This window comes from Engystomops pustulosus, chromosome 2 (assembly GCF_040894005.1).
Source record: "Engystomops pustulosus chromosome 2, aEngPut4.maternal, whole genome shotgun sequence".
In the NCBI taxonomy this organism is placed as follows: Eukaryota; Metazoa; Chordata; class Amphibia; order Anura; family Leptodactylidae; genus Engystomops; species Engystomops pustulosus.
In genome coordinates, this window is record NC_092412.1 from 21,600,877 (window position 1) to 21,717,997 (window position 117,121).

The 117,121-nt window shown below is 44.9% G+C and overlaps 6 protein-coding genes and 3 non-coding genes across 15 annotated transcripts; 3 read left to right on the forward strand and 6 right to left on the reverse strand.

Moving 5' to 3' along the window:
- Positions 1–20,891: 20,891 nt before the first annotated feature.
- Positions 20,892–21,108, forward strand: LOC140120141 (small nucleolar RNA U3). The gene has a single exon (XR_011853546.1). It is a non-coding gene; the product is annotated as a small nucleolar RNA U3 (small nucleolar RNA).
- A 2,337-nt stretch (positions 21,109–23,445) lies between these two features.
- LOC140120142 (small nucleolar RNA U3) lies at positions 23,446–23,662 on the reverse strand. The gene has a single exon (XR_011853547.1). It is a non-coding gene; the product is annotated as a small nucleolar RNA U3 (small nucleolar RNA).
- A 4,356-nt stretch (positions 23,663–28,018) lies between these two features.
- On the reverse strand, positions 28,019–28,235 carry LOC140120140 (small nucleolar RNA U3). Its single transcript, XR_011853545.1, has one exon. It is a non-coding gene; the product is annotated as a small nucleolar RNA U3 (small nucleolar RNA).
- A 933-nt stretch (positions 28,236–29,168) lies between these two features.
- On the forward strand, positions 29,169–46,118 carry AQP11 (aquaporin 11). The gene is made up of 3 exons (XM_072133956.1): positions 29,169–31,336; positions 32,480–32,596; positions 42,062–46,118. The coding sequence occupies exons 1-3, from the start codon at positions 30,745–30,747 to the stop codon at positions 42,148–42,150; spliced, it is 798 nt and encodes a 265-aa protein (XP_071990057.1). The 5' UTR covers positions 29,169–30,744; the 3' UTR covers positions 42,151–46,118.
- Positions 46,119–50,433: 4,315 nt separating this feature from the next.
- CLNS1A (chloride nucleotide-sensitive channel 1A) lies at positions 50,434–55,152 on the reverse strand. The gene is made up of 7 exons (XM_072133961.1): positions 54,939–55,152; positions 54,258–54,394; positions 53,172–53,303; positions 52,981–53,091; positions 52,273–52,446; positions 51,485–51,561; positions 50,434–50,867 (listed from the first exon to the last, which is right to left on the reverse strand). Exons 1-6 carry the CDS (start codon positions 55,058–55,060, stop codon positions 51,494–51,496), a joined length of 744 nt encoding a protein of 247 aa, XP_071990062.1. The 5' UTR covers positions 55,061–55,152; the 3' UTR covers positions 50,434–50,867; positions 51,485–51,493.
- A 15-nt stretch (positions 55,153–55,167) lies between these two features.
- Positions 55,168–83,084, forward strand: AAMDC (adipogenesis associated Mth938 domain containing). Of its 4 annotated transcripts, none has more exons than XM_072133963.1 (4): positions 55,218–55,239; positions 78,962–79,099; positions 80,678–80,773; positions 82,053–83,054. In XM_072133963.1, exons 2-4 carry the CDS (start codon positions 78,974–78,976, stop codon positions 82,191–82,193), a joined length of 363 nt encoding a protein of 120 aa, XP_071990064.1. In that variant the 5' UTR covers positions 55,218–55,239; positions 78,962–78,973; the 3' UTR covers positions 82,194–83,054. The 4 variants fall into 4 exon arrangements, with proteins under 4 accessions (XP_071990067.1, XP_071990064.1, XP_071990065.1 ...); XM_072133964.1 differs by lacking the exon at positions 55,218–55,239 and adding an exon at positions 76,927–77,026 and having other exon boundaries at positions 82,053–83,053; XM_072133965.1 differs by lacking the exon at positions 55,218–55,239 and adding an exon at positions 77,061–77,082.
- Positions 62,106–76,596, reverse strand: RSF1 (remodeling and spacing factor 1). Its single transcript, XM_072133957.1, has 16 exons — positions 76,168–76,596; positions 73,044–73,135; positions 72,620–72,712; positions 72,311–72,516; positions 71,017–71,144; positions 69,155–70,917; positions 67,863–68,066; positions 67,572–67,676; positions 67,179–67,258; positions 66,287–66,341; positions 66,106–66,212; positions 65,921–65,997; positions 65,580–65,784; positions 65,282–65,496; positions 64,796–64,990; positions 62,106–63,360 (listed from the first exon to the last, which is right to left on the reverse strand). Exons 1-16 carry the CDS (start codon positions 76,367–76,369, stop codon positions 62,741–62,743), a joined length of 4,347 nt encoding a protein of 1,448 aa, XP_071990058.1. The 5' UTR covers positions 76,370–76,596; the 3' UTR covers positions 62,106–62,740.
- A 59-nt stretch (positions 83,085–83,143) lies between the features above and the next one.
- On the reverse strand, positions 83,144–96,892 carry INTS4 (integrator complex subunit 4). 2 transcript variants are annotated; one of them, XM_072133960.1, is made up of 23 exons: positions 96,715–96,892; positions 94,546–94,740; positions 94,187–94,304; positions 93,765–93,871; positions 93,484–93,669; positions 92,711–92,761; positions 92,098–92,186; positions 91,853–91,973; positions 91,671–91,742; positions 90,711–90,885; positions 90,270–90,475; positions 89,758–89,900; positions 89,182–89,297; positions 88,556–88,689; positions 88,289–88,446; positions 88,114–88,207; positions 87,117–87,197; positions 86,890–87,020; positions 86,430–86,489; positions 86,011–86,170; positions 85,765–85,908; positions 85,129–85,249; positions 83,144–84,725 (listed from the first exon to the last, which is right to left on the reverse strand). In XM_072133960.1, exons 1-23 carry the CDS (start codon positions 96,766–96,768, stop codon positions 84,538–84,540), a joined length of 2,904 nt encoding a protein of 967 aa, XP_071990061.1. In that variant the 5' UTR covers positions 96,769–96,892; the 3' UTR covers positions 83,144–84,537. The 2 variants fall into 2 exon arrangements, with proteins under 2 accessions (XP_071990061.1, XP_071990060.1); XM_072133959.1 differs by having other exon boundaries at positions 94,546–94,743.
- Positions 96,893–102,168: 5,276 nt separating this feature from the next.
- KCTD14 (potassium channel tetramerization domain containing 14) lies at positions 102,169–112,542 on the reverse strand. 3 transcript variants are annotated; one of them, XM_072133969.1, is made up of 2 exons: positions 112,459–112,542; positions 102,169–104,402 (listed from the first exon to the last, which is right to left on the reverse strand). In XM_072133969.1, exons 1-2 carry the CDS (start codon positions 112,507–112,509, stop codon positions 103,731–103,733), a joined length of 723 nt encoding a protein of 240 aa, XP_071990070.1. In that variant the 5' UTR covers positions 112,510–112,542; the 3' UTR covers positions 102,169–103,730. The 3 variants fall into 3 exon arrangements, with proteins under 3 accessions (XP_071990070.1, XP_071990068.1, XP_071990071.1); XM_072133967.1 differs by lacking the exon at positions 112,459–112,542 and adding an exon at positions 106,553–106,776; XM_072133970.1 differs by lacking the exon at positions 112,459–112,542 and adding an exon at positions 106,121–106,417.
- Positions 112,543–117,121: the final 4,579 nt, after the last annotated feature.

The following is a 117,121-nucleotide window of genomic DNA, read 5'->3' on the forward strand; positions in this document are numbered from 1 at the left end:
AAGGATGTAGCGGGGGCACAGACAGTTGCGCATTAAGTGGCCCATCGGCCCTAGGCTGTTCACAAGGCTGTTCTCCTCTGACGTCAAGCAACCGCGACCCCGCACTGTCATAGTGTATGCGCGGTGGCCGGAAGAGCAGAAGAGGGAGCTGCGGGGCCGGGGGGAAGAAGCCAAAAGGGGAATAAAGAGGTTTTTTTTTTACCTAGAGATCTTCATATAGGGCCCTGGGCCACAGGCACCCGTCCATACCGCCTATACAAAGATCTGCCATTGGGCACAACACCAGACCCCTGTGTCCTAAGCCCTATCCTTACTGATAGGACAGAGTGTTCACGAATAGTTTTGATCATAAAGAGAGCTGTGTAGCTGCAAAGTTCTCTCTTTACACACTTTCCTTCTACACCTTTGCTCTCATATAGAAGGCAGAATACAGGTAATGCTAGAGCGTAGGGAGGGAACACCAGACCCCTGTGTCCTGAGCCCTATCCTTACTGATAGGACAGAGTGGTCATGAATAGTTCTGATCATAAAGAGAGCTGTGTAGCTGCAAAGTTCTCTCTCTACACACCTCTGCTCTCACATAGAAGGCAGAATACAGGTAATGCTAGAGCATAGGGAGGAACACCAGACCCTTGTGTCCTGAGCCCTATCCTTACTGATAGGACAGAGTGGTCATGAATAGTTCTGATCATAAAGAGAGCTGTGTAGCTGCACAGTTCTCTCTCTACACACCTCTGCTCTCATATAGAAAGCAGAATACAGGTAATGCTAGAGCGTAGGGAAGGAACACCAGACCCTTGTGTCCTGAGCTCTATCCTTACTGATAGGACAGATTGTTCACGAATAGTTATGATCATAAAGAGAGCTGTGTAGCTGCACAGTTCTCTCTCTACACACCTCTGCACTCACATAGAAGGCAGAATACAGGTAATGCTAGAGCATAGGGAGGGAGCACCAGACCCCTGTGTCCTGAACCCTATCCTTAGTTATAGGACAGAGTGGTCATGGATAGTTCTGATCATAAAGAGAGCTGTGTAGCTGCACAGTTCTCTCTCTATCCACCTCTGCTCTCATATAGAAAGCAGAATACATGTAATGCTGGAGCGTAGGGAAGGAACACCAGACCCCTGTGTCCTGAGCTCTATCCTTACTGATAGGACAGATTGTTCACGAATAGTTCTAACCATAAAGAGAGCTGTGTAGCTGCACAGTTCTCTCTCTACACACCTCTGCTCTCATATAGAAAGCAGAATACAGGTAATGCTAGAGAGTAGGGAGAGAACACCAGACCCCTGTGTACTGAGCTCTATCCTTACTGATAGGACAGAGTGTTCACGAATAGTTCTGATCATAAAGAGAGCTATGTAGCTGAACAATTCTCTCTATACACACCTCTGCTCTCATATAGAAAGCAGAATACAGGTAATGCTAGAGTATAGGGAGGGAACACCAGACCCCTGTGTCCTGAGCCCCATCCTTACTGATAGGACAGAGTGTTCACGAATAGTTCTTATCATAAAGAGAGCTGTGTAGCTGCACAGTTCTCTCTCTACCTACCTCTGCTCTTACATAGAAGACAGAATACAGGTAATGCTAAAGCATAGGGAGGGAACACCAGACCCCTGTGTCCTGAGCCCTATCCTCAGTTATTGGACAGAGTGGTCATGGATAGTTCTGATCATAAAGAGAGCTGTGTTGCTGCACAGTTCTCTCTCTACCCACCTCGTAGGGCAGTGACCCTCGAAATCCCAGAAATGGAGAATGAGACCACATAGGGTTTCCCTTGTTACCTTAGATCACAGAGATTGTATTAGATTTGGATAACTACCAATTGTCTGCCCTAGACCACCAAGGATAATGACATTCCGTGAATGGTATAATGTTACTGCAGTAATGATGTTGATAATGACTCTTTTCTCCTGGTCCTGGACCACCAGTGATCATTTTTGTTACACCTTCTCTGCTATAGAGTGCCATAAAAGTCATTTTTGGGGTGGTGGAACTTTAAAATAAATAAATCTCTGTTGACAAAGTAGCAGCAACCTAAAAGGACATCTGTGCGGAGGATGTCCCCACACTAATGTATGGAAATATACCGCAGTCTGTTCATTACATCTATATTTACCTCCAGTTTTATCAACATTCTCCTCTCAGACTGTTTACATGCAGAAGGAAATCACAAGGAGAGAAACAAATCCACAACTCAAAGTAATTAACATGTACAAAAGCGCAGTACTAAAGTAATAGAATAATAGTAATCTTTATTTATATAGCAGCTTCAAATTGCACAGCAATTTACAAATCATAGAGGATAATCATATGGAACAATAGAAGTGAAGGTCCTACTCACAAGAGCTTACAATCTATGAGGACGAAGGGGTGACACAAGAGGTTTAAGAGCTTGTATAATGGTCCAGACATTCTTTGTAAGGGAATGGAATCAAAATAATTTTATAAATAAATAAATAGTAGTTATATTCTTGTACATAGGGGGCAGTATTATAGTAGTTATATTCTTGTACATAGGGGGCAGTATTATAGTAGTTATATTCTTGTACATAGAGGGCAGTATTATAGTAGTTATATTCTTGTACATAGGATGCAGTATTATAGTAGTTATATTCTTGTACATAGGGGGCAGTATTATAGCAGCTATATTCTTGTACATAGGAGCAGTATTATAGTAGTTATATTCTTGTACATAGGGGGCAGTATTATAGTAGTTATATTCTTGTACATAGGAGCAGTATTATAGTAGGTATATTCTTGTACATAGGGTACAGTATTATAGTAGTTATATTCTTGTACATAGGGGGCAGTATTATAGTAGTTATATTCTTGTACATAGGGGGCAGTATTATAGTAGTTATATTCTTGTACATAGGGGGCAGTATTATAGTAGTTATATTCTCGTACATAGGGGCAGTATTATAGTAGATATATTCTTGTGCATAGGGGGCAGTATTATAGTAGTTATATTCTCGTACATAGGGGGCAGTATTATAGTAGTTATATTCTCGTACATAGGGGCAGTATTATAGTAGATATATTCTTGTACATAGAGGGCAGTATTATAGTAGTTATATTCTTGTACATAGGGGGCAGTATTATAGCAGTTATATTCTTGTACATAGGAGCAGTATTATAGTAGTTATATTCTTGTACATAGGGGGCAGTATTATAGTAGTTATATTCTTGTACATAGGAGCAGTATTATAGTAGGTATATTCTTGTACATAGGGTACAGTATTATAGTAGTTATATTCTTGTACATAGGGGGCAGTATTATAGTAGTTATATTCTTGTACATAGGGGGCAGTATTATAGTAGTTATATTCTCGAACATAGGGGCAGTATTATAGTAGATATATTCTTGTACATAGGAGGCAGTATTATAGTAGTTATAGTCTTGTGCATAGGGGGCAGTATTATAGTAGTTATATTCTTGTACATAGGGGGCAGTACTATAGTAGTTATATTCTTGTACATAGGGGGCAGTATTATAGTAGTTATATTCTTGTACACAGGGGCAGTATTATAGTAGTTATATTCTTGTACATAGGGGCTGTATTATAGTAGTTATATTCTTGTACATAGGGGGCAGTATTATAGTAGTTATATTCTTGTACATAGGGCGCAGTATTATAGTAGTTATACTCTTGTACATAGGGCGCAGTATTATAGTAGTTATATTCATGTACATAGGGGGCAGTATTATAGTAGTTATATTCTTGTACATAGGGGCAGTATTATAGTAGTTATATTCTTGTACATAGGGGGCAGTATTATAGTAGTTATATTCCTGTACATAGGGGCAGTATTATAGTAGATATATTCTTGGACATAGGGGGCAGTATTATAGTAGTTATACTCTTGTACATAGGGGGCAGTATTATAGTAGTTATATTCTTGTACATAGGGGGCAGTATTATAGTAGTTATATTCTTGTACATAGGAGGCAGTATTATAGTAGTTATATTCTTGTACATAGGGGGCAGTATTATAGTAGTTATATTCTTGTACGTAGGGGGCAGTATTATAGTAGTTATATTCTTGTACATAGGGGGCAGTATTATAGTAGTTATATTCTTGTACATAGGGGGCAGTATTATAGTAGTTATATTCTTGTACATAGGGGGCAGTATTATAGTAGTTATATTCTTGTACATAGGGGGCAGTGTATATATATAAGTCAGTATTAAGTTGTGCTCTTTTAAAAAATAAGAGTTATTCCTGTATAAGGGAGGCAGTGTGAGTCTCTTTCTCTGCGGTGTACATGTTGATTTAGACCATCTATCAACAGTTTGTGTGGAGTTTAGTAACTCCACCCACATCACGTGACCACGCCCACTTGTTTTGAGTCCGCCCATATAATGGAGCTTCTTTTAAAGTTTTTTTCCAGGGCCACTTTAAATTCCCAGTTCTCCCCTGGATATGGCTATGGAAAATTTACAAGAAGCATTGAAGCTGGATCACTGTCCATAATTTTAGGGATGAAAAAGTTAAAGTCCTCTTTACTCGAACACTAACCACAGATAAGGGGCATTACTAGGAGAGCCAGGGTCCCATAGCAGACTTCTGAATGGGGCCCCTTAGCCCCTCTGAATAAATACACATATTTGTATACATTTATACAGTCATGCGCACACATTTATGCATTGATATATACATGTATACACTTACACAGATCTGTCTCTGTAGCTGCTGACCACATTTATCCTGTGTACTTTGGAAGATATGCACTGCTATATACATGTTATGCTGTACAAAGTGCAGGATAACATGTATATAACAGTGCACATTCTCCATTCTATAGTCTCAGGTTAGATACCAGGGCCCCCTGACACTGCAGGCCCCATAGCAGCTGCACTATGTCTGCTACTGCGTCTGCTACTGCTGTAGTTACATCCCTGCCACAGATCATTGTTTCCATCCATTGACATCAAGCAGAGATTGTGGAGGATTGAAACATGGGATAATAACATCTTTATATCTATAGCACCATCATATTCTTCAGCTTTTACAGTTCATGGGGGGAAATACGTAACAGTATAAGACATTACAGAGCAATAATGTGAGACAATAGGAATGAGGGCTCTTCTCCCAAGAGCTCACAATCTATGAGGACGATTGATTTGTCTTGCACAGATTACAGGGGGCAGTGATATAGGGTTCTTCCTTGAATGGGGCTATAACTCGGCGTAGAATACTGAGATATTTGGGGCAGTTCATGTTGCGGTCAGTGTGTACAGTACTGTATTATATATGACAGGGCAGTCACTTCCCACCCCCTGGCACTGCCAGGTTCTCACAGCCTGTGGCGCGCTGTGTTTGTTGCCACCTAGGCGTTGAGGTTGTGGCTTGTGGTGAGAACATGAAGCTTCTCATGGAGCCGGGGATTATTTATACAGCGGTGATTTAGGACGACACAGAGCTGAGAAAATGAGATGTGACAAGCTGTGAAGACGATGAGAAGTCAGGGCATCGGGGGGGGGGGCACACGGTCTCATAAAGACCGCCACAGATGCCTAGATAATGTCTCCGCTGTGTCTTATCACATCCATCTCTGGCAGTGGCCTGTGCAGAACTACTACTCCCAGCAAGGTGGAAAAGAGGGATACTGCTAATTGACCCCCACACTCTATGTTCCCCCCTAGTGATACCCCACAATGAATACCTCCACACTACTTAATTAAACTTTATTGTCCCCCCCCACACTGCCCCAGTTATGGTCCCCACAGTGTATAATGCCCCCACACTATAAAATGTTCCACTTTTGCACCCCCTTCACACTGTATAATGCCCCTTTGATTGTCTCCATAATGTATTTTGCCCCCGTTTGTGGCTCCCAATCTATATACTCACTCTTCATTGTATAATTATCTCTCGTTTCGCCCCCACATTGTATAATGTCCATTTTTTAGCAGCCCCCACACAAAGATGCTTCCCTTGTTACCGCAAGCTGTATTTATTTCCCCCTTACGTAGCCCCCAATTCCCCACATACTATAATGTCCTCTAACTAACCTTGCGACACCCCCTTTTATTCTAGTAAAATGTAATAAATAATGGACACCATGATGATTTTGGATACTTTTTATTCCCTGACAGCAAACAGATATCTTAACAATGGAGAGGGATTAAATGAGGGCTTATTCAAACAAGCGTTTTTCATGTCCGTACGCTCTCCGTGAAGTTTACCAATAATATATTGACCCATTATTTCCCATGTGGCTAGTCACATGTCTGTACGCTCTCCATGATGGTTGCCAATAACATACTGACCCATTGTTTCACACGTCCGTTTTTTGTAAACACAGTTTTATGAACCCTGAGGAAAAAAAATCACAGCATGAACTATTTTTTTCTCAGATTTCTATAGGTCATTTGATTCACAGAAATTACGAATGTCTCCTGTCGATTCTTTCCTCAGACGATTTTTTGGGCCTTCCAAATGCAGCCAATCATCTGTTAGTTTTGTGCGCACGCAATAAAAACAGACTTGAATACTACAACGATTGAAAACGGAGGCTTTTTTTTTTTTTTTTGGCAGATGCGAAACAGACCCATCTAAACGAGCCCAAAGTCTATAGGAAAGTTCATTATACAGTGATCTTTGTTTACATTGAGCTGGAAACCCCCTTTAAGTTGCATGACATCACCCCTGCTGCTACGCTCCAGTGAGTCACTGAATGCTGCGCCTTCTGCACAGACATGAGGATCTTGTAGTTGTCAGGAAACGACTGAAACAGCCTCTGATTATCAAGGCTGTGACCCCAGACATAACAGGTTACGTGACCCTACATGGTGGCGGCTGAGTCACGACTGCGCTCCTAACCGTGTGCGCGATCGCAGTGACTCATACTGTTTATACATCAGAAGACAGATGGAGCAGCACTTGTTTTCTCACTCATACATCATAGCTTAACACCAATACAATCTGTCTTCCTATTGTAGTGAGGAGCAAATTTATTAAATTGTACCGATGCATCCAAAAAAATTGTTAAAATGTCAAGTGTTTCCATAGCAACAGACGACACATAAAACTCTTTGTAGTCTGATTCAAAAATAAAATGTTATGTCTAAAGTCATAAAGTAAATACTGGGGCTCCGGAATACATCAGTACGTGCGTCCGGCCATGATTTCGTAGGTTCAGTAGCCTATTAGCTGCTTGTTCCCAAACGGGGGTTTAGTGTGAAGGGTGTATATTAGTAGTGGTATGTGGGGTATATATGATCAGTGTGATCAGTTGTGGTAAAAAGGAGTGTATATGGGGAGCACAGTGTGGTTAGATGTGGTGTATGCAGTACATATGATATATGTGGGGGTACAATGTGGTCAGTAGTGTGAGGGGTATATATGATATATGTGGGGGTACAGTGTGGTCAGTTGTGGTGTGAGGGGTATATATGATATATGTGGGGGTACAGTGTGGTCAGTTGTGGTGTGAGGGGTATATATGATATATGTGGGGGTACAGTGTGGTCAGTTGTGGTGTGAGGGGTATATATGATATATGTGAGGGTACAGTGTGGTCAGTTGTGGTGTGAGGGGTATATATGATATATGTGGGGGTACAGTGTGGTCAGTTGTGGTGTGAGGGGTATATATGATATATGTAGGGTACAGTGTGGTCGGTTGTGGTGTGAGGAGTATATATGATATATGTGGGGAGCACTGTGGTCAGTTGTGGTGTGAGGGGTATATATGATATATGTGGGGGTACAGTGTGGTCAGTTGTGGTGTGAGGGGTATATATGATATATGTGGGGAGCACAGTGTGGTCAGTAGTGATGTGAGGGGTATATATGATATATGTGGGGGTACAGTGTGGTCAGTTGTGGTGTGAGGGGTATATACGATATATGTGGGGAACACAGTGTGGTCAGTAGTAGTGTGAGGGGGATATATGATTTATGTGGGGCACAGTGTGGTCAGTTGTGATGTGATGTAAGTTGTGGGTATATATGATATATATGGGAGGTACAGTGTGGTCAGTTGTGGTGTGAGGGGGATATATGATTTATGTGGGGCACAATGTGGTCAGTTGTGGTGTGAGGGGTATATATGATATATCTGGGGGTACAGTGTGGTCAGTTGTGGTGTGATGGGTATATATGATATATGTGGGGTATAGTGTGGTCAGTTGTGGTGTGAGGGGTATATATGATATATGTGGGGGCGCAGTGTGGTCAGTTGTGGTGTGAGGGGTATATATGATATATGTGAGGAGCACAGTGTGGTCAGTACTGGTGTGAGGGGGATATATGATTTATGTGGGGCACAATGTGGTCAGTTGTATACTGAGGGGTATATATGATATATGTGGGGGCACAGTGTGGTCAGTTGTGGTGTGATGGGTATATATGATATATGTGGGGGCACAGTGTAGTCAGTTGTAGTGTGATGGGTATACATGATATATCTGGGGGCACAGTGTGGTCAGTTGTGTTGTGAGGGGTATATATGATATATGTGGGGTACAGTGTGGTCAGTTGTGGTGTGATGGGTATACATGATATATGTGGGGGCACAGTGTGGTCAGTTGTGGTGTGAGGAATATATATATATATATATATGTGGGGGCACAGTGTGGTCAGTAGTGTTGTGAGGGGTATATATGATATATGTGGGGGCACAATGTGGTCAGTTGTGGTGTGATGGGTATACATGATATATGTGGGGGTACAGTGTGGTCAGTTGTGGTGTGAGGGGTATATACGATATATGTGGGGAACACAGTGTGGTCAGTAGTAGTGTGAGGGGGATATATGATTTATGTGGGGCACAGTGTGGTCAGTTGTGATGTGATGTAAGTTGTGGGTATATATGATATATATGGGAGGTACAGTGTGGTCAGTTGTGGTGTGAGGGGGATATATGATTTATGTGGGGCACAATGTGGTCAGTTGTGGTGTGAGGGGTATATATGATATATGTGAGGAGCACAGTGTGGTCAGTAGTGGTGTGAGGGGGATATATGATTTATGTGGGGCACAATGTGGTCAGTTGTTTACTGAGGGGTATATATGATATATGTGGGGGCGCAGTGTGGTCAGTTGTGGTGTGATGGGTATATATGATATATGTGAGGAGCACAGTGTGGTCAGTACTGGTGTGAGGGGGATATATGATTTATGTGGGGCACAATGTGGTCAGTTGTATACTGAGGGGTATATATGATATATGTGGGGGCACAGTGTGGTCAGTTGTGGTGTGATGGGTATATATGATATATGTGGGGGCACAGTGTGGTCAGTTGTAGTGTGATGGGTATACATGATATATCTGGGGGCACAGTGTGGTCAGTTGTGTTGTGAGGGGTATATATGATATATGTGGGGTACAGTGTGGTCAGTTGTGGTGTGATGGTATACATGATATATGTGGGGGCACAGTGTGGTCAGTTGTGGTGTGAGGAATATATATATATATATATATATATATATATATGTGGGGGCACAGTGTGGTCAGTAGTGTTGTGAGGGGTATATATGATATATGTGGGGGCACAATGTGGTCAGTTGTGGTGTGATGGGTATACATGATATATGTGGGGGCACAGTGTGGTCAGTTGTGGTGTGAGGAATATATATGATATATGTGGGGGCACAGTGTGGTCAGTTGTGGTGTGAGGGGTATATATGATATATGTGGGGGCACAATGTGGTCAGTTGTATACTGAGGGATATATATTATTTAGGAGCACAGTGTTATTCAGGGGACACTATACTGTACGTGACTGTGGTAATTTAAGGTGCACAATTTGCAGTTATAATTTATGGCCAGGAAAGGTAACCATGAAGTTCTGAACCTGATGGATGTCCCTTATGAGATGTCACTTATCAGTCGTGTAGTCACAGACTAACTTTCTGGATTGTAAGACATGTGTCAGCCTCTGTAGTGTCAATCACAGAGTGTCAGTGAGCCAAGTCTGCCTTCAGCATCCAGGATGGTGGCGCCTGGTGGGTGTGGGGTATCATCAGTTATTAATGATGTTGATCTTTTTTGATCAGGGTCAGATGCTTTTTTATTTTTTATTTTTTGATCCGCCTGGGATTGGGATTATGCAGACAGGGCCATTCAGTCTCATTGTAACATCAAAGGCTCGGTATAACCCCCATGTAGATAACTGAGGGCGACATATTAAACGGGGGGGGGGGGGGGGGGTGTTTCTTTAATCCGCTGAATGAGTCCTCTTACCCCCAGCCAGGTCTATGTCGCCCTGAGCGAAGGCAGGATCATCAGCCTATAAATCTCCTGTGATAGCACAATGGTGACTATGATGGGGGGGGGCATGATTTACATTATGAGATGAGAAACAGATGGGGAGGGAGCGGAGGGGGACATCATCCGGGAAATCACATCTCAAAAGCTTCAGGTTCCTCCAGCCTTAGCCAAGATCAGAGTCCATGAAAAGCTGAGCAACCACAGGGTTATATGAACTATATGAACACTATAGGGTGGTATTATGTAGACTTTTTATGACCCTATTAACTTGGCACCATATGGTGGTGTGTTATGGGGGTTGTATATGACCATATTATCTTGGCACTATATGATTGTAACATTTTTCGCTATACATGACCCTATTTTTGGCAGTATATGGTGGTATTATGTGTGGGTTTGTCACTAATATGTTGGCACTACATGGGGTATTATGTGGGCTTCACGCTACCCTATCATGTTGGCACTATACGGTATTATTCACTATTATGTTGGCACTATATGGTGGTATTATGTGGGCTTCACATAACCCTATTATGTTGGCACTATATGATGGTATTATATGGGCAGTAAAATACCCTATTATTTTTTCACTATATGGGGCTATTATGTGAGCTGTATATAAGCCTATTATCTTGGCACCATATGGTGGTATTGTGTGGTCCTTATGACAATATTAGCATGGCACTATATGGTGGTAGTATGTGGGCAGCATATAGCCTCATTATCTTAGCACTACTCGGGGGTATTATGGTGGACTGTATATGGCCATGTTATTTTGCACTATATGGGTGTATTATGTGAGCTATATATATAAGCCTATTATCTTGGCACTATATGGTGGTATTGTGTGGGCAGTATATAAACTCATTATCTTTGCACTGCTTGGGGGTATTATGTGGACTGTATATGACCCTATTATATACAGCTCACATAATAGCCCCATATAGTGAAAAAATAATAGGGTCATATACAGTCCACATAATACCCCCAAGCAGTGCAAAGATAATGAGTTTATATACTGCCCACACAATACCACCATATAGTGCCAAGATAGTAGACTTCTATACAGCTCACATAATAGCCCCATATAGTGAAAAAATAAGTCTACTATCTTGGCATCATATGGTGGTATTGTGTGGCCCTTATGACAATATTAACATGGCACTATATGGTGGTATTATGTGGGCAGTATATAGCCTCATTATCTTAGCACTACTCGGGGGTATTATGGTGGACTGTATATGGCCATGTTATTTTGCACTATATGGGTGTATTATGTGAGCTATATATATAAGCCTATAAGCCTATTATCTTGGAACTATATGGTGGTATTATGTGGGCAGTATATAACCTCATTATCTTTGCACTACTTGGGGGTATTATGTGGACTGTATATGACCCTATTATTTTTTCACTATATGGGGCTATTATGTATCTTGGTACTATATGGTGGTATTCTGTGGTCTATCTGACAATATTATCATGGCACTATATGGCTGTATTATGTGGGCTGTATATGACAATATCTTCTTGGCACTATAGGACTATCTTGACAATATTCGGGTATTTATTGGCTCTGTATTTTATTTTATTTTTTCGGGTTTTTTTCCACTTTTTATTGCTCAATTTGGGCACACCTCTTCAGTCCCTGTTCTTCTTACAGTGTGCCAAATACATAAAGGCCATGTGCAGGGCCGCCGATAGGGCAGTACAACTGGTACTGCCCTATGGGGCCCGGACTCTAAGACACTAGGGGGGGGGGGGCCCGGCCGGTGGGGTAATGTGCGGTAATAGTACGTCAAACTTCTGGCCCCGGCTCCTGAATGGAGCCGGGGCCAGAAGCTGCGGGTGTCGGCTATATATTATAGCCGACACCCTCCTCTAACACCCGCGATCGGAGATTTCTCCGATCGCGGGTGTTAACCCCTAACACGCCGCGGTCGCGCTGACCGCGGCGTGCTAGGGGCATTTAACAGGATTCGGCCCCCCCCGCGGCGCTTACCGGGGGGGTCCCGCTGCTCTGATCGCAGCCCCGGGACTGCCGGTGCCCGGGGCTGCGCGATCTTCTTCCGGGTGCCGGGTCCGTGCCTCCTGGCAGGAACCGGCTGTGACACACTGAGCATGCGCAGCATGCTCAGTGTTTCACATAATACAGTGTAATACATCTGTATTACACTGTATTAGGTGAAGAATAGCTTGAACAAGTGATCAGTGGATCACTTGTTCAAGCTAACCTGTAAAAGTAAAGAAAAAAAAGTTAAAAACACTGAATAAACACAATTTTTAATAAAAATAATTAATTAAATAGAGTTAAAGTCCCCTAAACACAAACATTCCCTATACACATCTAATAAAGTAAAAATACCTGAAAATCACCAAAACCCCCCACATATTTGGTATCACCGCGTCCGTAACAATCTGTACAATAAGTCAGAAACATTATTGGACCCGTACGGTGAACGCCGTAAAAACAAAACCCGAAAAACTCGCCAAAAATATAAATTTTCATAAAATCCCTTTACAAAAATGTTCTAAAAAGTGATCAAAAAAAGTTATGTGCCCCAAAATGGTACCAATTGAAAGAACAACTCAACACGTAAAAAATAAGCCCTAAACTAGCTCTGTCAACCAAAAAATATTAAGGTTAAGTTCCCGAAAAGATGGCGATGCAGAAACAAATAAGATTTCCTCTGTATTAGTTTTTCTCCAGTAAAATTGTAAAAATAAATGAAAAACTATATAAATGAGGTATCACCGTAATCGTAGTGATCTATAGAATGAAAATATTATAGTATTTTTAGTGTATGGTGTACGACCCCCAAAATATACAAAAAAAAGAAACCCCAAATTGACAATTTTCTTTTCCTCCATACATTAAAGAGTTAATAAAATCTCATCGAAAAGCTATAGACCCACTTAAATGAAGTATTTGTAAAGTGCATCTCATGTCGCAAAAAATAAGCCCTTAAATGTCCAAATTGCCAAAAAAATAAAGATTGTATAGCCAATAAAAAGTGACAATGCATAATCTGCTCTGAATGGCGCAGCTCCCCCTCAATGCCCTGGCGTGTGCCCATACAGCAGGTTACCACCACATATGGGGTATTATTATACGCGGGAGAGATGGGGGATCAAATTTTGAGGAGCGTTTTGGAATTTTATCCACTGAGAATTTGTACATTTTATGAAAAACACATTAATTTAGCCAAATAAAATGTAATTTCGAAATTGCATCCGATTTTGTTTTAACCCCTGTAAACCAATTAAAGGGTTAACAAACTTCATAAAAGTTGTTTTACGTACGTTGAGGGGTGTAGTTTCTATAATGGAGTAATTTATGGGGTTTTACTTTATTTAGGCCTCTCAAAGTGACTTGAAACCTGAGCAGGTCCCTCAATAGCAGGATTTAGCTTTTTTTATGAAAATGTGAAAAATTGCACGTGACGTTCAATAGTATGACTCCTATTGGCAATCTACCAGAAGAGTGTGCCTTGTCGTAGCAACAGGCCTCAAACCCTGTTTGTGAAAGGTCACTGCGGGGGGCAGGAGGCTTGTTCGGTTTTGGGGTGTGTTAGGGCCCAGACACTTTTGCTGTATGGGGCCCCGAATTTCCTGATGGCTGCCCTGGCCATGTGCCACAATATAACATCACAGTGCAAATCACCGTTATATATGTTATTTTGGTTACAAATGCTAAATACTGCATTGAATTGGTGAATGATGGAACAGATCTGTGAGGAAGTAGCTCCCTCTGGTGTTATCTATGCATCACTGCAGTCCCACTACCAATCTGATTTTTGTACTTTTGTGTGAGTAAACTATGAAGAATACCCCTCCTATACATTACAGGGTTTCTGTAAAGACGCCCCTACAATAAGCAGCCTAATCCAATTGTCAGGAGTTGTCCCCTAATTTTATATTCATTGTCCATTCTAATGGATACACCATTAAATTGGAGCTCCAAGCTTAAAATATTCATAAAATGTCAGTATTAGATGGTGAGAGGTCCAACAACCAAACCCACACAAATCCGATGTTCTCATCAACTGATCCACAGAGAATGAGAGTGTATGCAGACAGCGCCATTCTCTTGTAGTGGTCAGAACCGGTACTACAGATCACTTCCTATTAATTTAAATAGCAGCTGCAATAACTCAGTTTAGCCACTAAACAGAGAACAGTGCTGGCTGCTTTATGTTCGGTTCTGTGTATTTTAAGGACAGGTCAATAATTTTAGCCTTTTAATAGCACTGTTGTCAATAAAACAAAAATAAGAAGATTTTCACTTTTGATAATAACATTAGATCTTTTAACCTCTTGACACTACAACTCCTAGCATGCAATTAGGACAAAAGTGTAGAGCATATCCCAACCCTATGAGCCACCTGTTGCCTGTGTTGTATGTATGGAATGCACGCAGTCAGTGAGCAGAGCTTTCTATAGATAGCATAGGCTTCAGGGGTCTACAGCCTCCTATATACATATAATCACTACATTATATACAGATTATAGCTCGCCGCTGCATGATATACGGCAGGAGACATGGGTAACCCTCTACTCGTGGTCAAATCTGATCAAGGTCATCCCGATTTGGATGCTCTCAGGTATGAATGTAATGAGTCTAAGCTTATCCGTCAGCGAAACAGACCCCCCTGGTGGAAATGTGAGAGGAGCAACGGGGATAGAGGAGACGGGAGAGAGCTCTGGTGTCTAATATATGTATCCAGATGGGGGACGTCTGCTCTAACTCCAGCTCAGAGGACCTTATGTTTAAGGGGGAACTGCAGTATAAGGGAAACATATTGGGGTACAATTACTAAGAACAGTGTAATCTGTGCTATGTGCAGTTACCTGTGTCGTGTGCAGGGGGCGCCAGATTCGGGATTTCTGGCTCACGTTCTTCATGAATCTGGCGCTGCCTCCACTGCTCCGACAGACCGCACCAACTCTTTTTTGGTGCGCCTTTATCATGGGATGTGCGACACAATTCCGTTGGATTTTGCACGTGGTCCGACGTATATGTGGTGCAGACACTTCTTAATAATAATTTGTTTATTTATATAGCGCTACACAGAGTTTGCCAAATCGGTCCCTGTCCCCAATGGGGCTCACAATCTAATCAACCTACCAGTATGTTTTGGAGTGTGGGAGGAAACCGGAGGACCCGGAGGAAACCCACACAAACACGGAGAGAACATACAAACTCTTTGCAGATGTTGACTCTGGGACTTGAACCCAGGACCCCAGCGCTGCAAGGCTGTAATGCTAACCACTGAGCCAACGTGCTGCCCACAACTTCTCAAATACCTGTGCAAGCAGATTGCACATAAAAGAACGTGCAAAGTCCGACAGAAAACTGGCGCAAGATCCATAGTAAATGTGCGCCATTTGGTGCTAAAAATGATTTGAGTAGTTGCCACCACTTTGAATCTCTAGGATACTCTTGACCTCTCAGTAGTGGATGTTTGGACTGTGACACCCCAAAAACTGCTTCCCTCCCTCCTCCAGTAGTGCCATTAACCTTCTCTTATATATTATATATGATCTGCCTTGGTGCTGCACAGGAGGGGTATATTGCCTAGAACGCTGCACCCCAAAGGAAGTGCAGTGCCAATGCCCACATACCCAATACCACAGGAGTAGTAACTGTGATATAGGGGGCTGTTTGTTGGGACCCTTACACTAGGGAGCAGTATAGCTTTCCTTATGAGATGGCAGTAACGCTATGATGTTTTAACCCCTTAACAACCAGGCCCTTTTTAATTTGTGAGTTTTAATTTTTCACTCCCGACCTTCAAAAATCCATAACATGTGTGAGGGCTTGTTTTCTGCGTAACATATTGCACTTCATAGTGATTTAATATCCCATACAGTGTACTGGGGAGTGGGAAAAAAATTCCAAATGCAGTGGAAGAACGCATTGGGGCACATTTACTAAGGAATCCGAATCGCGTTTTTCCGCCGGGTTTTCCGAATTTTAACGTTTTGCGACGAATTGTGTCTCTTGACACACACTTACTTGCACCAGGAAAAGGATGGTGAACTCCGGCGGACCTCGGCGCAAAAGCGACACCTGGTGGACATCGGGCGCACGACCTTAGTGAATCGCCGAAAGACCCAAATCCTCGTCGGAGAACGCTCCGCTGGATTGCGACAGGACCGGGTAAGTAAATGTGCCCCATAGTGACATTTTCTTGTGGGCTTGGATTTTTGTCATTTTCATTGTGCGCCCCAAATGACATGTCTACTTTATTCTTTGTATGGGCACGATCACGGTGATACCAAATGTGTATGGGTTTTATAATGTTTTAAAACATTTACAAAAATTAAAACCTCCTGTACAAAAAAAATTCTTCATTTTGCCATTTTCTGGCGCTAATAACTTTTTTGTACTTCAGTATATGGAGCTGTGGGTGGTGTCATTTTTTGCGACTTTCGATTACGTTTTCAACGCTACCATTTTAAGGACTGTACGGCCTTATGGGGAGCACGGTGACTCAGTCGTTAGCACTACAGCCTTGCTGCGCTGCGGGTCCTGGGTAAGGCCCCTTCCACACTTGCGAGTGTGATGCGATCACATGGATCACATGGCCCGAGCGCTGCAAACAGGAACTGAAGTCAGCATGTCAGTTAATTTCCGGTTTGCAGTGTTCGGGCCGGGAGATCCGAGCAACACACGTTGCAAGCGCGATGCGTGTTCATCGCATCACATTCGCGAGTATGGAACAGGCCTTAAAGTCACATCCAGGTCAACATCCGCAAAGAGTTTGTATGTTCTCTCCGGGTTTCTTCCGGGTCCTCCGGTTTCCTCCCACACTCCAAAACATACTGGTAGGTTGATTAGATTGTGAGCCCCATTGGGGACAGGGACTGTTTTGGCAAATTCTGTGCAGCGCTGCGTAATCTGTCTGCGCTATAAAAATAAAGGAATTATTATTAATTATTTTGATCACTTTTTATTTACTTTTTTTTTTTAATTTTTCAAAATGGGAAAAATGTGGAATTTTCGAATTTGGGCACTATTTTCCGTTAGATGGCGGGAAAAAACGTTATTAAGTTTTGGTTGATCGGACATTTTGGGATGCGGCAATACCTAACATGTTTATTATTTTTACTGTTTATTTATATTTATATCGGTTCCAGGGGAAGGGGGAGTGATTTTCCTAAGTACCCTAAGTACCCCCTTAGGGTACTTTAACCCTAGGTTGTCTAATTGATCCTACCATTTACTGCCGTACTACAGTACGGAGTAAAAGAAACACCCGAGTCAAAGCCTTAAAGCAGGAGCATACGATAACTCATTTTCATTGTATTCCTAGAACCTTTTTGTATGTGCAATAAAGTTTTAAAAATAAAATCAGGCTTTCTTTGTGAAACTAGGCCGGATTTCTGTTACTTTGGTTAAATGAGGCCTAAACTATTTAAATTAGTAAGGAAGGTAATTAAAACTGCTCTTAGCAACCAATCACATTTCTGCTTTTATTTTTGAATCCGCAGTGAAAACAGAAAATCGGGAACTTCCTTGGTTGCTATGGGCAAGGTGGGCAACACCAACATTTTTAGCACCTACGCTACTTGTCATACATGAGTAAAATAAAAATACACCCTCCAGCTTACAACTCCCATGCTGGCGCCGCCATTTCCCCACCCTCCCCCTATAAACCACACCATAAATAATTGGTATAGAGTGCATTAGTTGGACCAGCGGGTATCTTCCTCACTAAGTGCAGGGAGCGCTGGTGGTTTTGAGCAAATTAATCTAACATCCAGGGCCACAACAAGGCATTTTGGTGTCCTAGGCAGACAAGCAATATCGAGCCCCCCCATCTCTAATATTTTATCAAAATCGAAGCAAAAGAAGGGTGAAGCCTAAGGGGGGGGGGGAATAAGTGACCCTATTAAAAAATCATTATGAAATATAAGAGCCCAACTGCTATGGGATCATGTACAATAAGGCTTACCAGTGGTAAATATATAGTCCCAGCACATACCCCCAGTATATAGGTAACCCACATGCCCCCAGTATATTGATAATCCAGGCACATGCCCACGGTATATAGGTAGCACACCAAATGCCACCAGTATATAGGTAGTCCAACGCTTTTCCCCAGTATAGAGCTAGCCCAGCACATGCCTTCAGCATTTAGGTAGCCCAACACATGCCAACCAGTATATAGGTAGCCCAGAACAAGGCCCAGGCCAGCACATTCCTCCAATATATAGGCATCCCAGGCACCTACCCCCAGTATATAGGTAGTTTCAGCACATGCCTCCAGTATATAGGTAGCCCAGCACATGCTACAAGTATATAGGTAGCTCAGGTACATGCTCAAAGAAGATGCCAGCTCACCTCCCCATGAATGCCTCTTGTGTCAGGTCCTGGCATGGGCCACCCTTCTGCTAGGGCATGTAGCAATCCAAAATATATTTACGGTCCAGCCGGGCTCTTGACAGCAAATGTTTCATTGAGAGGTTATGATGTAACCAAATAAAAATCATTTGCTGTCAAGAGCCCGGCTGGACCGTAAATATATTTTGGAGCTCAGGTACATGCCCTGTTATATAGATAGCCCAGACACATGCCTCCTGTATAGAGGTAGCTCAGCACATGCCTCCAGTATACAGGTAGCCCAGCACATGTCCCCAGTATATAGCTAGCCCAGGCACATACCCCCCAGTATATAGGTATCCCAGCACGTGCTCCAAGTATATAGGTAGCTCAGCTACCTATATACTGGAGACATGCACCTGAGCTAACTAGATACTGGGAGCATGCGCTGGACTACCTATATACTGGGGGTATGTGCCTGGGCTACCTATGAAACATACTTGTTTCATGGAGAGGTTATGATGTAACCAAATAAAAATCATTTGCTGTCAAGAGCCCGGCTGGACCGTAAATATATTTTGGAGCTCAGGTACATGCCCTGTTATATAGATAGCCCATACACATGCCTCCTGTATACAGGTAGCCCAGCACATGCCTCCAGTATACAGGTAGCCCAGGCACATACCCCCCAGTATATAGGTAGTCCAGCACGTGCTCCAAGTATATAGGTAGCTCAGGTACATGTCCTAGTATATAGATAGCCCAGGAACATGCCTCCTGTATAGAGGTAGCCCAGCACATACCTCCAGTATGTAGGCAGCCCAGTTCATGCCTCCAGTATACAGGTATCCCAGACATATGCCCCAATATAAAGGTAGTCTCAGTACATGCTTCCAGTATATAGGTAGCTCAGGTACATGCCTTCATTATATAGATAGCTCCAGAACATGCCTTCAGTATATAGGTAGCCCAGGCACATGCCCCCTGTATATAGGTAGCCCAGAACATGCTCCAAGTATCTAAATAGCTCAGGTATATGTCTCCAGTATATTGGTAACTCTAGAACATGCCTCAATGTTTAGGTAGCCTAGCACAAGCCTCCAGTATATAGGTATCCCAAGCACATATTCCCTGCATATAGATAGCCCAGGCACATGCCTCCTCACAGAGGTAGACCAGCACGTACCTCCAGTATATGGGTAGCCCAGCACATGCCCCAGTATATAGATAGCCTAGGCACATACCCCCAGTATATAGGTAGTCCAGACATATGCCGCCTGTATATAGCTAGTGGAGGCACATGCACCCAGTACATAGGTAGCCCAGGCACATACCCCCAGTATATAGGTAGTCCAGCGCATGCTCCCAGTATCTAGTTAGCTCAGGTGTATGTCTCCAGTATATAGGTAGCTCCAGAACATGCCCCCAGTATATAGGTATCAATAGGGTCTCCACATAATGCAACCGCTTAAAGTGGTTTTCACATGAGAATTTTGAATAAAGCTCTTTTCAATAAAAAAAAAAAGTGGTTTTCACACCAAACAAGGGTCCCACCCCTGTAACTCAGACCCCCCACTTTTCTGGCCCATAAATAACAGTCAGACAACAGATGTAAATTTTAAGTGTGTAGTCTAACTCTGCTTGCTGTCCTTCTATAGAAAGCTCCTATGTTTACTTCCAGTGCATAGAAATCTGTCCATAGAAGGACAGCAAGCAGAGATCTAGAAAACTGTGAGGAATTGATACAGAAAGTATATTGGAAAAAAGTATAACTTATTCTTACACAAACCATATCAATTATTTGCTGAGAGTGGACAACCCTTTTAACCCCTCCATTTGAGGAGTGGGGGCTGCCTAACCCATCAGGACATCCCCCAGTCACATAGAGATCCCCCAGTCACATAGCCCATGCTCGCCCTATGACCAGAACCTGAAAACCCAGGTGAGGAGAAGAAAAATGAGAGGGCGGGACACAACTGCCCGGCTTATTACCCCTACCTGCAGGAAGTCATTAGGGGGAGGGTGCAGCATGTGTGGGGGTCAGGGATCTTACTCTCCATGTGCAAGGGAATAGGCGGAGCTACACAGCTCATTCATATGCTAATGATATGCTAACTATGGAAGGGAACCATTGTTTTCTGGGTAGGAAAGGTTTTACACACTTGTACAAAAAAAACTCTAAAAAAGTCTTTCACCCTCCAGACACGGCTGTAACCATTCAGTGTATCAGAGTCTCCAGGTTTCTCTCTGTATATTGTGTTGAATGCAGGTCGCCCTAATGTTAAGGACAAGCTCTTATCACCCGGGGCGTCTCTACGGCATGGAAAGAGTTAAGACTATACTTTCAGGGATCATTTCTATAGTTTTTAACTGCGGAAATGTGCTCTAAAGTGATCAGACCCAGCAACCATGATGAGGAGCTGTAGTGATCTCTCCTGAGCGGGAAGTGAGCCCCACATCTGCTTCACTGCAGGGACTGGAGGCTGATGATGAACGTTCTCCTTCTCTATTACTGAGAGGGTGGAGGGAGAGATCACAAGCTGAGTGGTGCTATCATATAGTACAAAGACAGATCTAAAGTATATCTCTTATTACTCAAACTATAGAAAATAAATGTTGATGTTCCTGATCAGGGCCCAGCCTTGTTTTGGAGGCAGCGGAGGTTCAGAATATTGGAGTGGTTAGCGGACGCGGCCTGGGCACGCTAGTGTCACGGTGCTTGGTATGGGGATTGGAGGGCTGTCCTACAGCCTGGCAGGTCTCCAGCAGGAGGTGTGTGCAAGAAAGATGGAGGGAGAGGCTGAAGTACTGGTTCTCCCCGGGGCAACCCCTGTGCGCCCCAAATGACATGTCTGCTTTATTCTTTGGGTCGGTACGATTATGGGGATAACAAATTTGTATAGGTTTTATAATGTTTTCATACATTTAAAAAAATTAAAACCTCCTGTACAAAAATTTTGGGGGGGATTTTGCCATCTTCTGGCGCTAATAACTTTTTTATACTTTGGTGTACGGAGCTGTGGTGGTGCCGTTTTTTTGCGGATTTTGATGACGTTTACAATGTTATCATTTTTAGGACTGTATGACCTTTTGATCACTTTTTATAGAATTTTTTTTTTTTAAATGGCAAAAATGTGCCATTTTCGACTTTGGGCATGATTTTCGTTACGGGGTTAAACGGAGGGAAAAACCGCTATCATATTTTGATAGATCGGGCATTTTCAGATGCGGCGATACCTGATGTGTAATTTTTACTATTTATTTATATCAGTTCTAGGGAAAGGGGGGTGATTAAAATTTTTAGGTTTTTTTTATTATATATTCTTTTTTTTTAACTTTTGTTTTTACTATTTTTCAGACTCCCTAGGGTACTTTAGCCCTAGGGTGCCTGTACGATCCCATCATATACTGCCATACTACAGCTGATAGCACATTGTAATGCATGGGTTAACCCAAAGTTAACCCATGCGCCACCATCTTTTTGAAGCCGCCGGCAGCGATCAGCAGGAAGACACCCGCGACCGGTGTTACTGGTAGGACTTAACAGCTATGGAGAGGACATCTCCATGCACCAGGACCTGGCATGTGACATACTATCATGTCACATGCTAGTCAGGGGTTAAGGATAAGAAAGATATTGTGTAAATCTATTAGTACACTGTATTAATAAAGCACCACTCAGCTTGTGATCTCTCCCTCCACCCCCTCAGTAATAGAGAAGGAGCACGCTCATCATCAGCCTCCAGTCCCTGCAGTGAAGCAGATCTGGGGGCTCACTGGGGGCTCCCCATACGGCTTTTCTTGCATCGGCTACTACAAGACAACGCTGAACAGGGAGGTGAGCAGAAACAAATCTTTTTTCTCCTTGAAATATTAGTTATCTGAGGGCCCAGAGTCCAATCTATTAATTTATCTTGGTCTAGTTTTCTTACCAAGACTTTGTGGCTGCTCTGTCTTTCCCTAAGCAAACATCCATTCATATACGTGAATATGCAACACCCCTGCCAATACATGGACAGAGGAGTAGTTGCGAACTCCAGGTTAGGCGCTGTAGATTCTGTCTGAACAGGTAAGAGTTAAGTGGATGTGATTGTGTCAACCAATTGTATTGCACCATGTACACCGGAGTGTGATTGGAGAGTGAGCCACCACCTGACCAGGATAATTTAAAAAAAACCCTGGACAGGGAGGGGATAGGTCAGTTCCAGAGAGTTCTTAGCTCTCTTAGGCCCCAGGTCTTACCAGAGAGAAAGATCTTAGAGCACATGCCACAGGCCCCTCCTAGGCCCCAGCTCTCACTATAGAGCACATCCTGTCACAGAGGAGAGGAACAGTGTCTGTGCACCATCAGCACTAACACTCAGCTACACCCAGGATAAAAGCTCCATCCTGCATTTGCTTCCAGGCTGGTGACCCAATTCCTGAGGACCACTCTCCATGACCACTCCAGTAATCCGGAATCTGTGCCGAAATTGTTCAGGCCGTAGTTCAACAAAGAACCGTAAGTTATTTTGCACAACATTGCCTCTGTCTGATCCCTGGATAAGGCTTTACCATCAAGGGCTCCCCATCCATCACCCAGGTACATATATTAAGGACACTCAGGGGTTGCCCCGGGGAGAACCAGTACTTCAGCCTCTCCCTCCATCTTTCTTGCACACACCTCCTGCTGGAGACCTGCCAGGCTGTAGGACAGCCCTCCAATCCCCATACCAAGCACCGTGACACTAGCGTGCCCAGGCCGCGTCCGCTAACCACTCCAATATTCTGAACCTCCGCTGCCTCCAAAACAAGGCTGGGCCCTGATCAGGAACATCAACATTTATTTTCTATAGTTTGAGTAATAAGAGATATACTTTAGATCTGTCTTTGTACTATATGAAAGCACCACTCAGCTTGTGATCTCTCCCTCCACCCTCTCAGTAATAGAGAAGGAGAACGTTCATCATCAGCCTCCAGTCCCTGCAGTGAAGCAGATGTGGGGCTCACTTCCCGCTCAGGAGAGATCACTACAGCTCCTCATCATGGTTGCTGGGTCTGATCACTTTAGAGCACATTTCCGCAGTTAAAAACTATAGAAATGATCCCTGAAAGTATAGTCTTAACTCTTTCCATGCCGTAGAGACACCCCGGGTGATAAGAGCTTGTCCTTAACATTAGGGCGACCTGCACCCAACACACTATACAGGGAGAAACCTGGAGACTCTGATACACTGAATGGTTACAGCCGTGTCTGGAGGGTGAAAGACTTTTTTAGAGTTTTATTGTACAAGTGTGTAAAACCTTTACTACCCAGAAAACAACTGTTCTCATACATAGTTCATTAGCATATGAATGAGCTGTGTAGCTCAGCCCATTTCCCTGAACGTGCTGCAGCCTCCCCACAGTAAGTAGATTTCTTAGGCAGTGTGAAAGTTTTATTGTCTCCAGGGTAATGACTCCAGAACAGTGGTAGATATGATAAAGGCTGTTTGAGCCACCCAAACCACCCACCAAATGTTATACTCTGAAGGACCTTCACCCATGAAATCCTCGTACATCTGTTCCTGCTCTCAATGCAAATTTAAACAATAACCATCGCAGGAACTTTGAGGTCCTGAAACCACAGATTGAAAGCAGCAGAAGGGACACATCCTCCATTCCCCATGAAGCTGATTCTACTGCCATATGTGGGAAGTGAATAGGGGAGACTATAAAATTCATGCAGTCTTAAAGTGGGACAAATTGTACTTTGGTGACACTTTTTAATATTCTATGCCATATACTGGAAAAAATGCATTGGCAACATTTTCTTTTGGGCTCTGTTTTTATGTGTTATAAAGCTGACACCCACCATGTACGGAGAGAATCCAGCCCAAGAGCTCTCTCCATACATCCCCTACAAGGCCACAAAATTATAGTATGTTCTGGTGCTGAAGGGATTAAATTAAGGATACCATCCTATGCTAATTTATTATCCAATCAGCAGAGCCACCAGGATACTCAGGAGACATTCACTCCAACACCTCCAGGATACCCAGGAGCCATCTTCTCCGGCACCACCAGGATACCCAGGAGCCATTTTTTCCAGCACTTCCAGGATACCCAGGAGCCATCTTCCCTCGGCACCACTGGGATACCCAGGAGCCATCTTCTCCGGCACCACCAGGATACCCAGGAGCCATCTTCTCCAACACCTCCAGGATACCCAGGAGCCATCTTCTCCAGCACCACCAGGATACCCAGGAGCCATCTTCTCCGGCACCACCAGGATACCCAGGAGCCATCTTCTCCGGCACCACCAGGATACCCAGGAGCCATCATCTCCAGCACCAACAGGATACCAAGGAGTCATCTTCTCCAGCACCACCAGGATACCCAGGAGCCATCTTCTCCAGCACCACCAGGATACCCAGGAGCCATCTTCCCCAGCACCACCAGGATACCCAGGAGTCATCTTCTCCAGCACCACCAGGATACCCAGGAGCCATCTTCCCCAGCACCACCAGGATACCCAGGAGTCATCTTCTCCAGCACCACCAGGATACCCAGGAGTCATCTTCTCCAGCATTACCAGGATACCCAGGAGCCATCTTCTCCAGCACCACCAGGATACCCAGGAGTCATCTTCTCCAGCACCAACAGGATTGGTGCATAACATCCCGGTCACATTTTCATGTTCCTCAGAGAATGTTTTCTACCTGATTTTGTGCACAAAGTGGAAAATTCATTAATAGTGTCGCAGAGTCCGTGTTTTTGGTGCACAAATTGTGCATTAATTAACAATGGGATGTTACATTGTGGCACAGGGTCATAATGAATTGGTGCATGAGCGATAATGGTCTGAACTAAATCCACATTCAATAAGGTGAAATAGAACTTTATAATTAATAGAACAAACTCCTTCTTTCTGTGCTTAGGAACCCCACGTCGTGCCACACTGCTCTTTATGGTCTGTTCCAGGTCACCCACATGGTGGGGGCCATCCAGGACGCCTGGCATCTTATGAATTGCTTCAAAGACGTCTTGTGGTACTCAAGGAGGCGCCTCACTATGCACAGGGAAACTTTGTCCATCCAGGACTGTCATCGGCTAGTCTTGAGCCAGCTCAGAGACTACGCCTCATTTGACAGCAGGATGAACTCAGAAGAAGAGGACTGACAAGCCAATTCTTCATTTTTGTTTCTCTTGTGGACTTCATTTTAGGGAGTTATGGTACTCTGCCTTTATCTTCACAGATTGAGGCATCCAGGAAGTAGAAGACTCACCATCTTCTCCCTCCCTCTTGTGTCTGTTATTTTTCAATAAAACTTCGGGCCTGTGACAATTTACCCGTTTTACTTCCCCCTCAACCCCCCATCTGTTTTTCGAGTTAAAGGTTGTTGCTTTAATTGAAAATGTGTGTTTTTTGTTTGCCTGATCTAGAGTAGCACTAATTTATTGTGTGCTTTGTACAAAGCCCATGCTGCGTCATGGCACACACTGTCTGTAAGTTTGACTGTGCATCTGTGAATAAAGGCACAGGCAGCACCTCGTTACGCAGGACAAGTGCTTTCCCCATGAGGGAAAGCTGTCTGAGGCACTTGAATACAAAAGAAGAATTTAAAATATAAATCTTTGATTTATATGTTTAATTCTTCCTTTCTAATAAAGTACCGGATTTTATATTTACATATTTTGCCTGGATGCTGAATTCTTTCTTCGGATTTATGCACAGATATCGTGCCGTCCCCATAAGGCTTTTCTTGCATCGGCTACTACAAGACAACGCTGAACAGGGAGGTGAGCAGAAACAAATCTTTTTTCTCCTTGAAATATTAGTTATCTGAGGGCCCAGAGTCCAATCCATTAATTTATCTTGGTCTAGTTTTCTTACCAAGACTTTGTGGCTGCTCTGTCTTTCCCTAAGCAAACATCCATTCATATACGTGAATATGCAACACCCCTGCCAATACATGGACAGAGGAGTAGTTGCGAACTCCAGGTTAGGCGCTGTAGATTCTGTCTGAACAGGTAAGAGTTAAGTGGATGTGATTGTGTCAACCAATTGTATTGCACCATGTACACCGGAGTGTGATTGGAGAGTGAGCCACCACCTGACCAGGATAATTAAAAAAAAACCCTGGACAGGGAGGGGATAGGTCAGTTCCAGAGAGTTCTTAGCTCTCTTAGGCCCCAGGTCTTACCAGAGAGAAAGATCTTAGAGCACATGCCACAGGCCCCTCCTAGGCCCCAGCTCTCACTACAGAGCACATCCAGTCACAGAGGAGAGGAACAGTGTCTGTGCACCATCAGCACTAACACTCAACTACACCCAGAATAAAAGCTGCAGCTTCCACAACTGGACACAGCTCCATCCCAGCCTGCATCTGCTTCCAGGCTGGTGACCCAATTCCTGAGGACCACTCTCCATGACCACTCCAGTAATCCGGAATCTGTGCCGAAATTGTTCAGGCCATTGTTCAATAAAGAACCGTAAGTTATTTTGCACAACATTGCCTCTGTTCCCTGGATAAGGCTGTACCATCAAGGGCTCCCCATCTATTACTCAGGTGTTGCCCCAGGGAGAACCAGTACATCCGCCTCTCCCTCCATATTTCTTGCACGCATCACCTGCTGGAGAGCTGCCAGGCTATAGGACAGCCCTCCGGTCCCCATACCAAGCACCGTGACATCTCCAGCCAGGCTATCTCCAGGCCCTAAGAAAAGGCTAGGCTCTAGTCAGGAAAACTGCAATCCAACATTAATTCTCTAATGTTTAAAGAGAACCCGTCATGCAAAATAACCCCCTAAACTAAACATATTTTCATAAACTGCCATTAGAGAGCATTGCCTCTAGTCCCTTCATTGTCCCTCTACATGCCTGTAAACCTAAGCAATGAGGTCCTAAAGCTGTATGCAAATAACCTGTGAAATGTCCACTCTATTCATAAGTGGGAGGCACAGCCACACCCCCAGTGCATGACTGACAGCCTGTATAATGGAGTGAGGCTGTATAATGATGTGATTCCTGGTGCTGGTGGCCACGCCCCCTGCAGCCTGTGTGTGCCTGTGTGTGTGTATAGGAGAGATACAGCAGTTCCAGGCAGCCATGTTACAGCAGAACATGTCAGATTCATGTGTAGCTGATGTCTGTGTCTCTCACCTGTATATTAGGAGGATGCAGCATGTCAGCAGATGCAGCACACACACTAGCAATGCTTTACTATACATAACACACAGACATGAGCAGGGAGAGGGGAGGGGTAACAGGGGTGACATCACTGCCTCTGACCATGTGACCAGCCTCATTTACATAATAAAGAATAGATGATTTTACAATGAATAATGTATGAAATAACTAGATAAAGGCTGGGATGGGATCCTTGTGAGCTGCTCCAACAGGTAGGGGTGACAGGACAAGTGACAGAGACCTGTTGACAGGTGTCTTTTAAGTAAGAAGAGATAAATTTTAGATCTGTCTTTGTACTATATGATAGCACCACTCAGCTTGTGATTTCTCCCTCCACCCTCTCAGTAATAGAGAAGGAGAACGTTCATCATCAGCCTCCAGTCCCTGCAGTGAAGCAGATCTGGGGCTCACTTCCCGCTCAGGAGAGATCACTACAGCTCCTCATCATGGTTGCTGGGTCTGATCACTTTAGAGCACATTTCCGCAGTTAAAAACTATAGAAATGATCCCTGAAAGTATAGTCTTAACTCTTTCCATGCCGTAGAGACGCCCCGGGTGATAAGAGCTTGTCCTTAACATTAGGGCGACCTGCACCCAATACACTATACAGGGAGAAACCTGGAGACTCTGATACACTGAATGGTTACAGCCGTCTCTGGAGGGTGAAAGACTTTTTTTTAGACTTTTTTTTGTACAAGTGTGTAAAACCTTTCCTACCCAGAAGACAACAGTTCCCTTACAAAATTAGCATGTCATTAGCATGTCATTAGCATATGAATGTGCTGTGTAGCTCCGCCTATTCCCTTGCACATGCTGCACCCTCCCAAACCCGCATGTCCTGTTATTACAAGTGAGCGTGAACACTTCAGCGTGTGTGGACGTGGCTGTAGTTACTAACTACGGGAGACATAGCACCTACTGCAGGCTCCAAGGTGTCTGATGAGATAAAAACATGCAGTATTTAATCCGTATAACAAAGATTTTGGACTAGAAATCCATTGGGGTTTCCCTGCACAGGTTAGATTCCTGCCGATTACATTTACTGCTCCTTTGGAGCCCTGAAAAATTAGTTTCAAAAGAAAAACAATGATCTTTCAGCTTTCAAAGTGCCTCGGAAAAAAAACATTTTATTCACCGATCACACAAGAAAATAATATTGAAAGCAATAAAGCTTGTGGAAAATACAGATGTTTATGCAAAAATCAAGCCCCCTAACGTTCCGGCTCTTGGAGGGTCACAATGAAAAAGTTTTTTTCCCCTCCCAACTGCGCCCATACAATGTCGTTCATTTCTCAGTGATATTTGGCAGATCTATAGGTAATGACCCCCAGGGCTCAGCACGCTGCAGATCTGTGAGGATAGAGCATTGCTGTAATCTGAGCTCTACACAAGTTACCGGGAGGGGGCAGTCCTGACACCGGATAGTGATGTCAGCGCCCGCCTTCTATGTGATGTCACACTCTGCTGAGCTGTGGATGGCACGCCGGCTGCAGGCAGCATCAGCACTAGTCCAGCTGGAGGCACATGCGGCGCCTGCAACAGAACAACACTGCCAACACAGCAAGCGCAAGAGGAGCCTCGCCAACTAAACACCCAGCACAGGAGGAAAAGAGACTGTGCCCCTGCACCCAGCACAGGAGAAGTAGAGACTGTGCCCCTGCACCCAGCACAGGAGGAGTAGAGACTATGCCCCTGCACCCAGCACAGGAGGAGAAGTAGTGACTGTGCCCCTGCACCCAGCACAGGAGGAGTAGAGACTGTGCCCCTGCACCCAGCACAGGAGAAGTAGAGACTGTGACCCTGCACCCAGCACAGGAGGAGTAGAGACTATGCCCCTGCACCCAGCACAGGAGGAGAAGTAGTGACTGTGCCCCTGCACCCAGCACAGGAGGAGAAGTGACTATGCCCCTGCACCCAGCACAGGAAAAGTAGTGACTGTGCCCCTGCACCCAGCACAGGAGGAGAAGTGACTGTGCCCCTGCACCCAGCACAGGAGGAGTAGAGACTGTGCCCCTGCACCCAGCACAGGAGGAGTAGAGACGGTGCCCCTGCACCCAGCACAGGAGGAGTAGTGACTGTGCCCCTGCACCCAGCACAGGAGGAGTAAAGACTGTGCCCCTGCACCCAGCACAGGAGGAGTAGAGACTGTGCCCCTGCACCCAGCAGAGGAGGAGCCTCACCAACTAATCACCTAGCACAGGAGTATAGACTGTGCCCCCAAACCAAGCACAAGAGGAGCAGTGACTGTAACCTTGCACCCTGCAAAGTTGGAAAAGTGACTGTATACCTGCAGCGGGCTCAGGATTAGTAGTGACTGTGCCCGTGCAACCAACAAAGGCAGAATAGTAATTGTGATTTGCAGCGGGCGCAGGAGTAGTAGTGACTGTGCCCCTGCATCGCACACAGGAAGAGAAGTGACTGTGCCTCTAAATCTGGCACAGGAGAATTATTAACTGTACCCTGCACCAAGCACAGGAGGAGTAGTGGCTGTACCCTACACCTGGCACAGGAGGAGCAGTGACTGTACCCTGCACCAAGCACAGGAGGAGTAGTGGCTGTACCCTACACCTAGCACAGGAGGAGTAGTGGCTGTACCCTACACCTAGCACAGGAGGAGCTGTGACTGTACCCTACACCTAGCACAGGAGGAGCAGTGACTGTACCCTGCACCTGGCACAGGAGGAGCAGTGACTGTACCCTACACCTGGCACAGGAGGAGCAGTGACTGTACCCTGCACCTAGCACAGGAGGAGCAGTGACTGTACCCTACACCAAGCAGAGGAGGAGCAGTGACTGTACCCTACACCTGGCACAGGAGGAGCAGTGACTGTACCCTGCACCTGGCACAGGAGGAGCAGTGACTGTACCCTGCACCAAGCACAGGAGGAGTAGTGACTGTACCCTACACCAAGCACAGGAGGAGCAGTGACTGTACCCTACACCTGGCACAGGAGGAGCAGGGACTGTACCTTACACCAACACAGGAGGAGTATTGACTTTGCCCCTGCACCAAGCAGAGGAAGAGTGGGAGAAGATGGCCATATTGCATCTGCTTCTAGGCTCTGTGGCCCTCATTGGCTGCATGGTGGCACTATGCCAGCTACTGCGCTCATTGATTCGCCGGACAGTGCCTTCAGGACTGGCACAGGACCTGCTCATAGAGATTGTTTCCACCCTTCAGTTATGCTGCTGCACAAGGGAGATGATCTTGCTTGGCACTTTGGGTGGCATCCAACCTTGGCTGGCACTGACACTCACCTACCTTCTGACCGTGCTGCATTGCCTGACCTTCCAAGGTGCCACCTGTAACCCATGTGGCAGCTTGGAGCAGTGGCTACGGGCACAAGCCCCTGGTCCATACATCATCCTAAAGTTGGCAGCACAGTTTGTGGGTGCTCTGCTGTCCCAGGTACTGATGCCCAATATCTGGCTGCTGCGATTGTCCCCTCTTCATGCGTGGGATAAAGGTTGTGGGAGCCCCCTGAATATGGCACCTTGGCAGGGGGCGCTAGTGGAGATGACTTGTGCCCTGAGTCTATTCCTGGCAATGCACTTTCTCCCTCGAGTGAAACCTCAGTACAGACCCCATGTGGTGGCGCTGACCATCACTGCCATCGTATACGCAGGTAAGGAAAGCCATATCACCCGCTCAGATATCAGTGCCAGTTTAGGTGCCCTTGGGCACAATGATTTTTCATGCTATATGACTATATGCAAATAGTGACTGAGTTTTCAGTTGTGTTTCCATTCACTGTAAGCAAGCAGAGGTCATGAAAGTTTGTAAAAAGTTATAGGTCACACCTGTTGACACCTTCCATGTAAATTGTAGCTGTAATCCAGTCAATAGCCCCTTACACTATTAAGGGTCTGACCTCAATAACCTCCAGGTCTGGATAAACTGGTATATGACCTATGCCCTAGGACAGCCACGTGACCCTGCATAACACCCAGTTTAGTGCATAGTCATTCCTTGCTTTCTGGCTAGTGTCTATTCCTGGGGTATTGATTGTGCTAATGCAGCAACCAAAAAAGTAGTAGGTACTGTGCCCCGTGGCTGTGATTGACCACGTGGTGGTGCCAAGTGACCCACCCCACATTGCATTCAGGACTGGCAGGGGATCTGTTCATAGATACTGTGTGCACCCTTCATTTTTGGGAGATAAACCTACTTGGCATTCTGCCCTAGTTGGAATTAAAACTTGCCTCCTGCTGCATTGACATCCTAGGTGCCACCCTGGCTGCGGGCACAGGTGCTGAGCTGTTTTGGGTGCTGATACCCAACATGGCACCTTGGAAGGGCAACCTGATGCTACATGACTGCAAATAATTAGGATCAGGACATATCTCTGGATGTCACAATATTGTGTCCCTTTTCACTGACAGCAAGCCGAGATATTAAAAATTGGAAAGGACCTTGCAGGACTCTCTATTGATAGGACAAGTCATAGAACAGTGATGGGTGGGGGTCAGACATTTAAACTTGACCCTCAGCCAAGAGATTTATTGAAAGAGGCTGAAATCTGAGGCGTCACCTTCTACCTGGTAAAGTTTTGGAGGACTTTGCACTTTAATCCTGAGCTGCAGGTTGCTGGGGGTTATAGGAGGGAATGGTTTAGTCACATGACTGATCTAGTATGCAGGTTGTTATTGTTGGCACGGTGTCACCACATCCTTTTAACCCCTGAATGACCGCTCTGTCTTTATCTGGCATATCACATATGGTAGATGATATGATGTCCTCTAAACCTCGCTCTGCTGTGTTACTGTAGGGGCCCCGCTGACTGGAGCCGTGTTTAACCCTGCGTTGGCGTTTGCAGTTGTCTTCTTGTGCCAAGGAAACAGCCTCCTGCAGTACATCGTTGTGTACTGGATCGGCCCAATCATTGGTGAGTAACAGTGTCAAACAGACACAACCACACAGTGTCCCCATAACAAAACCACAAAGTGCCCCCATAGCAGACATAACCACACAGTGTCCTCACAACACAACCACAAAGTACCCCCATAGCAGACATAACCACACAGTGTCCCCACAACACAACCACACGGTGCCTCCATAGCAGACACAACCGCAACCACATAGTGCCCCCATAACACAACCACAAAGTACCCCCATAGCAGACATAACCACACAATGCCCCCATAACACAACCACAAAGTACCCCCATAGCAGACATAACCACACAGTGTCCCCACAACACAACCACACGGTGCCTCCATAGCAGACACAACCGCAACCACATAGTGCCCCCATAACACAACCACAAAGTACCCCCATAGCAGACATAACCACACAGTGTCCCCACAACACAACCACACGGTGCCTCCATAGCAGACACAACCGCAACCACATAGTGCCCCCATAACACAACCACAAAGTACCCCCATAGCAGACACAACCACATAGTGCCCCCATAACACAACCACAAAGTGCCCCCATAGCAGACACAACCACACAATGCCCCCATAACACATCCACAAAGTACCCCATAGCAGACACAACCGCAACCACACAGTGTCCCCATAACACAACCACACAGTGCCTCCATGACATCCACATCCACATAGTACCCCCATAACACAACCACAAAGTACCCCCATAGCAGACATAACCACACAGTGTCCCCACAACACAACCACACGGTGCCTCCATGACATCCACAACCACATAGTACCCCCATAGCAGAAACAACCACACAGTGCCCCCATAACACAACCACAAAGTACCCCCATAGCAGACACAACCACACAGTGTCCCCATAACACAACCACAAAGTACCCCCATAGCAGACACAACCACACAGTGCCCCCATAACACAACCACAAAGTACCCCCATAGCAGACACAACCACACAGTGCCTCCACAATGGACCCAACTATACAGCGTCCCCATAACATCCACAACCACACAGTGCCCCATAACACACACAGACAAACAGTGCCCCCATAACTGATATAACCACGCAATGCCACCATAACACAACCACACAGTGCCTCCTTGACATCCACAACCACAAAGTACCCCCATAACAACCACACAGTGCCCCATAACAGACACAAACAGACAGTAACCCCATAACTGATGTAAGCATGCAGTGCCCCTATAACATTCACAAACACACGGTGCCTCTATGACATCCACAACCATATAGTGCCCCCATAACACAACCACACAGTACCCCTATAGCATACACAACCACACAGTACCCCTATGGTGGTGGCGAACCTATGGCACTGGTGCCAGAGGTGGCACTCGGAGCCCTTTCTGTGGGCACTCAGGCCATCGCCCCAATTTCACCAAACAGGACCAAATCTACCAAATCTTCCTGCAGTCCCAAGCAACTTAACAACAGTGCTGAAGAACTGCATTGTCTTTGAAGGTCTTCCTGCTGGACCCACCATTTTTCCTGGACAATGATGGTCTGAATTTGCCCACCTTCTTTAAACTGTATTGGTGGCCTCAGGCGGCCAATACAATTGAATGATGTTGAAGAACAGGTAGCAATAAGTTACTGCGTGAAATGCCATGTTGGCACTTTATGGTAAATAAGTGGATTTTGGTTGTAGTTTGGGCACTCGGTCTCTAAAAGGTTCACCATCACTGCCCTATAGCATACACAACCACACAGTACCCCCACAGATGTTAGGGTAGGATTCAAGACATCCTCTTTTAGTGTGCGTTGGCTGCGTGTTTCTAATCAATAAGCATGCGTGCACATCGTAAGAAATTAATTCAGACACATTTGCTGATTTAAATCTCACTCATGCGATCATGGCCATGGCAAATCTGCACTGCTAGAACTTTATTTGGTTTCACAAAACTATATAGAAATTATGGAAGAAGCAGAAGGGGCGGAGAATTCCCAGCTCGTGTCGTCTCTTGATTGGAGAACTTCCTTGCTGTTGCTTATTGACGTCAGGATTGAGGTCTTGTTGACATTCTTTAGCCTTAATTGTTTTCATTATGATCACGATGCCGGCGCCATCTTATAATGAAGTCTCTGTTACAATGATTTTAGGAATATAGAACAAGTAGAAATGACAGGATTTGATCTATCAGCAGGTTTACCTTAACAGTCCCCCCTAAATCCTGGAATTTCTCTCAGCTACTCTTAGTCTAGAAGGACCTACAGATCTGCCCATATGTGCTTCGCTCTCCTCTTCACCAGTTGGATGACAGCAGACCCCTGTTGGGTGCGCCCCCATTTAGTGGACTTTCACATATGGGAATCAAATCTCTACTCCAGGGGCTGTTTGATATGTTTCAGGGGTGGTTGATCTTAGAGGGATATCTTCATTATACAAATTTAGGTAACTTGAGTAAGGGGTCTTTGGCTTGTCTAACTACTGATACCCATGATACTAGGCGGACTTGATGGGGGGACCACATAACACACAATAAGTGACAAGAGCAAAATCACAATCCCCAATATCACCCCCACTTACAGGAAACCCTTCCAATCCCCCAACTACAAAGTGAAGGATATAGCGTCCACTTCCGAGTTTCTCTTGGGTTCCCTGGACAGTCCTTCAATCTTTTCAAGAGCATGGGTAATCGATCCATAGGGGGCGATGTCATCCGGGATGTACATGCAACAAGTCACTCCCATCATCTTACAGACTCCTCCCTTCTCAGCAAGGGTCATGTCCAAAATCATGCGGTTCTCGGAAAGCATCTCGGATATAATTCACAAATCTCTGTTGATTACAATAAAAACAGTTAACCCAACAAACCTCTTTGCTCATAGCTATCTGGGGAATAATGATCTGTCATGGGGAATACCTGTCCATATCTGATTGTGGGCCTTGTACTCATCTGGGACCCCCCTTGGTGCTCCCACCGTATCTGTATAAACGTTGTCATCTAGGTGCTTCTCTCAGACCTCCAGAATCCTTTGGGATTCTCTACCTTTTCTTATGTGTCTGATCAACCTTATCCCTGGGGATCACGAGGAAGGAATGCACAAGTCTTATCACCGTACACTCACCTTCCCAGCCTCTAGGCCTAACCTAACTCTCCTATCCCCCCAAATCCTGTACACATCAGACACTGCTATACAGGGTTACCTGTGCTGTCAGTGTTATAGAAGGTCATTGTCTTGTTGCACCAACCGTAGGTAAAGTCTCCTACCCTGGGGGCATCCTGGTCACCCCTATAGATACAGTGATAGTCATGGTTGGGGTGTCCCTGAGCATACAGTCAGTCAGAAGAAACCAGCTAGCAAGAAGAATAGGTTAATCTGCAATAGAAAGCGTGGAAGCGTGCTGACTTCCCTCTAGCTTCACAGACGTGGCACTGGTCAGCAGGACTTGGAAAGGACCATCATAGCGAGGCTAAAGACTCTCTCTCTGGTGTCTCTTCACCACCACGTAGTCTCCAGGCTTCAGGTTATGCATCCTGAGCTCTCTGTCTGCATTTGAAAAAGGAATCAGAAACACTTTTGCCAACCTTTTTCAAGGCCTGGCTCAACTGTGGCATGTTCCACCTGGTTCCCTGCCATCATCTCTAGGGTCTGTGGGAAGTAGGGGCCTAGTCTGGGTGCACAGCCAAAAAGTACTTCAAAGGGGGACAATCCCATATTTCTGTTGGGTGTGGTCCTAACTGAATGGTGGGCAGCAGGAAAGCACTCGCACCATGGTTTCCCTGTTTCTTCCATGGCCTCCCGGATCTCTAACTTAAGAGTGCTGTTTAAAGTATCTCAAACGCACCACCAACTTGGGAAGGGTATGGGGTGTGCAGGGCCTGTTCTACACCCAGGAGGGACAAGGTTTCAGGTCTTTACCTGTCCAGTGAAGTGGGTTCTGCGACCGGACTCTATGGTCTCTGGAAGTCCAAACCTGCAGAAAAATCTCACTCACCACCTTCTTTACCTCAGCTCTGGCAGTAGCCTTGGTCATGGGAGAAGCTTCTGGCCACCCTGGAAAGAGATCAATGCACACAGGCACGTACTCCTATGTACCACTTTTTGATAGCTGGATAAAATCCATCTGCAGTCTCTGGAAGGGATACAGCAGCTTAGGTGTCACCTTCTGTGGGGTCTTTTCCACCTTACCCGGGCTGTGGTGGGCACAGACTATACAGGCTTTCACTAGTCTAGTGACAGGGGTAGTAATGCCGGGGCAAACCACTGGTAGTTTATGAGCACTAGCATGGCCATTTTGGATATGTGTGTGTGTCCGTGGGCTACTTGACTTACTGTCGGGTGCAGGGCTCCGGCCAGGCACACCCTCTCTCCCAGCATCCAGGTCCCATCGGCATCTGGGCTCCAGCTTTCCTCCACACTCCCTTCACTTCTGATGACACTCGGGCCACCAGGGACTGGAACACCTGTGGATCAAACTTTTAGCTCAGAACTCACAGCTGAGACTTCAGGACAGTCTCTGGGCTCCATCTGTGCATCTGCCATTGCCATCCCGTCAGCCACATACCTGCCCTTGGCTTGTGGAGTTACCAAATTGTGTGTGCTTTTACTTTTATTATCCCCACCTCTTGTGGAAGTAAGAGAGCATCCATGAGCTCTTTAACCAGCGTGCCATGCTTAAAGGGGGTCCCTGCAGAGGTGAGGAAATCTCTAGCCTTCCATATGGGTTCATAGTCGTGTTTAGACCCCAGAACTATACCTTGAGTATAGATATTTGCCCTTTTACCAGCTGTAGCACTTCCCTGAGTGCCGTCACTTCACCTCCTGCGCTGACCTGTGTGGAGGGAGTGGTTCTGCTTGTACTACCTCATGTGCGCCACGGACCACTGTATATCCAGTGTAGAACCGTCTGTCTTCTCCTGCAGACCTGGAGCCATCTATGAGAAATAAAACTCAACATCTGGGTTAATCACCCTTCTCTCCCCCCTCTCTGAATCCTGGACGACTGGTGATACGCCAAATGAAGGATTCAGAGCTGTGCACCTTATGAGTGTATCCTGGGGCATCAGGAGTGCACACTGGAGTCTGAGCTGTCTAGCCTTTGCTCAGATGCTTGGGCTGGACTTGGGTGAGGACACTGTGCAAGGTATGTGGGGTTTGCACTGTAACTGAGTGGTCTAGGGTCTAGGATCAACTCACTGGCCTTGCTGAGCAGATTGCTGGCTGCAGCTACTAACAAATGAGGGGCTCCCCTCACGACTGAGTCTAACCGGGCCTAATAATGGGCCATTGGGGAGGCCACCACGTTCCTGGGCCAAGAAACCTGTGGCTTATATACTCAGTGCAAAATAAAATAAATGGTTCAGTGACATGTGCCTAGGGCCGGGGCAGACAGGATTTGCCAGCTTAAGGCTATGGAATGCATCAATTGCCTCCTGACTAAGGGCAAATGGGGAAGAGGCAATGCAGTCAGAAAGGGGCAACATCGGGCTGGAGGCAGCAGACCTTATCCCAGGCCTGCAGGAGCTGGCCAGTCCTAGAATCATGTGAAGAGGCTTAGGGCCTCAGGGCAGGGGCATATTCTGGACTGCCAGCTTTCTTTCCTCTGTCAGGTGTCTGCCTGTGGCTGAGAAGCAGTGGCCTAGGAAGACCACCTTCTCCTGGCAATACCGGAGTTTGTCTCTGGAAACCTTGTAACCCTTCTGGAACAGAAAACACATAAGGTCAATAAATGCATCCTGGCAAACAAAAACAGTAGGTCCTCCGCATACTGGAAAGGAGAACATCCAGTAAGGGGCTAGTCTGCCAGTCTACTCCCTGTAGGGCCGTGGGGTATTGGCTGGGTGAGTTTTACCCCCCTTGTGGGAATCTACATCAGGTATACTGGAATACTACACTGGTAAAGGAAAATAGGTCCTGGCAATCTTCATGTAGGGGCACAGAGAGTAAAACATTTGCCAAATCAATAACAGTGAATAATATGTCACTCTCAGGGACTGCTGCCAGTTTGGGCTAGGGACCACTGGGCTTAAGTACACTCATTGGCAGCTTGGAGGTCATAGACCATCCTACATGTATCCAGCTGTTCTTTCTGGGTCTTTTCCTTGACCGGGAATGGGCTAAAATCATCATCGGACTAGCAGAGGAGAGTCACACATCAGTTTTACAATGAAAGGCACTAACTCTGTTTGGGGGGGCCGTTCAGAAGGGGGACTGTTCTCGCTGACATCCTTGTCCATAACCACCACCCCTTGTCCTGCCCTGTTGGGGGTGTCTCCGCCACTCACTATAGTAATGTCTCTTCCCCACAGTCGAAAACACGCCCACTTGGGTCGGTCGGTTGAGACTATTGGAAATGTTGTCAGTGTCACTTTGCCGTGGTCTGTGAAACTGGTCTCTGTTTCCCTCTGGCTTTCAGTCACAATCTTATCAATCCCTGTATACGCAAATCTGGTAGAGATGTCTCCAGTCCGTTAACACCTTTGGTAACAACCCACTACACTACACTGTCAGGTCATTCCCCATGTTTCCCAAAGCTGCAAACCGTTCCCATGGGAATCTTCCATTACCGTGTGCGTCTCCGCTTTATCTCATCCAGACATATAGGATTCTCTTAACTATCTATAAACTTCTAGCCAGACTCTAACATCTCAACAAAATCCAGGTACACTTATGTTGTTTTTTTTTTTGTTTTTTTTTGTTTTTTTTAGTCATAAAAGGAATAAAAGTCAGTCATAGGCTCTGTAATACAGTTGGGGGGCTTGTTCTTGCTTAGTCTGTTCATGGGGTACACAGGAGGACTTCACATCATACTGTATTCTTGTTCCACAACCAAATAAACTCCTTCAAGTCTTTTTTAGATTGTCAGGGAGAAGTCTAAATGCAGCGATCTGCCCCCTTCTGTAAACAACTTCAGCTTACTGTAGCGTCAAGGTCAGAACAGAACACAAAGTGATAACACAGCTCAGACAGAGCCCTAGATTTTTGGAGAACTTCAGCGTCAAGGCCATGTACATGTCTTCACAAAACAAAACGCAGCTCCAACAGCCCCCACCCTTCTGTTAACCCCTTAAACGCCAGAAAGCAGGTACCAGAGACATTGCAACACTTTTTATAGTAATTTTTCTCTAATTGTCGGGATCAATAAATTTTAATAATAATCAAACAACCTCTCACACTCCAAGACCCCTAGCAGACGCCCGAAGCATTGTCAGCTATTATCAACAGCTTTTATGGCTGCCAACAGCAATCAACTTTCAGGGACTTGAAGGGAATATAAAATGGCCGCCACTGAGAAATAAACTGTTTTTTAAGATGGCCGCCACTGAAGAATGGTAGGGCGTGTCATCTTCTCTAACCACCAGATACAGGGGTGGAGTCTGGATTACAGGGGCCATTTTTCACTCCAAGGAAAATATAATTGAATCTCTTTTTCTCAAATTCTTTCCACATCAAAAACTTTTAAATGTCCCTTATCACCTGTCTCTTTCTTAAACGGCACTCTGAAGGATCCCTGTCACTCTGTCCTGGTCCGTCAGTCAAAGTTAGAGGTTCTCAGAGTCTGTTTGCATGTTTACAAGTTGTACAATCATCAGATCCTCTAACACATCCCAAAACTCTCAAACCTTCATTATTACTTTTTATTTCACCGCAAACCTGTTCCATTAAATCAAATTGCAGTCCAACTTAATTCATCCTACTTGACTCAACAACCTTCTCTCTACTTACATCAAGCCAATCTTCTGTCTACCTCATTTTTCCCTTCTTTGCACTGAACTATCGCTAGCGCACCAGTGGTTCCCTCTGGGAGGACGTCCTTTCTATTCCGAAACCGCAGCATAATTTGTCTGAGACCCTTACCGTGCAGCTGCTCACGGCTTAAGGGTTGACCTTCAAGCTCCCCGATCACCAGTTATAGAGACTTAACTCACTGCGTGTCGGTTAGAGGTTTATCAGAAGGTCTGACCTTCAAGCTCCCCGATCACCAGTTATAGAGACTTAGCTCACTGCGTGTCGGTTAGAGGTTTATCAGAAGGTCCCCGCTTAACGATCTCCCTTTTTCTCCTAATTCCTGTCAAATCCCCAGACACCCGTTCTTTACCCGTTCTCCTATTCTGGCGGCCTATGTTTGGCGGGCAAACATCCGTCCTTTTTCTCCTTATTCTGGCGGCCTATGTCTGTGTGCAGACATCCGTCCTTTTTCTCCTAATTCTAACGGCCATATGTCTGATCTTCACTGCGGCTTCGCTATACTCCTCTCTATATGAACTTCGAACGTCCCCCCCCTCCCTTTCTGTTCTGGCTCAGCAAAGCGCATACACACAGCAGCCAAGGCACTTCTCATACAGAGCTATATAACAATTCAGACCCCGATGCAGGACACCAGGTGGCTATACATATTTACCCTCCAATCCCAGCTGTCTACAGCCACAGGTATCACCACTCCCCGAGTCACAGGCAAGTCACAGGTTAACATATGTTATCTGAAACTTACCGTGATCGTGGGCTGATCAGACCCAGTCGGGAAGTGGTGACCCCGAGGCTGCAAACGGTGCTGGAACGAGGGGGCGTCCTGGTCATCCTGATCGCGAAATCTCAGCAGTGCCTCCAATGTTAGGGTAGGATTCAAGACATCCTCTTTTAGTGTGCGTTGGCTGCGTGTTTCTAATCAATAAGCATGCGTGCACATCGTAAGAAATTAATTCAGACACATTTGCTGATTTAAATCTCACTCATGCGATCATGGCCATGGCAAATCTGCACTGCTAGAACTTTATTTGGTTTCACAAAACTATATAGAAATTATGGAAGAAGCAGAAGGGGCGGAGAATTCCCAGCTCGTGTCGTCTCTTGATTGGAGAACTTCCTTGCTGTTGCTTATTGACGTCAGGATTGAGGTCTTGTTGACATTCTTTAGCCTTAATTGTTTTCATTATGATCACGATGCCGGCGCCATCTTATAATGAAGTCTCTGTTACAATGATTTTAGGAATATAGAACAAGTAGAAATGACAGGATTTGATCTATCAGCAGGTTTACCTTAACACAGACACAACCACACAGTGCCCCCATAACAGACCCAACTACACAGTGCCCCCATAACATCCACAACCACACAATGCCCCATAACAGAGGCAAACACATAGTGCCCCCATAACCACTATAACCACGCAGTGCCCCATAACAGACACAAACAACAGTACCCCCATAACTAATGTAACCATGCAGTGCCCCCATAACATCCACAACCATACAGTGCCTCTATGACATCCACAACCACACAATGCCCCCATAACACAACCACACAATGCCCCCATAACACAACCACACAGTACCCCTATAGCATACACAACCACACAGTATCCCCATAACAGACACAACGACACAGTGCCCCCATAACATTGCAAGTAGGAGATGGATGCTTACTTCGGATTGGCTAGCTGTAACACTTTTAAGCCTCCATTTTGACATAATCTTCTCCATTTCCAGGAATGGTTTTCTCCATCGTCATACTGGAACGTGGCATTCCCAAAATAAAGCAGGACAAAGCTTCTCCTTATCACGTCAAGAGCGACTAGAAGATCAGCGGATCCTGGGGTCACACCACAAAATCCTGATAACAACCTCTGCGGTCGCTGGCTGATACGATGCAATCTCATCTTTTATGGAATTTATTTTAGATTGTACTTTTTTACCTCAATATTTGCTGTGAAGGCCTTGGCGGGCGCTATGGGTTCCCATATCAGTGGGTGCCACCAGTGGTGATACAAGTGCTGCTCCTGTTAACACTTTCTACTCCATGGACCAGGCAGGAACCGAGCCTTAATTCCAAGTCTGTGCGTAAGGAGTGGGAGACTTACATTCACCCCCATTGGGGTATCTTAATGTGCATGTACAGGGTCAATCTGACTGTAGACAAGGATGTGACATGTAGCCCTAAGCCAAACTGATGGCTACTCTTACTAGTGGTATGTTACCTGCAGAGATACAGGTGCCCTGGTGTCCTCGTGGTATGTTGAGTATAGTTAGACCCGGTGGGGTGCAATGTGCCCAATTCATAGCAGATTCATCCCTACCCACATATTCCAGTCTCAGGTGAGGAAATGGTATATACTATAACTTAGTCCTGGTGGTACAGTGGTAAACACCTCACCCATGGAAAGCACAATGTAGTTTGCAATTCCCAAGACTAGCCGCATACATCTCATACCAGGTTGGGACGGTAGTATCTCAAGCTGTCTCAGTTGGCCAAATGCTATACAGTGTCCCCAATACTGGGGGCCCAATGTGAATGTGTCTGGTTCTTTGAAACCTAATGAACACAAAGTGCCTATTAGTTGGTGATCCAAAGTCTGGTGACCCAGTAGTATATACTAAGAAAAGGTCTTGTAGCTTGTGATTAATTGGTATATACCTTGACTAGTACATGTACATGTAGTGGTATATACTGTTTCTAGTATTTGATGATCCAGCAGTATATACTATGCCCAATGTATGTTGATGGAGTGGTATATACTAAGATAACTTTATGTAACTTAATGGTATATACTGTGTTAAGCATCTGATAATCCAGTAGCATATACTATGCCCAATGTATGTTAAACCAGTGGTATATACCTTGCTTAGTATAGGGTGATCCAGTAGTATATACAATGCCTAGCATGGGGTGATCCAGTAGTATATACAATGCCTAGTATGAGGAGATCCAGTAGTATATACAATGCCTAGTATGGGGTGATCCAGTAGTATATACAATGTCTAGTATGAGGTAATCCAGTAGTATATACAATGACAAGTATGGGGTGATCCAGTAGTATATACAATGCCTAGTATGAGGTAATCCAGTAGTATATACAATGACAAGTATGGGGTGATCCAGTAGTATATACAATGCCTAGTATGGGGTGATCCAGTAGTATATACAATGACAGGTATAGGGTGATCCAGTAGTATATACAATGCCTAGTATGGGGTGATCCAGTAGTATATACAATGCCTAGTATGGGGTGATCCAGTAGTATATACAATGCCTAGTATGAGGAGATCCAGTAGTATATACAATGACGAGTAAGGGGTGATCCAGTAGTATATACAATGCCTAGTATGAGGTGATCCAGTAGTATATACAATGCCTAGTATGAGGTGATCCAGTAGTATATACAATGACAAGTATGGGGTGATCCAGTAGTATATACAATGCCTAGTATGGGGTGATCCAGTAGTATATACAATGACGAGTATGGGGTGATCCAGTAGTATATACAATGCCTAGTATGAGGTGATCCAGTAGTATATACAATGCCTAGTATGAGGTGATCCAGTAGTATATACAATGCCTAGTATGAGGAGATCCAGTAGTATATACAATGACAAGTATGGGGTGATCCAGTAGTATATACAATGACGAGTATGGGGTGATCCAGTAGTATATACAATGCCTAGTATGGGGTGATGCAGTAGTATATACAATGCCTAGTATGGGGTGATCCAGTAGTATATACAATGCCTAGTATCGGGTGATCCAGTAGTATATACAATGCCTAGTATGAGGAGATCCAGTAGTATATACAATGCCTAGTATGAGGTGATCCAGTAGTATATACAATGCCTAGTATGAGGTGATCCAGTAGTATATACAATGCCTAGTATGGAGTGATCCAGTAGTATATACAATGCCTAGTATGAGGTGATCCAGTAGTATATACAATGCCTAGTATAGGGTGATCCAGTAGTATATACAATGCCTAGTATGGGGTGATCCAGTAGTATATACAATGCCTAGTATAGGGTGATCCAGTAGTATATACAATGCCTAGTATGGGGTGATCCAGTAGTATATACAATGCCTAGTATAGGGTGATCCAGTACTATATACAATGACAAGTATAGGGTGATCCAGTAGTATATACAATGACAAGTATGGGGTGATCCAGTAGTATATACAATGCCTAGTATGGGGTGATCCAGTAGTATATACAATGCCTAGTATAGGGTGATCCAGTACTATATACAATGCCTAGTATGGGGTGATCCAGTAGTATATACAATGCCTAGTATAGGGTGATCCAGTAGTATATACAATGCCTAGTATGGGGTGATCCAGTAGTATATACAATGCCTAGTATAGGGTGATCCAGTACTATATACAATGACAAGTATAGGGTGATCCAGTAGTATATACAATGACAAGTATGGGGTGATCCAGTAGTATATACAATGCCTAGTATGGGGTGATCCAGTAGTATATACAATGCCTAGTATGGGGTGATCCAGTAGTATATACAATGCCTAGTATGGGGTGATCCAGTAGTATATACAATGACAAGTATGGGGTGATCCAGTAGTATATACAATGCCTAGTATGGGGTGATCCAGTAGTATATACAATGCCTAGTATGGGGTGATCCAGTAGTATATACAATGCCAAGTATAGGGTGATCCAGTAGTATATACAATGCCTAGTGTAGGGTGATCCAGTAGTATATACAATGACAAGTATGAGGTGATCCAGTAGTATATACAATGCCTAGTATAGGGTGATCCAGTAGTATATACAATGACAAGTATGAGGTGATCCAGTAGTATATACAATGCCTAGTATGGGGTGATCCAGTAGTATATACAATGCCTAGTATGGGGTGATCCAGTAGTATATACAATGCCAAGTATGGGGTGATCCAGTAGTATATACAATGCCTAGTATGGGGTGATCCAGTAGTATATACAATGCCTAGTATGGGGTGATCCAGTAGTATATACAATGCCTAGTATGGGGTGATCCAGTAGTATATACAATGCCTAGTATGGGGTGATCCAGTAGTATATACAATGCCAAGTATAGGGTGATCCAGTAGTATATACAATGCCTAGTATAGGGTGATCCAGTAGTATATACAATGACAAGTATGAGGTGATCCAGTAGTATATACAATGCCTAGTATAGGGTGATCCAGTAGTATATACAATGACAAGTATGAGGTGATCCAGTAGTATATACAATGCCTAGTATGGGGTGATGCAGTAGTATATATAATGCCTAGTATGGGGTGATCCAGTAGTATATACAATGCCTAGTATGGGGTGATCCAGTAGTATATACAATGACAAGTATGGGGTGATCCAGTAGTATATACAATGCCTAGTATGGGGTGATCCAGTAGTATATACAATGCCTAGTATGAGGTGATCCAGTAGTATATACAATGCCTAGTATGAGGTGATCCAGTAGTATATACAATGCCTAGTATGGGGTGATCCAGTAGTATATACAATGCCTAGTATGGGGTGATGCAGTAGTATATACAATGCCTAGTATGAGGTGATCCAGTAGTATATACAATGCCTAGTATGAGGTGATCCAGTAGTATATACAATGCCTAGTATGAGGTGATCCAGTAGTATATACAATGCCTAGTATAGGGTGATCCAGTAGTATATACAATGCCAAGTATAGGGTGATCCAGTAGTATATACAATGCCTAGTATAGGGTGATCCAGTAGTATATACAATGACAAGTATGAGGTGATCCAGTAGTATATACAATGCCTAGTATGGGGTGATCCAGTAGTATATACAATGCCTAGTATGAGGTGATCCAGTAGTATATACAATGACAAGTATGAGGTGATCCAGTAGTATATACAATGCCTAGTATGGGGTGATCCAGTAGTATATACAATGCCTAGTATAGGGTGATCCAGTAGTATATACAATGACAAGTATGAGGTGATCCAGTAGTATATACAATGCCTAGTATGGGGTGATCCAGTAGTATATACAATGCCTAGTATGAGGTGATCCAGTAGTATATACAATGACAAGTATGAGGTGATCCAGTAGTATATACAATGCCTAGTATGGGGTGATCCAGTAGTATATACAATGCCTAGTATAGGGTGATCCAGTAGTATATACAATGCCTAGTATGAGGTGATCCAGTAGTATATACAATGACAAGTATGAGGTGATCCAGTAGTATATACAATGCCTAGTATGGGGTGATCCAGTAGTATATACAATGCCTAGTATGGGGTGATCCAGTAGTATATACAATGCCTAGTATGGGGTGATCCAGTAGTATATACAATGCCAAGTATAGGGTGATCCAGTAGTATATACAATGCCTAGTATAGGGTGATCCAGTAGTATATACAATGACAAGTATGAGGTGATCCAGTAGTATATACAATGCCTAGTATAGGGTGATCCAGTAGTATATACAATGACAAGTATGAGGTGATCCAGTAGTATATACAATGCCTAGTATGGGGTGATGCAGTAGTATATACAATGCCTAGTATGGGGTGATCCAGTAGTATATACAATGCCTAGTATGGGGTGATCCAGTAGTATATACAATGCCTAGTATGAGGTGATCCAGTAGTATATACAATGCCTAGTATAGGGTGATCCAGTAGTATATACAATGACAAGTATGAGGTGATCCAGTAGTATATACAATGCCTAGTATGGGGTGATGCAGTAGTATATATAATGCCTAGTATGGGGTGATCCAGTAGTATATACAATGCCTAGTATGGGGTGATCCAGTAGTATATACAATGCCTAGTATGGGGTGATCCAGTAGTATATACAATGCCTAGTATGAGGTGATCCAGTAGTATATACAATGCCTAGTATGGGGTGATCCAGTAGTATATACAATGCCTAGTATGAGGTGATCCAGTAGTATATACAATGCCTAGTATGGGGTGATCCAGTAGTATATACAATGCCTAGTATGGGGTGATCCAGTAGTATATACAATGCCTAGTATGAGGTGATCCAGTAGTATATACAATGCCTAGTATGGGGTGATCCAGTAGTATATACAGTGCCTAGTATGAGGTGATCCAGTAGTATATACAATGCCTAGTATGAGGTGATCCAGTAGTATATACAATGCCTAGTATGAGGTGATCCAGTAGTATATACAATGCCTAGTATGGGGTGATCCAGTAGTATATACAATGCCTAGTATGGGGTGATCCAGTAGTTTATACAATGTCTAGTATGGGGTGATCCAGTAGTGTATACAATGACAAGTATAGGGTGATCCAGTAGTATATACAATGCCTAGTATGGGGTGATCCAGTAGTATATACAATGCCTAGTATGGGGTGATCCAGTAGTATATACAATGCCTAGTATGGGGTGATCCAGTAGTATATACAATGCCTAGTATGGGGTGATCCAGTAGTATATACAATGCCTAGTATGAGGTGATCCAGTAGTATATACAATGACATGTATAGGGTTATCCAGTAGTATATACAATGCCTAGTATGAGGTAATCCAGTAGTATATACAATGCCTAGTATGGGGTGATCCAGTAGTATATACAATGCCTAGTATGAGGTGATCCAGTAGTATATACAATGACATGTATAGGGTTATCCAGTAGTATATACAATGCCTAGTATGAGGTGATCCAGTAGTATATACAATGACAAGTATGGGGTGATCCAGTAGTATATACAATGCCTAGTATGGGGTGATCCAGTAGTATATACAATGCCTAGTATGCGGTGATCCAGTAGTATATACAATGCCTAGTATAGGGTGATCCAGAGCTATATACCATGACTAGGTCATGTGACCTAAAGGTATATACTGTGCCTAGTGTGCAATGACATTTTTAGGTTTGTTTGTCTTTTTGGATCCTCTTATGGAGAGCGGTTATCTAGGATGAGCAACACTAATTTTCTTCCAAAAACAGCACCACACCTAACCAAAGGTCGTGTGTAGTATTGCAGCTCTGTTCATCTTCGACAGGTGGGACATTATTGGAGGACACTTCTATCAAAACTGGACAACCCCTTTTAGGGTTGAATTGTGGAGTGACCTTCAGTAAAAAAAAAAAAAACATCACAAGGGCAAATAATAATTATTTCACATAAATAACCGCATCATAAAATAAGGTCAACTACTTCAACACTAATAGTATTACTGTAGCCCATAGCAACCAATCACAGAACTGCTTTCACTTTCCCAGAGCAGTTCTACAAATGCAAAATGAACTCTGATTGGTTGAGATGGCTGCTACTATTATTTTAGAAAAATTTAGCAGGCCATGATTATTCTAGGAGACAAATTTCATCTCACTTATAGCAGATATGACCTGTACTACCTCTGCACCCTGAGAGATGCAATTTTACCTCTAATTTACTATGAATAGTATGCAGTGTTTATTGATATGTCCCCTCCCCTTAACAAATTGCTGATTTTTATTTAATTTTTTTGGTACCAGACAAAATGCTGCTAGGATACTTATAGGATACTGACTGATATTAGATATGTATATGAATGTCTGACAAGGATTGTAGCAATGTTGGATTAGTCGCCTCTGTACACAGAATAGCCATAAAATGAAAACCTCCTGTAAGCGTGAAGTTTCTTCTCTTTGACATATGTTCTGTGTGTCCTGACACCTTTCTATCATAGCCAGCAGAGGTCAGGGGTCAGCATGAGTGCTCTGACCCCTCTGTGACCACACCCCCATACACAGCGAGCTGCCATGTCCTGTGTGTCCTGACTCCTTTCTATCATAGCCAGCAGTGGTCAGCATGAGTGCTCTGACCCCTCTGTGACCACACCCCCATACACAGCGAGCTGCCATGTCCTGTGTGTCCTGACACCTTTCTATCATAGCCAGCAGTGGTCAGGGGTCAGCATGGGTGCTCTGACCCCTCTGTGACTACACCCCCCATACACAGCGAGCTGCCATGTCCTGTGTGTCCTGACACCTTTCTATCATATCCAGCAGTGGTCAGGGGTCAGCATGGGCGCTCTGACCCCTCTGTGACTACACCCCCATACACAGCGAGCTGCCATGTCCTGTGTGTCCTGACACCTTTCTATCATAGCCAGCAGTGGTCAGGGGTCAGCATGGGCGCTCTGACCCCTCTGTGACTACACCCCCTATACACAGCGAGCTGCCATGTCCTGTGTGTCCTGACATCTTTCTATCGTAGCCAGCAGTAGGCACTCTCACTGCTCTGTGACGTTTGTGTGGTCAGGGGCATAACGGTGCCAATTCAGACCATGAGCCACATTATACCTCTTTATTATAGATTTGTGTCACACACTGTATGTTAAAAGTGCAAAAAAAAAGATGGTGCACACTTCACAAGCAGGGTAGGGTGCACCAGATTAATAAAGAACGTGCACCAGTATTAAATAACCTGCTGCACCCGGCACATAGTGGGCCAGTGAATTTGTATGTCCACCTGAGCATCAGAATATACTGGCTCAGTGGTCACGTGTAGTGTAAATGTGACTTTCAATCTGATGGGACTGGAAGTCTGCAATCTACATTCATTGAGTTGCCCTCCAGTGGGTGGCTAGAGGTCTATAGATGTGTTTTCATAGCAATGCAGTGTGAAGGTAGTTACCGTCTCATTCATGCAGTCACACACTGTCCATAGAGGGCACCGTTTCATTGTAAAGGATGACGTTTCTCCATAGCCCATCACCCTGACCCCACACCTCTGCTCTCATCATTTGTATACAGGGTCTATTTAATTCTGTTTCTATGAAAAAAAAGAATCCAAGGAGGGAGGAGACACCGGTCATGTTCCAAACACTGTCCGCATATTGATGAGCTGCTTTTAGCTTTGCACAGAAAACTATCACACAGGGATAATCAAAGGGAAGTGGAAATAGATATAATGAGCTCCCCTTCTGAGCAGCAAAAGGTTGAGTCATGTGTTATTAAACCACAACCCCAAGCATAAGTTTACCAACAGGTAGACGCTTCCAAGTGTCTAGGTAACAGCCTGTAAATATCTGCTAGACATCACATAGGAGGTATGGAAAACCACAGATTTTAGACATCAATCACAAGGAGACACTGCACCACTTGATACAAAAACCCTAGTTTATTAGACAATATTAAGCCCTACAAATACTGCCAAGTTCTAATAAGTGCTCACTGTCTTCAGTCCAAATTTCTATGAAATGGACAGAGGGGGGGGTGTTACAAATTTCCAAATTAGAAAGGTCCAGCGGATTATCCAAAAAACAAAAGCAGAAAATCCAGCACAAGAAGACTGGAGACGAAGGTCCTAGTGCTCTACGGTACCTAGCTGAGGGTTCTGACCCGGGACCTCTGAGAGCCCGGGGTCTGCACTTGGCAGCTGCGGTTAGTTTAATTCGAAAAATAAAATAGTTGCGTAATTGTCGGAGCGGCGCGTCCACGATGAGGACTATCCCTGGAATGACTAAAGTTAATGAAATGATGATGTGTAGGCGGCACACAGTGACTGGAGACGTCCATGGCGATAACTTTTGCACCTGTAGAAGGATACAGCAAAGGTAAGATCTCTCAGATATGGCATAGTGGACAGAAATCACAACGCATTTCTCTATAACATGATGTCAGCTGACTAGAATGCTTGAGGATGTGGTAGACGCCCTGTATGATTCAGCTCAACCCCACAACAAGGCTGGTGCCAAAGTGCAGCTCTCTCCATTCACTTTAACAGGACATCCAAGAAAATAAAGCCCCCCCCCCGCTAGGATATTCTCATAATGAAGTGAATGTACCAGAAGGTTCCCTACCATTGCCAGAACAGCTACATGTCCTAGAGGCCAGACAAACATTTCAGGGTCATATTCATTTGATTCTTGAAGTGTATTTCACATTATGCTGACTAGGATGGAGTTGAGCTCATACACATGTGGAAAAGAGCAGCACACAGAAAAAATGCACATGTGATCTCCAAAACGTGTAGGATTTGGTTAATAAGAGGAAGATAGGTGATGGCTACATGTAACAGAGGAGGGGGATCTCCCTGGTTTGTCCCATGATGCTACATTGAAAAGATTTTTTGGTAACCAAGGTTCTCGTCTTGTTGAGGATCTGAAGTAGATAACATAACTGGATGTGTCTCCGCTAGTGTCCTACTTACATAAAGCAATCAGTGGTCAACATCTGCATCTTCAAACTGTCCGGCCTCGGTGGCTGCAGCCTCCACATCCATGCCATCTAGAAAATCCAACCAGAGATTACTGTGTGCACTTCATCAAACCACAGAATAAGATGCTTTCAGACTAATACAGAATACAGCAGTCTGCTAAACCCATCATACGGTTTCAGTATGGGCAGCACACGGCCACATTCACTTGAATGGGCAATATGGCCATCTATTTGTATGGCTGTAACGCCCACTGGACCATACAGTTGGCAGAATATAGAGCATGTTCAATCTTCTGCCGTATGTACGACCAGACTGCATGGCTCCATATGGAAAGGAGCACTCACCCAAACCCTTCTCCAGCCGGCTACATTTTATGCTCAAGTCCCGGTCCAGGCATACGATACATTGGTCTGAAGGGAGCCCAAAACTGATGATACAATGCTCATCAGTTCCAGTGGAATTTGGTACAGTCATTATCTTTGTCAAGTCTTCAGTTGGTTGAAGTTTTTTTATGAGACAATACCAGAAGTGAACAAATTTTCATTATATCTTACCCAAGTAGTTGTCTCGCCCGGTTTGATCTCAAAATAACTGATGCAAACAGCTGAAGACTATAACCTTATGTCTAAGTGGTTGCTGTATGTTCTCCAATACATTGCAATCTAACAGTAACAAGACAGGTCAGTGTTCTCAGCTAACTTGCAACTGTTGACAGCCATGTTAACCCATCAATGCTCCCTAGTATGGTTCTGCCCGACTACCCATAGTCCCATCATTACCTTCATAATCCGCAGCAGAGCCTTCGGTACGGACCCCGGCCATGGTGTGCTGGTTGGCAATGGAGTTGGCCAGCATGCCTTCTAACCTCTCCAGGGTAGCCTGACCTTCAGAGGTGAGATGGGACAAGCCTTCCTCGTAGGTATAAAACGTAGGGACGTCGCCTAGTCCTTGTTCTGCAGGAAACACAAGATACCTTTCATGGCTGTATTGTATCTTATATTTGCTTACTACATGGCTGCCTCCACATCACTCCACTTTGCTCTATTAATGCATAATATTATATAGATCCCAATTAAAAGCAGATCAGCCCATCACTGCGCTAAGCCTATTTAGTAAAGTGGATAAAGTGCAAGACATCTGGAGGTGAGAGCTGGGACGTGAACAACTACAGACAGGATAATGCTGCGGACAAGACACACAGAGAATAACGTACATATATACAAAGCCTGAGAGGGTTCACATTCACATAATGTTATCACCAAGTCCATGACAACTGTATCAATCACCACTTCTGGTCATCAACACACAAGAAGAGGGAACGCAGACTCCCTACATGGCAGATGTCTGCTGTATTATAAAGTCATGTGCTTTCTCTATACTCTAAAGCGTTTAGTAAATTATTAAACGTGAATATACAGTTACCGGAATTTGAAAGCAGGGAGACATAATTTGTAAAAATAAGAAAATAGAAGACAGGGGGCGCTCACCATGTGCCTCCACGTCATATTCTTCTCCTTCAAAATCATCATCCGAATCCTCATCCTCTGGATCCGGGTGCAGGGCCTGGCAGTCACACATGGCCGAAAACATCTCCCCCACTGGAAGAGAGAGGAAACAGAGATCATGTATAAGGCAGGAACACAGCACAAGATCCAAAGTCCAACAATAAGATGCGTACAGTCAGATTTATTCTCTGGAACAAAACGGATCTCTGTGATGGGCTGATCGTCGTCATCATCGTCGTCACTCTCCTCTTCCGCTCCATTATTTTCTTCCTCATCTTTCATCGTCGCTTCTTTTGCATCACTATCTGCAAAACAAACAAAACGTCTGACCTAAATTCACAAAGCATAGAATTAAACACATTCAGAACAACATTCTGTATTATACTCCAGAGCTGCACTCACTATTCTGCTGCTGGTGCAGTCACTGTGTACATACATGACATTACTTATCCATTACTGATCCTGAGTTACATCCTGTATTATACTACAGAGCTGCACTCACTATTCTGCTGCTGGTGCAGTCACTGTGTACATACATGACATTACTTATCCTGTACTGATCCTGAGTTACATCCTGTATTATACCCCAGAGCTGCACTCACTATTCTGCTGCTGGTGCAGTCACTGTGTACATACATGACATTACTTATCCTGTACTGATCCTGAGTTACATCCTGTATTATACTCCAGAGCTGCACTCACTATTCTGCTGCTGGTGCAGTCACTGTGTACATACATGACATTACTTATCCTGTACTGATCCTGAGTTACATCCTGTATTATACCCCAGAGCTGCACTCACTATTCTGCTGCTGGTGCAGTCACTGTGTACATACATGACATTACTTATCCTGTGCTGATCCTGAGTTACATCCTGTATTATACCCCAGAGCTGCACTCACTATTCTGCTGCTGGTGCAGTCACTGTGTACATACATGACATTACTTATCCTGTACTGATCCTGAGTTACATCCTGTATTATACCCCAGAGCTGCACTCACTATTCTGCTGCTGGTGCAGTCACTGTACATACATGACATTACTTATCCTGTGCTGATCCTGAGTTACATCCTGTATTATACCCCAGAGCTGCACTCACTATTCTGCTGCTGGTGCAGTCACTGTGTACATACATGACATTACTTATCCTGTACTGATCCTGAGTTACATCCTGTATTATACTCCAGAGCTGTACTCACTATTCTGCTGCTGGTGCACAGAAGTTCTATGGACACTTCCAGTACCTTGCACCCCTCACCTGCCAGCTTGGTGTTCACCATGACATAGAGGTGCTCCTCGGGATAGGCGGCGGTGTCCCTGGAGATGGCGTGCAGGCTGATAGAGGGATACTCCAAGGAGAAGCCCTGACCAGAGCCATTCAGCCATGATAACCGACTAGAAGACAAGAATAAGATGCCATGTGATTGAGAGCATGTACCACTACACTACATTCCGGTCACTACTTATCTGTTCCTGGAAAAGCTTGGAGTCAATTACGGTTGCTTCTCATCTTTTCTATTCATCATTTGTTAATTTATTGGTTAAAAAAACAATGATGGCAAAATTTTAGATGCCACATGTCGCAGTCACTCAGCTTTCCCAGTATAGCAAATACGTTGGCAGTGCAGTCATGCTTATAATATGCTCATAACGGGACAGAGGTGGAGCACGGTGCCGCTCAGGAGCCAAGGAAAGCTGGGTGATAAGCTCTGAAGAGTCACGTGATCAGTCACCCAGCTTTCCCAGTGCCGAGTATAGCAAATATGTTGGTAGTGCAGTCATGCTTATAATATGCTCATAACGGGACAGAGGTGGAGCACGGTGCCGCTCAGGAGCCAAGGAAAGCTGGGTGATAAGCTCTGCAGAGTCACGTGAGCAGTCACTCAGCTTTCCTGGAGCGCGGGTAAGGTGTGTATTGGACAATGCAGGGGATACTCACCTCTCCGCTATGTACAGGGTGCCGCTCCCCAGCTTCTGGCCGCTCAGCACCGCCTCAGTCCCGGGCTGTAGCCGCCTCACCCCCTCAGCGGGCGGCGGGAAACTGCTCAGCACTCCCAGCATGACTGACCGAGCGGAGCCGGGCCCGACCACGTGACTGTGCCACAAAAACTTCTGCTCCCAGCAGCCACCGCGCGGGGTGACTATTGACAGCCAGTGACAGGAAGTGACGCGCTGCGTGTCCGCGTCATTTCCGGTGGACGGCGGCAACCATGGCAACGCTTTATGCCTGGAAAGAAGTGGTCAGTACTGGTTAATTACTAGTATAATATAATGCAAGACGTAACAGTGTGATTCTGATAACGTCATGTGGGGTGGTTTCATTCATTACAAGACCCCTGTCAGTGAATGAAAACAGGTTCTGTCCAAAGCTTTCTGGAAGCTGAGGGTTTGTTGCAATGTATCACTGTACTTCTAGATTCCTGAGATCTTATGTGATTGGGTAAATTGTAACAGTGGGAGCTGTGTCTGGATTTTTCATCGACAACAGAGGTAATGAAATGATTAGGGGGAGACACAATTTTACAATATTAGAAAAAAATTGAGAAAACGGTTATCCCTTTAAAGGTAAGGAAAATAGGAAAACAAAACAGCTTTTTAAAACATGAAACAGGATATTAATGATTAAGATTGTACAACTAGAACTAATGAAGATGATATTTTACAGTACAATGTTATATAAAATATGTAACTTTAAGATGATTTGTTGCGGAAACAGATTTGTTAATAATAAAAAAAAAAAAAAAAAAAAAAAAAGTAAAAAAAATACACCAGAATCAAGAATGATAAACACTTACTCATAGATCCAGGCACCGTGACTGTGGTTATCTTCTTATATTCCTTATCAACTTTTAAAATCATGCTAATGAGCCAGAAGGAAGCCCCTCTGTGCTGCCGCTTCACATGCTGTTACACTAGTACCACTTCCTCTGGCTGCTGTAATCTCCACACAGTCGGCAGGGGAAATGCTCCTTCTCATTGTAACAGCCTGTGCACTTATAACAGTTTCTCAGTTTTAACCCGCAGAGTCCTTCTGCCTCATTAGCATCATTTTAAAAGTTGATTTTAGTAGGAAGGAGACCATAACCATAACCGATTTAATGAGCCTTTTGCAGTTTCACCGTAAAGAAAAGTCAGTACTTAGACATGCATGGCTTAATCTTTAAAAAGCATATACTACTGGCAGGATCAACCGGGATAACAAATATAAGAAGATGACCACAGTCACGGTGCCTGGATCTGTGAGTAAGTGTCCCTGGTTTATCAATATGGATTCTAATGGTAGATTTCATTTTAGGATTTTTTCATACTCATAGGAAAAAATTCAACATATAGCTTATGGCAGAGCCTGAGGCATCAATCTGCACTGAATGCTTGACAAAGACGAGACATTGCTGGGATGCCATGTCACAGCAATAAAGGAACATTCTTCTTTTTTTTTTCACTAAATACTGGAGTGCTGCTACCGTCCTTTGATGTGGTCTGCAATGAACGGTCCCTCTCTGCGGTTTTATCTCCATATCCAGTGAAGAGACGCAATGCACAATGTATGTGTCACCACACACTCCTCATACTGGGAACACTGACAGACTGCCTGGCGCCACCCACTCCTCATACTGGGCACACTGCCTGGCACCACCCACTCCTCATACTGGGCACACTGGTACACACTGCCTGGCACCACACATTCCTCATACTGGGCACACTGGTACACACTGCCTGGCACCACACACTCCTCATACTGGGCACACTGCCTGGCACCACCCACTCCTCATACTGGGCACACTGCCTGGCACCACCCACTCCTCATACTGGGCACACTGGTACACACTGCCTGGCACCACCCACTCATACTGGGCACACTGGTACACACTGCCTGGCACCACCCACTCCTCATACTGGGCACACTGGTACACACTGAATGGTACATACTGCCTGGCACCACCCACTCCTCATTCTGGGCACACTGCCTGGCACCACCCACTCCTCATACTGGGCACACTGGTACACAGTGCCTGGCACCACCCACTCCTCATACTGGGCACACTGGTACACACTGCCTGGCACCACCCACTCCTCATACTGGGCACACTGGTACACACTGCCTGGCACCACACACTCCACATACTGGGCACACTGCCTGGCACCACACACTCCTCATACTGGGCACACTGGTACACACTGCCTGGCACCACCCACTCCTCATACTGGGCACACTGGTACACACTGCCTGGCACCACCCACTCCTCATACTGGGCACACTGCCTGGCACCACACACTCCTCGTACTGGGCACACTGGTACACACTGCCTGGCGCCACCCACTCCTCGTACTGGGCACACTGGTACACACTGCCTGGCGCCACCCACTCCTCGTACTGGGCACACTGGTACACACTGCCTGGCGCCACCCACTCCTCGTACTGGGCACACTGGTACACACTGCCTGGCGCCACCCACTCCTCGTACTGGGCACACTGGTACACACTGCCTGGCGCCACCCACTCCTCGTACTGGGCACACTGGTACACACTGCCTGGCGCCACCCACTCCTCGTACTGGGCACACTGGTACACACTGCCTGGCGCCACCCACTCCTCGTACTGGGCACACTGGTACACACTGCCTGGCGCCACCCACTCCTCGTACTGGGCACACTGGTACACACTGCCTGGCGCCACCCACTCCTCGTACTGGGCACACTGGTACACACTGCCTGGCACCACCCACTCCTCGTACTGGGCACACTGGTACACACTGCCTGGCACCACCCACTCCTCATACTCGGCACACTGGTACACACTGCCTGGCACCACCCACTCCTTATACTCGGCACACTGGTACACACTGCCTGGCACCACCCACTCCTCATACTGGGCACACTGCCTGGCACCACCCACTCCTCATACTGGGCACACTGGTACACACTGCGTGGCGCCATCCACTCCTCGTACTGGGCACACTGGTACACACTGCCTGGCACCACCCACTCCTCATACTGGGCATACTGGTACACACTGCCTGGCACCACCCACTCCTCATACTGGGCATACTGGTACACACTGCCTGGCACCACACACTCCTCATACTGGGCACACTGCCTGGCACCACACACTCCTCATACTGGGCACACTGCCTGGCACCACACACTCCTCATACTGAGCATCTATAGTCCAAAGGGCCGTTATTCCGCTCCTATGAAGTAATCCTGTATTGATTGAAGATGCCAGCAGTGCGGTCAGACTGCTTTGTCTTGCAGTAATCTTCAGTTGGGGATCCCGAGTTGTTATATTCTTAGCTGAACCATTAATAATGTTATCCTGGTTTCCTTTCAGATTTCTAGATTTGTGCCAAGGTCACATTCATAAGGGGAATAAATAATTAAAATTAATTTACTAGTTTTATTTAAAAAAAAAAAATTCATTATCAAAATTCATTATCTTATTATTCACTGATCACAGAGAGAGGAGCTTGTATTTAATTCTATAGCAATCACCAAAACTGAAAATACATGTCTAAAAAGCTTCCCTACCCAGGGGTGCGGGCACACGGTGCACTTCGGCAGGTTAACTATGTGCTTTTCTTCATTTCTGGAAGTGTAAGGAGCTGTACTAATGTTAACACTGCTGCTTACACTACCAGAAATTATTTCAAACCTGCTAAACACATGGTAACATGTAAAAACGCATGCATTTTCAGTGTGTTTAAAAATTAACCAAGAACGCACCATGTGACTGCACCCTAATGCTGGTTTCAGGGTGCGTTACACGTTCAATTTTTTTCACTGATCAGTCATCAGATTGGAACCTGTTCTTTTTTTGTGTTCACTGACAACTGAAGCCAGGAAGAGAAAACCAATCTGTTTGTGTCCATAAGCCAAAAAGGGTTCAGTGAAAAATCAATGTGAAAAGACCATGAGGACGTTGGTTTTGGTAAAGCTGCATTTGCACACAATTCAGTGCAATGCAACCATAGGGTAGATCAGTGATGGCGAACCTTTTGGAGACCGAGTGCCCAAACTACAACCAAAATCCACTTATTTACCGTGAAGTGCCAACGTGGCATTTTAAGCAGTAACTTACTGCTACCTGTTCTTCCACATCTTTCAATCATCGCCCCCCTGAGGCCACCAATACAGTTGAAATAAGGAGGGCAAATTCAGACATAGTTGTAGCTTCTCTCTAGGGCAGTGGTGGCGAACCTATGGCACGGGTGCCAGAGGTGGCACTCAGAGCCCTTTCTGTGGGCACTCAGGCCATCACCAGAGAGGACTCCAAGTATCTTCCTACAGTCCCAGACAGCCCAGGACTTGCTGTGCAAAGAGCTATTTTAACGCTATCTGGGACTACTGGAGGAGCGGAAAGGGGGGGGGGGGGGGGGCAGATCTGGATTATCATTGTAGCTCCTGCTCCGGCCCTGACAATTCTTCCTGTTTATGGGACCCTGGAGGGAAGTTACAATGATCATCCAAATTTCTTCTATTTTCTGCTTTATTGGTGTCCTTAGGGTGTTGGTATCAATGAAAGCTGTGACAGAGAAGGGAGTATAAATCACAAATTACATTTCTGTGTTGGCACTTCCCGGTAAATAAGTGGGTCTTGGTTGTAGTTTGGGCACTCGGTCTCTAAAAGGTTCACCATCACTGCTCTAGGGTCTCTCTGTAGAGGAAGAATGTTGGGTCCAGAATGAGGACCTCTAAAGATAATGCAGTTCTGTCCTCACCTTCTCACTTTTCCCACAGTTGCAAACAGTCAATGAAGAGTCGCTTTATAATCGCGCTGAGAGCAGCATCTCTTAAGTTGCCTGGGACTGCAGGAAGATTTGGTGAACTCTATCCTGGAGTGATGGTCTGAGTGCCCACAGAAATGGCTCTTAGTGCCACCTCTTGCACCTGTGCCATAGGTTCGCCACCACTGGGGTAGATGATATCTTGTGAGGAGTGATTGACATGTTCTTCACTGCTGGAGGCTGATGCTCTGCTGACCTGTTCACCAAATCTCATGGGATTTTGCATGTAGACGACTACACAACCAGATGAATGAAGCTGCTCCCTCTCCCTGTGGTGAATTAAGAGAAGTTTTCTTTTTCCTTTTCGGTTACAGAAAATTCAGGGAGGCGGCACTATGTGTAAGGGCATTACTTCGTGGGCACAAGCGCCATGTGTTTTGCATACAGACCACGTTGCTTGTTACCGGATGCAGTAGAAACGCTTCTGTGATTGGGTTAGCCCCTCACTTGCAGAATTTGCATAGTGTTACAAAATGCGACACAACCACTGTGTGTGAATTTGGCATAAAGGGGTTGTCTGGCGTTTTAAATTCATGGCTGCTTTCTTCCAAAGACAGCGCCACATCTGACCCAGGTTGGTGCCTGTATTGCAGCTCAGCTGTATAGAATTGAATGAAGCTTAGTTACAATACCATGCACTACCTATGGACAAGGGTAGAGCTGTTCTTAGAAAAAAGCAGCCATGTTTTTCTACCTACAAAGAACCCCTTTGAGTGTTTTCCTGCAGAACTACCACAGGGGTAAATTACGCATTACACACAGTTTCCATTAAAATCACAGATTTGCCCTCGTACCACGGAATAGGTCATCAAGGGTCAAGGCTAAAAGACACAAATGTGCATCATCTGGGAAACACAAGACTGCGTGGTGGCCAGATATCATATGAATACTCTGCCGAGGATGGGAATCCTAGCATCATTGTTAGATTTGATGCAAGGAGTTCCTGATAAACACAGCCGTACTGTAATTATGTGCTCAGTACAACACTGTTTTGCCACAGGGAAGAAGGGACTCCTTTTATCATAAAGAATTTTGACGCTATGAGTTCCATTCCCGGGACAGTGTTTGGTTTACATCCAAAATCATACAATTGTCCTTCTAGCACAGGCAGGTAGGTCGTAGAGTAAGACACTCATTGTAACCACTTTTTTTTTTTTTTTTTTAACCTGGACAATCCCTTTATCAGATCATGACCGGAATTTTTCTTTTCCTTACAACATAGGAGTAGATATTGATTACCTTTCTTTCAATCTCAGTAACGACCTAGCATCAGAATGGGTCACTCTACTATTTGGAGGCCGCAAGGTACTTGCAGTTCTACACTCAGTTCCAACCCCCATACAGACCAGTACAAGCCATGACACCAGGTTTTATACAGATTCATTCATACAGTCATCTGATCCAAACCCCCTTCACCTTGTGTAATGCACTTGCTCCTGCAGCTAAAAACCCCAAATAATCAGTGGCGATTGCTGGTGGAAAGCTCCAAGATGCTGCTCCTCGCTTTCCTGTAGCACCTACTGTAGGCGACGTGTGGTATTACACAGTCCAGAACCTTGTAGGCGCAAAATAGGGTCACCACCTCTATGTAATATTGTGCAGGTACTTTATAGGTTTTCTTATAAGAAAGATGAAGTTGTCTTGTATCTAGGACCAGCATAATGGTACTAGTTTCTTTATTGACTCCCATTGCCCCAGACTCTCCAGCTCCAAAGATGCTTTGCAACAGTTGTGCTGCTCTGTATAGCCCCCACTTTGCCATCGGACCACACAGGAGGTGTAGTATTTACCGCAGGTGCCGTACCATGGCCTACGGTAATACACTACATCTCCCACAACGCAGCACAGCCGAGTGAAGTGTAACGCATATACGAAAACATAATACATTAGACCGAGCCTGTAAAAGTCCAGAGTTTGTGCAATTCTAGATGTTTAAAACAGGAGCGATTACAACACTTAGCGCCAGAATAGAGAGTCTCTGTCACGACAACCGGAGGCAAAATGATAAACACTTTAAAAAAACAAAAAGACGACTAGAACCAGCACATATTTCTTTTCCATGTCTTAAAAAAAAAAAAATTCATTTTTTCTGTGGTTCAATTTTTTTTTTTTTTAGAAAATGACAGCAGCAAATTTGTAGTTTTTGTTTTTTAGTTGTTTTTTTTCGACATAATGTGTTGTATAAGGGCCTTCTGACACAGAAGTGGTTAAATAATATACATCTTGTGGTCACTGAGGAATCTAGACTAGAAGGTATACAAAAAAATACTGAGGGGGGGTGGGGGGAGAGTAACCAATCATATAGCTACGACTCACAAAGCAACGGTAAAGTAGTCGGTAACTTTTATTTATAACTGCCTGTATCGTAACCTAAGTACTGAGTAGTTAAATAGAATATATATCTCATATGAAAAAGCTAAAAGCATCAAGTGCTTCTTCACCCCATCCCCTCCCCCCATTCCTTCTCCCTTCTGTTTGGATTCTGCTCCCTAAACAAAAATAATTTTTTTTCTGGGGGGGGGGGGGGGTTTGGGGACACGTCTGGAATGCATATCCCCTATGAACACGTTTCCCCTCCAGGTACCACAAGTTGCCGCCACTTTTCTCTCTTTTTTTTTGTCGTTCCCATTGGTTCCAGTCACTGAAATGACCCATGACCACAACAAATGCAATGAGAGAAAATGATTTAAAAAAAAAAAAAAAGTAATAATGTACAGAATTTTTTTTTTCGAAAGTTCATAGACTGGTCACTTCACAGAAAGACTGCAGAACTGGTCAAGTGTTCGCTTCTAGAAAAGGGATAAAATCTGTAGTGAAGAGGGTTCCGGGGGGTTTGTTGTCTTTTTTTCCTCCCGCTTTAAAACCGCATTTTCGTAACTGGCCCCTCCCCCTTCCCGGGCTGGTATGAGCTACGGTGGAATAAATTAGCACAAAAATGGAAGAAGAGGTGGAAATCTTATAACTGTTCACTGTTACAGACATAATCCACAAGGTCAGTCACTCGCAATAGTTCGTCCTCGTCCTCCTCGGCCCCCGCGGCCTCCTGGCTGCCCCCCGTGCCGTTGGAAGCCTGGCTGACGGGGGCTGAAGTGTCCTTTGTGGTTTCGCTTTTTTCAGACGGTTTCCCGATTAAAGTCTCGATGGTTTTTTCCGGGCTTTGTCCATTAGCGGAAGGTAAATCCACCAAGCTGTAGTCCAACGGGCTCCCGTCTTTTGTAACGTTCTCAAAGTCATCGTCGTCGCTTTCTATCCGGTAACAAGGCTTCTTGGTGCCTTCCGGGGCAGGAGTAGGAGCAGGGGCAGGAGCAGGCTCAGGGGCGGCACTGGCAGCAGGCGGCTTGTCCTCTGCAGGAGGTTTCTCCTCAGCCGGGGGCTTGTCCTCACTGCTGACCTTTGCGTCTCCTTCCTCTTCATCCTCATCGTCCGTCTCGATGCGGTTTAACCGCTTTCTGACCGGCCTCTCCTCCTCCTCTTCATCAGAAAGTTCATCGTCTGAGCTGCGAATACGTTTCCTAAGAAGGTTCTTCCGCACATTTCGAGGCTTCTCATCCTCCGATGCTCCGGAGAAATCACTCTCTGGAAGATAAAAAAAAAAACACACACAATTAGCATTTAAATCTTCCAATTTATCTGTCAGTGTCACCATCTAGATCAGTGGTGGCGAACCTATGGCACGGGTGCTAGAAGTGGCACTCAAAGCCCTCTCTATGGGCACTCGTGCCTTCATCCCGGCACAGTTTGCCAAACAGGACTCAAGGCCTCTTGCAGTCTCAGGCAGCCCAGGACCCTGGAAGGAAGCTACAATGATAATCCCAACTTCTTTTTTTAACTAGCAAGCTCTGACCATTATATGAATAAAGCAATTATTATTAATTATTATTGTATTGGTGTCCTCAGGTGACAGAGCAGGGAGTAATAAGTTACTGCCTGAATTGTCACATTGGCACTTTGTGAAAAATATGTGGGTTTTGGTGGTAGTTTGGGCACTCGGCGTCTAAAAGGTTCTCCATCACTGATCTAGATCATTAGGATCTCTCTTACTAGCAATATTTCTGCTCTTCAAAATAACAGAACTTGGTGGCGGACACCATGAATGCTGCTGTGAACTGGGCCTTAGCTGCAGAGGCCAACACTTTTGTAATGCCACCTTTAAAAGGAACCTGTCAGCAGGTATGACCATGCAGAGGGCAGCCAGTATTGGGTATTAATCCTAGAGAGATGTGTAATCAGACCTTGGGTGTGTGTTGTTAGTAGCAGCAGGATTGTGAAATATGAATTTATGTTCCAGGGTTACAGCTTCTCCAAGTGTACTGGGGTCGTGTCCTCACACTGCTGTGCCCTTTGCAATGGAGCTTCTTAACTCTTTCCCTCCATTCTGAATAGAGCTGTAGCAGATTTTCTAGTTGAATACTGCTGCAGTCACAGAGAGAAGGGGATGAAAAACTATTCAATGCTGAGAGGCAAGAGCACAAAGGTAGGATTACACATCTCTCAATGGACAATACCTAACACTAACTGCAGAGAGAACAGAGCACAGCAGTGTGAGGCTATGCCACCAACTGCTACAATCCTAAAAACCATATATTACAGTCCTGCTGCTACTAACATACACCAAAGGTCTGATTACCCATCTCTCCAGGGACAATACCCAACAATGGTTGCAGTCTGCATGGTCACACCTACTGACAGGTTCCCTTTGAAGCTAGTTGCACACTCTATGTTGCACTGGAAATGATGACGCCTGCTTTTGCTTGATTACAGGAGCTTTTTATTCATACTAAACCAGCATTATGTGAGCTATAAAAGCCATAGTACTAGATGTAGTCAGACCCCATATTTTGATCCATTATAGAGAGACTGTTCCCCCCCCATTCAGTATTATGTATACAATGCATCCAGTGACTTTCCTGTGACCTCCTATGCTGTATACAGCTAGTTGGAGGCCACGGGTGTACACAGGGCAACAGTGATAGTATAGAGCAGTGGATATCCAAGTGTGCCACAAACCCACCATTACTTTCAGAACTGGAGAACCTTCTCTTCAGGACACGTCTCATTTCTTTCCCTCGTCCTGGGCGAGCTCCTTTCTTGGAACTATCGCTCTCCGAATCTTCTCTATAGTTCACTTGCCGCTTCTGGTTCCTCCGGGATCTCCTCCTCCGGGTGTCCAGGTAGTCATCGCTGTAATCACTGCTGTTATCTGTCACTGTAAAGACAAATAGAGGTGGTAAGGGTCTCACCTGGATCTGGAGAAGTTCTACTGACCTCTCGAGATGTTGTATTGTCCGGACTATTTCCAGTGTCAACAAGCAGAATAATGAAGACGGCTCTGGATTATATACCTGTTCATCATATTTTCATCTAATTTATCCCTCACACCAGGCCTAACCATCAATTTATGGCTCCACACTCTCCCCAATTTCAAAAGTCTGCTGCCTTTGTCCAATGTGGAATCTACTTATTAAATATGCAAATTAGTAGTAAGAGACAGTATTACCAGATCCCTGGCTATCGTCATCAGATTCATCATCATCGTCGTCATCATCATCAGAGAACCTCCTGCGGACACTGCGTCTCTTTATTCGCCGGCTTTGCCTCATTGGTCGGCTGTAGTGTCGCCGCGGTCGTCGGGCTCCAAAGTCGCTGTCGTTAGACTGTAGGTCATCGCTTTCTTCTGCGTTTTCATCCGATACAACAAACTCTTCCTGAGAGCTAATGAGACAACGTGGGCTTTAATACATGATGCTAGATTCTGTATCCCCGTCAGGCCATCATGTGTACATAGGCTGACTCACCCGTCGCTGATCCGGAACTCGTCCTCACTCTCCTCTTCGTCCAGGTTGCTGTCGCTGTCCAGGTCATTTAATCGCCGCCGCTTCTTCCGCCGTGAGACGGCCCGCTGAGGACGCTTCCCTTCTTCCCTTTCTCCTTCCAGGATGGTGGAGATGTCTTTGCCACGGTGACCGGTGATGTTTGACATGTCCTTTCCTCTACCTCCACCTATAAAAGAAAGGAAACACAAAATACTTTACTTAACTAGAGATACCAAGGCAAAATTATAGGAAATCATGAACTAGAACAAGATGGAGCATTCAGTTTTGGGATCACCATCTATAAAGACTTAATATTTCCTCACCTCCTCCTCCTCCTCCATCACCATCTCGGATGTCATCTTCTATAGCTTCATCAATGGCCTCATCAAATTCATCAAACCTATGAAAGCAAAAACGGAAGAGTTAAAGGGGTTTGCTCAGTATTTTGGAGTCCTGACTGTTTGAGGCCTCAGCTGCAGCATCATTGCTGGCACAGGTAACCCCTCACCTGTAGCTGATATACTTCCTGGCCCTTGTTGACCTCCTCTCCAGGGGCTTGGACTTTTTCTTCTTCTTTTCCTCCTTCTCTTGTACTTCTGGCACTTCCTCAGTTTCCTAAAACATAAAAGGCCATTGTGTCATCTGCTCCCACATTCTTGCAGCCTTCATGATGCAGGAAAGAAACTTACTTGGGTGGGGATAATGTTCTCAATACTGATTCCAACATAGACCAAACGCTCTTTCCTGAAAAATGGGAACACACAAAAATGAAATTGAGAAACATTGTGTTCTCAATATCGACAGCCCCATATCCTCTTAGTATCTGTTATAAGATACAGGACGCATTAACAGGACGCAGAACAGGATTAGTACAGGATAATGTCATGTATGTACACAGTGACTGCACCAGCAGAATAGTGAGTGCAACTCTGGTGTATAATACAGGATGTAACTCAGGATCAGTACAGGATAAGTAATGTCATGTATGTACACAGTGACTGCACCACCAGCAGAATAGTGAGTGAAGCTCTGGTGTATAATACAGGATGTAACACAGGATCAGTACAGGATAAGTAATGTCATGTATGTACACAGTGACTGCACCAGCAGCAGAATAGTGAGTGCAGCTCTGGGGTATAATACTGGATGTAACTCAGGATCAGTACAGGATCAGTAATGTCATGTATGTACACAGTGACTGCACCAGCAGCAGAATAGTGAGTGCAGCTCTGGTGTATAATACAGGATGTAACTCAGGATCAGTACAGGATAAGTAATGTCATGTATGTACACAGTGACTGCACCAGCAGCAGAATAGTGAGTGCAGCTCTGGAGTATAATACAGGATGTAACTCAGGATCAGTACAGAATAAGTAATGTCATGTATGTACACAGTGACTGCACCAGCAGCAGAATAGTGAGTGCAGCTCTGGTGTATAATACAGGATGTAACTCAGGATCAGTACAGGATAAGTAATGTCATGTATGTACACAATGACTGCACCAGCAGAATAGTGAGTGCCGCTATAATCAGTAATATAGAACAAATGGTAACCCAGAACAATATAAAATGCAGGCTACCTTCTCTCTGCTCGCTCCTTCTTCTTCAGGACAACATCTAGATTCTGGAGTTGTTCCTCCAGCTTCTCACAAAGCAGTTTCTAGTGCAACAATAGAGGACATTGATAGATTAGTGCAGTGCTGGGGATGAATGTGCTGACCTATAGAACAGAGAACATTTCTGGCTATAGATAGCACCTGGTTTCATGTACATAGAAGACTCCACATACAGTATCGGCAGTAGCACATGAAAGTAGCACAACCATACCTTACATAATGGACAGGTATGGTTGAATTGAATGGCTCTATAACTGTTACACAGTTTCCTTGTTATATAATGGTTTAGCAGAGAATCAGAAAGTGACAGACGATGTAACAATACACATGTGAGAAGCATAGTAGCCTGTTGCGTACATGTTGGCACGGTGGGCAAAACCATTCTCCGTCGGGAATGATCATCAGTGGCGGCCGCAGGCAGGCCGTGTGGTATCCGCTGTCGCACGAGTCACACAGCAGAATCTGGACGAGAGAAACAAGAATCACATAATGCAAGTGTAAGACATGAGAAGAAACCGCATCATCCCGAGGTGCTGGAAAATCTGCATTAGGCAATGTTCACACTACGCAGAGGAACAGCAGTAATATTGTGGTACATTAGGTTGGTCTTCCACCCCCCATGATGTGCAATGATGGCCACACACTTACCAGCTCTGGGTGGTTGGGAAGGCCACATTTCTTACACGGTTCATCGTCTTCCCCTGGGACACCTTCCTCCTTCTCTTCATCTCCAGACCCTTCTTCCGAATCCTCCTCACTATCGGAATCCTCAGTTTCCTCATCACTGGAAGATTTACGTTTGCGGCGAGATCGCGTGTTGGTCCAGCGGGCCCTGCGTCTTGGTCTGGATTTCTGTTTAGGAGAAATTTACGTAGTTGTAAGCACCAGGGCCTAAAGTTTACAGCCAAACTCTGACTTCTATTCCAAGCAGTGTTACATCTAATGGCTGCAGCGAATAGAACTCTTCAATAGCATCATCTGTGCTTAAAGGGGTCCTCTCAAGATTTAAGGGTCAGGTCAAGGAATCTATGTTAATGGATGGGGGGGGTTACCAATGGGACCCCCATTGATCATGAGAACAGGAGGATTGTGCTTGTCGCTTCATTTATACAGGAGAATAAGCACAGAATCTGTTGCTCTATTTATTTGAGGAACCAGGAACCCATCATCTCTATCCACAATCCTGCATATAGGGGTAAATTTACATCGTGGGACAATCCCTTTAAAACCAAAAATCTAATGGCTGCACCAGCACCACTAGATGATTTTGACACAAATCTACCCGGTTTTTCAGCTCAGCCACTGGAAACAACACTGCAAAAAAAAAAAAACCCTTTTAAGATGCCCTAACCTACCCCAATACGAATGAGACTTCCAGGATCAGCAGTTCAGGGGGTCCTATAATTGTCCCAATGTATTTCTTGTAGGCTTAAATTGGTTTACCAAAGGACACGTCTAATAGACCATAGGTGGGGGTCTTGCATCTGGGAATAGAGGTCCTCTGAGTGCATCGCTCATGTCGGGGCCACTATCCATTTAAGACTATACGCTCTTGGCTACCATAGAGATGAACGGAAAGTCCGGCAACACGCTCAGCAGCTTCCAAGATAGGTGCGGGTCCCTAAACCTATCACCTGTTTATGACCTGGCTTGTGAATGTCGGAAATGGATTACATGGGAAAACCCTTTTAAAAAGGGAACCTGTCATGAGATTCCACCACAAACTACCAGACCCCTCAGTTATAGTATGAAATGTAGAATCTCTTCTCTGCTCATTGTCACATGACTTGAGATTTTTTTTATGCAAAAAAATAAAAAATAAAGGGGATTCTAGAAAGGACATTTCATCCCCTACCTGAAGGGCTGGTAGTTTACTGGGGTATAATCTGGTGACAGGGTCTCTTAAGTGTACACAACCTTGTAGTTATCTCTCCACTCACCTTCTTTATCTTCTGGCCTGCTTCTTTTTCAGACTTCTTCTCCTCCTCATCTTTCCTTGGTTTTGTAGGAGCAGGCGGTAGGTCGTCCTCATCACTTTGTTTCTTCTCAGGCTTGCGGGGTTTAACTGCCGACACCTTGGGGGACGGCCGGGAGATCCGAGGAGACCTCCTCAACCTCCTCCCAATGTTTTCTTCCATGTCTGCGTCTTCTGCATCCTCCACCGCCACGTTCTCCACCGGCAGCTCTGGCCTCCTCCTCTTGTTGGAGATCCTAATGGTGAGCTTTATGCCATCCTTCTGCCTCTCCGAGGTCATCTCCTTACCCTCAGAGCCGCTGTTCTCCTCTTCTGTAATAGCTTTCAGCTTATTTTTACTTCTGGATATCAATGATGACTTCTCTGAAGATTTATCCTGATCCTCCTCAGCTTTTTCCTCATCTTCCTGATCTTTGGACTCTGAAGTTTCGCCGTCTTTCCCTCCAGGCTTACGCTTGCTTCTTAAAGGAAAGGTTTTCTTCTCCTTGGGTTTCGCCTCAGTCTCGGCTTCCCCTTTTGCGTCATTGTCTGGCTTCTCTGCATCTTCACTGGGTTTCTCCTTCTTGGCTGCAGAATTTCTGGTAGAAGATTTTTTGGATACTGCTAATTTTGCTTTTATAGTTTTACTTTTCCCATCTTTGAGTTTCGCCTCGGACTCCTCTTTGAGTTCTTCATCTTTCTCTTCTGTGACGCTTGGCTTTGCAGTCTGTGACACTTCCTTCTCATCCTTGCTCTCAGCTGCTGGGACCTCTGCCACCTCTTCAGGCTTCTTGATTGCCTCTGTATCTTCTTTATCCTCCATCACCTCCGCAGGCAGTTTCTCAGATTCAGATATCTTTTTGTCTTTATCGGATTTTGGTCCTGCAGTGCTTTTGCTTGAGTCCACTTCAGTGGGTTCTGCCGGTTTTGGAGGCGATTCTTGGACAGGGGGTGTACTCACGTCATTGCTGAGCTCCGCCGTGCTTTTCTCCAACCCATCTACAATTTTATTTTGGCCGTTCTCCTTAAGTTCTTGTAAACTCTTGATAACACTTGAATTCCTCTTCTCATTTGCAATACAGTTTTCATCCTTGGTGCACTCGATAACGGTCTCTCTCGGAGCAGCGGCGCCCTCCTCCGCTTTGTGTGCTTTATCGCTGTTCACTTCCCCATTGACCAGTTGCTTCCCATCCGCAGCTGAAGCTTTCGTACCATCGTCTTCAGATTTCGCGTCCTCCTTCTGAAGCAGCTCTTTCGTGGGAGTTTTTGACTTGCAAATAGCCGCTTTCACCGGGCCGTCAAAATCATCGGTGAGTTTCAGTTCCCGTTTCTTCAATGGGATCTTAGCTTGCTGGTCGTTCTTCATTTTCTCCGGATCCTCCACAGGTTTTTCCACGTGTTCTTCCGGACGCTTGACGATGACAGAAACCTCGGCACGCTCAGGGTCTTGGGGTGAAGGAGTCTTCTCCGAGACTCCTTTGGATTCCTTGTCTTTCAGTTCCGTTTTTTCATCTTTACCCTCAACTTTTACAGGTTTTATGTTCTCCTTGAAGGAGTCTTTTTCTTTGGCGGCCTCCTTCCCGTCCTCTGTGTCTGAGGAAGGTTCAGATTTGATTTCTTTGCTTAGTTTCAGAGGTTTTTCACCATCTGTTTTGCCGCTAGTGGCGTTCTCGGATGGAGAGTCACTTGTCTGTTTATTCGGCACATCCGGCTTCTCTTCTTTCATTTCTACATCTTCTGCGGGTTTCTCTGAAAGACAAAATAGAGACAATGAGATACAAAGGAGAACCAGGCCAAATATATCAAAGTAATATAGGTGAATACAAATCCATCAGTCACCATACATACCCCCATTCTCATCATCCTCCGGATTGGGATTCTGAGATGAATTTTCTTCTGGCTCAGATTTCTTGAGTAACGCAGGGTCTATTTGTGCTTTCAGAAGTTCTAGGATCTCGGCCAACTCATTCCTGGTCCTAAAGGATAAAGCAGGGAAATGGTCAAAGACATTTTCAGATTATTGCACTGCACCTAAAAACATATTGCGAATGGATTTTTACTTGATATTACTTATCCTGTACTGATCCTGAGTTACATCCTGTATTATACTCCAGAGCTGCACTCACTATTCTGCTGCTGGTGCAGTCACTGTGTACATACATGACATTACTTATCCTGTACTGATCCTGAGTTACATCCTGTATTATACCCCAGAGCTGCACTCACTATTCTGCTGCTGGTGCAGTCACTGTGTACATACATGACATTACTTATCCTGTACTGATCCTGAGTTACATCCTATATTATACCCCAGAGCTGCACTCACTATTCTGCTGCTGGTGCAGTCACTGTGTACATACATGACATTACTTATCCTGTACTGATCCTGAGTTACATCCTGTATTATACTCCAGAGCTGTACTCACTATTCTGCTGCTGGTGCAGTCACTGTGTACATACATGACATTACTTATCCAGTACGGATCCTGAGTTACATCCTATATTATACCCCAGAGCTGCACTCACTATTCTGCTGCTGGTGCAGTCACTGTGTACATACATGACATTACTTATCCTGTACTGATCCTGAGTTACATCCTATATTATACTCCAGAGCTGCACTCACTATTCTGCTGCTGGTGCAGTCACTGTGTACATACATGACATTACTTATCCTGTACTGATCCTGAGTTACATCCTGTATTATACCCCAGAGCTGCACTCACTATTCTGCTGCTGGTGCAGTCACTGTGTACATACATGACATTACTCATCCTGTACTGATCCTGAGTTACATCCTGTATTATACTCCAGAGCAGCACTCACTATTCTGCTGCTGGTGCAGTCACTGTGTACATACATGACATTACTTATCCTGTACTGATCCTGAGTTACATCCTGTATTATACTCCAGAGCTGCACTCATTATTCTGCTGGTGCAGTCACTGTGTACATACATGACATTACTCATCCTGTACTGATCCTGAGTTACATCCTGTATTATACCCCAGAGCAGCACTCACTATTCTGCTGCTGGTGCAGTCACTGTGTACATACATGACATTACTTATCCTGTACTGATCCCGAGTTATATCCAGAGCTGCACTCACTATTCTGTTGAAGGGGTCACTACTCCACTGACCTGACTATACACTTCCATGAGGATCCGTCCTGGTCATCCTGCTCTTCTATGTAGATACGGACGTTATGGTCTTGATCCAGTTGATACCAGTACATGAGACCGTCCTTATCTCGTCCTATGGGCTGGACTCTCATGGCGTCGGCGTCCTCCTCATTAATAGCATTCTTGAACTTCAGATTGTCATCAAACTGACATTCACATAAGTGCTGAAATGAGAGAACATGTCAGAGAATGGTGCGGCTATTGGCTACCGTCACAGAGTTGACCGGCATTGGATTTCCTCAAATGGGTCCTAGGAAACATATTTACCTTCAGTATCCCCACTTTACACTCCACACCCATCTCCAGGTAGCCCTTCTTCTCCATCTCCCAGGCCCATGTGCTGTTGTAGTCCTGACATATCTGCAGATGACAAACATGAGACACATCCTGGATTAGATAAACATTATAAACAGCGCCACCACCTGTTCATGGGTTGTGTCAGGTATGGCACCTCATTGTTTTTTGTGGAAAGAGTCTCCAACTCACTTTTTCATGGTGTTGTTGGGTTTGGCCAACGCCTATCATATTACTGCAGCCAAACAAAAAGTCTTGGTCACCAATGGACCATAAGGGGAGAGCAGATCTATGTGGTTAAATAACCCCCCACCCTCCCAGAAACTACGTACCAGGGGATGATAGGGACTGCACCCCCATATACACAGCAGGTGGAGGATTGTACGTGGTCACCCACCTTGATCAGGTATTTCTCCCATCTTTCAAACGTCACAGACTTCCCAATTTTTCTCATGAGCTTTAGGTGGAGCTCGACCAGCGCCCGGGACACTGCAGAGGAAAGTAATTGGTCAGAATATACAGAGATAGGAACTGCAACTTCAAGAAGAAGTGCTTCAGCAGCATAAACAGGTCTGTGTCCCAGCAGCTACATGGTCCTTCACCACACAAGTCTCCAGCAGCACCCCACCAGGCACAGCCCCCAGCAGCACCCCACCATGCACAGCCCCCAGCAGCACCCCACCATGCACAGCCCCCAGCAGCACCCCACCATGCACAGCCCTCAGCTCTGGCGGCATTACCCCACCAGACACATCCCCGGCAGCAGTACACCAGCAGGCACGCCCCACAGCTCTGCTGGTGGCGGCAGCACCTCACCAGGCACGCCAATAACCCCTTCCCCCCAGGTATGGTGCAGCAGCACCTCATCAGACACACCCTACAGCTCTGGCAGCAGCAGCACCCCAGCAGGCAAGCCCATCAGCAGCACCCTACTCCGCTCTGGTGGCTGCAGCACCTCATCAGACACACCCTACAGCTCTGGCGGTTGCAGCACCCTAGCAGGCAAGGCTGTCAGCAGCACCCCATTCCGCTCTGGTGGCGGCAGCACCTCATCAGACACACCCCCTAGCTCTGGCGGCAGAAGCACCTCACCAGGCACCCCCTTAACAAATGTAGCAACACTACAACTTCCAACATGCCCAGGAAGGCTGTTAGGCGGGCATTCTGGGAGTTGTAGTTCTGTAAAAGATGGAGAACCACAAGTTGGAATTTCCAGCAACAAACAATTAAGCTACTAAATACTAAAGTCATAACTGCTTGCTGTCTGGGAACAGAACATCTTTATTTATATTCAGAGGCTGAAAAATCTCACACAGTTGAAGGTTGTTTATAATTGCAGACACTATTTGACCAAAACAATCTGACTGATACATTGTAACAAACCAATCAGGAAAATCAGCTGTGGGAAATAACTGTGGACTGTGAAACATTGCTCAGTGGTGATGTCTGACCCTGGGACCCCCCCCTGGGATCTGCAGGGGGTCCCAAGTGCCCTGTGTAATGAGAGCAGCAGGCCACACAGGTAGGATGTAAGGAAGCAGATACAGGTGAGGAATAAATAAAGGAGTAGGAACAAGTTTAAAAGTTATCAGATATAAAATTTAAAAAAATTAAACAATCATAAAAATCATTGCAGAACCTCACAATGAGACCTGACTGATACAATGTACAGCACTGCAGGGGGTTAGAGCCCCTCCAACTCTTCTCCGCACACAAACTTCTTACACAGATGGAGTGTACAGGGACCAGCACCTTGGGGGTTACTTATTTTAAGGATCTTAGAGAGTGACATAAAAAGACCTCTGTCCCTCCCACCACCCCTTGGGGACCGCTGGAAGGAAGCAGTCCTTCCCTCCTAACCCTTAAAGGTTGTCAAGTCTAATTTGAAGAAAGGCAGCAGGGGGCGCTACAACATCCAATAGAATAGCAGATGGGTTCTAGATACCAGGCTTAGATTCTAGGTTGCTTATAGAGACAGCAGATGGGTTCTAGATGCCAGGCTTAGATTCTAGGTTGCTTATAGAGACAGCAGATGGGTTCTAGATGCCAGGCTTAGATTCTAGGTTGCTTATAGAGACAGCAGATGGGTTCTAGATGCCAGGCTTAGATTCTAGGTTGCTTATAGAGACAGCAGATGGGTTCTAGATGCCAGGCTTAGATTCTAGGTTGCTTATAGAGACAGCAGATGGGTTCTAGATGCCAGGCTTAGATTCTAGGTTGCTAATAGAGACAGCAGATGGGTTCTAGATGCCAGGCTCGGATTGTAGGCTGCTTATAGAGACTGCAGATGGATTCTAAGCATCATACATAGAGATGGGGAATCGGTTATAGGTAACATATTTGGTCATGGAGACAGGAGACCTATTCTAGGCATCATGCTAGGCTGGAAGATGAGTTCTACGTAAGATGCATTGTACACATTGAGTACTAAGTATTGGTGTTATGGAAGAAGTGTTAGATCTGATACTTGGTCATAAGAACAGGGGGTGGGTGCTGGATTTAGAAGTTGGGTTCTAGATTTAGACCAGAAGACAGGTTCTGTATGTCTAGCGGCTAAGTAATGGAGGTGGAAGAAGAGTTCTAGCTATGATACTTGGTAATGAAGGCTGGAGATGGGTTCTAAGAATTGGTGATGGGTTGTAGGGAGAAAAGTTATAACTGGTGATAAAATCAGGAACAATAGATGGAAATACAGGCATGGGAGATTATTGGTGATAGATGCCAAGAACTCATCTTCCCTAACAGGAGGGTTCTAGATATGATAATAAGTGATGAATCTAGGGTACTAGATCCCAGGCATTGGATAGGTTGCAACAATGAGGTATAGGGAGGGAGGCAGGACCGGGGTCTAGATCAGTGCTGTGATCGAGGCAGGAGTTGGGTTCTAGGTGCTGTGATGGAACAGGGAGCGGAGTCCTACATTGGTGTTGTGATCAAGACAGAAGTTGCATTCTAGGTACAGTCACCGACTATGCTGGATACAGAAGTTGGGTTCTAGATGCTGTGAAGGAGGCAGGAGTTGGGCTCTGGAGCGGTGTTGGGACAGGCGGCTGGGTTCTAGATGGGTGCTCTGATGGAGGCAGCAGTTGGGTTCTAGATGCTGTGATAGGAATAGGATTGGATTCTAGGTGTTGTGAGGGTGCTAGGAGGATGGGTTCTAGGTGCTGTGATGCTAGTAGGGGGGGTTGGGTTCTAGGTGCTGTGATGAGAGTAGGGGGCTGGGTTCTAGGTGCTGTGACGCTAGCAGGGGGTGGGTTCTAGGTGCTGTGATGCTAGCAGGGGTGGGTTCTAGGTGCTGCGATGTCAGCAGGGGTGGGTTCTAGGTGTTGTGATGCTAGTAGAGGGGTGGGTTCTAGGTGCTGTGATGGAGGCAGGAGATGATGGAGGAGCTGGCCGCTGCTGAGGATGGACATGTGACCAGTATGGCGGGCCGCAGCTCTGCTCGGATGCCCTGTGGTCGCCATCCCCCGCTCCCCTGTGCCCCCCAGCATCCCCGGGCCGGCCCCCGCTCCTCCCCTCACCTGCTCCGGTCTCCTCCAGCGCTTCCTCCAGCTCCGGGAAGGTGAGCTCGGGCAGATCCAGCACGGCCCCGTACCGCTCCAGGAACGAGCACACCACCGCGAAATCCGGCCATGATCCCACCGAGGAGGTGCTGGGGGCAGCCGGAGCGGGAGCTAGGTCCTCTGGCGCCGCCGGAGCCTCCTCCGCACCAGCCTCCGCCATCTTGGAGTATGGAGGGGGCGGAGGAAGAGGGCGGGAGCGGAGGAGACAGAGAGGAGTTTTCCCCTCCCCCCGCTGCTAGAACGGCCTCAGCCTCCCGGGGAGCGGCGGCTACGGGCGGCCGATAGCGCGAGCACAGAGAAGATGGAGCACCCCGGGCTCTATGAGCGCTCCTCCTCCTGACTGGAGCCCATATCCCAGCATACACCGCGCCAGGGGACCCCTTCTGGTCCCGGCCCCTTCCTCTCTATGGCCACTCCCCCCTAAGCTAAAGAGAGCGCTCAACACAACAAAGAGACTCGCGTCCTTTTTTTTTTTTCCTCCAAATAAAACTTTATTGCTTCTGAAACGCGCTGATAAGTCGACGTTCATCACGGTTCACGTTCATTATAGCGAAATGAGCGATAACCGGGCGGCACCATCCCCCGTGGTGTCGCCATGCCGCGCTCACTCTCACTCTGTAGCGGTTTAGTTCTCTCACTGACTGAGAGCTGCTCGCCTCTGGTGTCACATTTGAAGCGCGTTTCCCTCCCGCCTCCAAGCTGGTATGGCCGGGGGCGGAGCCAGCAGCCTGCCAGCCAATAGGCGCTCAGGGGACGGGGGTATATATAGTAATGTCTGAGGGAGAAGCGGCACATTAAAACGGTGTCTGAGGAGGCGGTGAGTTTTGTGTAGTGGAGGCCGCGCACTTGTCATCTCTGTTACTGCAAGACAGGGTTTGTTTTGGGGTCTGGTTAAGTTTTACTATTCACCGGTTTATGGTTTTCAGAGGCTTAAAGGGGCCGCGCTGTATTAACCTGTCGTAATGTCTGGCATGGAGAACTTAGTCAACTTCTCCTTAAAGGGCTATTCCCATTACAGCGGATGAATATTTGTATTATAAAAAGTTATAGAACTTTCTGTATCAATTTCACATGGGTTTTCTAGATCTCTGCTTGCTGTCCTACAATAGAGAGCTGCTATGTTTACAGCATGTGTATAGAAATCTGACCAGATGAGCATGGCTCGTTATATCTCACAGCTCTAATTACTCTCTGCACCTGTGTGACCATGGTCAGGTTTCTGTCCACAGGATATAAACATAGAATGACAGCAAGCAGAGATCTAGAAAACTGTAAGGAACTGATACAGAAAGTATATTGGGACAAATGCGTAACTTTTAGTTATGAAAACATTAACTTTCTGAAATGGAAACGCCCCTTTAACTACTTGCTACTGCTCATCAATAAACGTGATGCTTTTTTTTTTTTTTTCTATTGGGAAAATACTATGATTGTCTCTCACTGCTTGGAACTAGTGTATTAATAGTAGCAACATCTTTGTGTAAGCTGTAATAGGAAACTGGTACAGGAAGCTTTGGATTCTGTCAAAGGACCCCCCTGGGTGATGCCAGGGCTGTGATTAGAGATGAGCGGGCCCAAACTGGCAAATACATCCCCCCCCCCCCCCCCTCCCTCCCTTAGCCAAGGCTCTAAGTGTCCCCATGGCCTAGCACAGCCATGGCCAGTATGCTGTGCTCAGCGTTTGGGTCTGCTCATCCCTACTTGTTATTGCCGTGATAGAACATGTTGTGCGCCGGTGTGACATCACATGACCAGGGGGTATAATGAGCTGTGCAGCTGTGTGACATCACATGACCAGAGGGTATAACGGGCCGTGCACCTGTGGTGAGGAGTTTGGAGGCTGCTGTTATTGGGGATGAAGGGGCCTCTTACAGATCACTACTATCCCTCAGTGGGAGCTCAAGGTGTAATTCCAATACAGAAATGGAAGATCTTGTACGTACATCAGGCGTTGGTGTCTTGTGTCCATATTTGCTGTCCCAGCTTCCGGTCCGGTCTGTGTTGGATTCCCAGCAGCTGTGGTCGTGAATAGACCTGGCACCTCTCCACCGGGAGGCGCTATATATGGACGCTCGATTGATTCAACTCATTTAGTAATGATCAGAGGTCATGGTCCGAACAAAAAGCCACGATTACTGTACTGACTATACTGGTATAGGACAGTCACCCCTAGTAGTGATAGGAGGACACACTGCCCCCTGCTGGTGTGATGTGGTGAACCATGGTATATGACAGTCTTTATCTGTATTATTACTGCATCGCTTCAATGTTTAAATAAAATAATTTTCACTTGCCACTTTCTCTTCCAACAACTTGTACAATACAACTTTATTGATCCCTTAGGAGCAAATGCTTTATACACACATCGATCGAGCCAGCAGTACATATAGATGTAAACGCGCAGCGGGGGCTATTGGTTGTTGGTGGCACACTAGTCCTGTGGGGGCTGGTGGATTTGTTGTGTATTTCATATGTTTATTTTATTGATGAGTAGATGTCTGAATCCTTATTGGGGACAAGAGATGGGTTCAGATAGAAACTTGCTATTATCTCCAGAGTGCTTTATTCTCAGCAGCCCTTCTCTATAATGACCTTTGACTCCGCTGATACTTAAGGGGTACAGTGATAGAAAAAATCCTCTGAGGCATAAGGCAGTTTATTGATTTTTTTTTTTTTTTTTTTCCTCCTCTTGTACCCATAATGCTGGTGCTTTCGCTTTATACCTATTCCCCCTCTGTGTTCCTCCTTGAAGGTACAAGACAGAATGTCATCTCCAGAAATTTCAAAGATCTCTTGGGGCAGTATGAAGGTTTCGGGTCAGGTCTATAAAGACTGCAAGGTGTGGCCTGCAGGAAGCAGAACCTGGGACTGGAGAGAAACTGGAACCAATGTAAGATGTAACCACTAGAGGGAGCTCCTTGCATGCAGTGTATACAGGCAGTGCTGTGGGGGACACCTCATGTACAGATATCTTGTTAGTATTGAAAACTGGGGTTTTTTACATGAAGGCAAGTTCTCAAATTTCAATCCCCTAGTGATGTTTAAACAATAAAGATCCCTTTTTAAACCCCTTACTTTGCAATTTTACTCTGTTTTATAGCTGTTTTTGGCTCCTATAACTCAGTGATAGTCGGTGTGTGAGTGAGGACTCTCTAAGCAGATACTTCATGATTCCTATAGTGCTATGAGATGCTGTTTGCTGACAATGTTCTTAGATTATCAGGGTTTATACATTGTACTAATGTAATATGGGTATAATGTAACAGTCATATTTCCCACTGATCCCCGCCGGTGGCTTCAAAAAGATGGCAGTGATCTGAGGATCGTCGCTCACCGTGACGTTATTGGCCCAAGGCTGCTTTGGGTTAACCTATTCATTACATTGTACAGACAACCTAGGGCGTCTGAAAAATATTTAAAAAAAACCCCTAAACTCAAATCACTCCCCCTTTCCCTAGAACTGATATAAATAAACAGTAAAAATCCTAAACACATTAGGTATCACTGTGTCCGAAAATGGCCGATCTATCAAAATATAATAACGGGTTTTCACTGTTTTTAACCCCATAACGGAAAATCTTGCCCAAAGTTGAAAATGGCACTTCTTTTGCCATTTAAAAAAAAAAAAAATCTATAAAAAGAATGTCGTACAGTCCTAAAAATCATAACACTGTAAACCTCATCAAAAGCAGCAAAAAAAATGACACCACCCAAAGCTCCGTATACCAAAGTATAAAAAAAAGGGTTATTAGCGCCAGAAGACTGCAAAATCCCCCAAAAATTTTTGGTAGAGGAGGTTCTAATTTTTGTAAATGTATGAAAACATTATAAAACTATACAAATTTGGTATCTCTGTAATCATACCGACCCAAAGAATAAAGTAGACATGTCATTTGGGGTGTACAGTAAAATCCAAGTCTACAAGAATACAGCACAAATGCAAGGGTGTTTTTTTTTTTTTTTTTAAAACAATTTCACTGCATTTAGATTTTTTTTTTTTTCCCCGCTTCCCAGTACACGGCATGGAATATTAAATACCATCATTTTGAAGTGTAATTTTGTTAGGCAGAAAATAAGCCGTCACACAACTCTGTACATGGAAAAATAAAATAGTTATAGATCTTTGAAGGTGGAGAGTGAAAAATAAAAACGCAAATGCTGTGAACAGCGCTGGTTACACTGGTGTGGGGGGTGGTGGGCTTCTGTCTCTTCCAGGCGTGAGGAGGAAGGGTAAAGTGTAAGAGCTTGGGACATGGCCGGCTCTCCTCTATTGATAGAAGAAGAGGCAGTACATGAGCTATAACCTTAAATCACCCTGCAGCCCTACAATAGATGGAAGTGGTGATGGAGAGGGAGCCAGATCCTAGCTGTAGCAGGTGTTTGTACTGTTGATAGCACCAACATATTCCACCACGCAGTACAAGGAGCCTCTTGCCTGACTAAGCCCTTTGTGCCCTGTGTTGACCAGCACCATCCGGGTGTCCAGCCCGCAGACGTGGAGGAGGTCCTGAAGAAGGGCGTGAGGACACTGGTCATTGGCCGAGGGATGAACGAAGCGCTGCAGGTGAGCCTGAGTGTAATTACCAACATGAACTCAAGAGGGCAGTGTAGGGCTGCATAGGAAACATCTAAGCTCTCTGCAGAGGCTCAAACATGTATAAGAAAGGGAAAATTTAACCCCTCTTCACTCTTACTATAAATTGTTAAAATGAATACAGTCTTGGTGGCAAAGGAGGGTTAAATTAAACTTTTGGACACAGCAGCATAACCAGGAGGCAGGGCCCCAGAGCAGGATTCGAAATGGGTGCCCTCATCTTGCCACTATACTCACAAATATGAGTTACAATCGCACACATGTAGAGATTATACACATACAGTGCGGTGTGCAGTGCTCATGTGTACAATGTGCAGCATAATATGTATCTAATGGTGCACATTGTCCTTTCTGTAGTGTGGTGTGTCTGACTGGGCCCCATGACACTGCAGGCCCTATAGCAGCCGCCATTGCTGCTTATGTCTCGGTACTAATGACCCTATTGCATCCAGGTAATTAATTTTCTATATTTTAAGGGGTTTTTCCCCTACAAACTCCTCAAGTTAGGGCCTAACTTGCTGAGAACCCACAGATCACGAAAACGAGATGTCCGCGTTGCTCACTTAGACCCCTCGTTGCTCCATGAGAGTAATGTAGCAGACGGCTGCACGTGACCGTTCTGCTCCATTCATCTTCTATGGAGCTGATGCATCGGCAAGTGGAATGGTCTTGCACGGTTGCAAGGATAGGGCCTAACTTGAATTTGTGGGAAACCCCCTTTAATGTATACACAGTACCTATCAGTTTATGTATTTACATAGGTGATCTTCCTCCACTACACAGCTATAGCAGATGCTACCATATCCCCCATCCTGAAGGGGACTATAGGGCCACTACTTACCATGGCAGAGCCTCTGCTGTCCTGAAACATGTGAGGAGTGAGAGGCTTGGCCTCCTAGTTCTGACCACCTTATCCTCCAGCCTGGAGTAGCCACTGCCCATGGAAGAGACTCTAAAGAGCAAACTTCTTCACCACTGCTTATTTACGAGAACAATCACTGCAGCGGTCACAGGCCAAGTACGGAGGAAAGGACTCATGCGTATTTCCACGCATGAACTTTCTTTTTTCCAGGAGTAGGACTGTGTGTACAAATGTCAATACAACCACCATATTGTGTGTCCTAGATGAGTTGAACACCAAAGGAGATTTTCAAAATCTCTGAAATAGCACCAGGAAAAAATAGAGTATTACACCATTATATTCTCCTCTGCTGTGGACAGTTCTCATGCTCTTACTGTTGTTCTTTAGGTTCCAGCCTCCACCCTGGAATACATCAAATCTCAAGGTATCGATGTCCTGGTCTTTCAGACAGAGAAAGCCGTGCAGGAGTATAACAGCCTGGCCGCAAGAGGAGACAAAGTTGGAGGAGTGTTTCACTCCACCTGCTAAACCTGTGCCAAGTCTGAACACCATGCATGTATGGAGCAAGAAGCTGGTACCTGGTGTGGCGAGTGTCTGCTGTATAATGGGCCTGGATGTAGTAATTTACATGTAATGTGATTACAATGTCAGCAACTCTTATACCAGAGATAATGTAAGAATCCGAGAGCTATAAACCACAACGCCCAGCATCCCACCAGGGTCCTAGAGGCAAATGCAATATCCATAGCTTTCAGCCATGTTTGATAAGGGCCCATTCTAGTGTCTGTACTACTGCTCCAAGACCAGAATGCCTCGCTCCATTAAATTTTGGGTTTATAGATCAGTTCGGGCATATTTACGCCTAGTGCCATCACATTTGATAGGAGCATCGCCCTCTATTGGTGCATGTGGCAGTCACTACCGCAGCTGGCCTTTTCTCTGAAGTGTGGGATCTATCTATGACAATCGTGGTCATTTTGTGCTTTAGAGACAAATGGAAAAAAAAAAAAATGTTGTGCTTTATATTTTTACCAGATGAATAATAAAACTGCAAAGAAGAAGGTGAAATGTCACCTATGCAACCTCTCCTGGTGCTCGTGCAGACTCCTAGCAAAGCTTTGCCTGTACACAAGTTACCCTATGCCAGTTTTTCTTATTGAATAGGAGAGTATACACTAGTGATGATATGGGGAATCCTATCTCCCCTGAGTGATCAGCATCTTACCCTCCATCTATAACATTAAAGGGGTTGTCCAGTGATTAAAAAAAAAAACAGCACATTACTTCTGTGTTCTAAAGGCAGCGTCCCACATGACCCGGCTTTGTGTCAGTACTTCCATCCAGATGTACAGAGATAAATGGAGCTTAGTTACAATATAACCCATGGTTAGGTGTGATGCTGTTTTTTTAGGGGAAAAAAAAAAAGGCTGTCAATGTGTTTTAACATCTGGAACCTGTCATCAAAGTTTACCCCATTAAAATAACAGCCCCCTCAGGTACGGCATGAAATGTCCTTTCTAGAATTCCCTCTTATGTAAGATCTTTACCGGCTGCATATAAAACAACTCTCCTCCAAAGTCATGTGACACCGAGCAGAGAAGAATCAAGTTTAGAGGCTGCAGGGGGAGGGGTCATTTCACACGGCACCTATCATCTGTGCTACAGAACCTAGAAATATGGTGTCATGTTAAAGGTAAGAATCTCATCTTTCAGGAGCACAAGTTTATGGTTCTGCGATCTACAGAATACTAAATAAATAGTAAGGCTGGATTTGGATCTGTGGTTCTATAAATCACAGAACTACAAGGCAGTCTGAAAAAAAAATTGGATTCTTATTTTGTGCAGCCTTTGTGCCATATTGTGGCCCGATCCCACGTGCTTCATATAATGATGTGGATGGGGGTCCCTGCGTTATGTAGAAATATAATGCAAGGATGTCCTATCGGCCGCGCCAGAACTCTAATAGATAATACAGCCCCAGCGAGCTAAGCCCGGCAGGTGATACATTATATTTCTGTATACTTGATGGACTTCCATCCACTGCACTATGTGCAGCCCGTGGTATCAGGCCACCATACAGCACACGTTCATGTGTAAGAGCTCTTCTTCTACTTAAAGGGATCAAGCTCTAAAGTAATAAAGAGCAACTGGCTGTAAAGTACCACATTGTGCCAGTCATGGGATTATCACTCTATAACAGTGGTGGCGAACCTATGGCACGGGTGCCAGAGGTGGCACTCGAGCCCTCTTTATGGGCACCCTTGCCATCACCCCAGGGTAGAGTTTGCCAGACAGGACTCAAGGCCTCTTGCAGTCCCAGGACCCCAGAAGGAAGCTACAATGATAATCCAAACTACTTCTTCTTTCTACTGTATTGGTGTCCTCGGGTGCCTGTACAATCATATCTGTGAAAGAGCAGGGAGTAATAAGTTACTGCTTAAAATGTCGCATTGGCACTTTGCGAAAAATAAGTGGGTTTTGGTTGTAGTTTGGGCACTAGGTGTCTAAAAGGTTCGCCATCACTGCCCTATAAGATTCTCTTTAAAAAGGGTTTCCCAAATCCCCACACAGTTCATATGCAAGAACCCTAAACAGCACAAGATTTACTACAAAATAACACAAAAACAATCCAAAGATCTGTAGAAAACACATCAAGAATATTAATGGTAAAACAAACAAGAACACAAGTCCTTCTATATACAAACACATAGAGCAGAAAGTCTTATAACCCGGCATGTGATAGAGCAGGAGCTATACTCCGGAAGTCACCAGGACTGAAGGAGGATAAAGGTCCATTGGGAGGAAGTCCTTATTCTATTAGTCAGTGTGGTCCCAATTCTACCAGCAGCAGCTGCACATCTTTTAGGAGAGGTCACCGCCTGGCAGGTTTGGGCATCAGGAAGACTTTGACAGGTTTGCTGAATGGCAGAGTCCCATCGATGCTGCTGTCTGGCGGGGGCACAGAGTCTACACTCTCCCCCCAGGAGGTCTTGGAGGAGTGGACATTGCTTCTGCTGGAGCTGTAGGCGAGCAGGAGGCTGACTTCAATCTGGCAGGGCTCTGCAAAAATACAATAATGTCGATAATGTCCACTCCTATATAGTCCGATCCCGATATTTTCACCTCATGTTTACAGGACTCCTCCAGGGCTTATGTATTGTATCACTTAGGCTGCGTTCACACTGCCGATATACGTCCCCCATAGACGGCAATGGGCGCACGGCGCCTTACGTGTCCTATCTTTTCCCGTATTAAGGCGTCGTGCGCCATACATCCCTATGGAGAGGGGCGGGGGTGAGCAGCGCAACGGCTGTGTGAATGTAGCCTTACTCTTAGGATAGGTGAGAACTTATGCTCCCCAGCAGATTCGAAGGAATCCAGTTAAAGTGACACCAAGTAACAAAGTCCCGGAATACCTCTTTATATAGCAGGATATCTATATAGACTCTCCCCTTCTCCTCACCTGTCCAGGCTGTATGTGACAGATAGACCTGTGTTATAAGCCGATGGCGTCCCGGGCCGGGGTTACGGAAGTCAGCTGGTTTCGGATGAATAATCTGCACCTGCCCGTCTGGATACACAACCTGCGAAGAGAGATAACAAGTTATGATACTATTACTTCTATACAGGACACTGACCCTGCAGAGCAAACAACCTGAGCTCTGCTACATCATGGGGGACGTGTATCCCCTCCTATTGATTCCTTTTTATTTTTTTGTGCAACTTTTTAAGTGCAGAATCAAGCAGCCTCCACGATGAAATGCAGTTTGCCAGATTTATCTTTGTAGCCCAAATGTTGTGCAACTTTTGGGCTTGGAATTGTCCCATTCTTACACCTAATAAGTCGCAAAACAGAGCATGCTAGACCCAGACTTACATTTAGTAAACTACTATTTGGGACTAAAAAGTCACACACCACAAAAAGTCACAAAGGAGAGACTAATCAGGCAACTCCTCACAGGGAAAAAACATAAGATACATTGCAATGATTAAGTAGCCAACTTCAGGAAACATGAAAAAAAAATGTCAGCCAAAATAATTATGCTACATGTGCCCCCATGACTTGTAGTTTGCAGATTCTCTTTACAACCGGACGTACCTGGACCTTAACAGCGCTCTGCGGTTCCTGGACGTGTTCCAGCGTGGCATCAACATCCAGGGCTACGACTAAACCAGAGGTGAAGCGGATGGGATTATCGGACTCTGCCGCCGGCTCTATGATGTGCGCCGAGGCCTTGTGAATCTGTAAGGTAACGGGAAGAAGAAGAGAAAGTGGATGTTACCCCAGAGGTGTGCGGAAAGGTAAAGACAAAGTCTACAATCTTATCATAGTGGTCATAGTCACCTGCTCCGGAAGAGTCAGCCGCAGGAAGCTGCTTTGCCGGAGGGAGGTTTGCAGGATCTTCACCATCTCTAAGGGTTTGGAGTTCACAAGTCGAGGCATAAGATCCAGCAACTTGTCCACAAAACTGTCCTGCATGTGGGGGAGCTCCGAGATAAAGCACCTGTGAGATTAAAGACAGTGAGACAAAAGTACAACCGAAATCTTCCCTGCAGGTAACTGAACTCATGATTATTAGATAAGAGAAGTTATAGTGCAGTGAGGACTACAGGACCCATCCCAAGGGCAGGCGTAGGACCTGCCGGCCGCATTACACGTAATGAAGTAACAGTGCCAAGACCAACATAAGAATAGAAAGACGCAGACTGGATGCAAGTGTAACAAAGCCTCTGCTGAACATAAGAAGATAAAAGAACACTCACCTCTGGAAAAAATCAACCTCCTGCAAGAACTGCTTACACATGCTGAACAGCGGCTCCTCCCTGCAAGACACAGATTTTTTTTTCTCATTTCAGCGACCACTTTTTTTAAAAGGAGGACCAGACACAGGTCTAGTACAGAGGCCCCTGGTGTCCATCCCCTCATCCCATCCCTCAGCCGGGGCAGGTGGGGGAGCCCCATTGTGATCCCCCTCCTTTCTATAGCTTTGGGGTCTTTGTTATGAGCTCACAGGTAGCAGTCAAATGGTAATAGCACCAGACTTTAATCTGAAAGGACTGCGGCCACGTATAAACAAGGAGACATGGAGAACTCCAAGATTTCTACAAGAAGGAGCTCATGGAAGCTCCCGCAGACAGTGTTTTTGCTCTCATCTCTGCGATTTGTAGGTTTATTGCCCCCTTGACACAACACAAGGTGCATTGTGCTCTTCCGATTCCTCACCCTTTGGTGGTGCGAGCGGTTACCAGGAGCTGGAGGGCGTTCGCCTGTAACCTCATGTGATGGATGATAGACACCTGCCGGCTCTCCAGGCCGCTGTACATGAACTCCATCTTGTAGGTTTCTTCCAAAATCTGGAGCAAAGGGTGAATTTAAAAAAAAAAAAGAACACAGAGTAAGATATAACCTCGGCGGATGCTGCACAGGACTCGGAGACAGGGAGATTTTACCTGTTTGACAGCCGTAGCAGCCAAGGAGTTCTGCTTGACGTAAAGGGGCGCTGCCAGACTCCACAGCTTCTCATTCAGCGCCTGAAAATCCACAGGACAACGTATGATCGTATTGCAAAACATGATGTGCCACAAAACTGGGGAATCACAAAGATGATAAGGGGCCCAGAAGAAGTGGCAAAATAAAATCTGATGCCGGATTATCAGAACTTCTGTATTGCCGGATGCCAGATTAAAAGAAATTTATCAGCCAGCGGGAGCCCGACAAAAATGGGAAATTTTTCGGCACTTCTATTTGTTAATATGGTATATTAAACTGTGATTTAAAGACTGACACTGCACTACTGAGACATTCCCATGCCACGCTCCCTCCCTGATGTCCCAAATCTACAGCAATATTCACTTAGAAGCTACGACTTTAGTCAAGGCCCAGTTGTTTTCCAGGCTAAGAATATTTAGGAAATTTCCTGAGGATCAGAACCCTCACAGACCAGATGTTCTCAGCAACTGATATTTAGAGAGTAGAACCAGAAGCCAGAAAGCGCCATTCCTGTGTAGTGGTCAGACCAGCTTACTACAGCTGTTATTCATGCAGTGACTTGGTTCAGCCACTACACGACTAAGAACGGTGCTGTCTGCCTCATGTTCCATTCTCTGTGTATCAGCTGATCTGTGGGGTTGTGGGAATTAGACCACCAATCCTTTGCAGTAATTTTACCCTTTAAAGGAAGACTCTGGTTAAACTCATTCATTGAATTGCTTGAGGGGAGAAGAAGGACTCCAGGCTTTAGGAATACAATGATAATGAGTCCTGCTCTTCCTTTCAGGCCCTGCACCATGTATTAGTCAATGAATTAGATGTGACTGGAGTGTTCCTTTAAAGATGACCAGTATGGATGAATGTTGAGCATTTTCGTGTAGCACCAATAGTCATGTCCTCAAATTACACAAACCGTCCCTATCAATGGGGGAAATGAGTGAGGATGTCAGGTCATACCTTTATAAGTAGCAGTTGACAGCGCAGGTAGGTGGCCGAAAAGTCCGCCATGCCGGCCAGCTCAGACTGGAGCTCCCCAATCCTTTGCAGGTCCCTGGAGGAGGAGAAGTGATAGGTCATCCCTACACATTGTCCCTCACACCATACACAGGAGTCCTATGGAAGAGTCATTTACCGGATGGTGAACTCCAGCAGTTCCCGTGTCCCTTGGATATCCAGATTTTGCAGGTTGTGGACTCTCTCCAGGCTGTTCTGCAGAAACTGCTGGGAGGGGTCCTCAGGGGGCGACTGCCGCTCCAGGTCTGGGATCCAGGACCACTTCACCCCAGGAAGCTGGGGGGGTTAGAAATAAACAAGAAGATCAAATCAAGTAACCAAGCTTTGCCACAACCAAATTTCCACACAGGCAGGATACTGAATTCACCCTGCAGAGAGGACTTACCGTCAGAGCAGGAACCAGATGGGAGAGACTGTCCCGCAGGTAGGCGTAGTGCCGGAACGTGTGGTCGGAGAAGAGAGCGGGCATGGTGGGGCAGGTCTTTGCAGCGTTGAAGATCAAAACCAAAACTGCTATATCTGATCCAAGGAGTTAAGGTTTAGTGAATACATACACATAACACAAATAAGTAATAACCTGAACCTATGGCTGCATTTACACTGATGTATTCTCATCCGGACGAGCATACAGGAGGTACATGCTGCTCACCCCTCCCGTCTCCATAGGAAATAGTGCCATACGGCAAAGATAGAGCATTTATGCAATAAAAGCCCGGGCGCCATAGCCGCCTAAGAGAAGCTCTTTAAGGGCACATGCACACGAACATATGGGGGGCCCTTAAAGAACTTATGTATACATGGCCGCATATACGTCCCCCATAGTTGTATATGGCGCCCAGGCTTGGTACGGTGAGCACATCTCTAAGGAGAGGGCAGGGGCGAGCAGCTGTCGCTTCTCCACCTCCCCAGCACACCCTTACAGGCACACGTTCATGTGCATGGGCCCTAGGGAGCAGTGCAGGAAGAATATAATATGATTCGGACATGGTCCATAGACAGGTATAAGGATACACGCTGGATCGTCCATATCAGGTTCCGGTGTATCGAAGAACGGGTGTGTACTGAGGAGTTCTGGTACTAGGGACAGGACCAGGGTGGGGTGCCGGCTGCCCAGGAACTTCAGACATCTAAAGAGAGAGATGATGTAAGAAATTACATGAAGTAGTAAAGACGAAGCTCCATCCTTGTTCAACTTATATAGGCTCGTACTTGAATGTTCGCAAAACCTCTGCTTGCTCTGATTAAATGGTGACTTTGTTTTAGTCTTGATAATACTCTGTAAAATTAGCCTGGAACTCCAGACTGATACATTTTACCTGTACTGAGACACTGCAACCTATTATCAGGACAGCAGAGGGTATCACATGGAAGTTTCCGTCTGTTCCATAGACTAGAAGATTTGTATACTCTCCATAACTATCCAATAATGCAGCATCCGCAAGTCATTACTTGCAGATTGGATGCCCAAAACTATGATTAGCAACAGGTGATATGTTACAGTGTTTTAGACATTCTGGATTAAGGGATGCTGGAATAAAGGGAACGTTATGACGGATGGTGGAGCAAGTAAGAGGTTGAGATACTCACTTCCAGATGGATTCGCGGTCTGTGGGGTACTTGGAGAGGTTCTTCAGGAGCTCCACCAGGGCCAGGTGGACACATTCCTTGGTGGAGACGTTTGTACAGCAGAGTAATTCATGTAAAGCCTCTCGGATGTCTCGGGAGGAGTCCTGTAGGAGGCACCGGGAGATATATAGGGTCACAAGGGAGTCATAACCAGTCTGCATCGCTACCAGGAGACATTACAGAGGAAGCTGAAATATCCTTCTCTTCTCCTGAGTGTCTTTTAAGATTCATGCAGGAGAGGAACCGGCAACTAAAAGGCATAAGCTCCCAACCAGTGATTAAAGGCTGCAATGGTGCCCTCTAGTGTCCTGGACTGGTGACCCCTTCCCTCTAGCGATACAGGTCTCAAAATGTGATATATAAATTAAACCATTTACCATCAGAGGCAGCAAATATGAAAATGTAGCAAACATTAGGGTTTGTGTAATGCAGAGGTGATGATACACCCGACACACCACAGACCATCCGCTCACCTCCAGCACGGCCAGGATGGTGTCCAGCTGGTCCTCCCGCAGGGTGATGTTGTCGGAGATCTTGCGCATGGTGTGTATAGACTGCAGTCGAACTTCTTCTATTTCGTCGTTGAACATGTCTACCAGGAAATCTAAGCACTTCTCCGCAAAGGGGCGAGAGGAACGGGCCAAGAGGCACAGGGACTCCACCGCAGCGATCCTCACCTCTAATGAAGATGGAAGATGAAGCATTAGACTTTGTAAATAAATTCAGCAACATTTTAAAAGAAGTTATCTGTTTGCTGTCAGTGAACAGAACCATTAAAGTTATTCTATATCCTGGGGATAACAAGAAAACTTAGCACAACCCCTTAATACTTTATCAGATTTCTGTCCATCTTGATATTTTGTTTTGATATGGAAACACATTATAAAATATTTTGTACTTTTCGGTCCTCTTACCATACATTTCATCTTCCAGTCCATGTACAAAAGCTCCACAAGCCCCGGATTCAATCAGGTTCACAGCTTCAGTGTCCAGCTCTTCCCGGGGGGCATCGTCCCCCCACTTTCTGCCGCTGGAGAACTCCCCGGAGCTGTACAACTCTTTAGCGCGTTCGTGAGCAGTTCTCTTCCTCTGTGTGATGAGACAAAGACTGGATTATCATCAAGTTCTTACATCAAAACTGCTCTTCGTAAAGTTCCCATTAATTAGTGTGCAATGAAATAGGGGGAGTAAAAATCTATTGTTAACCTAAACACTGGATGTTTAATAGGTGCCGCAGAGGATGATCACAAGATTTATACAAAATCAATTGGTCTATTCTGAGAACATCAGAGCCTTTTCTTGACCGTGACATCTAAAGGGTTAAACGTTCAGATAACATAGGATAAAACACGGGTCTGTATTTGTATTGAGGCTACGTGCCTGACATTGACACCCGTCATTGAGTCCGTGTGATCAGGGTGGTCCAGAGACCCCCCCTATTATACCGCAGACTAGTACAGGCAGTCCCCGGGGTATGTACAAGAGGTTTGTTCTTAAGTTCAACTGTATATTTTATAATTGTAGATCCAGACAAAAAAAATTTTTGCCCCAGTGACAATTGGAGTTTAAACATTTTTTGCTGTAATGGGACCAAGGATTATAACTAAATCTTCATTACAGACACATTACAGCTGATCATTGCAGTCTGGGACTATAGTAACATCCAGAGAGCTTCACCAGAGGTCAGAGGGGTCTGTCTGTAACTATGGGTTGTCTGTAAGTCGGGTGTCCTTAAGTAGGGCACCGCCTGTACAAGGTTGATAAAGCCCCCTAGTGGTGGCTGCATGCCTATGCCTGAAGGGATTCAGAAGGTCTGCAGCTCTGGCTACTAACGCAAAGAACAATTTCACTAACAATATAGAGCACACACTTACCCTCAGGTCTGACATGAGCTTCTTATCCAGGGTCTGCTCTAAAAAGTGAGGGCTGACTTGCTGCATGGAACCCTAAAAATACATTACACAATCAGCTGACATCCAATCAGATTCCACGCCAGGGTGATAGAAGGTAGTATTGGCCGGATGTCTGTGCAATTTATCCCTCTCCGACAACCTACCAGCAGTTTGCAAGCCTGGACTCTGACCATCCACGATCCATCGCTGACCATGTGACAGATCTTTCCAAAGGCTTCATCCACCAGGCGGATCTCCTCGTTGGAGGATGGAATAGGAACGATGCTGAGAATGTGAATCGTAGTGCGTGAGGTGAATGATATAGACAAAATTACCGTTGTACAGGATGCCCCCTACTGGAGGAACTGATGTCCTTCAGTAATTCTAGGTATTTACGAGGCTGGATTACCTTTCTGGATACAGTTGGCTTAGCACCCACACCAGCTCTATGGCTGCACTGCGCACTTGCTCATAATCGTCCGTCAGAAGCTTACAAGCCTAAGTATTGGAGAGGAAATATGGAATTAGTCTTACTGGTAATTCGGTTTCCACTAGTGACCATGACGGACCCCCATTATTTGAGGTGGGGGCCCCCACCTGAAATAATGGGGGGCCGTCATGGAACGTGATGGAAATAATGTTGTCATGTTACAAAGCCTGAGATGTCTCAAAGATCCAATGTGGAAGGATTCACTATCCTGGCCAATCATAGTTATGGCTAGCTGCTAGGGGGTGTCAATTTGCCGGATAGGCTTTTCGGCCGCCAATCCAGCAATATGTCTTGGTCAGGTGGCCGAACCCAAACACTGAACCCGACCATCGGGTCTGCTCATCTCTAGTCATCAGTTATTGTACACCAGGACTGTTAACTACACAGAGGTGTAATGGAAAGACTCACACCTGTTCTGTGAGTGCGATCGCTCCTGGTCACAATACCTGATGTAATAACTGAGATATGAGCCAGCACTACAAGAGTATGTACACGTGTTGTATATAGTATTATATGGTCATGGACACAATACCTGACAGTACAAGACTTGCTGCAGCTTCAGGCCCCTCTCGTGCAGCTGCAACTACAACAAAGAAAAAAAAACACATTCTGAATACTTCTGCAAGCCCAGTCATTTTTAACTTTTAAATACAAGATAAATGATAAAGGTTTTTCAAAGTTAGAAAAAAAATTGACTTTTTATTGTCAGAAACAACACCCCAACTGGTTGTTGTGTCCCTCTCCACAGCCTAGTCTGCATTCACATCTTGTTTTTTGCCGTTGTAAAGAATCCTCCCGGTGTATTCTTACAATGGAAGGGCCAGGATGTATCCCATTGTATACTCATTTATAGGGATATCCCCTTCCCCCTGAAAGCAGAAGGAGGAGTGAAAATTCGCAGCTGCTGCAAATGTTCCAGGTGTCTCCACATTTCGTCAGAAATGCCCCCAGCGACGGCCATACAGATGCATTCGCACTCCATGGCCTCCGCTGGTAGTATACTGCGCTCTCCAGGAGGAAACAGTGTAGACTTTTACACTTTTTCATCCAGCGTTTCCTACTAGACACAACATATACTGAGCAGACGGAGGCAAAGATGCGCCCCCCACCTGCCAGTATATGTCTATTGACACGTTCAGTGTATATGTCAGCAGCGAATATGCTGAAGGTGTCCAAAAAAAAATAAATCGATAAAGTCCGATCAACTTGCAAAACCAGACTTAACCCACAGACAAGAGCAGCACTTTTTCAGGAAGAAAGCTTCCACGTTTTCTATCTGGCTATAATGGAGGGTAGAGCGATTACCATGGCTTTTATAGCAGCCGTCCTGACACGGGGGTCCTGATCATTGAAATAGTCTCCGATTATCTTCTGTACATCTTTGACGATTGCGGCTTCTGTATCTTTTAAAGGGGTTTTATCGACAGCTCCAAGACAGCCCAGAAGTTGCAGACACTTGTTTCGGACGCCGTGAGAGGTGTCTGAGAGATACTGAGAGCAGAACAGAGCGGAGGTTCTCCAGTTACAGATGTTTCTTACTAAATCACAAGAAATGACCAGATCTGTTCAGACTTTAGCCTTCTTACCTTGTATGCAACGTCCACCAGTCTCATCCGGACGGGTGGAGAGTCCACCAGCTTGATCCCGATCTCTAACAAAGTGTCCAGCAGCTGCGCCAGAACCTGGTGAGACTCTAAACAGAGGGCAAAGTACCAGGACAGTCAGATACTCTCTGGACGCAATATAGACAAGTGCTGGACAATATCCAGTATAATCAGGGGTCCTACAAAGATAAAGGGATTGGTACACATCACAGCGCTGGCTGTAGCCTGTATAAGGGTGTACTGGATGGTATGGTGCATGAGAAGCTCCAGTGGATACTGAGGACACTGTCATACATCTTCACATTCCAATAGGATCCATGGGGAGGAGACAGGACACCCAGCTTCTGCCACCTCCCATAGACTACTACATGAACCCCTTTATAATTATCACAGGGGGCACTTACTTTCATTCTGAAGAGTACCGATCACATCATCCACTATGGAGTCCAGACAGAACCCTGAAGTCTTACACAGCAAGCCCAGGAGAGACGCGATCTTCAGTCTAACAGAAGTTTCATTTTCCTAAAATCCAAAGAAAATTAAAATTGACACAGATTCTGCCACTCCTTAATTATAGCCGACTCTAGGAAAGCTGGGTGATTATTAATATGGAGCACTGACAGGAAATACAACTGTCCTATGGTACCAAGGGTGAAATCTGCCCAGTAATCATCCTTAGTGGTCATAGTGCGGCATAATTTCCATTCAGGAACTTAGAAGAGTTGGGTGATATACAGAGGTTGACTCATGCAGGGTCCTCTACCTTGTAGTAATGCTCCAGCAGGATGCGGACCACTCCTTCCACACTCTCTGCCTCTACAGGTTTACGTGCAAATTGCAGGAGGTACTGCAGGGCGTCCGCGGGGGATGTGGCCTTGCAGAGGTCGATGTGGAGGGCGGCGGACTTGCTCGGTTTGGTCAGGCGGAGTTTCTTAGCTGAGAGATCCTCAATCGGCTGCTGCTGCGTGGGAGGAGAAAATACTGATTATTTCATTGCTCTTCTATAGATTGCTGTCTGCTGTAAATGAATGAAAGCATCATATTTAGAGGTTGAGATCTAGCTGCACGGTTTGTTACAAAAGCCCTGCAGCTGTATATGTGCTGGCTGCGGATGGTAGAGATTTTAGATTAAGATGTTTATATTCACTGACAGAAAGCAGAAGTTTTAGAAAAACTGCTACCGGAGAGAAGAATCGACATTGGGGGAAGAAGTAACACTGATGTAACTGCTGTGGTTACTGTACAAGTAGTACTGTTGTGAATCTCCTGCTTGGAGTAGTACTGCATAGCTGGTCTAGTGGGGGTTCTGCTGTGCCTACTGGGGAAGTACTAATGGTAGTGAGGGCGCCAGTGAGTGCCTGTGCATGGACTTCTAGTGAAGAAGTCCTGTGTGACTGGTCTGTTGCCTGCTCTTGCAATTGGAAAGTAGTTCTGCAGGGTTAGTGTTACGCGAATAATGACTATAATAGAAGCAGAACAGCTGTGACCACTGGGGAACTAGTAATGTTAAGACACAGAAGGCTATAAAGTCGGGTGGCACTACTCCATAATCATCGTGTTGACATCAAATAACCAAGTTCAAATGACAAATCTGACATCGAGGGCACAGCGGTGCTCGGATTCCCTTAATGTGAATAGGTCCCAATGGTGCATATAGGAAAACTGGGTAGTACGTGATACTGTAAGCAGCGGTACTGATGTGTATATTGGGGGTAGCTGCTGCGACTACTGGAAATAGTAATGCTGTGGGTATTGGGCAGCTACTGGGGCAGTAGTAATGCAGTGGTTATTAGTGGTGGGGTATTGGGCAACTACTGGAGAAGTGGTAATGCTGTGGGTATTGGGCAACTACTGGCGAGGTAGTAATTCTGTGGGTATTGGCAGTGGGGTATTGGGCAACTACTGGGGAAGGAGTAATGTAGCGGGTATCGGTGGTGGGGTATTGGGCAACTACTGGGGAAGGAGTAATGTAGTGGGTATCGGTGGTGGGGTATTGGGCAACTACTGGGGAAGGAGTAATGTAGTGGGTATCAGTGGTGGGGTATTGGGCAACTACTGGGGAAGGAGTAATGTGGGTATTGGGCAACTACTGGGGAAGGAGTAATGCTGTGAGTAGTGGCAGTAAGGTACTGATGTGAGTACTGGGGATTGTGTACTGCAATGACATTTGGGGACTGCTATAAATACTAAAGTATCAGCATTGATGTGAGGGTTTGGATACTGATGTGATTACAGGTGGTGGGGTAATGATGTCAGCGCTAGGTAGTAGATACTAGTCAATAGTGAATGGAGGTACTGAGGTGAGTATTGGGGGTAGATGTAGGACTGCGGGGGATCACATAACCTGATGACTTTGGGGGAGCTACTGTGACTGCTATAGTATCAGTATTGCTGGGACTATTGGAGTCTTCTTTCACAGGAGAGAATGTGAAGCACAAATTTTGAGGAAATGTGAAGCACAAATTTTGAGGAAATTGACAAGTTTGAGGTTATAAATTCTGTTACTCCACAAGATGTGTCACTGATTCCCAATTTCCGGGGGTGCAGCCTTTACATGTCAGGTGCGTAGACAACGACATGTGATGACGCTGCCGACAGGGACATTTGTACTGGGTATTATACATGTACAGGAGGAGGCTCCAGGTGTGATAGAACTACAAGTCCCAGCAGGACATAAGGCCCTGTAGTATATCAGTCACTATGTGCTCATTCTGCTGCACTGTAAAATAAAATAATATTATGTCACTTCTACAGCTTAATAACAAAACCCTGCAGGCACCTAGGCCGCAGCCCGATCCCCGGACTGTCCTGACACTTCACCCCGGTATAGTGGAGCCTTCTGAGGAACGAATGTAACTAAACACAAAGTAAAAAGCAACAACCCGTGAGATCTCATAGAGAAGAGATCTTCTGCGTCTAAGAATTCTCTCACCTGAACCACTTTAGTGAACTCTTCATAAACGCGTTTCTTCAAGTGCGCCGCCATAGTTCACGATGTTTGACCCTCTGCGGCTTCAGTACGTCACGCAGTCTCCCCGGTTCTTAGAATTGTCTACCTGTTTCTTACAAATAAAGTTGATTCAATAGAAGCAGGAAAAATCACGCAAAGCCGAAAAGAATCGAATCACGTGAGTGAAAGCAACCATAGAGATAGAACGGAGAAAGAGAGAGTAGCCGGCCGCTCTAGCCGTAGTCCTCCAACCTTTCTTGTTCCCATGGTTGCAAACATGAGGCAAATTATGTGCATCTGTCTATCTATCTATCTATCTATCTATCTATCACATATGACATATCTATCTATCTCCTATCTATCTATCTCCTATCTATCTATCTAGCTATCTATCTATCTCCTATCTATCTACCTCATACCTATCTATCTCATATCTATCTAACTATCTATCTCATATCTATCTATCTCATATCTATCTATCTCATATCTATCTATCTATCTATCTCATATCTATCTATCTATCTCATATCTATCTCCTATCTATCTCCTATCTATCTATCTATCTCCTATCTATCTATCTCCTATCTATCTATCTATCTCATATCTATCTCCTGTATGATCACAGGGATCTCATATTTTTAATTAAGTTCTAATAGATTACAAAAAAAGCAATCTTTGTGTCACCATTCTGAGACCAATAACTTTTTCAGATTGTAGTGTACAGAGCTATTTAAGGTGTCATTTTTTGAGGGACAAAATGACATTCTAATTTCTATTATTTTGGGGTCTGAGCAACTTCCATTTTTTTTTATGCGTTGAAAAAATGGCGTTTTGGACATTTGGGCATTCATTTCCACTACAGGGTTCTCAAACGGGAATAATTGTTTTTTTTATTTTTCATACAAAGGGACTTTTGGGATGCAGTGATAGCTAACATGTTTATGAATGTGTTTATTTTTACATCAATTCTAGGGAAAGTTTTTTTTAACCACTTAACGATGGTGAGTGTTTGCTTCACATTGCAGCAATCACGGGTGTTAAACCTAAACCTACACCACCCACAGTTATTAGCGCCAGAAAATGGCAAAATGAAAATTTCTGTTATAATTTTTGTAAATGTTTTAAAACATTCACCTATATCAATTTGGTTTCCCTGTGATAGCACCAACACAAAGAATAAAGTAGAGAGGTCATTTGAGGCACTCAGTGAAAGCTGTAAAATACCATCCCACAAGAAAGTGGCACTTACTTACAGTTTTCAAGCATGCATCCAGGGAAGGGGGGGGATAGCAGAAATTTCAGCCATTGAATGGACTCCTCGAGGAACGAACAGACACTAGCTTTCTTGTCCACAAGGCCAAGAAGTCAATTCATTGGCTGAAGTGGGTTCTATGACTTACCTCATTTTTGCTAATTTATTAAACAAGAAAAACTGAAATCTCCCCCGGGGACAAGTATTCAGCCCCCTGGCGATAAGTATTCAGCCCCTGGTGATAAGCATTCAGCTCCCGGTGATAAGTATTCAGCCCCTGGTGATAAGCATTCAGCTCCCGGTGATAGGTATTCAGCCCCTGGTGATAAGTATTCAGCCCCCGGTGATAAGTATTCAGCTCCCGGTGATAAGTATTCAGCCCCTGGTGATAAGCATTCAGCTCCCGGTGATAGGTATTCAGCCCCTGGTGATAAGTATTCAGCCCCTGGTGATAAGTATTCGGCCCCTGGTGATAAGTATTCGGCCCCTGGTGATAAGTATTCAGCCCCCGGTGATAAGCATTCAGCCCCCGGTGATAAGCATTCAGCCCCCGGTGATAAGTATTCAGCCCCCGGTGATAAGTATTCAGCCCCCGGTGATAAGTATTCAGCCCCCGGTGATAAGTATTCAGCCCCCGGTGATAAGTATTCAGCCCCCGGTGATAAGTATTCAGCCCCCGGTGATGAGTATTCAGCCCCCGGTGATAAGTATTCAGCCCCTGGTGATAAGTATTCAGCCCCCGGTGATAAGTATTCAGCCCCCGGTGATGAGTATTCAGCCCCCGGTGATAAGTATTCAGCCCCCGGTGATAAGTATTCAGCCCCCGGTGATAAGTATTCAGCCCCCGGTGATGAGTATTCAGCCCCCGGTGATAAGTATTCAGCCCCCGGTGATAAGTATTCGGCCCCTGGTGATAAGTATTCAGCCCCCGGTGATAAGCATTCAGCCCCCGGTGATAAGTATTCAGCCCCCGGTGATAAGTATTCGGCCCCCGGTGATAAGTATTCGGCCCCCGGAAATGAGTATTCAGCCCCCGGTGATGAGTATTCAGCCCCTGGGGATAAGTATTCAGCCCCCGGTGATGAGTATTCAGCCCCCGGTGATAAGTATTCAGCCCCCGGTGATAAGTATTCAACCCCCGGTGATAAGTATTCAACCCCCGGTGATAAGTATTCAACCCCCGGTGATAAGTATACAGCCCCCGATGATAAGTATTCAGTCCCCCGGTGATAAGTATTCAACCCCCGGTGATAAGTTTTCGGCCCCCGGTGATAAGTATATAGCCCCCGGTGATAAGTATTCAGCCCCCGTTGATAAGTATTTTGCCCCTTTGCTTGGTGTTGAGTTGAAGCAGCTTTGGAGTTAGGGCAGCCAGGAGTCTTCTTGGGAAGATGCTACAAGTTCCTCACCCCTGGATTTGGGGATCCTCTGCCTCTTCCTTGCAGATCCTCTGCAGGTCCCTCAGGTTGGATGATGAACGTTGGTGGAGGCCATTTACAGGTCTCTCCAGAGATGCTCCATGGGGTTTAGGTCAGGGCTCAGGCTGGGCGAGTCAGGAATGGTCACAGAGATGTTATGAAGCCTCTGCTGTGGTATTTTAGCTTGTGCTTAGGATCATTGTCTTGGAATGTTCAGTCCAGTCTGAGGTGTAGAGCATCTAGAAGAGGTTCTCATCCAGGATATCTGTACTTGGCCACATTCATCCTTCCTTCCCTTACACCCAGTGGTCCTGTCCCTGCCCCCATAACCTGATGCCGCCCCCACCATGTGTCACTGTGGGGATTGTATTTGGCAGGTGATGAGCAAAGCCTGGTTTTGTCCACCGCTGATAATTAACACCAAAAAGTTCAATCTTCGTCTCCTCAGAGCAGTGGATAATCTGGGAGTCCTTCATGTGTTGCACACTGTATGCGATTTTCATATGTTTTACACTGAGGAGAGGCTTCTGTCATCAGACTCTGACATAAAGCCCCGACTGGTGGAGGCTGCAGTGATAGGTGATTCCACTCTTACTACTGCATCTCTGGAGCTTAGCCACAGTGATCTTGGGGCCCGTCTCCCATGATTGCTTAAATTGGCTGAATGGCCAGGTTGAGGAAAATTTGTGGTCATCCAAAAATTCTTCCTTTTATGGAGGCCATTGAGCTCTTAGGAACCTTGAGTGATGCAGAAATTACTTTGTAACCTTGGCCAGATCTGTGCCTTGCCATTATTCTGTCTCTGAGCTCCTTGGGCAGGTCCTTAGACCTCATGATTCTTATGTGTTCTGATATGCACTATGGACTCTTATTTAGACAGGTGTGTGCCTTTCCTAATCAAGTCTAATCAGTTTAACACAGCTGGACTCCAATGAAGGATTAGAACCATCTCAAGGAAAATCATAAATATATGTCAAAACAAAGGGTCTACTATATCATGACCATGTGATAGTTTTTCTTGTTTAATAAATTAGCAAAAATATCTGCATTTTTGTTTTTTTTTCTGTCGAGATGGGGTGCAGAGTGTACATTAATCTGCGAAAAAATTACTTTTTTGATCTTACCAATGTGCTGCAATGAAACAAAGTGTGAACAATTTAAAGGGATCTGAATACTTTCTGCACCCATGCAAGGGTCAATACAATTGGTAAATCTGGCAAGGTGGCAAAAGACTCCATTCACAAAAACGTTTTGTACAAGTGGAGTAGAAAAAGACACAAACCAGATGCACATTGGGGGAATTTCATATTGGTATCGCGATAGACTATCTAGGAGGCTGGCTAAAGTCTCATGCGTTAACAGGGAAACGCATGCGATTGATAAGCCGATCGGATGCGTTTCCCGCGTTATGAACGGACGCCTAGCGGATCGTGTCACCGCAGCCTCAGAGAGGAACAAAATCTCTTGAAGCTGGTCACATGCTCAAATATAGCAAATGCAATTATTAAAGGGGAGGGTGGAATGAGGTGAGAAGCCTATGGGTGGTGGCATACGTGTCGTTTTGAACCAATTTTTAGGCCCTTTTTTTAGCAGTCCATTAAAAAACTCATGCGTTAACTGAATTGATAATTGGAAAAAACGGAAACAACAACAACGGACTGCTTAAAAAAGGGGTTCAAAACGCTATCGTGTGCCACCACCCTACAGGTGCTGTCACATGGTGCATTCTTGGTGAGTTTTTTAAATCTGTTTTCCTACCTTTGTGGAAGTTTAAGCAGCTATGAAACTGTTAATACTGCTTTTTCAGTGCGTTAAAAAACACACCAAGAACGCACCATGTGACAGCACCCTAAAAAGGAGGGTGAATATCAAGCAAAACTGACAACTTTTAGGGCGCGTTCACACGTTGCGTTTTGGCCTGAGTTTGAAACACATTACAACAGTTAAGAAGAGGTGATTTGCCGAGTTACATTATAGTTTACATTTGTTAACAAATGTGTTAACATCACGTTTACAATGCGTTTTTGTAAACGCAAATATTAACAGTAATGTAATTAGGCAAATCATCTCTCCTCAACTGTTGTAATGCGTTTCAAACGCAATGTGTGAACACTCTTTTAGAGCTAGGAATCTGCATGAGATGGGTACATAATAATAATCACAGCTTTCATAATTTAAAGGGGTTTTCCCATGTCTGGCATTTATGACATTGCGAGAATAGGGACGGGGGTCTGTTGATCGTCATCGTACTACTTTCCTAAATTGAGCGGTGGTCTGACTGACAATGCACACTCCAAGTTAATAGAAGTACCGAAATTCAGGAAGGATGTTTATTTTGTAATTTTCGGTCCCATTAACTTTAATGGAGGGTGCGGGGTCTGTTGGACCCATTCAGAACAGTGAGACAGAGATTTGCAGACCATTCACAGTGCTATGGACAGTTTTTAAGGATCAGAGATGGGACAACCCCTTTAAATAAAAACTGTATTGTGGATATTACCCTCTGATCAAATAACCCAAACCAACAACATCCTAGACCCCCATGTTGCCAGGATATGTAGGTTTAATACAGGCCACATGACGTGGACGAATTTTGGTCCCCGAATCATCCTCACCACCAGCCATAACACTAGGCCTCATTTATCCATCCCATAGCAACCAATCAGCATGCACCTTACATTTCTTAAACCGTTCTGAAAAAATGAAAGCTGTGCTGTGATTAGTTGCCCTAAACAACAACAGCTCTTGTAAGAATAAAACACAACAAATGATGACAATTTTTATTAAAACTTATTAAAATATTATTCCAAAATAGTAAAACATATACCGGTATATACTTCATCAACAAGATGCGTACAGATGTATACTGGCAGGAAAGCCATATACCCTGATGGTATGCAGTGGCTGTGTAGATTCTGTGAGGTAGATCGGTATAGACGGAGGAGCGTATATCAGGCAATGAGAGTCTGAGAGGGTTAACTAAAGCCACTTAAAGGGGTTGACCAGAGGTTAAATAAATTGGCATTTTTTTCCCACAAAAACAGCACTACACCTAACCATGGTTGGTGCCGGTATTGCAACTCAGATGGCTATAGGTGAATGGAGCTTAATTGCAATACTAAGCACCACCTATGGTCAGGTGAGAGCTGTTATTGGAAATGCAGCCATGTTTTTCAACCTCCGGACAACCCTTTTAAATAGGAGGGCCAACTTTATTGATAAAAAGAAGCATATGAAGTGGAGTTTCTCCACTATTTTTACATTCCCATTTTGGAAAATGCATTTATCTAAAAATTTGATCACGGAGTGTTCTAATACTGGGATCCCACACAATCAGCAGTAATGAAGGAGTGTTCAGTTTCCCTGCAGCACCTCCACAGGCAGAATGAGGCATTGCACCCTGTCCATTAAAATCAATCGACTGTGTCAAGTAAAGGTGTGTGGCACTTTTTATAGCTGCGCTTTTATTTAAAGTTTAATTTTTTACCAAACTAGACAATTCCTCCTGTAACTACTTACTTCTAGCTGCGGGGAGGTCATACTCCACAGCCGATGATTCCAGGAAACGCCAGTATCAAAGTCTTTACAGAAGTTGTAAAATGTGACTTAGTGACATTTTTTTATTTTATGGGGGTTTTTTTTGCCATAGGCCAAGTCCTCATTGCTTGATGACTTGCATATTTGCAACGAAAATATTGTGTCATTGTATAGGAATATCATATAAAAAACCCGGCTATGTATAAAGGCACAATGCAGGCGTGCCCAAAATCCTATATAGTAATTATATAATCATGCCGACAGTGGGCCGTATTATCATATAGAGAAGTAAAAAGGCACCTTAGGGGGAAGTTTTATAAAAAAAAAAAAAAAAAAAAAAAAAAAAAAGATATTTTACTCTTCCCCCTTCCACTTCCCAAGGGATGTCAACTAGAAAAATAAAAAACCTTTGTATGGTAAAGGTATGTACATACAGGGCAGAAACACTGCAGATGTCATATTTTGAGAAATAGCATCTACATACTGCAGAAAAAAAAAATCTACTTTTTTTCATGCAGAAATGCTGCAGCATTTGCACCCAACTCACCCCATCCTTGTAAGAACATAAAGGGTTGAGCTCCCCCTAGGGGCAGCTGCAAGCAGTCATTAAATCAATATTAGGTTGAGCAGGGGAGGGATCAGGGCTAAGGCCACTCCCATGAGGATCCACATGCCCTGCTTCATTGCAGGATATGGTTATTTTGCTTACATTATTGTAATATAGTGTGTTTGGAATGTATATATCAATAGTGTCTATTTCAGTGCTGGACATTTCATTGTAAATATATATATTACCACCAAGTGAATACAAACTTGTAAAAAAAGTCATAGGATTTGAATCTGAAGCCTTTATCGGCCACGTGAGGCGCATAAGACACCCTGTACCCTTTGTTTTCAATGTCTGCCTTTATACAGTCAAGCAGATCAGAGATTCCTGGAGACGCCTTCCAAGGTCCAAACTTGACCACAGACTCCTTGTCCATGTCGAGGGTGTTGAGGGCATCGTGACATTTGGAGGCGTCCTCCTCAGTCCTCACGATGCAGACAATGACATTGGAGTATCGGGAGGCCACCACCTCTGCTCTGGCAATACGAATCATCACCTCAATGTTCTCGCTGTAGTTTGGCACTCGAGCAAGGAACTGCTTCCTTCCAACCTGTTCCCCAAAGATCTGCGGGGTCTCCTCCAATTTCTTCACCAGTGGCTCAATATCATAGAACAAGGCCTCCTTGTAAACTTCTTGGATATATTGAGAGGGAACTTGGCCAGAACGCAGAAACTCCAGGATGTAGCCAAAATATTTCCCCTCCCGGTCTATAAAGTACCGCCCCTCAGAGTCTGTGCGCAGTTTGGGTTGCCCATTGAACATCTCAAACAGCTTGGATGCTTGATACTTCTTCAGTGTCCCAATAGTCGTTGTATAGATATTCCCGCCGATATTCAGCTGCACAACCGGAGACATCTGCAAGGAGACAAGGAGAAGTTCAGACACAGAAGTGTACCTGCACAAGCTAGTCACGGCTTTACCCAGCCAGAATCTAATTCTGGTTCATTCACTAGATTACTGCCCCCGATGTACAAGAATATAACTACTCTAATACTGCCGCCTATGTACAAGAATATAACTACTATAATACTGCCCCCTATGTACAAGAATATAACTACTATAATACTGCCCCCTATGTACAAGAATATAACTACTATAATACTGCCCCCTATGTACAAGAATATAACTACTATAATACTGCCACCTATGTACAAGAATATAACTACTATAATACTGCCCCCCTATGTACAAGAATATAACTACTATAATACTGCCGCCTATGTACAAGAATATAACTACTCTAATACTGCCGCCTATGTACAAGAATATAACTACTATAATACTGCCCCTATGTACAAGAATATTACTACTATAATACTGCCCCCTATGTACAGGAATATAACTACTATAATACTGCCCCCTATTTACAAGAATATAACTACTATAATACTGCCCCTATGTACAAGAATATAACTACTATAATACTGCCCCCTATGTACAGGAATATAACTACTATAATACTGCCCCTATGTACAAGAATATAACTACTATAATACTGCCCCCTATGTACAAGAATATAACTGCTATAATACTGCCCCCTATGTACAAGAATATAACTACTATAATACTGCCCCCTATGTACAGGAATATAACTACTATAATACTGCCCCTATGTACAAGAATATAACTACTATAATACTGTCCCCTATGTACAAGAATATAACTGCTATAATACTGCCCCCTATGTAGGAGAACATAATTGCTACTATAATGAGAAATTGTCAGTAGTACATGATCACTGACTATTATATTTGGCACATTATATCAGTGAGTCATCTCTTAGTCTCTTTATCTCTGTTCTTTGGTTTCGACTGGTTCCAAAAGTAAGATTATTACAAGCTCCAGTTTCTTAGAATTGTCCATAGTCATTTCCACTGATCCCTTATTTAGTAAAGAGGGCGATGCCGCTGATCTTACAGGTCTTCTAGAAGAATTTTCCTCATATTATATAATATGCATATAATATAATATAATATGTTATAATAATATAACATATAGGAGTTGTGTTTCCTGGGATACAGGTTTCGCGGCTGTTGGCGTTTCCGTTGTCCGGGGTCTCATAGTCAGTAATCCGTGACCTGGTACAGTAGGGGTAGGCCGCGGGTCATATAGGGTTATTGGACAGCAGCTCCCGGGAAGCACTCGATCCATCAGTCAACAAGCAACTTAAAGAATTTTCCGCCTTTACTGCGAATATTTCCGCTCCCACATCTGGAGATGAATGGATGAGCGCCTCATTACACACAACACACGGGAAAAGCAAGCAGGACATGACTCTCTCATGGGAAACTATACCGCCATATATTGCCCATAAACACAGCTGTAAACGGCATACAACAGTGCTGCCAATCAGTGCCTTACATACTGCCCCATATGCTGCCTGCAGAATACCGCCACACACAAAGGTTGTATGGTGGTCCTTGTGTGTCGCCCATACTCACCAGAGGGGATCCCTGCGCAAAACCCTGCCAATCATGGGGGATCCCTGCGCAAAACCCTACCAATCATTGCATGCATTGCCTGCATATTACCCACACTAACCATGGGGGTCCCTGTGTGCCGCCTTTACTTACCAGGGGAGATCCTGCACAGTGCCCATACTAATCACCAAGGAGGATCCCCCCATACAAAAAAAAAACTATACCAGGGGGTAAAAGATTATGGAGGACTACAAGACCCAGAATACCCCATGTCATAAGACTGCTGCAGCAGCTTCTTTTTTACATGAGACACTCATCTGCAGAGCAGACAACAGCTCAGTGCACCGGGAGCAGGCTGGGAGTTGTGGTTGTACACGGGAGCAGGCTGGGAGTTGTGGTTGTACACGGGAGCAGGCTGGGAGTTGTGGTTGTACACGGGAGCAGGCTGGGAGTTGTGGTTGTACACGGGAGCAGGCTGGGAGTTGTGGTTGTACACGGGAGCAGGCTGGGAGTTGTATAGGTGACAATGCTGGGAGTTGTGGTTGTACAGGTGAGCATGCTGGGAGTTGTAGTGCGGATACTCACACTCTGCAGGGGGCTGGTGAGCTGCTTGCCCGTGCTCCGGTGCTCGATGACGCTCATGGTGACGGCTGTGGCCCCTGCTCCGGGTCTGTGCAGCTCCGGGGCCCCGCAGGAGGTTTTCTTATTACCCCCCTCCTCCTCCTCCGGGGACCTCCCCGCGTGACAGGTGGAACAGGGGCGGGGCCGGAAACATGACGTCATCCGATCTGTGCACCTGTGCCGGAGACTACAACTCCCAGTATACCCGGCGCTGCCTTCTCTGCAGAATGTATTACTAGTGTATGCATCGTGTGTGATGCTCTGCAGAGAATATAACTAGTGTATGCATCGTGTGTGATACTCTGCAGAGAATATAACTAGTGTATGCATCGTGTGTGATGCTCTGCAGAGGGTATAACTAGTGTATGCATCGTGTGTGATGCTCTGCAGAGGGTATAACTAGTGTATGCATCGTGTGTGATGCTCTGCAGAGGGTATAACTAGTGTATGCATCGTGTGTGATGCTCTGCAGAGGGTATAACTAGTGTATGCATCGTGTGTGATGCTCTGCAGAGGGTATAACTAGTGTATGCATCGTGTGTGATGCTCTGCAGAGGGTATAACTAGTGTATGCATCGTGTGTGATGCTCTGCAGAGGGTATAACTAGTGTATGCATCGTGTGTGATGCTCTGCAGAGGGTATAACTAGTGTATGCATCGTGTGTGATGCTCTGCAGAGAGTATAACTAGTGTATGCATCGTGTTTGATGCTCTGCAGAGGGTATAACTAGTGTATGCATCGTGTGTGATGCTCTGCAGAGGGTATTACTAGTGTATGCATCGTGTGTGATGCTCTGCAGAGGGTATTACTAGTGTATGCATCTTGTGTGATGCTCTGCAGAGGGTATTACTAGTGTATGCATGGTACATGGAGTATATGTGATGCTCTGCAGGCTATACTACTAGTACATCGAGTATATAGAGGGTTTGTGATGTTCTGCAGTGTACATGGAGTATTTAGAGTGTGTGTGATGATCTGCAGTATATGACTAGTACATGGAGTATATAGAGTGTGTGTGATGCTCTGCAGGGTATATGACTAGTACATGGAGTATATAGAGTGTGTGATGCTCTGCATGGTATATGACTAGTACATGGAGTATATAGAGTAGTGTGATGCTCTGCAGGGTATATGACTAGTACATGGAGTATATAGAGTGTGTGTGATGCTCTGCAGGGTATATGACTAGTACATGGAGTATATAGAGTGTGTGTGATGCTCTGCAGTGTACATGGAGTATATAGAGTGTATGTGATGCTCTGCAGGGTATATGACTAGTACATGGAGTATATAGAGTGTGTGTGATGCTCTGCAGGGTATATGACTAGTACATGGAGTATATAGAGTGTGTGTGATGCTCTGCAGGGTATATGACTAGTACATGGAGTATATACACTCACCGGCCACGTTATTAGGTACACCATGCTAGTAACGGGTTGGACCCCCTTTTGCCTTCAGAACTGCCTCAATTCTTCGTGGCATAGATACAACAAGGTGCTGGAAGCTCCTCAGAGATTTTGCTCCATATTGACATGATGGCATCACACAGTTGCCGCAGATTTGTCGGCTGCACATCCATGATGCGAATCTCCCGTTCCACCACATCCCAAAGATGCTCTATTGGATTGAGATCTGGTGACTGTGGGGGCCATTTGTGTACAGTGACCTCATTGTCATGTTCAAGAAACCAGTCTGAGATGCTTCCAGCTTTATGACATGGCGCATTATCCTGCTGAAAGTAGCCATCAGATGTTACAGGGTACATTGTGCTCATAAAGGGATGGACATGGGCAGCAACAATACTCAGGTAGGCTGTGGCGTTGTACCAAGGGGACCATTCTCTGTAAACCCTAGAGATGGTTGTGTGTGAAAATGATGCTCGGTTTGAACTGCAGGAGATTGTCTTGACCATGTCTACATGCCTAAATGCACTGAGTTGCCGCCATGTGATTGGCTGATTAGAAATTAAGTGTTAACGAGCAGTTGGACAGGTGTACCTAATAAAGTGGCCGGTGAGTGTACATTGGAGCATATCGAAAACTAAAATATTTGTACATAGTCTTTTTGCATAGCGACCGTATTCTTTAATGATAAAAAAAAATACATGAACAACAAGAATGACCGGTCATATGTGATCGGACAGACAACCATAAATCATGTGGAATGAAATCTGTCTGGAATCCTGACATATTTCTCACTTTATTACAACTACTATCAGTTTACACCCAGCAAGTCCATCACCTCTTACACAAATATCCTCCTTCATCATATGTTTTTTTGGCATTCTTTCAAATTAACTGTACATATATAATTACATACAGGATATGCCCAGGTTATACCAGCTGTACATATATCATTATACACAGGAGATCCCCAGGTTATACCGGCTGTAAATATATCATTATATACAGGATATGCCCAGGTTATACCAGCTGTACATATATCATTATATACAGGAGATCCCCAGGTTATACCGGCTGTACATATACCATTATATACAGGAGATCCCCAGGTTATACCGGCTGTACATATATCATTATATACAGGAGATCCCCAGGTTATACCAGCTGTACATATATCATTATACAGGAGATCCCCAGGTTATACCAGCTGTACATATATCATTATATACAGGAGATCCCCAGGTTATACCAGCTGTACATATATCATTATATACAGGCCATCCCCAGGTTATACCAGCTGTACATATAGCATTATATACAGGCCATCCCCAGGTTATACCAGCTGTACATATATCATTATATAGAGGAGATCCCCAGGTTATACCAGCTGTACATATATCATTATATACAGGAGATCCCCAGGTTATACCAGCTGTACATATATCATTATATACAGGCCATCCCCAGGTTATACCAGCTGTACATATAGCATTATATACAGGCCATCCCCAGGTTATACCAGCTGTACATATATCATTATATACAGGAGATCCCCAGGTTATACCAGCTGTACATATATCATTATATACAGGAGATCCCCAGGTTATACCGGCTGTACATATATCATTATATACAGGGGATCCCCAGGTTATACCAGCTGTACATATATCAGTATATACAGGAGATCCCCAGGTTATACCGGCTGTACATATATCATTATATACAGGAGATCCCCAGGTTATACCAGCTGTATATATATCATTATATACAGGATATCCCCAGGTTATACCAGCTGTACATATATCATTATATACAGGAGATCTCCAGGTTATACCAGCTGTACATATATCACTATATACAGGAGATCCCCAGGTTATACCAGCTGTACATATATCATTATATACAGGAGATCCCCAGGTTATACCGGCTGTACATATATCATTATATACAGGAGATCCCCAGGTTAGACCAGCTGTACATATTTCATTATATACAGGAGATCCCCAGGTTATACCAGCTGTACATATATCATTATATACAGGAGATCCCCAGGTTATACCAGCTGTACACATATCATTATATACGGGAGATCCCCAGGTTATACCGGCTGTACATATATCATTATATACAGGAGATCCCCAGGTTATACCAGCTGTACATATATCATTATATACAGGAGATCCCCAGGATATACCAGCTGTACATATATCACTATATACAGGAGATCCCCAGGTTATACCGGCTGTACATATATCATTATATACAGGAGATCCCCAGGTTATACCAGCTGTACATATATCATTATATACAGGAGATCCCCAGGTTATACCAGCTGTACATATATCATTATATACAGGAGACCCCCAGGTTATACCGGCTGTACATATATCATTATATACAGGAGACCCCCAGGTTATACCAGCTGTACATATATCATTATATACAGGAGATCCCCAGGTTATACCAGCTGTACATATATCATTATATACAGGGGTGCCCCAGGTTATACCAGCTGTACATATATCATTATATACAGGAGATCCCCAGGTTATTCCGGCTGTACATATATCATTATATACAGGAGACCCCCAGGTTATACCGGCTGTACATATATCATTATATACAGGATATACCCAGGTTATACCAGCTGTACATATATCATTATATACAGGAGACCCCCAGGTTATACCAGCTGTACATATATTATTATATACAGGAGATCCCCAGGTTATACCAGCTGTACATATATCATTATATACAGGAGATCCCCAGGTTATACCAGCTGTACATATATCATTATATACAGGAGATCCCCAGGTTATACCGGCTGTACATATATCATTATATACAGGAGATCCCCAGGTTATACCTGCTGTACATATATCATTATATACAGGAGATCCCCAGGTTATACCAGCTGTACATATATCATTATATACAGGAGATCCCCAGGTTATACCAGCTGTACATATATCATTATATACAGGAGTTCCCCAGGATATACCAGCTGTACATATATCACTATATACAGGAGATCCCCAGGTTATACCGGCTGTACATATATCATTATATACAGGAGATCCCCAGGTTATACCAGCTGTACATATATCATTATATACAGGAGATCCCCAGGTTATACCAGCTGTACATATATCATTATATACAGGAGATCCCCAGGTTATACCGGCTGTACATATATCATTATATACAGGAGATCCCCAGGTTATACCGGCTGTACATATATCATTATATACAGGAGATCCCCAGGTTATACCAGCTGTACATATATCATTATATACAGGAGATCCCCAGGTTATACCAGCTGTACATATATCACTATATACAGGAGATCCCCAGGTTATACCGGCTGTACATATATCATTATATACAGGGGATCCCCAGGTTATACCGGCTGTACATATATCATTATATACAGGAGATCCCCAGGTTATACCGGCTGTACATATATCATTATATACAGGAGATCCCCAGGTTATACCAGCTGTACATATATCATTATATACAGGAGATCCCCAGGTTATACCGGCTGTACATATATCATTATATACAGGAGATCCCCAGGTTATACCGGCTGTACATATATCATTATATACAGGAGATCCCCAGGTTATACCGGGTGTACATATATCATTATATACAGGAGATCCCCAGGTTATACCAGCTGTACATATATCAGTATATACAGCAGATCCCCAGGTTATACCAGCTGTACATATATCATTATATACAGGAGATCCCCAGGTTATACCGGCTGTACATATATCATTATATACAGGAGATCTCCAGGTTATACCGGCTGTACATATATCATTATATACAGGAGATCCCCAGGTTATACCAGCTGTACATATATCATTATATACAGGAGATCCCCAGGTTATACCGGCTGTACATATATCACTATATACAGGAGATCCCCAGGTTATACCAGCTGTACATATATCAGTATATACAGCAGATCCCCAGGTTATACCGGCTGTACATATATCATTATATACAGGAGATCCCCAGGTTATACCGGCTGTACATATATCATTATATACAGGAGATCCCCAGGTTATACCGGCTGTACATATATCATTATATACAGGAGATCCCCAGGTTATACCAGCTGTACATATATCACTATATACAGGAGATCCCCAGGTTATACCAGCTGTACATATATCACTGTATACAGGAGATCCCCAGGTTATACCAGCTGTACATATATCATTATGTACAGGAGATCCCCAGGATATACCAGCTGTACATATATCATTATATACAGGAGATCCCCAGGTTATACCGGCTGTACATATATCATTATATACAGGAGATCCCCAGGTTATACCAGCGAGCTCCCTATCCCTGTGCAGCAGGTTATAACTTGCACTACGTTGCTGCTTGGTTAGTTCGCTGCTGACCTGTGACCCCCTTGTGATGTGTTATGATGGGTGACTCACCTGTTGGGGACTCTCGGCTCTGGGAGAATTCATGTTGTGGGGTGTTTTCATAGGGAGCCTGTGAATGATAAGATTTCGGGCAGGTAAAGCCTCAGGAATCTGTGTGTTTGCAGTCAGGGCTGTGCCCAGCGCTCCAGGACTCCACGTGGAATATTCCAGGTTATGTCATACGGAAAAAGCCAGGAGTGCAATGCAGAAAGGTGGTGAACACATGAACATGGGGTGACCTCTCTGTATTATCATAGGGGGTCTGACCTCAGAATCAAGGGGGTCCCTAAAAAGATGGTGGTGGAAGCTCCTGTAATTAGTGCAGTGCACCCTCACAATACTAGGAGAATGAATATTCTAAGTAGACAGGGGTGGGTCCAATACGTAAACAGTGCCACCCTTGCCTACAGGTTGTGCCTGGTATTGCAGCTCCAAAATGTGTATAATTCAGCCACTATAACAGATACAATATACTCATCACAAACGCCACGAGTGAAACGTATGGAAAACGTAAATATTTCATGTCGAAATAGGCATCGATGACTTCTCAAACATTAGTGGACACCAGTGCTGGGTGCACCTCCGCATACATGTAAGTGTCCCAATAACTGGTCGTGTTGCCTTGAGCACCAACTGCATCTGATCACCAGGTCTAGTGATGTTCCCAAGTCACTTATCGTCTTAGGAGGCGTCTCCCACTCTTCTAGAAGGACAACCCTCAGGTTATTGAGGTTCTGGGGTACAGAGTTACGAGCCTCTACACAGCGACTTGGCCGATTCCATAGGTTTTCACTGGGATTCAGGTCTGGAGAAAGTGGAGGAAGCTCTATGTGAGGTCCCTCAGTCTCATTGACTTATGATGATGTGACCTCAATGAGCTGGAGCATGTTCCACCATGAAGATGACTTCAGGCTTGGGTTGGTCAGGTGGAGACACAATGACTGGATTAATGATGTCATACAAGTAGCATGGACTTGCCCGCACTATAACACCACCACCAAAGGCTCAGTGGCTGACGCATAGCCCTCTCCTTCACATGTCCCCCATTCTCGGTGGACATCATTTCTGCTCAATTGACGTTCATCAGTGACCATCCGTGAGGCACACTGGGTCTTTGTACAGAGTAGATACTCCATGACCCTTGCTAGATCATGACCTGTGCCTGGTGGTCTAGCCATGTGCCGCGCAGGTCATCTTTAGTATGGAGATCATTCACATATGGTCTGACATGACCCTCCCTGGAGTTGAGTGGTCTTCATTATTGGTACCACCGGACAATGTTGACAATGAAGTGGTCATCTGTGCGATGTATCTGAAAGACATCCACTTCTCTGCTGTATCTGTATCTCTATTGATGACTCTTTAACCTCAGGGGCCACTTCTGTCTGAGAACATCCTGCTTGAAGCCTGCTAATGGCTCGATACTGTCTAACAGTGATTAGGTGTCATTATCAGCATGATAAGGAGGACTGTTTACAACACAATTCTAATTGAACTAGGAAATGTATTGTGTGATTATCAGGTTAAACACCTGTTGTGAATTGTGCCATTGAGCTTTATTGTTCTAGAGAACAGAAAGTTCTGAAAAAGTTTCAAGAAGTTCACTTGTAAAGGTTAAAGGGCGTTTTAGGTTCATGCTGAACTTTCACACACACAAGGTGATATCTTTAACTTTTTAGTGAGTAGTGTAGAAGGGAATCAGAGATTTCCACTTTGAGAAAGTCGTCTTCTCCTTAGCTGAGGGCTCTGGGTAAATTTGCTTTCTTGTGTCAATACAGCACATCCCCCGCCCGCTGTGTGACCGGAGATACATGGGAGGATTCCCACACTCCCCGTGTAACAAGGTGATTCCTGGAACCAAAAATAAACCACGAAACTAAGGGCGTAAATGAGGGTGAAAGGTGATCGGAGCCGCTATAGCAAGATACTGCACGGACTGATATGTGGAGCAAAGATGGGTGCAGCTCGCAGTGGATATAATACCTGTCCACATAAGCCCCGCCCACCAACAGGTGCACTTCCAGGATTATTCCAGATATTTAGATTGACCATTTGGATATTTTTAATAAATGCTTTAAAAGTATGAACATCTCATTGTCAGCTCCTGCAGGGGAGTCAGTGTTATGTATCTTGAGCCTTAAAGGGGTTGTCCAGCCACAACAGAATAGTGTCTAACTTGCTGATCGGTGGAGGTCTTAGTGGTGGGATCATGAGAACGTGTTGCACCCCAAAAGAATAAAGAAGGAGGTCGGACACATGCAGGTTTGAAATTGACCAAAAAACCCCATGTGCTTTCCCTCTGTGATCCCAATGATGCTGATACAATCACAGAGATACCAAATGTATACAGGTTTTATTTAAAAACATTTTCAATAAAATTCCGCTGAAGCAAGTAAGGGATGAGAGCCGGCACTTCTCCCAGCTCAGAGAACCGCCTGTGATTTTAAAGGGCATCTACCATCAGGAAGAAGGACTGTATGCAAATGAGCCTGAGGGGCTCCAGGATCCATAGGTGCTGACAGAGCCTGGAGCCCCTCAGGCTCATTTGCATACAGCTCTTCATCCTGGTGGTAGATGCCTTTTAACAACCAGCTCAGCCAAGCCAGGGAGAGCCGCCCGGATCCCACCCCTGAGTAAAGTGCTTGTCGCTGCAAAGAACAGGTCACCAGATTTTACCATATTAAAGGGAACCTGTCATCAGAAATTTACCTCATTAACCATTACTAGTATGTTGTGAAGCAGATTAACACCTTCCAGATCATATTTCTTTCATGTCTCAGTGTGGTGGCATCATTCAGAAAATCTACTGTGAAGAGAGATATAAACTGGTTGTACAAAGTCATGGAGGCGGAGAGATCAGCACTGAAGTCAAGCTCTCCTCACTTCAGAATGAAGGAGATCTGGTTAGTGATGTGTCTGGATGTAGGACCATCAATTACAGTGAAGAGGCTATTCTGAGGTGAGGAGAGCTTGACTTCAGGGCTGATCTCTTGACTTTATACAACCAAATTACATCTCACTTTAATGTTGATTTTCTGGACAATGCCATCACACTGGGCCATGCATTAGACATCAATTTCTGATGACAGGTTCCCTTTAAACTCCCATCCCCCCTCAGGTCCAGTATTCTAGAATTCCCGCTTTTATGTGTTTATCTATAAAAATTCTCCTCCGAAGTCAGTAACAGCAGTAACCAACCAATCTATCATTCTGTCGACGAGTGCATGGCAAGATTTAAGAATTTATAAAAAAAAGTGCTCCCCGTGTGTATGTGACGTGGGGGATGTATCACATCTTTTCCTTCTTTTTGCACATTTAAAAAAAAAAAAAAAAAAAACTTTTTCAGGAGGACTCTGCAGTTTGCTGTGCACTCGTTAGCCCGGTTTGTGCCTTTACTCATATTTGAGTCTTGCCAGCTTCCAGATGCTGGGTCGCCTTAAAAGTTGCAAAAAAAAAAAAGGAAATTAACCCCACAACGACCAGGCCCTTTTTTGTGCTTCCATTTTTCGCTCTCCACTTTCAAAAATCCATAGCTTTTATTTTATTTCCATGCACGGAGCTGTGTGAGGGCTTGTTTGCTGCGGAACAAGCTTTATAATGATGGTATTTAATAATCCATGCCGTGTACAGGCGGTTCTCTACTTAAAAACACCCGACTTACATACGACCCCTAGTTACAAACGGACCACTGGATATTGGTAATTCATTGTGCTTTAGTCCTAGGCTACAATAATCAGCTGTAACAGTTATCACAGGCGTCAGTAATGAAGATTTATTGTTAATCCTGGTTCTTATTACAACCCAAAATTTTTAAAATCCAATTGTCACAGAGGCCAAAAAAATTTTGGTTGGGAACAAACCAAGAATAAACCTACAGAACCTACCTTGAACGTAACCCGGGGACTGCTTGTACTAGGAAGCAGGAAAAGGAAATTTCAAATACAGTGAAATTGGTGAAAAAAAAACACATTTGCACCATTTTCTTGTGGGCTTGTTTTTTTTACACCTTTGACTGTGCGCCCCATACTCCAGAGCTTCACTCACTATTCTGCTGCTGGTGCAGTCACTGTGTACATACATGACATTACTTATCCTGTACTGATCCTGAGTTACATCCTGTATTATACTCCAGAGCTTCACTCACTATTCTGCTGCTGGTGCAGTCACTGTGTACATACATGACATTACTTATCCTGTACTGATCCTGAGTTACATCCTGTATTATACTCCAGAGCTGTACTCACTATTCTGCTGCTGGTGCAGTCACTGTGTACATACATGACATTACTTATCCTGTACTGATCCTGAGTTACATCCTGTATTATACTCCAGAGCTGCACTCACTATTCTGCTGCTGGTGCAGTCACTGTGTACATACATGACATTACTTATCCTGTACTGATCCTGAGTTACATCCTGTATTATACTCCAGAGCTGCACTCACTATTCTGCTGGTGGTGCAGTCACTGTGTACATACATGATATTACTTATCCTGTACTGATCCTGAGTTACATCCTGCATTATACTCTAGAGCTGCACTCACTATTCTGCTGGTGCAGTCACTGTGTACATACATGACATTACTTATCCTGTACTGATCCTGAGTTACATCCTGTAGTATACTCCAGAGCTGCACTCACTATTCTGCTGCTGGTGCAGTCACTGTGTACATAC

Bases quoted from the DNA above. Each gene is read 5' to 3' on its own strand.
- AQP11 (XM_072133956.1), top strand. From the start codon at position 30,745: ATGGCCATATTGCATCTGCTTCTAGGCTCTGTGGCCCTCATTGGCTGC. The intron at 31,337-32,479 runs GTAAGGAAAGCC...GTGTTACTGTAG, and splicing joins CACTGCCATCGTATACGCAG to GGGCCCCGCTGACTGGAGCC. The intron at 32,597-42,061 runs GTGAGTAACAGT...CTCCATTTCCAG, and splicing joins CTGGATCGGCCCAATCATTG to GAATGGTTTTCTCCATCGTC.
- CLNS1A (XM_072133961.1), bottom strand. From the start codon at position 55,060: ATGCTGGGAGTGCTGAGCAGTTTCCCGCCGCCCGCTGAGGGGGTGAGG. The intron at 54,395-54,938 runs GTGAGTATCCCC...CTTGTCTTCTAG, and splicing joins ACCCTGTACATAGCGGAGAG to TCGGTTATCATGGCTGAATG. The intron at 53,092-53,171 runs GTACGCATCTTA...TCTCTCTTCCAG, and splicing joins TCCAGAGAATAAATCTGACT to TGGGGGAGATGTTTTCGGCC.
- RSF1 (XM_072133957.1), bottom strand. From the start codon at position 76,369: ATGGCGGAGGCTGGTGCGGAGGAGGCTCCGGCGGCGCCAGAGGACCTA. The intron at 65,785-65,920 runs GTGAGGAAATAT...TTTCTTTTATAG, and splicing joins TGATGGAGGAGGAGGAGGAG to GTGGAGGTAGAGGAAAGGAC. The intron at 64,991-65,281 runs GTAATACTGTCT...TTGTCTTTACAG, and splicing joins TGACGATAGCCAGGGATCTG to TGACAGATAACAGCAGTGAT.
- AAMDC (XM_072133963.1), top strand. From the start codon at position 78,974: ATGTCATCTCCAGAAATTTCAAAGATCTCTTGGGGCAGTATGAAGGTT. The intron at 79,100-80,677 runs GTAAGATGTAAC...TGTGTTGACCAG, and splicing joins GGAGAGAAACTGGAACCAAT to CACCATCCGGGTGTCCAGCC. The intron at 80,774-82,052 runs GTGAGCCTGAGT...GTTGTTCTTTAG, and splicing joins GGATGAACGAAGCGCTGCAG to GTTCCAGCCTCCACCCTGGA.
- INTS4 (XM_072133959.1), bottom strand. From the start codon at position 96,768: ATGGCGGCGCACTTGAAGAAACGCGTTTATGAAGAGTTCACTAAAGTG. The intron at 94,305-94,545 runs GTAGAGGACCCT...TTTGGATTTTAG, and splicing joins TGCTGGAGCATTACTACAAG to GAAAATGAAACTTCTGTTAG. The intron at 89,901-90,269 runs GTGAGCGGATGG...TGCCTCCTACAG, and splicing joins CCATCCTGGCCGTGCTGGAG to GACTCCTCCCGAGACATCCG.
- KCTD14 (XM_072133967.1), bottom strand. From the start codon at position 106,750: ATGACGTCATGTTTCCGGCCCCGCCCCTGTTCCACCTGTCACGCGGGG. The intron at 104,403-106,552 runs GTGAGTATCCGC...GTCTCCTTGCAG, and splicing joins TCACCAGCCCCCTGCAGAGT to ATGTCTCCGGTTGTGCAGCT.